Source organism: Necator americanus, chromosome III (assembly GCF_031761385.1).
Source record: "Necator americanus strain Aroian chromosome III, whole genome shotgun sequence".
NCBI lineage: Eukaryota > Metazoa > Nematoda > Chromadorea > Rhabditida > Ancylostomatidae > Necator > Necator americanus.
Window position 1 is genome coordinate 28,132,119 of NC_087373.1, and position 144,179 is coordinate 28,276,297.

Here is a 144,179-nt window from a genome sequence, read left to right on the forward strand (position 1 = left end):
TGTTTGCCGCTGAAATTCTTTTTACGACTCTTTTTTTCCCTTCATTTAAAATCTCATCATACCTCGACGATGCATACATTTATTGATTTTATTTATCCGTTTTAATTTTCAAGGAGAGCTACTAAAATGATACGAGTCCTTCTTTGAAATACTGTTGATTTAAATTCACTTTTTATAAGTTTCTCAATCCATAGCGGATGTTTGCTTTGAATGCTGTTTTTCTTCATTTTGTTCTCTTTTTCCCGCATTGATTAATTTTCAATAAGAGACTAACCAGGGGTGATATGGAAATGCACGCCCGGTACGCTAATAAATGTCCCCTTACTGTGAAGGCCTGTCCTACAGTGGATATTTAAACGTTCCTCATCTTAGGAAATACATACAACACAGCTGTTAAAGGGAACAGAACGGTTTTGAGAATTTCCACTACGAGCCGCACTACGTTTTCGAAAGTGCCGTATTGATACTACGGCATTTTGCTGTTTTATATTACTTTATTATTTTGTTATATTATTTCCTGTTCTCATTATTTTATATTTTGTTATTATCTATTATTATTTTATATTATTTTTTTATTTTATTATTATTATTCATCAGAATATTATTTGCTATTATTTTTCGATTACAGGTCAAGATAGAAAGAGAACAAGAATACCGGAAGTAGGGTGTTAGATGAACGAACCTACAGGCCTCAACCATCACTGACTACTGGTTGTAGTGTTTCTGAATGAACAAAAAGTTTAAGTCGGAAATATATGCGTTCGCAACAGACGTTTTGTATAAATTCTCGAATTGGATCACTTGACAAAATTTGTTATTTACTTCTGGAAAAGACTAATGAAAGCCGAACACCAAATTCTGAAAAAAATAATCCAAAATGCTTCACAAAAATGTTCTCTTATAAGCCTACCATTCGTTTTAGGAGAAAAAGAAAATGATTTGCAAACGTAAATTGCATCAACGGTAGCGATCTAACCTCCTGATTTTCTTGAGATTTATTTTCTTTCTAAATGTTCCTAAAAAATCATTTAAACTACTATCATTGGTTTCTTGGATTCCAGGTCAAGAGCGTTTTAGTGAGCAAAATATCTGAAAAGTGCGAAATTTGGATCCAAACGTAGCGTTTACTTTTGTAGCATAATATCTAGTTAATAATTGTATTAAAGATTACTATTATTATCTCTAAAATATATGAAAACATTGAAAATAAATGTTAATTCACTGTAGTGAATAAAATCAACGTGGAAATATTTCTGCAATGTATTCGCAGAAATGAAATAATAAACTTGAAGATAGAACAACAATTTGACACCAGTTTCTCACCACCTTAAATGAAATTAGTGAACTTTTTCACCGCTTACCTGCTTTGAACTTTTCCCATAGTTTTCCTGTGTTTTCTCACAGGGCAATGTGACACAAGTATTACTGTATTAAGGCTGCGGTTTAAACACTAATACTACTAATTGATATGTTAATACAGTGTAATTTTATTATTTTCTCGGTGACATAAAAGGAAATTATTGCTTGGATATCGAATTACTCGGATGTAATGAGTGGGAAACGAGAGAAATTTACGATGACGAATGTAAGCAGTCTTCCATCCAGAAGACGTTTGTTTTTTTTTCTCCAAAGAGTGAACGTGACATTTTTTCAAAGCTATTCTTATGAAATTGAAGCAAATTTCATGCAGTTCAAAATGGAAAGTTGAAACATGTAAAAATTGATCAATGGTAATACGAGAAGAATTAGGAAACATGAGATGAATTGTATTTGAGAAAAAAAAGGTTCGCTAACCTTTATGGGACTCTTATAGATGGAGACGTTTACGAAAGCACTTACGGAGAAGCGGGCAAATAATGACTGTCTGGTACGTTAACGTATGTGAATTATTTGTCGTCGTCCGTCCGGAAGGAAATGTGCCGCTTCAAAACGGCGGTTGCTAAGCGTGGTACCGTAATTAAATGGTACCATGGAATTCTTTCGAAAAGTCTCCACTATAACCGATCTGCGCAAGCATACGCAGGCAGGGCAGCAAATCGACCTTGAAAGACTTTGCACTTCATAATTGGGACATCTTATATGTAGTCGTCGCCAAAAATGTTCAACCGGATCGACGCGACGCCTCTGCCGCAACGCATGCTCATTTTCTGCTCGAAAGTCACCTCATTACCACATTCGAAGATGCCGCGTTCATTCGGTTGAACATATTCGGCGATGACTACGCATTTCTTGAATAAACATGTCGCTTTTCACCTATTTTACCTTTTTTCGCTATTTTTTTTTTATTTGTATTTGCAGGCATATGAGAAAAGAGGTATTACAAAAAGCTACTATTTTCCACTGTCGTGTATCTGTGTTAGCAAAAATCAGGAAAATATAATCAGGAAAAAGAAATATATATAAAGAACGCTTACTCCATAGAAAAAAAAACTTTTTGAATGAAATGCAGCGCATTTTATGTCTGACTTTCAGAGGAGATTATTAGATTTTCGAGAAATGTAAGTCAGCCTCGTAACAGGAACTTCAAATTATGGGTGGTTTCCTTGAACCTAGTTCTTTTGATCCTGGTTTTGAGTTAATAGAAAAATGAGCAACGACTGCTCATTGTGGTTCATATCGCTTCAAATTAAAGACATTACCCCACGAATCTGAGGTGGTACGACTTTCAGGTGGAGTATTCGTATGTCGGATCGTAGATTATGGAGAGGAGGGTGATTCCGTTCATTTCTTCCTAATTGCCGTAAAAAAACTGCCCGGAAGATACGGCTTCGGGCGTTCCGGCGCGCTATTTTCTACAAGGAGTTCGACGGGAGCGCGCCAACCTTGTGCGGCGCCGCATCTTCCGGGCCGTTTTTTACGGCAATTAGAAAGAAGTGGACGGAATCACCGACCTCTCCATGATCTAAGATCCCGCATACGAATACTCCACCTGAAATCCGTACCACCTCAGATTCGTGGGGTGATGCCTTTAAAGACAGTTCAACACAATCCCAACTCGGTACTAGTTTAGAGGTAGTGGAAGTAAGGCAAATGTTTCAAGATGTGACGATTTTCATGGGAAAAAAAATTTTGAACAAAAATTTCTGATAGCAAACAGTGGGGCCGGAAACAATTACAGGCACTCTTCATTTACTCCTTCCTCCCCTTCTTACTATTGTGTTTATCGAGCATCTACTAAGATATTGAAGTGCAGATAGTGGCGTGTTATCCTGGAAAATATTCTTTGACATTTTGAGAAGGATTTCATGCGGAAAGAACACAAAAACAGTCAACGATGTTTGGAAAAAAATCGATCCATTGAGCTTTGTTAAGAACAAAAAGGTACTTCTTCAATGGGAAAAAATCATTTTTCATGATTAGTATTAAACAAAAGTTTTGATATTCTTTCCGTATTACAACTGTGAAAATTCAAAAAAAAAAGAATAATGATGGTTTGAGCGAAATTCGAGTAAATTTTACCAGAATACTCCTGCACTACTGAATAAACAGCAAATAGATACTGTGGTTACTGTTGAGGCCACGATGACTGGCAGGTGAGGTGTAATTTCGACTCTGAGATGGCCAATGCATAATAAAATACGATTATGGAGTCGAAATAGAAGCGCAATCCCGTTCGGGGACAGAAATCCTTGAATTCAACGATCTTTGTAATGTCTTTAAGGAGCCTGCAACAATAGCAGGGAATGAGAAATTAAGGTCATTCGTAAGCCGTATAAAAGTCATTGCGTGGTAACTACAGTAATGATCTGACAGTACGCAGGGCAGGGTCAACGTGGTGGTCTGCAAAAGGTACAGTGTGGTAACGTTACTATACATCTACACGTATGTATTTAATTGTATTTTTGCATGAGTAAGCAGAATTCAATTTGTATGTGGTAAAAAAAAACGCGAAATACGAAGGTATAACGAATGACGTTTAAAATATTCTGAGCTAAGCAGTGAAGAGGAACTAAAGAACGCACAGCGGCGGTGATAGTGGTACCAGCACTGAAAGTTCACCCCTCAGCTCGTGTTGCTTTTGACTCAAAAATAATTATAAAATAAAAAATCTGATTTCTTAGAAAGAGCAAAGATTGCAGCAGTCCTGGGAAGTGAAGGTGAAGCTGAGGGTCCGCAGTGATCCTACGCACCGAGCGGTTGAGATCAGATGAATATACGAAGTGGTTTGATTTCCATGAGATCTGCGTGGTCTCTAAGACTAGCGTGACTGCGAAATGGAAAAGGGGCGTGTCGTTGCTCCGGCCAGTCATCCAAGACTAGCATAGAGAGCGACTGAAATCTATATTGTTGTGTTCGCTCTCGGGGCACCGATTTGGAAAACGGCCCGGAAGGCGACACTCGCCCCGCTCGGCCGCCTTTCCTTTGCGCAGTGGAAAGCAGTGGAGCCAGTCGTTCTCCTCTTTCGCTCCAGAGTGAAAGTGGACATTAAGAGCCACTTACTTTGTGAAGAACAACAGAAATGTAGGAAACGCATCGACTTTTTGGTTGAGGTAATGCGTTTGTGGTTGTGTTGAGAGCAAATTGCTGCTCTCGGGCTCATTTCAGAGGTCTCATGTTACCTCTCGATGAGGATCTTAGCGCCACGTGTTAAATTATAAAATATTCATTCACGAAAACGAGGAGAACGCTCTGAAATTTAACTAAATGCACTCCCATTTGAATCCAAACATTGTAGGGATTTCTGTGAAATTGCATTTTGTCACTCAAAATTATTTACAGGTTTCCTTATCAATATTGGTAGAGATTTTTTTTAGCTTTTTTTTCAAATGATAGAGGTAAGAAGTGTCTAAAATTGCATAGTGTACGTAACAAAAAAAAAGAATTCCTGTAAAACATGAACACCCAGGAAATTTAATTGTTAATAAGGTGCTAAATATCTTTCGACATGTGTATTGCCATTTTTTTCAAAAACTTAATTATACTAATGAGGTCCATGTGTTACTAAAATCGAAAGGAAATCGATGCATGGGAGAATGTGTATCGCAAGATTGTCCTTTTGCGGAAGGGAACACTTTTGAAGTGCTGCTGTTAGTGAATTGCCGGAAGGAGTGCAGTGCTTTGAATTTTGTGCATCAATTCCATATTGATTAAAATCGAATAAAAGAAAATCAATCAAAGGAATGTTTCAAAAAGGTTGCGATTTGATTACGTGAGCAAACTCCCTCTCAAGCATTATAAGGTTTTTTCTTATCTCAAACATAATAAAATGTCATCATATTACTAAATTCTCGAGATAGTGCATATACAAAAATTATGCCAATTAAAAGAATTATATTGTCTATGATCATGCTAATCACAACTATTGCAGCACACATTAAGATCCTGGAGGGAAAACTCTTCCGAGCGAAAATTCTTTTTCTCGAGAAGATTATGTGTAAGAAGGTATAACTCAGTTCCATCATAAAGGAATCTTTTCAGGATATTAAATTCCTCAACAAGAATAAGCATGCATATAATTACGGCCTGATCCTAACAAGTCTTTATTTCTGACCATTTGAGAACGAAGTGAGGAAAGTTAAAATCGTGAGAAAAGTAATGAACAGTGTCCAGATTTCCCTTGGATCCCGTAAATTAAGTTCTGATATTTCTCATAAAGAAAATATGTGCAATTATCGGCGTACAAATCCCTATGTGAACGCCAAGGGAGGACTTCACGTTAAAACTACAGTATGACGGTGGTACATAATTGTATTATATCAGTGATGCCGTAAAATAAATTATATGTGACGACAAACGGAAAGTGCACAACTGGTGCGGCATCGGGAAAACCAAGATGGTAAATCGAGTGCAGAAAAGTGAGATTTTTGGCGTTGATCGATCTGTTTAGGACACACCAACATCTTCGGCGTCAATTCAGAATCGTGAAGGTCTGTGAACGTATATGCGTCCTATACAATAATTCGAGAAGGTCAGCAAATGTATTAAATTAGTATATTTATCCTCACAGAGGGTTCTTCTAACTATTTACCGTCTCTAATGGGATGAATTGCTTTGTTGGCTTGGGGCGATTTTGAACCATCAACGATGTTGACGCTGTGGTAACCTTTTACCACTGTGTTCCAGCCGCTACGTAAAAAATCAGAAGAAGAAACCTTTCATAAGAATTCTTCTGCGTTGATCTGGTTGAAAACGTGATTGCAGAAAGTTGAATACTGGTTCTGTCAGAAACTATGGTGACTCCGTATTTTTTCAGTATTTTCCTCAAATGAAACAAGTAATAATTGAAATTATTCGTTTATTTTTTATTTATCTACTTACAATTTATTACCTATTCATTTGCTCTATTTTTGTTTATTCACATTTGATAATTGATTCAATTTTCCGGTAAATAATCCTTCCTTTTCTAACCCGGCAGATTTTCGAACATTCATTCTAAGCACATTGATTTGGACCTTGTCTTAATTCGATGTTCAGGAAGTTTATTTTATGTGCGTAGCAGACGATCGGCCGACAACAATTTCGCTTCGCCCTACTAAAGACACTCTTGAGACGTTTATCAAAGAATTGGCGAAGATTTCTTCTCCAAAGCTTCCCAGAAAGAATCGCTTTTTAGACGAACTATATTCGCAAGAAACCGAAAAAGTCCAGAAAAAACTAAAATGTTCAGTTTCTGGTGGATGCTCGGTTTTATTAAAAAGTTCTTTTTTTATCGTCTCTTGCAAAAACCAATTCTAAAAAGCGATAAGTTCTTAAAGATGTTTCTAACCTTCATTGGCGAAAACCTTAGTGATGGTAATTTATTTTTGACAGGTATTAATTTTTGCTGCTGGTGAATTGATCGGTTCGCCTACGATCAATTCCTATCAAATGAAATCGATAGCTTTGTAGATCATCACTCTCGATGGCACTCTGGAAAAAAGTTCAAAGTGCGTTGATAGAGATGAAAAATTCCTCGAAAATTCTCAAGAGTTGCTTTTAATTTCCGCCATACATTTTAGTCGATCTTTTATTTATTTCTTTAAAAAAAAAACTAAAAGAGGCTTTTCAAGTTGGGTTGGATGTCGTAACGCTCCGTTTTCTCCATTGCAACGCTTTCGTCGTCTTGAACGAGAGCCCACGATGTACACAAAACCTATAGAGGTTTTTTTGAGAAGTTGTTTAGTAGGGAGAAGATGTGAGACATATGTAGGACGTATGCAGATCTGAAATACTGTGCAATATGATTTATTGGAAATAGCTGACGCCAGTCTTCACGGCTCCACTGTAATTGCCTCCGGTTCGCGCCTTGGCAAAAGAACATCGAGTTTCCGCCTTTGCGAACGGAAGTGAGATCGGCGGTCGTGTTTTGCACGTAGAGCTTCCGGAGCGGACCAAACAGCAAGTCTCCTATGGATTGTATGGATATTGGAGTTGTGCGGCGTCGTGTGGATGCATTATTTAATTCACCGCCAACTTCAACTACTAGACAGGACAAATTGTTTCGCGGCTAATTCTAGGTGTTTAGCATCTTGTAGGTTTAATACGGATAATGAATAAGGTAGCGATGATCCCTTAGAAATGCTCCATCGCGTTCAACTTCGAATCAGAAATCAATTATTAACTTCAACCATAAATCAGATCAGTTTATGAAAGCCTATGTGGTCTACACAATAACTTGCGCCGCCCAGTCCATGTATCCAGTCAGTGTCAGTCAAGTTTTATCCGGTTCCAGTTGATCAACCCTGGATTAAAGGATTCATCGGCTTTAACCGATGTTGAGCCATCGAGTCATCGCAGACGTACTGGAAACCACCTACCGTTGCGCTCTATCTGTCCCAATTTTTGGTATTAAATGGTATTAAATTCAAATACAATTGAATTTCATGGACTTCCAGAAGGATCGACATGCATATGTAATCCATGTACCTACTAATCGAGAGAACAACTGTTAGAAAATCGCTATTCAAGCCTACCTCGACGTTAGTTACGAGCCAATAGGGGAAGGCAAGATCAATAAGGGTAGTTCAGAAACACAAAAATTATTCATACTGCTGTCACATGTTGAATTCCACATCTGCACGCTTTGCTTTAATTGGAAACGGCAACATTTTCACGATATTATCCAAAGATGGTTAGATTTCTTTCTTACAGCTTAAAAACTAGCTTATTATAAACAGTTTATAGTAAAGGACAAAGAGAAAAACAAGACGAAGCGGAAAGGGTTGCAAAAATGTTAGGTTGAAAACCGCTAGTGGGGGGGGGGGGGAATGGAATCGAGGAAGAGAGTTATGAAGTGGTTAAATAGCCTCGGGCGCTCCATTTTTCTAAATCCCCGAAGGAGTTTATTGATAAATTGATGCAAGGTCACAGAAACCTGACACGGTGCTAGATTGGTACTTGGGTGATACAGAATTTTGCCCGGTCGGTCGTTCCGCCATGTCCTGGCACTTGTTGCAAGGAGGAACAAAGCAGAAAAGAGAACAGAGGGAGGAGTAGGATTTGGACCCCATCGCTAAACGGGACAAACGCTGCTGAAGAAGACACTGTTTTCCCACTTTCTTTACCTCTTAATTCGCTTTCGAATTTCTTCTTTACATTGACTCACTGCTACTGTTTTTCTAATACCATCTCATTCTCTTCATTTCGCTCATCATTCTATCTCTTATTACTTTTCCACCGTCACTTACTTATTTTCATAAATTTTCTCTTTCATTGTGGTGTTCATCCATCTAAGAGTTCTTTTTTTCACTAATAGGCTTTTTCTATGTTTGACTTAATTTCTGAACGCGCATTACCTTCATTAGCGTTTATGCTAGGTAGCCAACGCAAGAGGTCAACGGAATCATCGGACCCTGGGAAATACAGCAAAGCATGCAGCAAACAAAATTTTCTACTATGATTTCTCTTTCCTAAATCCGGTTAAAAGTGCAAATGTTTTTCTATTGAAATCGATCGTTAACACCTTGAAGAAAACACTGCAGTTCAAATACCATTTTCATAATATATCTCACATTTTTTTACTCTTGATGTCGCACTTTTTATTTATAAATTAACTTGGAAATTAAACCAATTAATAATTAATTTACCTCAGAATTAATTTTAAATTAATGTTATATTGTTGAAGTTTTCAAGAACTCAACCACTGTCAAAATCGTTTTCTTCAGTTGTGAATTAAAGAACGAGGGAAATATTGGTGATTTTTGGAACAACGCCAGAAGAATCCAATATGCGTGGTTTGATGCGTGCTCCGAATTTCCTAAGGCGATTCATTGCTACGTAGATGCCCGTAATGTTCTCCAATTTCAGTCGCACATCTACTGGAATTTGGCCTCAAAGGCTCTTATGTAAACACTTGGAAAGATGCCAAAAATGCTAGGAGAATAATAGAAGCTTTTTCTGAGATTCCAACTCTTCTTCCGTGCATATCTCTAGTGAACCTGCGTTGTTAGGTGGATAAAAAGGAAAATAAAATATAATAAGGTGCGATAAGTTATGAAAGAGTACAGAACACATACACAAAAAATGAGATGAAGTTAGGTGCGAAACCACGTTCGTAGGTTTTTTTTTTGCATATAGTACACAACACTTCCTAATCTAACTTAATTTTAGTAGCAATAATAATTTCTTATCGATTATCAAGTTGAGGCAAGAGCCAAGATTGTTAACACAGTTCGTAGGAGCGGAACGATTCTACCACCAACATCACCGCAACGCAGCTACTTAGGCTCTGACGCAGCCGACAACGCCGAAACGTTAGCCGTAATAAAGGGCACTAACAGTCTTGACTCTTGCTTCAATTTGATAATCGGCAAGTTGCAATCCTTATGTTAAGATTGAAGTCGAACTTTTACGCCTTTGAATTATTTCTTAGATGAAATCTCATATTCCAATAACTTGATAACTGTAGTTTTTCCAAAGTGTTGAGCAAATTCATTGTTCAAGATAACAATAAATTTAAATCACGGATCTCTAACTAAAGAGAGTCGAGTAGTCGCGAGGGTACTTGGCGCGTCGCCAGTTGGCGGATAGGGCTAACCGGTGAACCACCTTCGATCTTGTAGAGTAGATGGTCTGAGAAGTAGGTGGTTTCAGAGACTCTGTTTCTGCCCGGATTGATCCAAACTGTAGGACTTGTAGGATTTGAGGTCTGCAGTACGCTACTATTGGAAGCTGTCGTTTAAGATCTGATGATGGAAGCCAGGAAGATTAAGTACGACGCAATCGGACTGACCGAGACGAGACGACTCAATGCCGTTTATGAAACTGGAGAATAACTGTGCTTAGGAATATACGACTGCAGAGGAGCTAGTGGATTTCGTGTTCTCGTCAACACAAGCAAGAAAAAAAGATCGATTTTTTTTGAACAACTTACGACCCGATTCGGACATCTTTGGATAAGAAGATGTGGTTCATCGCGAGCTCTGATCATTCTTTCCTCGAAACTAAAGCTGCGAAGGAAAAGAAGTCGAAGCTCTCTATAAGCAACTAGAGAAGTTCTATAGAGTAAATAATTTCTTGCACAAGGTCACTGTTAGGGATTTTAAAGCCAAAATTGGTCCCAGAAGAACGCCTGAGGAAATTCACATTAGGACTCACGCCCTACAGTGGAATGAGCAGAGGGAGAGGCTTCCCGAGTTCATCATGAGGACTAAGACCACCCATGGAAAGTCGCAATTCCAGAAACCCTCCTCTATACACTGGACATGGGAGTCACTTGATGAAGGGTACCGTAATGAAATTGGCGACATCGTCGTCAGTAAGAGGTTCTACCTGACGGATATCGCTGTTGTGCCAAAGTCCTTTACGGGATCGGACCATAGCTTCCTCCGATTGTCTATAACATAGAGCGAAGAGAAAGCCGCATAATTCAGAGAACAAGTCCCAGAACTATGCAGGAAAGCTCAGAGATCTAAAACCACCAGGAGACACCTGTCTCTGGAAACCCTCGAGCTAATACGAAAGCATGAAGGGGCGCGAACCGCAGTGAACCAAGAACCCATGTTCGAGTTCGCAAGGTTTTCAGAGAGGGATAACAGAGGACCTTATAGAGAGAGTACCAGAAGTGGTGCCTGAAGCTGGAGAGGAGAAAAAGGGCATCAGCTATGATTGTCGAGGCCTCGCCAATCGCAACCGTCCACTTTCATCTTCACCATCTGAAGGAAGATGGGCATGTCATTCCTGAGGTTCTGCTGTCCGAAGAACGACGTTCTGTCGGTAAGAAATAGTAAATCATCTGTTGTTGACAGAGTAAAATCTGAGTATCTGACGACTCTTCCGCCAGTTCTTATCAACACACTGGAAAGACTTTTTACACGTCACTTTTCGGAAAGCACCAGAAGACCAGCAAGACCGTGTTCTTGTATGAGAAGGGAGGTCCATATAACATCTGTCGCCCAATCTGCTTACCACCCGTCATCTACAAACTCTTTACGAGGATGAAGTTTGAGCAAACAAGATTGAATGAACATTGGATGAACATGTCACAAGAAAGGAAAATTCCAAACGGGATTCACCACGATTGATCACATACACATTGTTTTATATTCAAGTAGGTATCTCGAAATTACAAGCTGAAATTTGGTTTCTTTTCTTCAGCGACGCTTTGAGCAACATAGACAATTTAAAAAAAGCACAAATATTTCATTTAAATTCCAGTTCTAAATTAAACATTTGTGAATAACGTTATTTTTTCGTACAGTGTATACATCCATCCTTCACTTAAGAGAATTCTAATCTATTCTATAAATCTTTTCAGCAGCCGTAAACCAGCCTTCATACTCAGCAGTTTCTGGTGTGATGTCGTTGTTGAAGTGTCCTGAAAATTCTTCTTCGGTAATATTTTTGTATCTCTCGAACAAGAAATTGGGCAAAATATGAATGTGTGCGACCTGCATCGTTATGACTGGAGTAGCAATGAGTGTGGTGCATTCTTAGTCCAAATCCAGGATCATAGGAATTAATCACTGAAGCGCATATCAAAGGAGCACTTAGATTGAATATTTGCAGCCATTGGTCTAAAAAATATTTCCTTCAATAAAATCATTTTCTTGAAAAGCAAAGAGACCGAATCATACCGACCAAACTCTTCCCTTGATCTGAACGACTTGTCTGGAAAGTCAGGAGCAATGTGCACAGAAGCGTTTCCCCGAAGAAGTGCAAATATTCCAGCTAGTGAGACGCAGCTTAACAAAGAGTACCTTCGTTGTTACTCAACCTTGAAAAGAACATAAAACTATGAGAGGAAGTTTCTTCTAACTCCAGCACCTTATCACTTTTCGCGTCAAGGAAAGTAATAATCATTCTTGTTTCTAACCTTTGTCCGTAATGGCGAGCCAGGCTCTCTTGTATGCATTGAGGAAAACTTTCCTTTCCGACCCGCTGCGAACATTTAATATGAACTGAAAAATTTTTAAAAAAAATTAAGTGTTGTTTTCCTGAAATGAATTTGGCTAATGATTTTTTCAATGTCTAACAAATAAATACAAATGTCTGCTAGACCTTAAGATATTTTTTGTAGAACTGAGAAGGAAGATAATACTATATTTAATGCAATAATCGAATAGTTCCTTTTTTGTGGATTTCTATGCTAATATGCATATCGTTGTTTTGTCCTCTTTTAAAAGTTTGCCGTTAGATCTACTAGTTCGCCTCTATCGATAACCCCAAAAAATAAATATGATCTTTATCGTGTTTGTTAGTTGGGATAGCTGATTAGAAACCGACTAGAAAAACTAGAACGTGAATAATTGCTAACATTTTTATAAAATGTGGTAGAAAAAATTTACGAGGTGTTCGAAGGATTCCTTAGACATAACCCTTTCAGTGGTTAAGAATATGAATCCACAGCTTCCAGAGAATAAAGGATCCTATCCTGCTAGAACTCACCTACTTCCCCCGGACCTGGCTGTGCCGATACGCCAAGATCTCCCATCACAATAAACTTTGAAGATTCTATTGTTTTTGTAATATACGGGGTAGAATGGTTGTCGACCAATATGGTTATTTTGGAAGCTACCTAAATTTTCAGTAACTAGCATAACTGCTAATCCAGAATTACTTTTTAATTAGATTTTTTATGGTACGAAAGAATCACTGACCAAAAAATGTGTTCTTCTGACGAAAACAATAATCTGAACTTGAATTAACTAACTAATTAAATTAAATTAATTAACTAACTTGAATTTGCTTCAAGATTTTTCCACGGATCATTTGTCTTGTAACTTGCTTTTAGTTACGACTTTTTGTCGATATTTTACTGTTCATTATTGATTATTTGATACTCGCCTTGTTTTCGGAGAAATTCGCGTCTGCAACCAATTCACCATTTTTGCCCGCCACTTTTGGTGGACATCCCCCGGCTCCAAATACGAAGGCATTGGGTGCTTCACATTTCTTACAGACATCCTAAACTTTAAATAATCAGGAATTTTCTTCTAAAACGTTCAATTTTCAATTTCTCAAGAGATATTGCTTGAGATCTTCAGCAAATGCTTTCGTTTTCGAGTGGTTTTTACCTTGAGGTCATACATTTTCTCTCTGTTAGGACACGGATACAGATTATCGAGACTCCCTACTGCAGCAACTGAAAATTTCCGACCGAAACCGTTCGATGTCATGTGAAATGGAGCGGCTGTGAGGTCTGGAATGTTCTAGAGCTTTGTAAAATTCAATAAATAAAATTCATTTAAAACTCAATAAATTGAATAATTCAATAAAATTTTTCAACAATACAATATTAGCACTCCGAGTAACTTTCTATTTTTCCTAATGAATCTTTTTCTTTTCCTAATAAGAGCCTACCCTTCACCTACTTTTTCGACTAAATGTTCTTGATATATATATATATATATATATATATAAGGGTAAAGTGGCGTTATGGCGTTAATCAATCCGCTTAGGCCACCGCGTTCTCTTCAATTCACAATCGTTTGAACCTTACGAATGCGTGTCTAGCTTATAAAATGACTTCCAAAGAATAGGTGGTGTATCAAGTCAGTGTTTGAATCCTTCCAGACGAATCTGATACCGATTTATGGACCCCTGAACGATGAAAGCTTTGGTTGGCACTGGGGTGATTTCGTACCAACTATCGATCGCGCGGTCACAACGAAACATCTTACCGCCTGCATCCGTCACATGTACGTATACATCTCCACAAAAACCATGAAGCCCACACGCCGCGCTGCTCGCTCCGCTCGTCTTAAAGGCAGCATACCACAAATCTGAGGTGGTACGGATATCAGGTGGAGTATCCGTATACGGGGTGGCAGATTATAGAGACGGGAGTAGTTCCGCTCCTCTCTCTGCATCACTGCAAACAGCCGCCTCCAGAATGCTGCTTTTTACGACGCCATCCATTGCAACGCCCCACCCCTTGCGCCGCCTCCATCCAGCGATTCGTCGAAAATCAATTCGGACTGCCCCGATAGGCAGAAAGGGACGCTACGCGTGCAAGGGTGGCGCGCTGCAATAGAAGGCATCGTACAAAACAGCATTCGGGGGCCGGTTGCTTGCAGTGATTCAGGAAGAGATGAGCGGAACCACCCAGTCTCCATAATCTACGATCCCGTATACGGATACTCCACCTGAAATCCGTACCACCCCAGATTCGTGGTATGCTGCCCTTAAGTGATGAGCAGATGTTTCAAGTATATTTCCTTTCCGTGAACATCCTGCAGGTCATAATTGTTGTTGTTATAAACAGCATCTTACTAAAGAAGTGCTTTACTTTGTTTTTTTTTTATTTTCCCATCTTTTATTTCATCTGGATTTACGCTATAGCATGCGATCTGTCGCACCTACTTCGCAAACCTCTCCGGCGCTGACCCACCAATCTAACTCCTGGGTTATTCTCATTTCATTCTGACCTTGGTGCTCTGTTCGAAACCATACGATACATTTCACAGTTTTCTGATGCCGCAGCCGCATCTATCTGATTTTGTTGGACCCAGCTCTCTGCTTTTGCATTTCTTACCCTATTTGGAAGACACTACATCGATCTTACTGCTTTTTGACGTCGGCGCTCCTACTTAACTGTGCTGCTGCTACGGAGGAATTTCGTTCCGTAGAGAGACACACTTGACAGACTATGCCTGTTATTATACAACAGTTGTTCTGTATATTTTATACACGAAACCTAACGAATAAGCCGACTTTGAACAAACTCTGGACAGACGCCGTGGAAAAGTGCGCGGATTGTTTTCGCGAAACAAAATTGATTGCCGGTTGTCTCCACCTTGGTAACTCGAGCATAACTTGTTTAAAGGCATCATCCCACGAATCTGGAGTGGTGCGGATTTCCGGTGGAGCATTCGTATACAGTATCGTATTATTGAGAGAAGGGTGATTTCGTCCATTTCTTCCTAATTGCTGTAAAAAATGACCCGGAAGATATGGCTTCGAGCGTTATTTCCCACTTCGGCGCACTATTTCCCACAAGGAATTCGATTGGAGCGCGCCAGCTTTGTGCCTGCGCGCATCTTCCGCGCCTTTTTTTACGGCAATTAGGAAGAAATGGACGGAATCACACTTCTCTCCATATTCTACTATCCCGTATAAGAATACTCCATCTGAAATCCCACTACCTCAGATTTGTGGTATGCTGCCTTTAAAGTTCCTAACCTTGCCAACAATGATAATAGCCAATGTTGATGTCTATAATGACCACTTCCTCTGAAAATTTCGATTTTGCCGACTTCTTGACTTCACTCACTTCTTACTTCACATGGTAACACTTTGTCGAAAACTAATATTGAAGTTTTCGGGATATGCTGATCACGCGTATGACATCGCTATACTATGAAATGACGCGCTTAGACGTTTGCGTTGCGGTGTGCGTTTTTGCCTGTATATCAAGAAATACCAAACACGAGGCGAGACGAGACGAGAAGGGTCCAACGGCGTCGAATTGGTTCGCTTGCGCCAGAATGCGGTAAAACGAGGTGAGATGAGTCTAACGGCGTCGGGAATAGAAACGCTACGAAGGAGTTTATCACCCAATAACTCCATGTTGATGTGGCAAGAAGTGAATGAGACGTTGTGCACAGTTTCATAGCCACTGCACATCTTGCGTTACACCGCTATGACTCCTCCGCGTGCCTACTTCCTTGCTCGTTTGCCTCCGGTTGGTAATATGCCTTCTTCAGAAGGTGGAAACACGTATGCAAACGGCTGCTTACATATCAGCTAACAACTCAAGTGACCCGGTGCAGAACCTTATCTTTATCCGTATCAGATGATGATGTTTCACGTTATTCTGTGCTAATTGTTGAAGAAAAACAGTAGGAAAACTTATACTTCGAATATACTTTTCAAATTGTGGCGGTATTGAAGGAACATATGTGTAAAATCAAGATTGAATGTTCACCAAATGTAGAACTGATACGTTCAGGAAGAAAACTATGAAATCTATCATCTATGGCAAATTTCTAGAAGAAAACGAACAAAGCGAGAAAAAAAAACCCGATATTTTTAACGGAAAATGCCAGTACTTTTAATTTTTATTTATCAGTGAAGGTGAACGTTCAGACTGGTTGACGTAAATATTGTTCTATCATTTTGATGGCCACTAATTCACTTCTTTCTGGACACAGTAAAGCTTATTGGAGTTCGGGATACTTAAGATCACGGGTACGACTGCATCTCTAATGCTATATTTAAGTTTAATTTCATAAATAGTCTTAACGTTATATTTTCTTGATTCTGTACAAGAAACACTTTCAGACACTGTATTGTGCTCACGAATTTTCACGATGGTTCTTTTTTCACAAGCAGGGCTACAGTAAGCGACTTCTTTGTTGGTAAAATTAGAACGGTTTGCCTTTGACGCTTCTGCGACCGATAAAAGGTAAAATCCGTCCTGCCATATAGACATTTAGGAATTATTTTACAAATAAGAACCTGGACATGTGGCCACCTCTACTTGAACATTCCTGAAATTCTTCCACAATGCAGTTTCGATCACTGATCTGAGCTCACAGTTTGAAGGCTTGAGAGTATTAATGATAAAGGTTCTCCATGACATCTGAAACATAGTACTGCACACTGTGTGTGTACCATCAGGCGTAAACATTACAATGGTTTATGAAAGGGAGCGTATGCGCGTGATGCCGCTTCCAGTAATCGAGGGAAAGGCATTTGGAACACAAGCGCATCGAATGCAAGCTCCAAAATCGGAGACCGTAACCCGTCATAATTAGGCGTCAGATATATTGCCATACTTGTGCATTGGCACGTGTCAGGCAGACAAAAAATATAAGAAAAACAAGAAAAAATATAAGCTACATTAGAATCAGAACAATCTCATTTGTGTACATGTATGTATACAAAAGGGGGGCAAATGTAGTTGGAAGGGCACTCAGTGGCACCCTTATTTCTCGATGTTCTTACTTTTTTCTGCAAACACACTAAACAACTAAAAACAACTAACCTCAGTGTATTCTTAGGAGTTAGGCAGAGGTGTAAATCAAAATCAAGAAACATTATTCCTAGTGTCGTAAGTGTGTGCGTGGTACGTGACAACGGCACATCAACCAATATATCACACGCCAATTCTCACGGTCACGGTGTCTGGTTTTGGACAGTGCTTCGTAATTCTTCGTGTACAAGAGTACTGCATGCTTGATCCCGCTTCCTGAGATGCATCACCCCACAAATTTGGGGTGGCACGGGTTCCAGGTGGGTTATGCGTATGCTGAGTCGTAGATTGTGGGGGAGAGGGTGATTCCGTCCGTTTCTCCCTGTATCAGTGGAAACGGGCGACTCCGCAATGCTGTTTCTTATGACGGCTTATGTTGCAATGCGCAACGTTTGCGCACCGCACAACCCCGCCCCGCTTGCGATCTACGAATACCCATTCGGAAGAGTCGCGGGCGGTGGGCGGCGCAAGAGTGGCGCGCTGCAAAAGAGGCCGTCGTAAGAAACGGCGTTTCGGGGTCGTCCGTTTACACTGATGCAGGGAGAGATGAACGGAATCACCCTCTTTCCCACAATCTACGACCCCGTGTAGGCATTACCCGCCAGAAACCGGTAGCAGTCCAGATTCGTGGGGTGATGCTTTTAACGATGCGACCTATTACAGTTCGTGGAAGACAGCCTCTGCCGTTCATTTGGGTTATGATAGTCGAGTCGCCGAAGTTGAACTGCGACAGAATTGCGCGCATTCTATCGAGTAATAAGTGCCGTCGCTGGGTGCGGCCAAGGCTGTTTCTCGCATCTTTTTCAGGATTATCAGCATGATCAGGCTCACATCACGAACTACATTCTTACCACTATTTATTCGCGGAGGGGCCTGGTCTAATATCGTCAATCTATTAATGGGCAGCTTTCAACTGTAGTAGGATCAAAACGACAAGCGAGCACGGCGCCGTTGCGTGAGCGGTCGCGCTCGAGGCGGCGCGGCAGAGATAGCGCTTGGAGTCGTGGTGGGACCGTCGCGAACTGCGGCAATGAATGCTGGTAACAGCGGCTCCTCACTCGATCCGTGCTTCATGTTGTTTTTACTCTACCACGGTGTTTTATTGCTGGCGAGGCCGCGATTCAAAGTTTTTTTTTTCATTATCGATCACTAAAGAACAAGACGGCCGTACACAAATTCATTGAGAAATGGGATAACTTTGTCAACAGTTCCACGGAAAATAGAAATGTGCACCATAGAAAACTTGGTGCATTACTTCCTAAACAACGCAACACTACTTTAAAAGAATTGTTTTTTTATACTAAAGAGGAAAGAATAATTAGCAGATAACTCATTCTCTAGTCTTAAACATACATTAGTTCTTTAGGAAATTTTCTGGAGGAGTTACATCATTCTCCTCCAAAGGGATCCACGAGTGTGGTATTTTTTAGAATAAAACACACATTTTTGCTGAACATAGTGATTTTAATAAATAACTGTAAGGTCAGAAATGTCTTAAACTCACAATATAATTTTGCTATTCGACTGATTAGTGACAAGAGCAAGTAAAAATGAAAATGATAAGCTGTCGGCACACTTCAGCCTTATGTATAGTCGGGTCAACACGACATGAAGCACGGCGTAGTTGCGTAAGCGGTTGCACTCGAAGAGGTGCGGTCGAGAAAGCGGTTGGAATCGAGGCGGGACCAACGCGAAATGCATCGATGAGTGGTGCTAGTGAGGGTCCCACTCGGTCCTAACCGCCTACGATCCGCCGCTTCGAGCACAACCGCATACACAACTGCGCCGTGTTTCATGGCGTTTTGATCATGCTATACAAAGTCTTCGTGGATCTATATACTTGACAAAGGGGTTCGCTCGATTTTCGTATACGAGGGGAAAAATAAACGCATTATTTGTGGAACTACACAAAGTATTAGCAAAGTAAGCACGATCCTACAGTGATTTTCATCGTACCTTCATCAGTACACAGACAAATCCGAAAATAATTAATGCACTGAAAACATTTCTTAGAAAAGCTATAGCTAATTCCCATTTTTCATTAACGGTTCATTTCATATCCGCACAAACATTTCCAATAGTCACAGAGAAACCATCACTGAGTTCAGTTCCATTCGAAAGTTCCATAATATACTTCACAATCTCAGGCTGGATACGATTTATTGGGGAACAATGTTTAGGTGGGAGATAGACAAGCGTATAGGGTTCGACCGTATCGGCGCCAACGCCGGGAGGACTGAGGACATTGGTCACGAGGTGATGCGCTTCGACATGGGTAAAATCAATCCGAAATCGGTGTAGTTCCAAAGCGGATACGTTCGAATCGGTGCAGTGGAGCTAACGGTGGGGATCGAAACGGGACCATCGCTCGGACCATAACCTCACTCGGATTCCAGCGATGAATGGGGTTAGTCAGAATTGCCCGTGAAGCCAACCACTTCGCTCCACCGTATTGGCTCGTAGGCAGTCGCTCAAGTGTAACTGCATCGAGTTCACGTCGTTTTGACGCCACCATATATTTGACGGGAAAGGGCCAGCGTCGCCTCATTCTCTGTCCCCTGTCGAGATGAATCGTAGATCAAAAAGGGCTGATCGGCCCTGCTCTTCGGTTGTGACACCCATCCGAGTTACAGTTGCAGTTACAAATGGTCTGAGTGCCTACGACTTCGTTTCTGTGTAAGAGTTCCTAGCAACAACATAATTCGTATCAGCGAGATCTCGTTTACTGAAATAAATCCAACAATGAGGTTTGTGAACAGTATGCCAAAAATCAAATGCGAATACAAACGAAAATACAAAGTTACGCGAAAACTAGGGATGTGCTTTCCACCACAGTGGGCTCAGAGTTCGGATGATCTCATAAACATCCAGCATGGTACATGGAAGAACAGCAATGATGAAACACTTTTAGATCTTGAGTCCAATGCGGAGGAATGCACTACCCCAGCACAACAGTCACAGATGAGGTAATCGGGTAAATCATTCCAGAGAGAGAGAGAAAAAAAAAACATCGAAGAAAAAAATTTCAAAAGTGTCGTCGGTGACGTTAACCTCGACCACAATTTCCGTTACGTGTTCGATTGACACGAGATTTCGAGGTGAACGACACTGACAACTTCTGATCAGAATCGTAATGTGAACACATGATAAACACAAAATCGATTAGTGTAAGAAATGAAGCTGCCCAGTACCAGTTTGAATGTCAGTCACGGAAAAAAATACGGAAAAATTGTGCTGCGTTCGTGAGAAATGGCCACATTTTCTCGACTAACATTTGAACTGACACCGTACAAGTGCTTATGTACAACGCTAAACATAAAGAGACGACGATCAACCTGAAAAACCGCTTTGCACGTGGTGTACGTTAACGAATAATACAAGTATTACAAAGAAAAAAGTATTGCAAAATCGATTTTGACGAGAACGTATTAAGCGCCGCCCATTCCACCTTACTTTCCCGGGGATGTTTTTTTTTTGCTGGACACCATGAAAATTCGACTGCCAATTCTGGAAAACGCTGGAATGGTGCTGAGCTCAACGCGTTCTCAGAGTGTTGCTTGATGCATCGAGCAGTTCGTGGTATTTTATACTTCGGCGGATGAAACGCCATCATATACCACGCCCGACCCTCATTCTGTTAAATTTTTGACCCTTTCCCAAACTGCTTTACGCATCAAGATCAGTAGGAAAACAATCCGTGAATTTCTTACGTGAGAACACTCGAGAATCGCTAGCGATTGAAAATTGTAAAGTGGAGAAAATACGGTAGGTTACGGTTACAGGGTTACACCACGCCAAACAACAAAAATCTCACTTATCTCACTAACTATTCCATCTATTCGTATACGCTACTCACTATTTCATGTAATTCCAATAAACAACATGCAAAATCCCGAATCACATCAGAAATTCAGTGGTTTTCTAGTCGATCGACGAATTAACAACTGGTTACATTGCTATTTACAACTGTACGCAGAAATCGAACTCTCATGCTTTCTTTGCACGCGGCGCCTTTTTCTTGGACGGTCCACGTTTCTTCTGTACACTCGGCACGGCCACCGTGCCGGCTTTCTTTGAAGTCGCAGAACGTTTCTTCACGGTCTTCCCAGGCTGAAAGTTATTTTATGAGTGAAAACAATAGATGCTGCTGGCCATTGCAAAAATAACCTTCGCTTTTCCTGATTGTTTATTTGCTGCAAGTTTCTTCTTAACAATAGTTTTCTTGACAGCAGGTTTGATTTTTGCTTCTTTTTTCTCGACTACATCTTTTCCCTTAACAACCTTCTTGGCGGGACGTCTGATCTTCTTAGCGTTCCTCGCGGATGTGGCCAACTTGAAGCTTCCTGATGCTCCACTGCCTTTTGTCTGAATTGCGAAGATGAAGTAGAAACGAAAACTGGTATTCAGTCCTAAACAGCTGCAATAGAATTCGCCTCAACAATTCCATTCAGAGTGTTCCTATTGTTTCCAGCACATTCACAACCACATACTAATCATACCCCTATTATTACATGCCATCATCTCTCAACATTCCCGTACTTTTTTTGCGAGGATCGTAGAAGAGAATGTTCGAGGAAATTTTTTAGATGCAGGATTCTTTCCAGGAGCAGATGAGGTTAAGGGCGTAGGCTGTAGTATCGCAGCGATAACACGAAAACCCCCAAGAAAGAAACTCAAGAGTCGGAGGCCAGAGGAACGCCGAAAGCCTCAGTCCTTCCGACAGCACAACCTTTTGCACTCACAGATCGACGGGGAGAAAGCGCGGGAAGTGCATTCTATTACCTCTAATCGATATCGATTTTTTAGTTCCTATACAACCAAAATGAAGTGTTACGAAGACAAACTCGGCATTTGCGCTGATTTGTCGGAGGAAAAGGTTTCTCTATCCATGAAGCACGATAAGGTTTCATGCAGCCCATCTTTTTCTTAGAAATCTTTGCTTAGCAACCAGTGTAAATCGAATTGACGTAGTTTTCAATATTAGACGAGGGTTTAAGAAAAGAAACCAGGAACAACAAGGAGTGTGTAATAAACCTGGCTCGATCTATCATTTACTGCTCTCTACCTCCGTCAGAGTCACCCCTTCAAAAAAAAAAAAAATAGGATTGCACTCACTTTGATACACTTTTTCTGGGTAGTACCTTATATTTTCATTTTCCTCTAACTGTATAGATCCACTGTTTTTCTCTTGTTCTCGCCTCACTTGTTCTTGCAAGGGATTTGAGGGATGGGGGACGCAAATAAACTCCTCCTACGTTTTGTACCTGTTCGATGAGTCCGCCCTTAGTGTGTTTCTTGAGCGCAGAGCAGAGATGCGAGTTGATCTGAAGCAATATGTGAGACGAGCGACGTCCAAGCGCTACTTACTCCTTCAAACCTTCGGCAGATGCTCCCCGAGCTGATAATGTTGCGCCAAGTACTTCAATATGGCCGATTTGCTGGCCCCATTTCCCTCATTCAGAGCCAAAACAGCGCCCTGAAAATGAAATGTTGTGGATGTTTCTGTATGGTACCTATATCAAAGCTTAATTTAGTCGAACTAGAGAAAACTGAAGAAATAGAAAGAGAAGAGGTGACTGCTCACCTTGATCATCGTTAGATAAGTGGGATGATGAGGAGCAGATACTGGATTCTTCTTATTCAAAACTTTCTTAGCTTCTTTGTCGAGTTTCTTGAATTCAATTCGCCTTTCGCTCGCCTCCAACATTCCGTCCATGTTCATTGCTGCTTGGATCATTCTGGAATAAAAACTAGCTACAGTGAAAGGTTTTGGGTAACAGGCAAAGTCATATAATCTTCATGTGACCGCAAATTAACGACGAGACAAAAAAAGTCGAACAATGAACGATAAGAACTAGTAGAATCCAACGAAAGGATGGTTGTAAAGAGAAGGTCGGAACGTCGAATGTTCTCCTTTCGAGCGTGGAAATGAATGCACTGAAAAATTCGAAGAAGAGCCTAGCGAAGCGATGCCAAAAGCAAATACTCTGACGAAAATACTGATCAAAGAATGAATTCACCGGAACATTACGGTGACTAGAATCCTACTAGAAACAATGAACAGTAAATTTACCGTGTAATTCGAGTGCAGAGCGGAAAACATGAAGGCATGTAGGAAAATCTGCGCAGGGTCGTTCATCTGGATCTACAAATACGCCACGATAGAAGACCAAACATCACGCATTCTCGAATAACAAGCGCCAGCGCTCGCTATGAGTTTCCCGCTGCAGTCGGCGGCTCGGAAACAACATCCAGCAAAAAAAAAAGAGAAAGAGAAGTGGCGCAAAAAAGCATAGAGCAAAAGAAATGAAATGAAATTGAGCTTAATTATGTCTGACTGAAAAAGATCGCCTTACACTCTCATATATTCTGACACATCCGTTAAGTATTTCCATAAACCTACTGGAACACTTTTTCTACTTCTTTTATTTGATTTTTTTTTACTTATGAGAAACAACATCTCAGGAGTATTCCACTTTCAACTAAGACAGTGCCCGTCCACTAAGCGATTATTTCCAACTTGACCACAAAATAAGCATGTGAATACGTATCTATGGAGGCACATGATTAAATCCCAATCCCAAAGGACTGAGCAGGTTTCGAAAAGTTTCGAAAAGAAATGAAATCAGCTCCATTCCAGCAATTCCATGATCAGCTGAGATCGAGAAAGAAATTTGAAGCGAAAATAGAATTATTACAACGTGAAGGGTCGTGGCTCCGAGATCTCCCCTCGGTCCCGCTACGACTAAGTAAAAATATTTAAAATATCTGAAAAATTGAAGCCTCCATACATGTAGACTTCAGCGGAGCGCTCAACATATGAACAAGGCAGCATGTGACGGCGCCACCCTCGGTTCGAAGCAATCGAAAAACATCATGTGAGGGGAGGGTGTGTTTACCGCTGGAGCCACCACGCGGCACCCCCTTGGCATGCAGCCAATTCCACCTCCTCCCACAGGAGACTCAGAGTTGTTGTGCTGTTAGAGGGGTTTTTTATGGGTTCTCCAAAGAATAATGTGATAGATCTGGAAGTTAGGTGGTTAAATAGAAATAAGGAGAGGAAATCAGCGGGTGGTAACAGCCCCGTAAGGCGTTGTTACACAACAACCAAAAGAAGCGAGAATAGGCAACGTAGACGAATAGAAACCGGAGAGGCTGCCTTTTTTCTATTGGGATGGAGCAGCAATTTAGTAGGTCTATGGAACTAACAACCAAATGAACTCTTTACGGATATCTTAAAATATGTGAGAGTTTAGTAAGGCGATCTTTTTTAGTCAGACATAATTAAGCTCTATTTTACTTCATTTCTTCTGCTCTATGTTCTTTTTTTTGCGCCACTTCTCTTTCTCCTTTTTTTGCTGGATGTTCTGGAGCAGCATAAAGACAAAAATAGCCGACAATTTGAGAGAATCTTTTATTTTTACGCGTTCATCTGATGCGCAAAATTGGGCAAAATTTGATTTTCAAACGAAATTGAAGTGGTTTTTCCCCATGATCATAGCCTAATTATAACCTACGTGGTACAATCTTAAGGTTCTCGTTTCTTGGAATAACGAAATCGATTCGCTCTGCTAATTATTATAAATTCTTATAGTTTTTACCTTTCAGGTAACTTTTAAGTTTTAGGAACCTTTTAGGTCGTTAAGCCTAATTTTTCTAGCACTGGCTCTGGCTAGTGGAGTATCGGACTTTGCTTTGGTCTTCTTCCGAACAGCAGAATATCGCAACATTTGAAGATATTGGACAAGTATAGCGCAGCGTGAAGAGGTTATTACATGGTTTGAACGGTCGCTAGTTCGAAACCGCTTTATGCCAACCAAAATTTTTATCCTATCGGAACCGATAAATTGCCATCATAGTTGTCTGAAGGACTGAATACTTGATACTACATCGACTGGGGGCCCGCAAGTCATTGAGGGGCCGCTTACGCACTCATGAACCTCAATTCTGAGCTGAAGTCGAGCATGTTGGTCCATATCGGAAAGGAGAGAGGAATACTAGACACATAATATGAATACAATACATAATACATAGTATGAATGCAAGACAACAGAATAGTTGATTCATAAAAAAAAACGGAGATATTGTTCAATAGATCACAAAAGCATATTTTATTTGCAATTGATACGGAAGAGCTACTCCAGACTTAAAGTAATTTTCTCGAAACACACTACAATACACCGCATGTCGTCGAAAGTGAGCAAGTGAGAATGTGATGCGATAAGCATGATTAAGTATGCGAAATCACTACATCAGCAACGCGTTGGCCGCGATGGCTAATAGAAATAATGACATTCTCGTTCGTCGCGACTGAGACGTGGCTGCTTCTCGACACGTTGCCTTCGATGTCGGCACATGGACATAATCATACAGCAGCACAGTACAAACACTAACATCGACAGCGGGACGAAGAGGAAAATCCTGAAATTAGTGAAGATAAAGTTTGGTGCTGAGATGAGCACTTTTCGGTTGATTCGCTGAAAATACAAAAAATAAACGAACGTATTCGTAGAAATTTTCAGTAAAAAAATAAAACAAAACAGTAAATTTGAGAAGTGAAAGTGCTATATGTAATCGTGGACTTTTTTCTTCTATTCGGACTTCTTATAAAAAAAAGTTTTTAAAGTTTCTGTCGTTAATCAATCCGCTTGGGATGCGCCCCACTTCAATTCAGAATCGTTTGATGTTTACGAACGTGTAACTGGCCTATACAATGACTTGCGGTGTCTAGCCGATGTGTCAAGTCAGTGTTTTTATCCTCCCAGGCGGATCCGGTACCAATTTATCGACCCCAGAGGGATGAGGGGCTTGGTGAGCACCAGGGCGGATTCGAACCTGCGGTCGATCGTGCAGGAAGAGAAACCTCTAACCGCTACACTACACCCGCCCTTTAGACTTCTTATAAGCACAAAATTTATGTAAATCCCGGAATAACTGTTGCAAGAAAGGTTCAGAAGAGATTAGGAAGACCTCCTACTATAGAAACTATACAGTTAAAAAAAGTATTTTCCAAGGGGTTCCATGAAAAACTGCAAAAAATTGTTGTGACAGGAAGAATAAGCGTACTATAGGGGTGTCAAAACACCTTCATATTTGGTTTTTGTATGCGATTAAGAATTACTGTGAATTCGATGTGGTATTGACCGAGCAAAACCCGATTCACGTAGCACGGTAGGAAAACTACTATAAATTACTACTTTGTACCGTTTTGGGAATCGTGAAGAACCGATAGCCTTCAAAAGTTCTTCATACCATCTCACCTTTTCCTATAAAGTTACTGATTATTCTTTTTTCTGAATGTTATTTCAAACGTTCAAAATGTTTGTGACCTAAATACCTTCCTGACCAATGTATTCCTTATTTAATGAAGTTATTGATAAACTGTCAAATAGAGAACAATTTTTTGTTGACAAAAGGCTTCGACCATCGAAGCCGACCCTTTCGACAAAAACGATATTGACATAAAAACGTGTGACTGTTACTGTAGTTTTCAATTTAAAGGACATTCAACATTTTTTGAAAAGCACAAACTTCTTGCCACAGAGACTCGAACATTTACCCACAGTTCACAATAAAATACTGGTGTTATTAATACTTTTTCGTTTAAAAATGTGAGTAGAAGTCGGAAAATAAAAAGGCAAAGAAAGCACTTTGATAGTTCAAGCATTCTCTTGGATTTTCCACCTATCTCTACATGAATGCGGATAGTGGCATCTCACCAACTACTTTTTTTATCGAGTTCTTACATTTATTTTCGATTTCAGATGCGCCAGTTGTATTAAACATGTGTAAGGACATGATTGATTGATTCACAAGTTCTGCATATCAAAGACAACTCGATAAAAAGAATAGGGAGGCTACTAGCACGTTAGGTTGTGGGATAATTCATTACCTTTTTTTTTACAAATTTAAGAATGCTAATAGAAGTAAAGAGCAAAGTGTTGCATATCATTGGATAGGTAATATTTCTTGAAGGATAAAGGAATAAAGTGTCTGGCGTTAACTAATCCGCTTGGGATCCGCCAGCTTCAATTCAGGATAGTTAAGTGGTTCACGTACGCGTGCTAGCCTATACAATGACTTGCGGTGGCTAGCCGATGTGTCAAGTCAGTGTTTTTTTCCTCCCAGACAAGTCTGGTACCAATTTATCGACCCCGTAGGGATGAAAGGCTTGGTTGGCTCTAGGGCGGTTTCGATCCATCGAACCTCTCACTACATTGCGCTACGCTATACAGTAGGATTGCTAGTCCTTCGACAGAAGACGTTACGTACGGCGTCTCGTACTTGGGAATATCTCTTATGTCCATGACTTATTAATTTCCTCGGCTCTTCCCTTCCTAGTTCATTAACATGGAGTATCAAGCGAGCATTTTCAACCCCCCGTCTGCTACCTGTTGAAGCCGAGATTAGTGCTGTGTATGGAGGACGAAAAATACTTTGGAAGTGTCGAATGCCGGTTTATCTACGCGCTACAAAGGGAATAAATTTTGACTTTAAAGACGCATCGCATACCAGTCGATCAGTTGTCGTAAGTTGAAGGGTTGGATCGACAATTTTTTGATTTTTCGAAACAAAAACACTGATGTAAATTAATATTAATCAGTGGTATAATCTTCGCTGTTGTTCTATCAATCTGTTCCTACGTCTTTTTTCATATTATTTTTTTTTCATATTTTCGTTGCCACATACTGTTTCTTATTATGTCTCCTCTTTCTTTCCAACATTTTCTGTCATCTTTTCAAAGGCTTTATGGCTTCATGGTTGTTCTCCGAGTGCAGCATAAATCTTACAAGAAGCCTTAACGTGACGTTAGCTGCTTCAACACCTCGATTTAATGCAAAAAGCAAAAATGTCGAAAATAATCCGTTTTGTCCACTTAATACTCTATTTTAACGATCTAAAAGAAGAAGGATAAATAAAGAACTAATAGGTCGGGACAAAACTGTCGCGCAGACAGAGAAAATCTCTATTAAATGGTGTATAAAGTCTATTTTTTCTTTATGTGGTCAATTTTGAGATTGAATAGAGCGACCCACAAATTATCCCTGAACCAATCTTGCTGAGGTTAACTTTTAGTTAGTTTTTGACGGTTAATTTATTATAATTTGTGAATATATCATGATCAAGAATAGCTCTTATTATAAAGTATTAAGGGTAACGTTTTACCATTCCTTTCAAATCCCTTAATTTTACTTCTATCAAAGGGGAAAAAGAAAATTAAAAAAATCCATAAATCCTCAAATAGTCTCGTCACATCCGAATCTGGTCACTCAGCGCCATGATCCCTTAGGCTGACCAGCTACGAGCCATACTCTCAAATAGGTTTGCACTCCACATATTGAAACTATGATTCATTCGGAGAGCTACGTTTTGGCGCCGTCAACCGTGAAATGATTCCACACCAATCCTAACAGGATGTCATGGACGAGTTCGCCGATGTGAACAAACATATGCAAGTCACGTATTCTACAGTTGAAGTAGACATAACGCATACATACATAGTTCTTAGAGCAGCTTTCAATGTTTCTAATAGCTCGCATTTAGTGATGAGCGGTCCATCAACGTGATCGGAAAAAAGGTCCAGATGTATATGAGTTCATAAGCGTATGCCGCGTAATTTCTCGAATGTTCTGCTTTTTCTTTTCCTTACTGACAACATTCTAACATCATAAGAGGAGGGAATATTTAAAAAGACCAGAAATCTAATAGTTCCTAAGAAAATCAAAAATTTGCTAACAATACTGAAGCCTGAGCTTGTTTTAGTTTTCAGAGATAGATAGAGAAAATGGGAAAAAAGAATGAATGAAAGAGAGAGAGAAAGAAAGGAAGGGAGAGAGGAAAAAAAGTATTGTCTCTATTTATTATTTCAGAACTCATTGCATAACTATTATCTTTTGTTTTTTTTTTAGCTTAAGGAATTATGCCTTGTAGTTTAAAATGCAGTAATGCAGCCTCGTAAAATTGACCGAATACGAAACTTAGTCAGTGGCAGATGCTTTAAATTTTTATTTTTTTTGCGTGGTAAAAGTCCATGTTCCATTTCTTTGCGGTTCCCTCTTCGTAGTTTTTCTTTACACAAACAAAGGTCATTAATAAGCCAATTCTAAATTAGGTGTGTATTAGCGTTAGTAGATTTGAATAAATTGGAAATTCTTTCCGAGAAATTTGTTATTATGTAAGGGTTTAAAGCATATAAATGTATATCGCATGCAGATTGAGACGATTCTATCTAGATTACTTACTATTTTACTTACTACTACTTATTATTCAATTAAATAATAATATATTATACATAGGCGCTTTCCACGGTTGTTCACATATTTTAAAGCACTTCACGCTTGGCTGCCTCAACTTGACGTGCACAGCTCCGAGCTACGAACACACCCACGCATAGAGAAAGCCAGATAACCGTTCAATGGATTTCTCAACGATGTAGAAAACGCTACGCTAAATATGAAATTTTGAGAGTAATTAAAGAGAAGACTTAAATTTTACCTCAGAAGTACAGTTTGAAATGAAAAAAACCTGCGAGAATTTTTAAGAAAATGTTATCATTTATTGTACTTTTTTATCATATATTGTGTATACTTCATATTATATTTATGTTATATTATTTATTATTATTTACTTTATATTATTATTATTTACTTTACATTATACTATATTATATTTATATTTTATGTTATATTTTTTATTGTGTTATATTTTGTTATCAATCGGTTGTTATTTTGTGGAGAAGAAAATTCGAAACCTGTTTTTCTGTGGAAAAAGGTATTTTTATTTCTGTGCTGTCCTTTCTCGTAGTTGACCAACATTAGATTACTTGAAAATAAACTTTAAAAAATAAAAAATAGTGCTTTAAACTTCAGGTAATTAATAATCACAAGTGGCCAACACTAATTTCATTGAACTAGGTGTTCTTAAATAATTAGATCCAATTACTGAGGCTAAATAGTATTTTCTTTCACTATTTAAACTCCTTGAGCAGTTTTTTTTTTCAAAACTATTTGTTAGCTAAATAATTCAGTAAATGATTTTCCTGCAAATTCCGGATTGACATTTCCAGCTTCTGGCCTTTACGAGTGGTCATTTCGCTTTTTCGACTGTGTTTTCCTTCTAAGACCACCGCTGAAAGGAGAATATGCATGTAGGTCGCTTCTCCTGGTTTTAAGAACAAACAATGTTCAGCTTGGACATTGTTTTTTTTTACGAATAAATAAAACAGGATGCTTGTGTGTATTCCCGAAAATGCTCCATGCTGCATAGTTCCAAAGAAAGAATACGTAGAGAAATGTAGTAGTAAAGAATAGTAAAGTGGCTAAAAACTTAGATCAAATTTTTAAAAAGGTACAAAATTTAGAGTCGATATCTCTATTGGGTATTTTTTTAAAATTTCACTAGTCGTCCATTCCTGGATTCAAAAGAAAACGAGGGTATCCCTTTTTAGCTTCTTCAAAATAATTCCGTGGTGACAACCTATTGTTTATCCATGTAATTTTTCTCAATTTCAATTCCTATATGTTCTTTCATTTTCCCACTATTTTTAAACCTCAAAATCATCGTGTTTTCTGAATTAACGGCAGCCACAAGTGTAAGATTTAACGAGTAAAAAACTATATCGCAGATTTTCAGTTGTTCATTAAGGTATTTCTGTTGTCGGGCCGCCACAAGCGATCGCTGGCCACTTCGATCACCCCGAAATTCCCAAATATGCACCCACCAGATAAGTAGTGATCCAAAAAAAACCGCATCCTCGATAAATATGCAAATTTTTATTTAAATTTTTCATTTTGCTAACATCGACTAAGTTTTTCTGATTTCAAGAAATCACATGAACAAATATTAGAAAGGATCCAGTCCCTAGTCTTCAGTTTATTTTTATTTGTAATCTTTTCCTTGTTTACTTGGGCCATGTAAGACGATGCAAAATTTGAATGAATCCCCGAAAGATTGAATAGATTCCAGAACTTTCTTCAGGTGGTCAATTTCCAAGAATTCAAGAAAAATCGAGTACTTCCTTTAGCCGCACCGTTATCCAGAACAATCAGTGTCTTCAATGTTTGATCATCCGAACGGAAATTTTCTCACGAAGGTCCCCCGTCATGTAACGAAATATGGAACGTTATTTCCGCAAAGCCGGCTTAGTCCACCAGAAAATCTTAGTGCACTTTATTCCTCACAAAGAAGCCTTGCCTGGAATGATCATGAGAAAATCCTGATTTTGAGTTTAATAATAAGCATGAGCCCAAAAAAGTTAGACAAAGGAGTACATAAAAAAGAAATAGTAATAGCAATAATAGTAGCAACAGAGAAATAGGAAAGGTGAACGAAATTCTAAAAAATCGAGTTGATTAATTCTAATTTATTTTTGTTTCATTTACTTTTTTATTATTTATTTATCATGCTACATAATAACGCGAACGCGCTTAGTCCGTGTGTGTGTGTGTGTGTGTGTGTGTGTGTGTGTGTGTGTGTGTGTGTGTGTGTGTGTGTGTGTGTGTGTGTGTGTGTGTGTGTGTGTGTGTGTGTGTGTGTGTGTGTGTGTGTGTGTGTGTGTGTGTGTGTGTGTGTGTGTGTGTGTGTCACGAAAATACTCCATAATAATGCAAAACTCTGCATAGGTGAGGTGCCGAACAATGGCAATGCACCTGATAGGTGAGCACTCTACCTCTTTACCATTGTCCAAAGCCACATTGAAATGTATGTTGTCTTTGACAAGGCAAGTTACCCTCTCATAGAGGGTGAGGGTGAATAAACTTTTTTGTGAATGTATAATCCCAAATTTGCAAACTATCATGCTGTATAATAACGAGCTTATTCTGTCACGTGTGTGCGTCTGTGTATGTGTGTGTCTCAGTCAAGAAATCCCAAAAAAAAGAGGAGACGGAAACCATGGCGTCCGTTTGGTGCGCTGGAGTCCCAACGCGGTAAAATTGGGTCAGACGGGTCCTACGGGGTCGAATTCGTGCCCCGGAGGCAGATAGCTGTAAAATGGGGTGGGACGGGTCCCACGGGGTCAGAATGGTGCCAGGAAGCTATAGAGTGGGGAGAAATGGGTTCCACTGTGTTTCTACGGTTCCTTCGGATATCTACTTCCCAGCACGTCTTCCTAACGCTGCTAGCATCCTTTTTTCAAAAGGAGGAAACACACGTGCGAACGGCTGCTAAAATACAATACATATTAGCCAACAGTTTACGCGATCTAACGTGGAACGTTATTTTTGTCACTACGATAGTGATATTCACGTCTACGTGTTAGTACATCATTCTTTGCTAATAGCTGAAAACGGAGAAAACTCGAACTCTTTCAAATGATGTTTCCAAATTGTGGAGGTTTGAGAGAAACATATTCTCCAAATATAGGACTGAGCGCTTAGAGAAAATCTTTCATCTATGCTCAAATTTTCGGGTTAAAAAAACTGAAGGAAGTTTTGATAGAAAAAAACAATTCTAATTTTACAAAAATGTTGCTACTGTTATTTCTCATTAATCGATGAAGGCGAGCGAAGCGAACAACAACAAAGCCTGAATTCCGGCGTTAGCCGGACGTTCAGGCTGGTTCTCTTATAGAGTTCCATCACTTCCCATCGGAAGACGAAGTAAAGCATGAGCTTCGAAAGTTGTAGAGCGATTTGAAAACGTTAAAGCTGAAGTAGTTCGGTAAGAAAAAATTCGATGGGAAAAGCATCCGACTGTTTAAAAAAATTATAGAACTTCATACTATATAACACGTCCGCTACAATTATATTACTGTTGTAACTAGTGCAACTATTATTCCAATAATTGGTTTGTTTTTTTTTTCAAATGACAAAACATCATATTATATAATAAAGACTAGTATAATTATATTACTGTTACAAGTAATAAAATTATTAATCTAATGATTAGTCCATGTGCGTTTGTCTGCAGTTTTACAGAGATGATCTAAAGGAGCGAGTGCCACTCCAGCTGGATGATTTCCTCTCGCGATGGATCTTATTTGTCTCGGTGCGCCGCGCGAAAAAATTGGATAGAGAGTGCAGTAAAATGGGATGAGATTGGGCCCAGGGCGTTCTATCGGTGCCTCGGTATGCCTGAAGCGGAAATAAGGGGTGGTACGTGTCCCACGGTATTAAGTTGGCGCGTCAACGCCCAAAAGCAGAAAGAGGTGGTGAGACGAGTTCCACGCCGTCAGATTGGTGGCACTGATCCAAGAAAGCAGAACGGTGAGGTGAGATGGGTCCTACGGCGTCAGATTGCTACGCCGGGTCCATAAATCAGTAAAATGGGCTGAGACAGGTCTCATGGTGTCGGAACAGTGCACCGGTGGCAGAAGGCATTAGGATGGAGCGGAACGGGTCGTGTGGCGTCAGATTGGTGGCCGACCTCAGAAGGCGGTAATAGTGGGGTTAGTGGAGCACAGGTGTCGCCGCATAATGATTCCACACAAATTAGTTCAAAAAAAGCAAATGAAACTTCAACAACTGTCTTATGTCGGTGACACCTGCGGGCTTGGTGTTCCACCTACGATGCAAGCGTCCGTATATCTACTCCCTCCTACCTTCCTCCCGTCGCGTTTGCAATTTTTTCTTTCTTTTTCGAAAATAAGACAGACTCATGCAGGTGCCGCACAATAGTTCCAAATGAATTAGTTAAAAAGTAGTGTTTAAGTAGTAACTAGCGATCAACGCGATCTGTTATGAAATCCTGGAAAAATGAGATCCTTACCAGTTTATGATGTTCACGTCATTTTATGTTAATATTCGTTGTTGTGGTGAAAAGGAATGGAGACATTTGCCTTACATATCGAAAAATGTTCAAATCATTGTGGTAGCAAGGAAACATAAATGTGAAATCAAATCCGAATATTGTTTAATTCAAATGCAGTACGGACAGTTTTGAGGAAAGAGCGCAAGACCTTCTATCCACAATGACATTTCTTTAGAGAAAAATAAGAACCAGAAAGGATGTTTAATCCCAGAAAAAGTTTTGACACTGCGCAGACAACGCTTTTATTTTCAATTCTACAGATCAGTTAAGGAGACCGAGGCGAGCACCAAATAAAGCATGAAAGTCCACAGTTAACCCATTTTAAAGCTGATAAAAACTGAGAAATGCCAAAAACCCGATACATATGCAAATACATGAACCACTTCCACCTTTTAATGGCATCCCGTACGTCTTTCTTATAGCAGGAGATTTTTTAAGTATTCCTTAGTATTCCTTTTCTCCTTGACATTAAGTAGTACTGTTTTTTTGCGGAAATGAAAAATTAAATAGAAATGCACTAACAGTAGCTCATATCGAACGCGTCGACAGCAAAGATCAGATTCTCCGCAGCATTCGTAGTAGGAGATGAAGTCGGCGGGAGGGCATCTCCTGAAAGAAACGTGAATTTTTCTCTGATTCGAGAGTTCCTATTGCTAATTAATTTAATTTTAATGTTAATTTTAATGTTGATAATGCAAATTTTTATGTTAATTTAATTTAATTTAATTTTAATTACTGAACAATTATAGAAGTGTGTAAAGCATGTGCATATTCACCTTGGAGCTGGTCGAGGACTATCGAAGTACCAATTTTTGTAGCAGATGACGTCATTATAAAGTGAATAAGTCAATTTGACGAATAGACACAACAATGCACAAGCGAATGCATGCATTGGATGAGCGGTGAAGAAGGAGGATCGTATTCAGGACGCGCCTTGTTCAAATAACGAATAGCCACACACAACGAAGGCGGGGCGCGTCGACGGGGATGAATGTCGTGTACGGCACTGATTCATCTGGAGTGTAAGCGGGCCCCAGTGCACGGCTAACCATAAACATGCGTGCCTGAAATGCAGGGGAAATGAAACCTAGGATGTTGCAAGCAGCGCTACAAGAGTTTTACTTCAGTTCACCAAGTGATTTCGAAGCGATCGCTAACAGAATTTCCACAAAATGATTATTAAACGTGTTTCGCGGTGTTTTTCAAAGAATGTTACTCAATGTCTTGATGTTTTTGCTTTTTATTTAGGGCAATTACGGACTGCGAAGACTGTACACAACAAACTGCTATGAGGTATTCGGTTGATGTTCGAATCAGTGCACTGCTTGTACATACGGCAGCTTTCACCGACGGTCACGGTTTTGGCCCTATTCTTCCATAGAATTAACGTTTTCCCTTGACGTGAGCACATAGTTAATCATTCAATATTTTTCTTTTATTCCACTTTTTCCTTTTTTTTTGAATTTTCCAAAATTCCAACTTTTCCTTATTTTCTTAAAATTTTTTCAAATTTGTCAAATTGCCCTTAAATTAGCTTTTTTCGAGACATTTTTTTAAGTCACGTATTGTGATAAACTATCATTGTGATAGCTCCGGATACGTTCAGTATGTTTTGCCAAACGTAATTCTATCATACGAGATTTCTCGCCTACGATTCTGAGTACCATTCCACTTCAGACCCACAACTCCTATCAGGGTGGCATCTCCTTGATAATGTCATGGCGGAATCTGTGACAGCGGAAATCTATGACATATTTTTTTTCTTTTCCTTGATTTCGGTTTTAATCCTTGATTTTTAGTTTTTGTTGTTCTTTAGAAAAATTAGGTACAAAGCGAGGACTTGGTAGTTGTGAAAAATTAAAGCTAAAAGGTCTCAAAGGAATTGGTCCGAGTCTATCGTAACAAATTTGAAGGTGGTGGAGAGTATGTATGGATTCAAGAAGTCTACTGGCTGTTCAGAACATCCAGAGGAAACGATGAGTGAAACATAGCAAAAGTAGATTGGGATTCCGCTAAAACCGCAGGAGCAATGCATAAGTAGGGTTTTCTTTCTTCCATGGTGGTTTCGCATGCTTTATTTGATTCGCAGAGATCAAATCGACAAAAAATGAAGGCTAGTTCTTGTCTTACAGAATTCCATGTCGATGAAAGTGCTTAATTCGAAGAAGAGCTCTAAACGTGAACTATTGAGGGGAAAGGCAGCGTTCTCAGAGTTTAAGAGCGTCATATGATTTAGCTTATCAAGCACATAATATGCGTAAAGTGTTTGGTATTTTATAGCATGGATCTTCAGCGGTGGATTTAACGGCGTGATTTGGAAAACCATCACACAGGAAGACAACAATGACGTTCATCTACAAAGATGCGCTTTACTAAAACGTATTTAATGGCTGCTACTATTTCTTTTTGTAAAAATACAACAACGATTTTCCAACATTTATGCAAAAACAGCGCAAGTAAACGAAGACGGCAGCTCGCGCAGCTCTTGCACGAATTTCGACTCGCCCTGTTCTTAGAGTCAGAAGGAAGTTGAAGGTACTGTGATCTTTCCACAAATAAGGTAGGAGGTGTAGTCCACGAGTATGAGCGCGATCATCGCGATCTCCTAATCTCTCCTCATCATCCACAAAAAACGACGGGGAAAGTGGCGTTTTTGTACCGATTTTTCCTACGAAGCACCTAGTAACGTATCACATCTGCGAGCACAAAAATAAGTGCAACACTTGGGAGCGAGCGGTACAATCAATAGATAGCTGGAACTGGCCCTAACTGCTGTTGGCACACGCTGCACGTGCGCCCGTGGCCGCAGACGTGACACGTTGCTTGGCGCTTTGTGGAGGGATTCGGTGCGACTCTCACGCTGCCTTTCTGGATATTCAGGGAGGATTGAGCGTGATCTCTATCATATTCGTGAATTAGACCCCTAATCGTCTATTCGTGGTGAGAACCCAACACCTTTAATTTTGTGGTATACTGTTCCTAATTTCTTAAAGGCTGCGAATTTCTTAGCGCGCACGCGGCAGAGGGTCATAAGCCTCTGCATCCTTGAGAATTACTCGATTGCTTAGTGTCATACTCTCAGTCACTAAAGTATGGTGTAACTGGTCTTTCTCTAGCAGTTCCGACCAATGAAGAAAACGCTCCGGTTTAATTGCCTAACTTTAAGGTACTCATACGTTGGAATGTTGTCTTGAGTGTCTGTAATTGCACACTTTGTCTCGACATGACGTTGCTGTAATACACAGTTCATGTTTATGACGAAAGAGCAGGAACAGGTATGTGGTCGAGTATGCTGGTTTAGTTACACAAGTTTGAGACACAGCCACTGTGACTTTACAAGGGGATTTGAGTCCGATGGGAATGTGAAGAAACGGAAAAGTTACTGTATCATACCATAGTACGATAATGCATAAAGTGGACATCGACTCGATTTTTCGCATCCTGCCGGGTCCTCTTTCTTTGTGTGTTGGGAACGGTAAAGAGACCACGGTGGATTCCTCCCGAATGGTTCCGAGACACTAAGTGTTCAGACGTTATGCCGGGAGATACGCCGGGATCCTCTATTCCCCAACAAACACAAAAGGTGGACAGAATGCCTGGATTGTGTGTTGGCCGCTTGTTCGTTTATGCTAGCAGTCTTGGACGATTTCTCGTATTGTATTACATTACACCTATTATTATTTGTATTTATATTTATTACTTGTTATTATTGTTAGTATTATTACTATTTTGTTACTGTTTGTAAGCTGTGTTCTTCGTAATTCTTCAATCCGCACATACCTATGTCATGCGCAGAAGCGAGTTTGGGTTTCTTGTCGATCCTTTTTCTCAGCAGTCCCGCAATTATTGTGAAAGCTTCGATTTATGCTTTTTTAATGGTCAGTAAATTCTCACTTTATGCCCACTTTCATAATAAAACTTGAGAAGTAGGTAAGAGCATAAGTAAAGGAAAAGGTTCACCATCGACTGCGACGGGAAATTTGCTGTCAGGCTGTCTTTTTTGGCACGCCTAGATAGCCGTTTCCGAGAAAAGAGCACCTTTTTGTTAAACTCAAAGTGTTTTAATGCAACAAACCCACTACTGACCTATTTTCTTTAGCACAACGATGAATTTGATTTAGCCCCAACAGGTCTACAAGGTTTGGTGCTTTTGAGATTTTGGAGGTTGAACTTATATTTTTGAGGCTTAATATATAAAAAGTAATAGTAATATTAGTAGAGTAATGCAGTTTATTTTGGTCTTTTCCGAGAAGCAGAATATTGTTCCTACAGAACATAACGGTGCAGCGATGTAGAGATGAATTCCGCTGCGACTGCACGGTCGATGGTTCGAAACCCTGACAAGACCTGACCCTAACGACAAGCGTCTCACCTTTCATAAGTTGGTGACTGATTTGTCTGGGAGGAAAGAGGAGGATAAATGCACTAACCAGATACGTTGGTTAGCTCCTTTAACTTATTTTCATAGACTAAGTACTCGTTCACTGAAGTCAAACGATTCTGAATTTCTTGTGGCAATCATGAATAGATATAAATAGATGACCCTAATCCTAGACGCATCCTAAATGCATCGGCTAACTCCGGCACTTTATCCAGTGGTGGAATTCAGAAAAAAAGGTAGTTGAAGAGTTCCTTAAATTAAGACTTCTCGATTTGTTCCATTGAGAACTACTCTTTCTGTAAGTAGTAGTAGTTTGTTAGTTCAACGAGGTCCTTTTGAACAAATTTTTCCAATGACCGAAATGTTGCAGACGCTAACTGTTGGATCCGTTAGGCTATTGTCCGGTACCGTTCTGTGAGCAGCTACGGTTTGCAGTTCTGGCCTTCACCTTCTTTGGGATGACCTTCCTTTGGGATCCAAGCAACTTTTCTGCCTCTCCCATCGAAAAATGAAAATTCGGTTGTCATAGCATTGCTCATTTTTACGTCGTTTTACTATTTCCTTTGAATCGATCGTAAATAAATAAGCAAAATGAAACGAGAATATCGTATCTCTTCATATTCACGAACCAGCGCGAGGAAGTGGCTTAGTCGACCTCTAATGCTGGTAATATCATTTCTTGCATAAGCACTAACGCAAGAAAACAAACTGAACAACCAATTTACGGAATAAATCCATAATTTATCCTAAAAATTCGATACGTTTGAAAGTTTCCTGGCATATTTAGAAGTTGTGATCATTGTGTGTCTGTGAAAAGCTGAGTTACAGATTTCCAGCTCAAATGAAGTAAAAATAAATGAGTAGTTATAATCTACAATCTACGATACACACGATATTTGAAATAAGCGCTCTCAAACTCCGGCGGGCACGTTTTGTTGCATTCCATAAATTCTAAATGCTCAATTTGCAGCGAAAATGCAACAATGATAATAAAATTTACGTAAGCCGAGAAAACACCTCTGAAAGCTACGTTTAAGCAGTTCTGGAGAGTAATAATTTTAGATGTTAACAGAAAATTTAAAAAAAGCTTGATCTTCATCCATTAAAAGTATGTGTTTTGTAGCAAAAGAAGAATGTGAACAATCCCCCTCCTAGCTATTTCGTCGGCGATTCCGGCGTCTTAATCGACGAGTGCCGGAAGATAAAGGAGGTCGATTGTTATCTAAACCATAACTAATCGAGAGCATTAATGTCGGACGGAGGATGATTCTTAGATGTTCTCGGGAAGTTCTACCGGTGCTGTACATTGTGTTGTTCATGGATGAAAACACTTTGATCCTGTAGCAAAAGCGAATACCAGCCAAAGTTTAGTTTGAATGGTTTTGAAATATATAGCTTTAGAGGAAATTGTATAGATAAATAAAATAGATAAATAAAATTAGGTAGATAAATTTGATACCCATTTTATGCTTAAATCATGGTCAACATTTCACACCACTCCATTATTTTACAAATAAGGGGATATGGTTTTGTTCAGCCTTCTTTCGCTGTATATTGTTTGTTTGGAATATAACGATAACATTGGCACTGTATTTAGAGTTTAAAGTCGACAAAAAGGATTTAAATCAACACAATGTTTACATTGGGTACATGGATTAAATCCTTTTCTCCGCTGCTTCTTGCTCAACTCATATTTTCTGAAGTTGCGATTAACATTGGTTTATGCCTATCGAACTTTTTCTAGCATACCCCGTAAATTTGCCTCAAACTTTGCTGTGTGACATTTTGTTTTTCATTGAACCCATAAGTAATGCAGCGTATGCCGAACTTCTCTAAAATTCGAACGGCACATTCCACTAATTGTTTGGGAAGTGCGTGTACATGGTGATTTACATTTTTATTCTGCCGCAGGTTGATCCTCGTGGTGACCTGACACGTGCAATCAAGCAGCAACTTTAAATGGGGATAGTGTGCCAGAGTAATCGAGAGGAATTCTTCTTTGCTATTCATTTTTGAGCTCTTGGCGTGAACATAAAGCGGTTCCAGGAAGAAATTCGAGCTTCATGCGCCGAAATCATGATCATAACGTCGGACCAGGTTCCGTTGTGACACCACACCTTATGCTCACCTGATGCCGTGACATCCAGATGCTCCCCTCCAAAACACCTAATCTGACCGCTTCGTCGATGAATTTGTCGCCGCGTTCCATACAGGAACCAAACCTAAACAACACTTAAGCCTTACAATCATCTTCCTTGTTACACTACCAAACTTACAAACCGTTCCAATGCATGTACGGGCACATATGGCACACATAGCAAATGAAGCTTTGTTTAAAGGGATCACCCCACGAATCTGGAGTGGTACGTATTTCAGGTGGAGTATTCGTATACAGGATTGTAGATTATGGAGAGGGGGTGATTCCGTCCATTTCTTCCTAATTGCCGTAAAAAACGGCCCGGAAGATGCGGCGCGTGCACAAGGCTGGCGCGCTCCAATCGAACTCGTTGTGGAAAATAGCGCGCCGGAACGCTCGAAGCCGTATCTTCCGGGCCGTTTTTTTTACGGCAATTAGGAAGAAATGGACGGAATCACCCCCTCTCCATAATCACCTATCCCGTATACGAGTACTCCACCTGAAATCCGTCCCACCTCAGATTCGTGGGGTGATGCCTTTAAAGGTCACTAAACCTGAGGATCAATCGATATATGGGGAAGAACTCTATTAGTTCACTTAAGGACGCACTCTAAAAAAACACGTGAGATCTTCAACTCTTCAAATTACCTGCAGATAGAAATTAGTTGGCCGACTTACAGATATCCAACACACAAATACAAGGTTTTGTTTTTCTTGCTAGATTTTTCTAGGATGAGTGGGGCAAATCAAGCATATTTTAAGGAATTCCAAGCTAACTGGCGTCGTCGGTAAAGTTAAAGAATTTGACAAATATAACTATTAGTCGAGTATAATACCGCTACTAACTTCTGTCCCAAGGTCCGTCGCAAACTGTCAGAATCCTTGGAAATGGGTAAAATTAAATTTTGAAAATACCAAAGCAAATGAACTGCTGATTTCATGGTGTGTATAGAAGAAGAAAAAATCTGCGGTTCATGGTTGTTTGTTGTCTCATCTCTTAAAAACTGAAATGGAGGCAAACTTGAAAAAAAAAATCATATTTATTAGACTCGGTCATCATTCATTGTCAAAGGTATCGCACTTTAATAAAATCACATTTGGCACTGATAACACACTCACGAAAATGAAGTGAAATTTTTTTCTTTCCAATCAATACGAAATCAAGCACGACGTAAGGCAGGCAGTGATCACAACTCTATATATTTTGTCTAGCTTAGCGTTCAGCAAAAACAGAGAGAAAAACCCGAGGGTCCAGAAACTATAAAAATCTGCAAGAATTTCCCATTTCTCGTTCTCTTACATGATAATACATGTATGCATGGCAAGAAAAAAGTCGAACTTGTGTCCGACGGAAAAAAAAGAAAATCCGAACGAAGGACCTCATAGATCGGAGTCCGAAGTCGGCACGAACTACTGTAGAGATTATCACATTGTCATTACGTCATTTATTTAATAGACGGGAGTTCGTCCATTCCCCTCGTGCTTGATCTTCATATTCTCGAAAGCCTCGTAGTCGACTGGAGGTGTATCCGGTCGGGAAACCTAAACAACTGGCAGTTAGTTGACCTTAGAAAGATGTTGCACAGAATTGTTTTGAAAAAAAATGAGTGTTTCTAGGTCATTGGTAGAGATGCATGGTCAGTCGAGATCTTGAGGCAAGCAATAGTTCAGCTGAACTCGGCACTTTTCATCGGTTAGGAGCAGAGATAACTCTTCCCACAAAATATGTGGAAGTGACAATAATACCTATGGTCATTCTAATTCTTCTTCTATTCTTCTATTGTTCTATTCTTCTTCTAAATAATACCTATGGTCATTCTAAGCCAGGATTTTAATTTTTTTCTTAAGATCCTTCCTTCGGATAAACAGCAAAAACAGCATTTGCTTACTTCTTTTCAAATTTTACTTTACTGTTTTTACTTTACTTATTTGAAACACCTATAGGTGTGCCATAAAACAAAAATATCAAATAACATCATCAAGCAACTTGAAATGAAATTTGATTTTGATTGATTGAAATTGTAAGCTTGAAATTGATTGAAATTTTTGAAATTTTGAGCTAGACAGAGAGCTTGGTATTCTTCTGCACTAAGGAAATTTCTAGCTTTTTTTCTGTTTCCTAGATTTTCCAAAAGGTTAACCAGCAATTTTTATGACTGAATTTCTTCGTCGAGTCATTATTCGCCTCATTGAAGCCATCGCTCTACAAAATCTCATTGTGTCGCCGTGACCGAACGCGTTCTCCCGCATTAAAGCGACGCGTACGCGTTGGAAACGTTCGAGAAATGCCTCGGAAAATGAAATGCCGCCGCTTTCCTCTTCGAGGATTCATCGGACATCGAATTCAGGTCCGTTGATAGCACCGCCAGAGCACCAGGAACCGCTTTCATCGCGGAAGCGTCGCGTCAGTCCGACTGACTTCCTCTGGGCGGCGACTGTAGCCTATATTTTAAAAACTCCACTCCAAATTTTAGTCTTCAAATACAGCAGAATATTTTAAAAATAATTCTCAAATAAAAAGTTTCCTAATTTGCTAAGTAACAGAAACGCTTAAGATGGAAAAATTTCATAACGAACAATTTCCTCTGGAATAGAAGGGGATTGGAATCCAGTCATATCATTGTTCTATCAACTATTATTCAAATTTCATAATTATAATTATTATTAAACGGTGTTTCGAAACAGTGTTTCACACTGTTTCGAAACTCATCGAGGTATCATGAGAGTACAAGATGCCGCTCTGTCTCACCTTCATCGACTTGAAAAAGGCCTTCGACTCAGTTGAGACGGAAGCGGTCGTGGAAGCCTTGGACAACCAAGGCGTCCCTACTCAGTACATAAAGGTACTTCGAGAGTTGTACAGTAACTTCACGACCGAAATTTCGCCATTCTACAAGAACATCATCATTGACGTGAAGAGGGGGGTCCGACAGGGTGATACAATTTCACCCAAAATATTCACAGCCACCCTCGAGAACGCAATGCGAAAGTTGGAATGGGACGACATGGGAGTGAAGGTTGATGGTCGGCAGCTACACCATTTGCGCTTTGCTGATGACATCGTACTGATAACACCTAGCATCAGCCAAGCGGAACGAATGCTGACCGAATTCGACGAAACATGTGGATGCATCGGTCTTCAGCTGAATCTACAAAAGACGATGTTCATGCGGAACGGATGGGTCTCGGATGCCCCATTCACGCTCAACGGAACGAACATATCCGAATGCACCAGCTACGTTTATCTGGGTCGGGAACTAAACATGATGAACGACCTGACCCCCGAGCTGGGCAGGAGGAGACGAGCGGCTTGGGGAGCGTACAAGAGCATCGAGGATGTAGTGAAGAAGACCAGGAACACCCGGCTCCGTGCTCTTCAACACCACCGTTCTTCCTGCTTTGACCTATGCTTCGGAAACCTGGGCATTTCGCAAGCAGGAAGAAAACGCGGTGAGCGTCATTGAACGCGCAATTGAGAGAGTGATGCTAGGAGTATCCCGTTTCACGCAAGTGAGGGACGGGATTCGAAGTTCTCTCCTACGTCAGCGATCGAAGATTAGAGACGCCGCCGCGTTTGCCAAGGAAAGTAAAATAAGGTGGGCCGGACACGTGATGCGCTTTGATGACAACCGTTGGACCAGAGCCGTGAGCGACTGGGTTCCCCGCGATATTAAGCGCACTACAGGAAGACCGCCGACCCGATGGTCAGATTTCTTCACGAAGTCCTTCAAAGAAAAATATGATGCTCTTCGTGTCCCACGCGAAAGGAGGAACCACTGGGCTACTCTGGCACGCGATCGGGACAAATGGAAGAATTACTGGCGCCCGCTCGACCAGTTCGAAGATCAACGGGAGTCAAGGTGATCAAGGTGAATTATTATTAACTACAATTATGTAAGTAACGCAGAATTAACATTCCTAGTAAGAGAACTAGGAGGGAATCAGAAGTGGATTTTCCAGAAATGTGAAGAGAAATTTTACAAACAGTACGAAGTCAACATTGACCACAACCTCTCACCTTCACAAAAAAAACGGAATCCAAAAAGTTGGGAGTGGTCATTTTACTACTATTCGATAGCTACACGCCCCCACGAGATTTCGCTACAACAACTCCAACATCAATGTGACAGCAGCGCACTGAGCAGTCACACTTTCAAATGAGTGGCTGAATCAAAGAACGAAAAGACCGAAAAAGTAGTCCAAACGGATGAAAAGCATCATTTTCGCTCCAACAACTGTTGTGGTACATCGTATACAATTTTAGTATCCATCATTCTTTTGAATCCTGCATTCTTTTTCAATCTGCTGTTAGACCCGAAACCGAAAAATGTAGGGGTTAGCAAAAAAAAAGTTCTGGGATAGCAAAAAAAAAGTTTGGCAAAGAAAATACCGGAAAAGTAGTTTCTATAAACCACAAAAATAACTTCATTTTTTGTGTCAGGTTTCTTCGTGGTGAAAACTACCCGATTTTTTTTCAATTTTTTATCTTCATCTACTATTAATTACTATTATTTTATTTTGTCTATTATTTACAGTTACTTATATCTTTATCTTTATTTATTATTGTTCATTTTTTTATCTTTGAAGTCTTGGTATCAGGTAGCTTTAGCAAATCACATCCTTTATAGCAACTGGATCCTATAACTTAGATTATAACCATAATTTTTTCGGAAAGTTGATTCAGTAAACGCGGTGGAAATTTGCCGCTGTGTCTTGAACTGAAAAATGCTTCAAAAATCTCGTAATCAACTTACTGTAGCCTCAACAGTTTGCGTGGCGAGTTCGGCACTGCCGTTCCTGTTAAGTGTGGTGTTGTTTGTCTCTTTTGCCGCATTAGACCTGCAGAAATGTACCGTTTGCCAGAAATCGATTTCAAAAGAAAAAGCTGAACTGAAACGACATACCTCAATGTGCCGCCGAAGGCTTTTTCGTTTAGATGAGGTTTTCTGTAGATCCCCGCCTCGTATTGTTCCCAAACTGAAGAAGAATCTTGTCGAGAATTCATACTATCCTGAAATCACATCAGCAAATTTTTCCCAATCAACAAAACGTTTAGTGGAAATCCACAACCTTCTTCAGCGTCCTTCTTTTGTATGTGTCATAGTAGGACTCATAGTGATCTGTGGAATAGTTAGCAGGTTGATAGGATGCTTCAGGAGGGCCAGCATGTGATCCTGGCATGTAGACCGGTTCCTCATATGCACTTCGTCGAGGTATAGTACCGTATATGGATTCCGGCCCGGTGATGATCGGTCCTTCGCCAGGACTCGCAGGACGGAACGGAGGCATCATGAAGTGAGGAGGTGGAGGAGGCATAAAGTAGCCTCTGGGTGCGAATGGAGGAGGCATCAAAGGATACATGTGTGGAGGTGGCGGTGGCATCCGAACTCCTGGTGGTAACCGCATAGGTGGAGGCAACATGTGTGGTGGTGGCGGATGAGGAGGGAATGCACCGCGGAAGAGGTGTGGTGGTGGTGGTGGTGGAGGTGGTGGCGGAAATCCCATCATAGGATGAGGTGGCATCGGGAAAGGCATCCGAGCTCCCGGTGGAGGCACTGGAGCTGCGTAGAGGCGAGGGTCCGCGTACGCCAGATCCGCTTCGGAACCTGCCCGACGTGGCGCTTCTGCGAAAGGCACCAGAGCCGTACGTACCGCACCTGAAAGACACATCTTGCACAGTGCAGTGCGGATTGATTGACGTGAAATGAACGAACCGCGCCCTTTCAGACGCTTCTTTTTTGAAACTGAAGTAACTGATGATGAATTGCTACTGACGCCAGTTAGTCATCCAGTGAATTGTGACCTCAGGAATTCTTATTGATTACTCATTTATTTTACTATTATTGATGGATCTTTTGTATATCCAGTTGGAGATCTAAAATTTATTTATAGTGTTCTCATTCCCTTACGGGGAGTTCCCTTACGAGTAATTAATTACGAGGTAACGAGTGAGAATTCGCTCGAATTGTTGTGTTTTGTTCAAGCAACTACAAAGTAGCACAAATTAAAGAGCACAATGTCGAGTGACGGGGAAAACTCTGTTTTTCAGGCTATTTTAATTCTCGCAAAAGTTTATACAAAGTCCTACAGATCATATATAATTCATAAATGTCTCTTCTTTTGTAGGAATGATGCAAAAAAAAAAATTAAGGGAATTCCAGAAAACTAAAGGAATGGTACGTAGAGAAATTATAGGAATTATTGAAGGGGAAGGGAGATGAAAAATAAGAGGAACCAGTCATATATTATGAGGAATGAATATAATTAAAATGAAATAATAACGAAAAAGCACCAAAGGTGTTTTTAGACTATTTTGACTTTTGTGTGCGTATTATTTATGTTGTTGTTTATTATTTTATTTAAGAAACGCAAATTTTCTACCACATCTGTACTTATAATGCAATAATTAAGAAGACATAGTGCGCGTTAACACGCTTTACCAGCATTTTTATGGAATTATGCCGGTTTATGTGATTGAATTGCACTTCTGTTACCAGCGAAGACGATAAACGGCCAGAATCAGGAAATGCACAAGAAATTTACTCGCATGCTATACATAGGAGACAATTTTGTGTTAGATATGTAGATTCTATGAAAAGCAAAAGCTAGAGGAGAAAAACGCTGACATGATGCAAAAATTTTACTTTTCACTATCTTAGAATCTTTTAAAATAGCCGTTAATTTCTGGTTACCGTAAGAAAATCTTTTCTTAAACAGGTATTCTCACAAGGAACATCGTACATTACACCGGGCCACGGTTTCAACTATCATTAAGTTAATTAATATTTGGTTGAAGTTACTTTCGGTCATTTTTCATTTATTAATTTACTTTGCTTATATTTTCCCTACACAGTAGAAAAGTTTCTTCTTGTTTCCTATCATACTTGCTCCTCCTGTAATTCTATTGATAGATTCGCCGTATCAAATGCAGGGAAGGTCAGCGGTATCAAATCCATGAACGGTTCGCACGAGTTCAACTCATTCATTTTTCCGAAAGCGCACGCACAACAACCTTTTTCAGTTTTGACCTCATTACGGTGGGGATACATTCCCGATGTTTCTTCTCTCGTTAATCAAAACTCATCCACGGTAATTCTAACGATACTCTTTTACTTGTGGCGAACCTTTAAACAATTAGGACAATGTCTTGACATTATCATCGATTCGTCCCACTGCCCTGCGTACGTTTGAGTTCTCATAGTACCCGTCCTCGTAGGCTACGAACGCACCTTTTGCGTAGGTGCGTTGTAGATGTTGTCTACGCGAAGGCCTTGACCGACGTCATATCAGCTGTCTTCACAACCGCTAGCGCTCGATAAATCTATCAAAAGTTCGCTAAGAAGGCATATAGGGCCAATGACCTGACCTCAGCTAAGTACCAAGTGACTTTGAGGCGAGATGAGATCAGATGAGATGAGGCATAGGAGAAGAAGAGACAACGGAAGTCGTTTAATCACCTGTCTCACTGGCTGCTCTTTTCCCTCCTCTGACGAGGCTACTACTAATGCTTACGCTGTCGTATTCGCCATCCTGCTGGCGTCGTTCCCAACCCTGAAAAAAAAAACGGAGGACTGGTTTAGTTGAAGTATTTTTGAAAAGACAAATGACATTTTTTGTAGCTTCCTTCATGTTATTTTCGTAGAAACTACGCCGAAAAAAGGAGGATAGGAAAGTAACTTGTTTTCTGCACTTTTTTAAAACCAACTGCGCTGAGACACGTGAATGTACTTCAAACAAAGTAGTTTGTCAAAATATTGCGGAGTATTGTAGGTATGATAGAACTAAGAAGCGATCCAGAAGAAAGGGAAGAAAATAGAAAATGAAACACGTATAGACACAATGGATTAACAAAACTACAGTGAATTAAATCTCAAAAAATTGTTAGAAAATCTTGGAAAGGCCTGGACATGAAAGATGTTGTGGTGTGAAAAATGGTAAGAGGAACGGACTGATCGCGGTTCCACTGAACAAAAGCGCTGTAACAACCGTTCGCAAAATTGGACAAAAGTCTCGATCACTAAAAAATTTCCCATTGACTCAAGTTGTTTCTTACAGGACAATTTGCAATTAAAGTCAGTGTTCACGGAAACTTTCAGCTTTGGGCTCTTTCTGGTAGCAGAAACGAAGTGGGAATAGCTCGAAAAATGTGACATACTCGCCACAAGCTCGCAACGAAGAAGAGCTTTCAGGAGATTTCGCATGCCTCAATTTTTCCGACGAAGCACCTCTTTTCACACCTACGATTGGTGAAGTCCACTTCAAACCGCTTTCACTTCATTACTTGTGCAAATGTAATAACTTGCCATGGTTCTACTCGGTATTTTCATCTGGATTCTAACTCTTGGACTTATGGGTATTACTTTTCTCACTGCAGTTTTTGTGAACTATGTTCTAAGTCGTGCTTGGCAGTGAATAAAACGCTCATCAAAAATTCAGGTGGAGAACGTCTTTAAATCCGGAAATACTGATTCTGTGTGGCAGCTTACAGGATCAGAACCAAGTTCATCTAAGTTCACCAAGTCAGAGAAAGAAGAAAGAAAAAAAAAGAAAGTAAGAATTCACCAAGTCTTAGTCTCATCGACTTGCAGGATCCAACGACCCTTGGCGTTACTAGCTTTGGTAATGAAAGAATATTTAGTGAATTCCAGCTCTGTATGATCAAATTAGGACGAAAAAGGCTAACTACAAAACTAAAAGTGATGGAGAACTTAAGAAACGAGTATTTGTTACATATGATGCTCCTACTTAGTGCCGAAATGAATAAAAGAGAAAGGAACGTACGATCCCAAAAACTTAGGGAAACGAATTATTCACTAACACCTCAGTATGTTCCTGAATCCACTAGCTTTTTTGTCTTTTCTCTGGTTAGGCTACCAATAGAACATCTGTACTTTACTCTGTTCTTACCTTAGGCGCTCGATCCACTTGATCTTCGCCCTCAACGGAGTTGTTCTCTTCGCTTTGTGGACTACCCGGCGACCGTTCTCCTGTAGATCCTTCCTGAAAAATCGATCTTTATCACCTCAAATCCTCGAGGCAAGAAGCCATCAAAATCGACCTTGATAGCCTTTAATCCAGGCACTTTCTCGTCCATTTTGAGGTAGATCGAGTCCGCGTAAGCATGAAAACAGCATCGAACAAGCGCATTTGCCGCCTTGTTGTTCGTACAAATGAAACCATGACATTCAAGCACCTAAATTGATTCGATTAATCTATCAAAAAAGAAAAAAAAAACTAATTCTGGACTCATTAGTGTTGAACTCTTTCCTGAACGATGTGTGGCATAGTGCCTATTCTCATTAATGAAAAGAATTCTAGCACTAAAATGATTATGTCACTTAACTCTCGGAAATACCTCAGAAAAAGGGAGTATAAATGATTCGAGCAAATCAATGAGAAGGTTTCAGTTTTTTATGCTCTCGTGTAGTTTACGTGTTTAAGATTTGTTAGCTGAAACAGTTGAGCTAGATATACGTTATAACCATCAGAATGTGTACAAAAAAAAATTAAAACCCATGTTGACGCTTTAAGCAAACATTAAATGCGTTACTTGTTGAGTCAGAAACAACCCAAAAATATAAGAGAAAAGTATGGTTCAATATTTATTATTGGAACTTTCAATCGAATTTGTTTCTAACTACAATAGAATTCACTACACTCAGATAGAAAAGTCAGTGGTACTTTTCTTTATGGTAACAAAATGGTTAGATTGGGTGAAGCGCAGTTGGTAGGAGCAGTTGTGACTGCACGATCGATCGATGGTCCGAAACTGCCCTAGAGCCAACCAAGCCTTTCATCCCTCTGGGATTAATAAATTGGTGTCAGACGAGTCAGGGACGATAAAAACACTGACTTGACACATCGGCTAGCCCCGCAATGTATTATTAGTGCGTTCATAAACCTCATCGAAGTCAAAAGCATAGACGCATCCCAAGCGGATTGACAGACGTTTCATCCTTGATCGAAATGCTTTGTTCGGCAAGTTGGGAGCGCTCCCCTCCCCCACTTACGGACGCACATTCAACGCTCATTTTGTTCAACTGGGTGAGCGTGACGCCTCTGCTGCACAGCGACTTTTTTCTGTACGATACACACCGTCCCTCTTCGCTCTGCTCAGCCGCTATCGAAAGCGCGTGGCGGTCACCCAGTTGAACACAATCGGCGCCAACTATAAACGCTATTGCTTCGACGAAGAAATGTCGAAAATTCGAAACAAATCATGGCAAAGCTCAAGAGCAGAATTTTTCGCTCCTAGAGTTCAGTTCACGGGAACTGAGAAATTCGAAAAATATTACTAGTTTACTCTAGCTAAAATTCTAAAGGCATTCTGGAAAGGGACCAAGAAACTTCTACTATTAAAAGTTACCGAACGCTGATTTCCGATTATCTCTTCTTTAGTGACATCATTGCTGCTACTTCTACTAATACTACTAATTTGACTCTTTTAAAAAACATAACTTCGTTATATTAGTCGTTTTCTATGAACAATAAACCATTTCATGAGGTTAATTATTTTCGGCCAATAGTTTACCTCAGGTCTGATATGTAAGTAATTGGACATATCATATGCACATGCAAATATCCTCTATGATAGTTTTTTTTTCGCAGTGTTTTCGAGAATTTTTCTTCTCGCCAATGTACGGGCAACGAACCATGGAACAACCTACCTTGACTCCAGTGGTTCTTCTCATGATCGCCGCAAAAATCGGCGGATGTGGCGAGTCTGGAATGTTGGCAAAAGGCGAGTCAAGCGGAAGAAATCGTTCTCCACCTCCTGCAAAACGCACGACGATTAATCCTATGCGGTAGATGCTGAATCGTTAAGTTCAGTTAATCGACCTTCAACCGCATATCCGGTAACATTCACGTATCGGACAGCAGCGCAATAGTGCAACGTGTTGATAGGAAAGAAGGCCGTCTCGCTCTTTTTATCCCCTTCAATGTACTCGAGTAGAATACCATTGGACCAGACGGACAACCTGTAACAGCTTGAGTTTACATTTCGGATGCTTCCACAGCATTCTCAAGGTATCGTGTGCTCACCATGAATCGATACCCCGAGTTTCTGGGGTGTCCTCTACTGGATAACGTTCCCTTAACGGTTGTTGTATACCCTGTAGACCATCCTTAGTGATAGTTGGAACTGATGATCCTATGTACAGTACTCGGCACCGACAGAGCGGTAGGACCATCTGTAACAAATTGCGTTGGAGTGTGCGAGAAACAACTTCGAGAGAGAGAGGGATGAAACGGAGACAAAAAAAATTATGTCGCAACGAAATTCCAGAAGCGACGCAGCAAATTTGATTGATTGCGCTGTTTTTTTTTGCTAGGATGATAAGTGATGACGAAGGTGGCGGGGCACAAACTCCTTCGCTCGATTCTGTTTCTAGAGCAATTTTTCTTGATTCTAGACCGCTGGGGAAAGCAGAAAAGAAGTTGTGGAAGGAATCTATGAAGTACGTGAACCTGAAAAAGGGCAGGACAGTTAGACGAAAACTAGGCGTTTCAAATATAAAAGATTTTTCAGTTCCTTGGACATTTTTCTGGAGCAAAAAAGAAGGAGAATCTGCAGGCTAGGTCAAAATATACGGGAAGATTTTTTGATAATATCAGTTTCCACAGAATTGACATGCATATAGTCGGAACCACATGTGTTCAACCATTTGAACGCGACGCGTCCGCAGCTAGCGTTTCCCGTCGAACACATGCGATTGTACCGATGACATCAGTGTTTGCAAATGATAAGTTGGTGATTAAAACACTAGTTTGTGGTAACATTACCGTATTCCTGACGATTACCGTAATCAACAAATCTGTTCAATATACTAGAGTTATATAGTTACTAGAATTAGAGAATTTACAAGACTATCATAAAAACGAGAGAAATTATCAAATATGTGTTACCAAAAGGAGTAGCACGGGTGTGTGGATGAGAGAGGCGACTGCGAGGGATCAGCTGGTTTAGTCGCACTTTCACGTAACCAGCTTTTGTCTTTTAGCGCATCTACACATGCTATAGTGCAGATACTGCTATATAAAAGCTGTTACATGAAATTGCACACTACATTCAGCTAAACACTTCTGTACATTGAGGAAAAAACACTTTCAACGAGTTTCAGAAGACGACTTCTTCAAAAGAGGAATTTACGTTGAAAACACGCAACATGAATGAGTGGATAAGCTGCCAAAATGGGCTGGAAAAACTACTTGGAACCTGAAAGATATTTCAGAAAAAGCATTGGCAAGTGACCAACCCCCATTTGCGTTTAGATGATGATCCAGAACTACCGAAAATACCGTGATCTAAAGTGATTATCACCAGAGATGTAACTTCGAAAGGACAACCTGCAGTGCGTACAAAGTATTTTGAGATACCTACGAAGTCGAGAGAGAAGAATCGGAAGAACATCCACACTCTCTTCTAGTTCCTTCTACAAAACAGCAAAGCTGAAGAAATTTGATTTTCTCAACCTCGACAAGATGAATCCTAAGGTTTCTTCTATATTTACCACTCGAATACGTGTCTACTGCTTTTGGCCGTGAATCCAACATCTACTAGGAGTTAATACAGGTTCTCTATACGGAGAACACGGTCAGATCAGTATTTGATCCACAATTGGGACTATCACCATTTAAATGCTTGTATTTACAGTATGCATATGGTGAGGAGGGGAGCCCGGTGCCCAAATGAGGTCCAAATATGGGGAAAAGGCACTGAAAATGAGCACCGCGATAGTAGTGTGGTTAATGAAGATCGCAATTAAAGCCTAATCGAACCATTGATCTTCAAAAAAATCCACAAGAGCATATTCTGGGTGTTTATTCACTCACAGCATAACCATTCGTGGCAATGTGAAGAGGGGAGAGGAGGGGGTGACCGCACGTCTCCTTTGCTCACCCGCCTGCCATGATCCTACCCCCTAACCGCGGTAAGTCAAAGGTGGAATGCGACCATATCCTAAACGAAGAAGAGTATTCTTTCCAATACCACTGCTTAGTCTGAAAGTCCCTGCTCTCTGCAATTCCCAAAAACTGGGCAAACACGCGCCTGAGATGAGCTACAAGGAAACTAGCACGCACAGATTTATGCCGCTATCCGTGAAAATCAAAAATAATTTCCAGGTATATCCTCATTCCGTTACCCTAGCCTACCATTAGTTATCGTTAGCCTAAGCTCTGCATCTTACGCTTGTGTTTGTCGCGTCAGGTCCTAACTTCTTACAAGTTTTCCTCAGTGTAAAACTGCAAACCGATTCATGCTGACTTAGGGGACGTTTCCCGGAATGGAGTGTCCATAGAAAAACTAAAGCTTCTAAAACCTAAACGTTGAGATATAAACAGAGAAAATGTTAGGAGCATTTCGAGCTTTTATTTTATCTTTTTATGAAATCTGAAATGTTCATAAACGATAGCAAGACTATTTGTGTAGGAGTCTCCAAACATAGTCAACCTACAGGTTTGAGAATAATTGAAAACGGCTTATCGCAGATTCCACAAGATTTTCTCAAAGCTCTATTCCGTTTTTGGTCAAATCCCAGAAGAAAAATTAGTCTGGATAGGAAGGAACATCAATCAGATGCGGGATGGTAAGAAGATAGCAAGCAGAGAAACGACAGAACTGATCAACCATGACAAAATACTGGTAAGTCAAAGGGTAAACAATGTCATGAATGTGTATAATGTGATTAAAGTTTGAAGAGTGCTCGTGATTCGTTCACCTAACAACACCTCATTCAACCAGTTGCTAGCAAGAGAATTCATGACTTTGAAGTGGAAGAATGCGGCGAAGAACTCAACCCGATGATGACATCTCGTTTTCGCCGCCACTGCCCCCCTCCGCTCTCAGCTGGTTTCCCAATAACAGTGTCTAAACGAGGGAATCACGTCAATGTGTTCGCGCCTACTGAGTTTCCAACTGGTAATGCGCAACAAACCACCATTCAATTCATTCCATGAACTCTATCGTCGATCGTAGTGGGCAAAAAGCCGCTGATAGTGCTGGTTGAGTGGGAAAGAGACGCTGATAAACCAGACAAGATACTTATTTGATGTTGCAAAAACAAGTGACGCAAACTAGTTGTATGTGATCCGAATGAGTGTAGGAACACAGGCGTCGGCGTTGTGGGTGCACCCTGTCGGGGAACGAGGAGCAGGAGGCAAATGAAGATGCGTCGCCAGCGCGTCGACACTGAACCCATTCGACGATCAAAGAAAGGTTGGAACGCGGCAGGCTTTTTCGTGTGGAAAGATTATCGAAGAAATTGCATTATGGTTTGATAAATAAACGAGATTTGAATTGGGGAACGACCAGGCCAGGAATTGGGAAGAAGTGAAGTTGGCCGAATGGAGCAGGTAGAGGAAATAGGAAAGACTTCGTTACAAAGAACACAGAAACGAGGAAAAAGAAGGTGGAAGCAAAAAAGAATCTGAAATAGAGAGCATGTGTTAAGGTCGGGAACACGTGTCTTCCAAGCCTGATTATGAAAAATAAAGTTGAGAGTAATGAAAGAAAAACGTGAAGTAGTTTAAAAAAATGTTTGAAATTGTATTCTGAAAGCAGCAAAGATAGAGAAAGAAGAAGGCCAGGTGAGCTTGAAGCATCAGGACCTTCCAGAAAAAAAAGCAGGAGGAAGATTTGGAAGCTGAAAAGATTGAAATGAAGAAAAGTAAGGACGTTGGGAAAGAACGTGGACCAGTGAAACTTCAGCTTAGAAAACCCGGAGAGAGGAATTTTCTGTGGTGAGGAGAGGTGTGTACAAAACAGACATCAGAGTATGAGCAAATTTCGAAATCGGAAAATCTCATTGATGAGAGGTTCATTCCTGAAATTCAAGTTTCTTTCAGAATATTTGCACAAGTAAGCGGAAATCGATGCCAATCGGCTGTTTTCCATCGGCGTGACGGTAATTGACGATCAATAGCGGCTGGAAAACCTGTTGGAACTAACTGGTAGGGATGTCAAGACGGCAACGGAAATACGAAAGAGAAATGGTCTAAAACATCGACGAGGGTTTCTGTTCCATGCGAAAACTGATTTCAGATATTTTTTTTCTGCTGCGAACCTCAAATGGAAGGATGTGAGTTCAGTCAAGCAAGGTTTCGGTGGGGAAATGCTGTCACTCATTCATCACACTCTCTTTCCATCACACGGTGATGAAAAGGAGTGAAAGGCGATGGAAAAGTTAACAATATGTAGCGAAAGTTCTCTGAACAATAGACGCTATAGATAGTGAGGAATGGGGGAAAGGTGAAGGTGGATGTGGGGGCGCTCGGTCGCTAAAGGGGCGCGTCCTTGGCCTATTACCATGCGCTGTCTCTGTGTGTGTCTGTGTGGATTATAAACGTTGTCATCGCCTCTCGTAAGGTGTTCGTAAGATGTTCGTAAGGTACGGCAGTGCGTCATTTAACTGGTCACTCAATTGGACAACAGGGGACAACAGGGCAATATGTTCGCGGTCTTCAAAGTAAACCTACCGAATGAAGGTTGCAGTGGAAAATTTTTTACGTTCACTAAGAGTGCTGAACTAAACATTCACTGAAAAGGAGATAATGAAAAGAGTGAGGAATTTCTCTTACGAAGAAATGGAGCAGATGAAAGCAACTTAAGGGATTTTCAAACCGAACGCGTAGTTTCCTAACAGTTCTTCTTAAATCCTAGAAACCCAACCGAAAGTTCCGTTATTTTTCGCACACATTTTGTTCGCATAACCCCCTCCCCCCTCTACGACCTTTAAACGTGCCCATCCCTACTTAGTTGATCGCAAAACTCCGATAGTAGTTATCTCGTTCAGGAATGCAAGAAATCCAGAACAAACGTATCTACGGTGGTTTTCGGGAGCGAGGATTCAGGAATGTGCGATAGTCCTGTTTATGACGAGATATACATAATTATGTCTATTATCAATACTGCATGGTCGTTGCAAACCCTATACAACAGTGTATAATCACAGCAGCGGCCGTTTCCGGTTTATCTGTGTAAGCGCTGATCTTAATATCGCTTGTACTATAAATTTCAATCTTAGAAGGATGAGGTTAAGCGGGATCATTTTTCCGTCAGTCAAAGTACAGAAATTGCCAAGCCAGATCCCTTCCTTCCGTGTTTTTTTTTAATTTTATCCGAGTTTAGCAGGGACCGAGAGATCTTTGATACCCTACCTTGAATTGCTAGTCTTGGGAAACCGATAAAATAAAAATATGCCTATAAAAAACTTTTATAAATAAAAAATGAGGAACAAAGTTTGTATTCTCATACTGTTGTTAATTTGACAGCAGTAGAAATTTGTTGAAAATGTGGATGTATGGAGTAATTAGGACTGTATATTCTTAATATATTATAAAAACAAAGATACAGGCTAACATGGGAAAAATGTGGATCGTTTCGCCTATTTCTAGACAATCCACTTTTTAGATCAGCCTCACTTTAGGTTCTTTAGAAGAGAAGATGGTCAATCTGAGAAAAAAAAAACAAAATATGTTTTATTAGAATAAGAAAAATGGAAATCTGTGAATAACAAAAAAAAAATAATAAATGGAACGAGAAAAAAAAACTGTTGCTAAGCCAGGTATTCATGTGCTTTTTTTCTGTGGAATCTATCACAACAGTTCAATTTTGGTTAGTTTGCTTGAGATTTAGATCAGGATCCATGGATCTTTATTGACAGCTGATGTTTCGTTGTTACCTACCCTTTGCAGGAGCTTGGATCAATCCGACAACTGAACTATCCTCTCATAGTCCCAGTCTTACCTATTTACAAAAATTACTCAAACTTTAGTATTTGTTCCCTGATCGCGCGTAATTCTATCTAACGATGCTACTTGTTACGAAAAATGTGAGACTGCCTAGAAATAGTGCTGAGCAAGAAGTAAGCACATGTGCATTCACGAAAAGTTCACGTAGCTGGTCTCCGTCGACTAATCATCCATATAAAAGTATAGAAACAATTAGAAATTTCTCTCGTGGCGTTAGTGGTTCCAGCTCACTAACCATGTCCAAGGTTACTGTAAAAGGCTAACAGCGTTAGCCGCACATGAGGGCCAATAAGAAATGAAAGAATTTCAGGTGAAAAACTGAAACAGAAGACGGAGAGGCGACAACAAGGAAAGAATTCAGGAGAATCGCTAAGCTGTCGGAGAGAATTAGTGGATTACTCGACGGAATCCGTAAAAGATTCCCCAATAGAACAGCGGCAGCGGAGACTTACGGAGGATCGCCGCACCGATATCGACGAGATGAATTGGAACACCTAGCGACGACAATTAGCACGCAGATGCACTTCCTTCGAAGAGAAAAAAGAATGTCAGTTCACAACGAGGAAACTACTCATTTAAGAAGTCGAAACGGGGTCGTACTCAGTAGTAGCTGAGGTCAGAACTTCTACGGGTGCTACGACCGTAAAGTGGCATAATTCGTGGCTACGAGAAGTCGTTGTGGCGATTCAGTTGACCTAATGATCACCGTCAGGTCGAATTTGAAGCTGAGCTGACAGTACTGACGGAAAAGCGTCGTTGGGTTCAGCACCAAGCAAAAGCTGCATAGCGTGTATCCTGTTCCAGCACATTATGAAGGCCAACGAACCGCATAGGATGACTTCATAAAAGAGACGGCGACGAGACCTGATTAAATCTTAAAGCCTCAATATGCTGACGGGATGGCGCACGACGACTGGAACGGGACAGTGCTGGGCGCATCGTCAAGCGGTCAAGTTCTAGCACTTAGACAACGAACAAACGTCGCTAAAACATTGTCGGAGGCCCTACAAAGTGGAGATCTGAGGATATTACGCCATAATGACACAAGCTCATGAATCATAGAAACAAAAAAGGGAACTGCGTTACACCGAGAAAGCAGCAAAAAATAGACTTTGCACGGTGCAAACAGAAGCAGAAATCAGATCGATGGGAAACTGTGGTAGTAATTTTATACATTCGTTTCTTTTTTTAGTTTATTTTATAAAGATTCATTCACTAGCATCTCATTCGCGTTCTACTTCATCCTAAATTCATTTAAGGATCAATTCGGAGTTTCTACTCTGTTCAAGCCCGTTCTCCATGTAATCCTCTCAATTCTAGGTATCAGTTTTTTTTTTACTTTCATTCGGTTTTCTTGCGAATTCAATCAATATAGGGATATGAGACAAATAAGTGTTAACATCGTTGAGTCCCTGGGCACAGAATTGTCAGGATAATTTCCCAGGTTAGCAGCTGCTAGAAAAGGTCATACGTGTTCATTCCCACGCCTCTATTGTTTCGGCTGCTGGACTTGCATTGTTTGCATCGATTTGATGAGGGCAGCAACGTTGTAACATTGGACATTAACATCACAAGAAGAATTTGATTTCACAAGACTATATCAAGATCATCTCGACTACATTTCGTACTGTAGGACTAGTTTTCAGTAACTTTCTTATTCGTAGTCAACTCAGGTTCAAGTTAGTTCGACTGACATCGAGTTGTTTATTCTTTTTTTTTCAGATAATAAGAAAGGCAAAAATAAAATAAACGATGATAAAAATGACTATAATAGAACAAATATTTTTAAATTTTCAAAATAGTATGCAAAAAAGTATTCCCATTGGATATATTTCCACTATTTATTCATTGGATTAAGACAACATTATGGTAGGCTCAGCTGAGATTAGATTATAATCAGACGAATAAGTCAATAAATTAATATATAAAGACAAAACTATTCTTACTGGTTACAGTTGCAGTTGTCGATAGGTTGCATTTCTCAAATAGAATACAAGTACAACTTCCCAAAAAGTTGAGAAATTCAGGTTTTCTTCTTTGAGCATATGTCAATAATGTCATATGATTGAACTTTGCTGCAGATATATTTTAGGGGGCAAATATGTATTCCTACAGGATTTAGCAGGGAACCTCCTATTTAGCACCTCCCTGAGCCCAAGGGCCTCACGAATATTCTACGTACTGTAGATAGATGTAGGTTTAAAGAGACAAAGAATCCTTGCAAAAAATCTTTGTGCCTGCTCTGAAGAGCTCAAGTGAAACATCGTAGGTAGAAAGGAAAGGTACAAGCTTTAGAAAAATTTTCTCTCCAGTAGGTCTGAGTTTTGTAAACGTGTTGATTATGGGATTTCACGCAGGACATGGGTGCATGATGTGGCAGAAGCGGACACAAATTGCAAAAAGAAAGAGAAAAGAAAGAAAGAAAGAAAAGAAATAAGAAATAGATAAGAAAGCGAAGAAGGAATCACAATGTATCATAAGAAATAATATGCACACAAAATAAATAAATGATAACAATAATATTTTATATGGCACAGTTTAGAACTGACATTTGAAGCACCACGACTTTACAATGAACGTGAGAAAATTTGGCAACTTGACCGGAATCCTTACTTAAATAAAATGAACGTAATGAAAAAAGCAGAGAAAGTGAGTTTTCGCCTATCGAACAGAATAGTTCTCCATTTTAAAGAATTTCCTCAAATATTCAGTGGCAAAACGGGCTGTGAAGAAGGAGCAGGCGACTCGTCGCACCGTCGTCCTAGAAGTTGAAAACTGGGCAAAACTTGCGCAGCGTAAGAGCTGTCCCCATTGAACTGTGTCGACGTGGAATAAGTTCCTCCATTGAACTACTTTGTGCACGAAGTATCACAATAAGAGAAATCGTTCAAAATTTTCATGGAAAAGAACCCATCCTTGATCAGTAATCGAACTTATCGTAGCAACCTAAGCCTTTTGCGGAGTTGACCTTGTCGGAAGTATTTTTGTTTATATTTTTAAAGGAGATCACTCATGATCGGATAATAGCCACGACTTTACAATGTGCGAAAGTGCGAAAAATGGGGAATTCTTATTTAAATGGAGATTCAGCCCGAGTAAGCAACATTTTACTTTTACTTTTATCAACTCTCAATTTTAAGTGCTCAGAAGTTTTGAAAGCTAGTAACAATGTATCGTCAAAACTTCCGTATGGATATCTGAAAGTACTCATCGAGTCCAATACAACAAGTAGAAGTTTTAGAGTAAGTAGAAATTTTCCAACTTTGCTTGCTTGAATGGCAAATACTTTGAAATTGGTTCACCAGAGTGAGGTGAGGGAGTAAAGCCAAAAAAATAGACTCTAACAAACTGGGAGCATTTATCGGATATAATTCACCAGCGCAAAAATTCTTCCTCATCTTTCAACTTTTCCGCTGAAAAAACCTGTTTCTACAAATTTTTTACGAAAAGATTTTTTGTATATCCCAGAGTTCCTCAGATTCTTCCTGTTTAAGAAATTTGGACACTCATGTTTTCAAAAAAAAAACATGCAGAATGCCGTGGTCATGAGTATAAAGGAAGCCGTGAAACTGTGCAAAATCACGTGGTAGCCGTAAGAAGAGTGGTCTATGCAATTACCTGCGTTGCGGAGGGGAACAATTGAAACTGGAAACCGTTCAAACGATTCCTCCATGAAAGGAATGCACGTTGTACAAACATTTCTTACGACACTTCATCGCAGCATCCGATGACTTAATGGACAAAGGATAGACGAGAAGAAGCGGTCCGGAAGAAGATCATCATTGGAATACTGACGACTTGATTTTTTCCTCTACCGCAGAACAGCAAATTTGCAAAATTCAGCACTATTTCCTGATATCCCAATGCGTAATCTTCCAAATTTCATGTATCCGGCACGTACTTTAGGACCTAGGAATTAGGATTTTATATTTGTAGAAAAACTCTCGCAAAATTCCTGCTCATCATAGTTGCACCTTACTGAACCTGTGCCGGTACTATTATTATTTTCTCACCAATGCTCCTGATTTTTAGCTGAGAGAATTCTAAAATTATATTACCTCCATCCCTTCTTTTCGCCAGCTTATTATTCTTCAAACAGGATTTGATGTCAAATACAATGCAAACCGCTAGAGCCGTTTTAATGCTTAGCCTGGAATATATAGCACAATCTACGCTTAGAAATGATGTAATTTTTGCAACATTATCCTCGCTGCGATCATTGCACAGTTTTTAGAAAAATTAAGACGCTGTCAACGTTTGGCCCAGTCATACTGTCTGACGCACGGACAGTATAATCAGGTCATAATGGGCTGCAGCTCGGTGCCCTTGCGTAAGCGGTTGCGCTCGAAGCAACGCCTGGGACCTAGCGGCGATCAGGTCGAGGTCGTAGTGTTAAGCCGTTTCATAATTAATTTCATATGATGAGCAAGGAATACAACTTTGTACGACAAACGAAAGGGGAAGGGGTGCTTGTAGATCCTTTGCGAGGCGCGAGCTCCTGGGTTGTTTCGCGAGGTCGCGCCACGTCGACATGAAGTCGCTTTTGTACGCATTTACTGTTGCCTGAGACATTTACTCGCTACTTTACTAAGAACTCTAAATCTACTAAGTAGTTAATAAACTAGCGCTACTTTACTAAGTACTTTAGATCTACTTCGAATCTAATCTGCTTTAGATCTAATCTAACTTATTTGAAATCTGCTTGAAAAAAAGACATATGGGCGACGGCGACGTTTGTTCCTACGAGGTACGTTGGAACAAATGCCTTTGTACGCTTTCTGGTTCCCGTTCTGGTTCTGGCAGCCTATTCACGATTATTCGCATAAATGATTTTCGACGGCTCATTCGTGAACTTAGTAGTTTGCACAAGGGTGGTGCAACTTTTGCAATCGCGCGAGGCCACTCCTGTTTCCGTAGTCTCCAACCCGAACTCCACCTTTTCCACTGAAGCATCCGTACTACGTCACTACATGCGCAGGTCGAACAAGGACCCTTGCAAGTTCTTCTTCTACACTGCACTTCGCGAAGTCCCACCTCGAACCCCAACAGCTTTCTCCAACGCGCCGGTTCCGAGCAGCTGCTTATGAAACTGCACCCTGTTTTGACCCTACAATATGTAATCACACCAAGTTGGTTTCGTTAGTTTTGTAGCTTTTTTCACTTTCACTCTGTCTCCGCAAATCTGAATCCGTAGAATCCCGACTTTTGCCCCATTTTTTTTGCGTAGTTGGGCACGATTAGGATTACTTTATTGTCGTAGGAAAATACATTTTCGTTAATTTAATCGTTTCTTCCATTGCTAATACGCCTCCTTAAAGACTTTAAGTTAGCTTTTGCCCTATCTTTCTGTGTAATTGTAACTTCTGATTAATTAATCCTGTGTAATAAGGATTGCAAACACATGCGCATTTCATCTACATACTGCATTTGTAATGGTTTAACGCATATGTAAGGATCATCTAGCATCAGATGACTGCATAAGTCCATGTTCGATCCAAAGACAAACTTCAAGGTATAGGTCAAACGCAAAAAAGTTCAATTAGTCAACGATATGTACTGTTCTCTACAATTTTCTTCCAAGCATCTACAAAGTAGTCGATTCCATGTTTAAAAAAAGAGATTAGTTTGTCTGATTTATTCTTGACCACTAAGAAATCTCTTTAGTTGTGTTCCTAGGATTCCCTCCCCCCACCATCATTAAGGCACCCACAAAATCGTCGTCAATGCTAGAAATTTTCCAAAGGGTAATCTCCATTTCAAAATCTGCCAAAATTTGTTTTTAACAATCCAGAAAGCAGGAGCAAGATCCAAATAAACGTCAAAAGTGTTTTTTGTGCACTACCAACACCCTCGGTTTCTGAAGTTGGTAACCACAAATGCAGTTTTTCATAATCCATTTGGAGGAAATTCTCTAAAACACAACTCGACTTATTTGAACGAGGAGTCTGATCGCTCGGCTGCTCTCAAACTCTCAAACTTTCCACTGTGCTTGCTTTACTTTTACAAATGTTCTTGCTGATGCAATGCATTTCTATTTGCCGAACTCTGAATCAGTAGGTTTCCTATCAAAATTTCCTTTGACAATTCAAAAACTGCATTATATCGCATCAACAACTCGCAAAACAATAAAAAAAAGCAGAAAGAAAGAAAATAGTATTTGGAAGTATTTATTCTTTCAATAAATGCTGGTCGTTTTATCTGAAATGGAAGCTGTCATCGTCGTCGGCTTTCCACGAGTTTGGAAAGTCGTAGAAACTCTCGCAAATGAACTAGAATAATCTTCGTTATTAACTTTTGTCCTTTACGTTTATGTTATATTTATTATTGCTACTTATTGTTTATGTTTCTTTTATGTTTTAGAAAGGCCCGAAGAGCGATTGCACGTGATCAACTCCATTTCACTCACTTTTTCTTAATTTGGTATGTCTCTCGAAGTATATGAGAGAAACTGGACTTCCTTCTAGAGAGAAGCTCATAAAGAAAAGTGGGAACCTACTTAATGCTGCAGAATAAAATAAATCATGCGATCACAATTTCGGTACCTTGTCATCGCACTTATTTTCCTCGTGAAAAGTATGCACATCCAAATCGAAGCCCAATAAAAGAATTAGGGACCTGCTCAGCGCTGTATCTTAAAGGCATCACCCCACGAATCTGAGGTGGTTCGGATTTCAGGTGGAGTATTCGTATACGGAGTCGTAGACTATGGAGAGGAGAGTGATTCCGTCCACTTCTTCCTAATTGCCGTAAAAAACGGCCCGGAAGATACGGCTTCGAGCGTTTTGGCGCACCATTTTGTACAAGAGGTTCGATTGGAGCGCGCCAGTCTTGTGCGGCGCTGCATCTTCCGGGCCGTTTTTTTACGGCAATTAGCAAGAAATGGACGGAATCACCTCCCTCTCCGTAGTCTCTCATCCCGTATACGAATACTCCACCTGAAATCTGCACCACTTCGGATTCGTGGGGTGATGCCTTTAAAATATATTATGCGAAAACGACATCGACATCTGGTCATCTCGTTCATTTTCTTCAGGAAAATTTGTACTTCACAGCTTTTTGATGTCTTGTTATTATCACTCTTTTTTCATGTCGGAACATGTTTCTAAAAGCAAGAGTAAGAGTAGGACTTTCTCAACGAAAAATCCAACAAGAGAAATTGATAATGTTGAAAGAATGGTAAAGTTCTCAGTTTTGTGCTGATACCACTTTTTTTACATTGCATAATGCCTTTCAAACCATCTACGAGCAGTCTTTTTCCAATGGAAAATATTGCAAAAGAAAATGAGAACTTACTTGTTGCTTTGCAGTACAGTACATTATGCGATCAGATGCGATCTCCATGCCTGTCCATCTCACTCATTTTGCTTAGGAAAATGTGTGCTCTGCAGCTTTCTGATATACTAATCATCCGTCCTTTTCAATGTGCCCTACACATATTCACTTTTCTGCAGTTGAATATGCCGTATGATCACAGTCGGGTTCTTGTCGTTGTACTCATTATTCTTGTGCGAAATTGACGTCGTCTTCAAATAAGGATCCGAAGTATTCGACAGCAAAGAGAAATTTCCTATTCTTCTTTTCATTGCAGTTATATTGTCAGCTATTTTTAACTTTACATTACATTACATTTTCACATTGCATTTTACAGAGCTTTTTTCTTCAAAACTTCGTTGTACACTATATTTTTCACTGATGCATGCGGTGTATGGGCCTTAAGTCTGAAGTTCTTACAAGGAAGAATGTCACGTAGAACACGTGACGAATCGTTTTGTGGCAAATACACCCCCACCTTGTTGGAGGAGTTGTCCTTGCGCTTCATTGGTAGTCATCGCAAAATCAAAGACGTACGGGGCAGTCGTCTATCCCATTAGTTGTCAATCCTAGTTAGTTTATTTGGCTTCCACGAATAAAATAACATCCAAACGCAGAGCGTCCCAAAGTCTGTACTTTCATCGAGCGCGTCCAGCGACCGTTCAGAACGTCCAGATTGCGCAAAAGCATGATGACAGCAATTTTCTTTAGTCGGTGCTCATGAATTCCTGTGGCGGGGGTCAACGCTCTTGTATAATGTACACGCGCATCTTCTGGATCGGATGTGCATAGTCGCTAGAAAGCGTCTCGTCTTTGTAAGGGCCACAATTGCCCCTTTCTAAAGCCTGCACTAGTAATCTCGCCAAAAAAATCTCAGTTACTGTACTTTTTTGACACCCGGATTTCAAGAAATCTATGTTTCGTCTTCGTTCGTTGCCATTGCGTATGTCCAAGAGGAAGGTCGCCCATTCAAATTCAGCTTCTCGAGCTCTCATACAGGTTGTGGTGCGAGAAGTAAGTGTTTGCTAACAAAATAATAAAACCACTGGGTTTTGCTTTAGGCATTATTTATTTATTCATTTGTTCCTTACATCGTAATCCATGTGTCTACGAATGGAGTATACAATGAGCAAATAGCACAAATAACACCAGCAAAATAATAGCGATGAGTACATACATAGGTTGCTGAATACAAGTGAAGAAACCTTTAATTGCTTGCTTGCTTAAGGAATCTGTTAACAGCTTTCTTAAATACTGAAAGCTTAGTGGGCGTGGGTTTTTTTCTGACATAATTGAGTAGTCCAAGCCAGCTCTGTTAACGAAAAAGTGTTGTCTCACTGAAGACCTAGAGAAAGTAAACTTTACCTTAAATGTAGGGCCACGTGTTATCGATATTTTAAAAGAGAAAAAATCAGAGATTTTCAGACTAGTGTAACCATAAAGAGTTTTATGAACCATGATAAGATCGTTCCTCCTTCTTCACAATGGAAGAGGTTCTAAATCAAACAGTCTATTTCTGAGTGATGCACATGGTATTGCATTATAATCAATTACACAGGATCTGATCTGATTTATTGACAAAACAACACAGGCAAGAACATTGCATTTCAATAATTCATGAACAGAAAATTGCAGGTGAGATGTTCTGTCCGTTTCCGCTAATGCATTGTTGATGTTGGTGATGGTTGTTGCTTTTCCCAGCAGATATGTGATGATTTGAGTGGTTTGTTGAGGCATTCATTTTCTTCAATTCATTCGAGGTTCGAGGCTGCCCTCGTACGTAAGATGTAATGATGAAGCCGGGCGTAAATAAGCACGTGACTTGGGGTATCCTCATGTGGATAGCTCAGAAATTCACGCCGAACTTCCAATAACGACTCGCTACTTCTATCAAAGCAGTCATACGCGAATACACGTTGCTGCAGTGTTTACGGCTCTGTGATAAAAGAAGGAAGTGAAATGTTATGAGGCGTAGAATAAGCTACAACACGCTACGATCGCACGTTCCTCCTGTTCTGATGCCCGAGTAATATGCATTTCCATAACACCTGCTACCCACTCAATATCCTGTTCTCAATATCAATATCCTGTTAACCTGAAGCCGGTGAATCTTGAAAAGTGATTGTAAAACGAAATTTGTTACTGATGAGTTGACACAGTCATCTCGTTCTCCGCACTCCACTGTGCAAAATTTGTCGGAACTCGGCTCCAATGATGAATAACATACCCCCGAATGGCCTGTCGTTCTATATTACATGACATCATGTAGCAAACATTCGACAGCTTCAAGGGTGCATTTGGAGCCATTGCAATCTTATCCCGTATGAAAATTTTGATGGTCATAAGTTCTCGTGCTTCCTCTTGTTGGCGCTTCGTCAGAGGTGTGCGATGTCCATCGACCATTTGACTGGAACAACGGGAAGTGAAAGTACTTGTCTCACATGAAACATGACGTATTCGACCAAATCTCTTCCAAGCAGTATCATCATCTGATCGGCGACGTTGAAATAGGCGTCAACAATCCTTTCTGCAGCTAGTCCTCTGTTGATGTAATCATCAGCCACCGTTGCCAAAAACTCAATCATTTGGTCCTCGGCGTTTGCGACTTCACAGTAAGAGACCAAGGTAGCAAAAAAGACGTAAGATTAATGCTTTCTGAAACTGTGCATCTTTGCCAATACTCTATAGCAGATGACATCATGAACGAATCCGGAATTCTTCGCTGGTTCAGAAAGCCCTTCGTAAGCTGATCCATCCACAGTCCTGTATCTCGTGGTGAAACTGTGTACATCTGTTCAATTTCTTTGCCCGCTCTTGATCGAGGTCAACACTCGTAACATGGAGTAGAAGAATGCTCGGGGATCTGGTAGAGGTAGGGTAGAAGTAGAGTAGAAGCAATAGGAGGAAAGAGGTCACAAGCATCAATTTTCATTTTGAAAGACGTCACTCGTTCGTCGTCTTCTCACAGAGCTGATTTAGGTTCAAATGAGTAGTGACCGTTGTGGGGCGGTTTTTGGCACGATCGAAAAATTATCGATCTTGTCCAGCAATGAACTGCACAGTTCGACACTTAGGCAAATGAATTGTACGCCAGTATACCGTGTGGTTCTTCTCTTGCATGGAAAAGACAAAACCTCTGCAAAAAGACTGGAGTGGTCTTTTTCAATGCTGATCCTCAATCGTGTCCTTTTTACTCGTATATGTATTTCACCGCAGAAATCGTACCACAGCGGAACTTAATAAGTAGGTACATATTAGCTGGCACTATCCACTCATGCAAACTATGCTGAAGTGACGTTAACGTGTGATCCTCAAAGCAAATGTTGGTCCTACTAAACCTCCAAAAATCTTTTGAGAGGAAAGAATGTGTTATTCAATGTGGTGGTAAACCCAAGAAATTTGGCTAACAGGAAAAGTGCACTACCACTGCGCTGTATCTGCAAAACAAACACAAGAACAAAGCGGACATAAATCCTCCATTCAAAACTTTCACTAGGCATTGAAAATTAGCTGCGGCCGCTGTAGTCTTTACACTAGCACAAGCATTCGCATATCACGGGTAGCCCTAGCATTCTCACCTTACCGGAACGCCTGCTGTTGTTGTTTTGCTTCCTTTAGTCCTCGCTGGCTGCTCGTTTGTGGTCTATCAGGCGAAGAGAATACAAGAGCGGCTCAGACCGCGCAATTATGGAGTATATCTGAAGGATAACAAATTGCCACAAATGCTATAGATTCGTGCTTCACCTTTCGTAGCGTCGTACATAATGGAGGACTGATATCGTGTTTCAACATGGGAGAATATGCGATGTGACTATGTGTTTTTCAAAATGTTTTCAATTGAGCATACACGTCAATCAAGTTTACACATGTATGCACAAAAGCATGTTATCTTCGTTGGCTACTATCGTTTTGAAAAAAAAAATTACGCCATTTACGACACAATCCCTTCTCAGCTGCTCACAGGTAATTACAATCCCTATTACCCTCTTAGAAGAATTTCGGCGAATCCTCAAAAGCAGTGGAAGCCACATCCAGACTTCTCATTGAGGGCAAATCTCTGACACCAACTTCCCAAACGTATAAAAGAGCGGAGAGAATCAAAAACACTGAATCATATCTTTTTTCTGTTGTCATGCTCTCTGCTCTAAACAGTAGTAGGCGACTTTGCTACTATATCACACCACTTATTTATCCATCCCTCTCACTTTCTCCCCTTATGTAAAAGTGTCACCCCGAAACAGAAGGTGCCTTTCACCACATTGTTATGCCCTGTCCGTTTTCGAACAAGCGAATACTACATGTCTTCGGATACAAGACACAGACCTCCACTGGTTTGAGAGCAAGTACTAGATACAGTCTTCTTAACATCTAAAAATAAGGCAAAGAGCATCAAAAAACATTAAATTATATCTTATCCTTTTAAACCTCCTCCCAGTTTTGCAGAATTTCGACAGGTGCGAATTCGCTACTTTTTTACGTCGTCTGATACTAAGTCACACCCCCAAGTTGAAAGGGTTTGCCAAACTGGAAAGGACCGCATCTAAATACAGTTGCACATTGCGTCCCATGGACGTGACAATCATTATGTTGGGGGATGTCCGCTCCGGGAACAGCCATCTTTATCTGCAAGCCACCGAGTCGAATCCATTTTCAAGATAGAGTGCAGTCGAAGTAGAGTCACTACCTAACTATCCACTCTTCGTCACGCTACAACAGTCGATCTGGAGTACCAATCAAGACGGGCGAAGTAATCATCAATTGTAGACATGAAGTTGTTGTCGTGACCTCCCTATCCTCGCTGTTTTACTCGTAGATGTACAATGGACTATGATGATCATTATTTGTGATTATCAATATTTGTGGTTATCAATATCAATATTTGTGATTTTGATATACTCCTCGCGTTGGCCCATGTGATAAACTGGTCCACGTAATGACTTGTGAGGGCTAGGTGATGTGTCAAGTCAGTGTTTTTACTCTCCTAGACAAGTTTGGTACCAAATTATCGAAGGCCTTGGTGGGCACCAGGGCGGATTCGAACCTCCGGTCGATCGTGTGAACAGCAGAACCTCCTACCGACTGCGCAACACCGAACTCTGTTGAGACTCGATACAGGAGGTTATGGCACATTGAGTCTTATCGGCAAGACTGACCAACTCTCACACACTTTGATGTCAAACAAACGGTCTAAGATTGTGTGAACAATCTGCGTCAATTCTGCATAATTGTCCAGTTTTGACGCATTCGTTCCTGGTAATCATTTTATCGAGAGGGCAATCTGAATTAGTTCGACATTGCCGCACAGTACAAAGTACAATTAGGTATCATCCAGAGATAGAAACTACACATATTTGCAATTTTTAGGTATTATGAAAAGAAGAAAGAGGGGAATGGGTACAATTTCCTGTTCCGTAGTGCGAAGAAGTATATTGAAGTACGGGAGATAGAGAAAAGAGGGATATAGATGAATTTGAGAGACATGGAAAATTGCGCAACATGGCATATTTCTTATTCTAATGCTCTAATCATTGTCAGCATCTAACTTTCAGGCAAATCTTGGAACTTTTTTCAAGCGAAAGCGTTAAGCGCTGCGCGTTGCGCAGTGTCCCTAACATATATGGATCTCTCTTTTAGTCTTTCTCTTTTCTACTTTATAAATTTTACCGTCGATAGAGAACGGTTCAGTTTCAACAAGCCTTTCATAGATAGGCTTCGGGATAGACTAGTTACACGTCCATGAACCTCAAACCTTCGATTTTGAATCGAAGAAGTGGTGGCGTATCCCAAGCGGATTGATTGACGCCAGGCAATTTATCCTTTATCCTCCACTAAAATGCGATACGACTTCAACGATTTCAGTTTTTCGCTGAAACAGAGATGCCAAATGGCGAAGGCCCCAATGGTTTCAACGCATTCACGACCAAGCGGTTTTTTGCGTAACTGTCGCATGGGACCACGTACATTTTTTGTTGTGCGCGGAGTATCTGGCTACATTGCCGGACAATGTCCCAGAAAACGGATTTTTTTCAACTTTTGAGAAAATGGTGAAGTGTTAAGTGATAAATTTATAATACTGAAATGAGAATCTAGTTGAAGATTTTAAAAGTTTTTGGAAGTTTAGAAAGATACGGAGACTTAAAAGTTATCGATGTCCATGGAATGTTCGATGTTGTTCAAGACTCCAAATTCCGATAACTACAAATAGCCAAAGGATTTCAAGATTAGCACTCAACTTTCCATCCAATAGTTAATGTCCTACAACAAAGACGTTGCTAAACTGAAGAGTGGTTTCGATGAGTTACCGGTGATGAAGAAGAACCCTTCGCTGATGACGAAGCTGTTGTTCAAAAGTTGGTTGTGTCTGCAGAATCAGAGTCATCCGAGGATGATGATGATTATGATGAGAGTTGCGACGATGAAGAAGAAACGAGGGCTGCGGATGTTTTCATCCACTACACTGCTCTGTCTAAGTTACATCTGCTTGGATTGCTTCCAAACAAGCCACAAATCCCGTTCTACTTCAAAGGTTTTGTTGTTGCGTGCTACAGATTTACTTTCGCCGGAATGCGGCTCTCATATAGATGTCCAGGGCTCTGAGAGGCCTATCAACTAATTTCTCCTCTTCCTGAATGAAGAGTTACTGAGCCTCACAACGATACAGACTTCGGAAGATGATGAAGAAGAACAAAGACTGGACAGAGACTACCGCCTATGAACTCAGACACTTCATGGGCATCTGTCTGTATTTGGGCACTGTCCTTTTGCCAAAGCTTTGCGACTACTGGTCCACAGATCCTATTCACCCAGATTCTCGGGCAAAGAGATCTAAGTCGATTGAAAGAGAAAATCTCGGGAGCAAGCAACAAGAACAGTACCAAAGCTGTTACTGTAGGCTGGCCGATCAACATGGACGCCAGCATGCCAAAACCTATGCCAGGAAGTCCAGAACTCAATGTTATGTCTGTCAAAGCCTCATCTGCTTGATTTGAATTTCGAAAGGGCAAAACATCTTGTTCTACTCCACAGGTTTCATTGTTGTGTTATATTGTTTGATATGTATGAAAGTATGAATAAAACAATAACCAACAAAGATCTTTGTGGACCATGTCAGCTGTAGATACTGACGAGCTCACTGACTCATATTATACTATTAAACATTTGATGACTACATTTGATGATGATGATTTTTATGATGTTGTTCACCAACATCGTCGGACATTGTCCCACTCGGCAAAAAACGTGTCCGATAATGCCGTCGGATATTCTCCTCAATGGGTTCATGGAGTCAACTGCTTGCGAAATGAGATTCATTACAAATTTAATCATGACCGTCATCATCATTCAGAGTACACACATTATTCACTAAGTACTGCACAATATTTGAGCAGATCTCAATAATCAAAATACAGCCACAACACTCAGCTCTCGCTACAGTACCGGAAAGCTACCCGAGTTTTAAAATCTTTGTTTCCACAGAATGGCGCATGAAAAGCTACATAGTCCTAACGATAAGTTTTCCATTGGCTTTATCGTTTTCTTTGCTCTTCGGGCACCTCTATGATCTTGGTTTGTAGGGACCCATGGTCTCTTCCATTTTTTGCGTGATCGGCATTTCTTGTGGTGGTACAGTTATGTGGTAAATTCTCAAAACCGGTTGTAGAAGGAGGCTGACTGCGCACAGCTTCAGAAAAAGTGAAGCAATAATAAAACTTCTTCATAAAGACTTTATTCGACGAGCGCCCGAAAACTATGGTTTATGTGAAGCCGCCGAAAAAAACTCTTTATTATCGATTACTTTATCGACTCATTTAGGGAGCTCCAGCCACAGTAACACGAAGTAACACGCGTGGCTGGAGCTCCGAGGGAGGACAAATTGGTGATACAACTCGCGACAGCTCCTCCTGCCGCTACTGAAGCGCAAGCGGCGTTTGCTTCAGTGACGCCGCTCGGCAATATTACCATCAACCTCAGCGCCACCTAAATGAGTCGATAAAGTAATCGGTAATAAAGAGTTTTTTCGGCGGCTTCACAAAAACTTCTTCAATTTGAAGTCTTTGAGGAAATGTCTTGGAATCAGAAGAAAATATTGGACAGGCGAAAAAAGGATTTTCCTTCTATCATGACTATGGAGGATTCTAATCGCAGATAATTTCACAAAAAAAATTGACAGAAATTGAATTTCCACAAGCTTAGATCTTAGGAGCGCCATAGGAGCGAAAAAAGAATGGTAAAAAAAAACATTGCAATTGTTAAAAATACGTAATCTTATTTATTCACTACTACACGAGAAAAAATTATGAAAAATCATAAAAAGCAGGAAGAAAATGGGTTCGGGGAGCTTTTCGCTGTGTAGGGAACTGAGTGCACGCCTTCACCGAGGACGCTTCGCGTTGCGTCACCTTGCTACAACTCGTCTTTTAGAAATTGCCCGTACAGCCGACTGTACCTGCAAAAAAAAAATTTAAATTAACTTCCATTCTTAAAAGTGCAAGTGGTTTGTGGGAATGAGTGGGCGACTATGTCATGTCGTTGTTTTTAATCTTCATAACTCAAGGTCATAGATAAACTCGAAAGAGTTCAGTATAACTTTACCAGGAAACTCATGATCGGGTCCTGTGGAGTTGATTATAATGCAATACCTAGTGCATCACCCAGAAATAGACTGTTTGATTTAGAACCTCTTTCACTGGGAAGAAGGAGGAACCATGGTTCATAAAATTCTCTATGGTTACACTAGTCTGAAAATATCTGATTTCTTCTTTTTTTTAAATCGTGGCTCTACATTTAAGATTAACTTTACTTTCCCCATGTCTTCAGTGGGACAACACTTTTTGTTAACAGAGCTGGCTCGGACTACTCAATTATGTCCAAAAAAATACCCACATCCGCTAAACTTTCAATAACAAACAAGTAACTAGAGGTTTCTCCGCTTGTATTCAGTAACCTATGTGTGTACTCATCGCTATTATTTTGCTGGTGGTATTTGTGCTATTCGATCATTGTATACTCCATTCGTAAACACATGTATTGCCATGTAAAGAATAAATAAATAAATGTCGTCGGTTTTTCGGTGCTCGACCAGAGTATTACATTAATGTGCACAACACTTTTTCACTCGAAATCTGATTGTAAGTTTTTATTTGAAATTTTCACAACGAAGATGTCATCAGAGAGCACTTGTTTGGTGGCACAGAGAATGCATCGACTAAGTCCTTCGAGGATATCTTTACTAGATAATACATGGCTGGACATTAACAACGACATAACACAAGCCCGTCCAAATTTCTTTTGGCTTATTTTTCGGAGAGAACCGCCCTTTGACATCCCGTGGGAGTATACAGAAGAAGTAGCACACACTACGCCTACGCATAGTGTAAGAATTACTATGTGGTCTGAACAACACCAGGATGGAGACGTGGGAATGCGCCAGTTGGCGAGTCCTTTCGGACTTTCGGTGCTTTATTGTCATAACCGCTTCTCTTCTTCTGCATGTGCAATGTTCTCGTGTTTAAAATTTTGTTCAAGTTCTGTGTGCAGAAAATATTTTCTCTCGAGATTCAACCTCCTACTAGACTGTTTCAAAAAGAAGTTCTTTCTCGTATTGACACTCAAATTTAAAAAAAAAATTTAACTCAAATTTAAAATTGGATAAAATTATGAGAAAACCCACAGTCTGAACATCAAGGTACCCGGAGCTATTTGGAAATTCTGCAAATGAAAACTACTTTTAGTTACTTTTCTGATTTGAAGATAACAGCTCCTCCTTGTATAAATTTACATTAGATCATCCTACAACAATTTTTCTATTTGATATATGTTAAGGAAATTGACAATTCAATGAATATAAAATTATTAATATTATTTTATGTGATTGTTAATTATTAATTATTAATACACGGTTGATCAATTTTGATTTTGTTATAAGTTGATTTTTGATTTTATAGATCATCCTACAATCTTCTTCGATTCTAAAAGAAGAAACTTCTGTCGGAAATTCTTGGAGAATTCACGGGATGAAGTTGGAATTGCAATTGGAATTTATGTCCGAATTTCTTTCTGTAACCATCTCCTTTCGAACATTTCTTGATCTGTTTAGACTAAACTTTGCGCAAAGGCCCATCAGAATCAAACACAAATTGTGGAGCACTTTTTCGAACCATTCCTCCGTCTATCGCTACTTCAAAATTCTTTGATTCCCCGGAAGATGAAAAGTTCCAGGATTGTAATGTGCAAGCGATATGTTCGTTTTCAGCAGAAAGAGGTGCAAAGAGTTGACAAAGAATTGGTTTTCATAAGATATCGAGTTACAAACCAGGAGGCATAAAGTTGCTGAACAAAAAAACTAACGGAATCTTTGACGAAAATTGTAATGTACACCTTTCATGAGCACAAGGGCTAACGACAAACCTCAAAAATTTCGCAAGCGTTGGAGATCAGGATCTAATCTTGGTCGATTATAGTTTTCTTTAATCTCACAGAATATCTCGGGAAATTCCTCTCACTCACCTTACGCTGATTTTCTTTCCTTCCCTGTCTCATTGCTTTCTTTCCTAAGCAAGCGTAGTGTTTATTTGCAGCGCCCACTCCATAGGACCCATTCGAAAACCACTGGTTGCGGAGATCTTGTGTGTTGCTGTTTGTTTGCTCACTTTTTCGCTCTCAGTTTGGGGATTGTACGAATTACGAGCTGAGACTGTCACTTAAGCAAAGCTGCGCTAGATAGTTTCCTCCTCGAGTGATGTTGCACCTGCTTCCTCTCTTCTTTTAGTTAGTTAATAAATATATGTCCGCCCAAAGTCATCTTACACCTTAATTGAAATTGTATGTTCTATTTGTCCCATCACCTCGATCACCTTGACTCTTGACTTGAAAATCGAGCTGGTCGACCGGGCGCCAGTAATTTTTCCACTTGTCCCGATCGTGTGCTAGTGTAGCCCAATGGTTTTTCCTTTAGCGTGGGACATAAGAAGCATCTAATTCTTCTAAGGACTTGAAAACTACAGGAATGCCACGATATCTGCCCCATAGGCATTGAAAAGTTTTCCTCATTCAACTTTTAAACTGTTAGAATCTTAAGCAGTTTTAGGCAGCAGTGCACATTTCTCGCCACAGGAGATCACAATCAGTTCCACCTAATCCAGAAAAAGACGTCAGAAGCAGCCTTGGCTGCACCTGCGCGATCCCGCATTTCTGAGCTTTTAGTGTGGATCTAGAACGCATCCAAACGCTTGCGCGCCGCACTACGATACGACGATGGCCAGGGGCTTCTTGAAAGCATTGAACAGTTCGGTTTCGTTCTGAAGTCGCACCCTTTTGTTACCTCAATTCTTGGTGTCACGCGATTTTCTTCTGCCAATAAATACTTCCTTCTTACCTTCTTTAATACAAAACGGTCTAGCCGTCTCTTCAATGTAGTCGTCGCCGCATTCTTAACAGAAAATCAAATAAACATTATAAGGGAACATACACCATTGTTTTCCGGGGAGGCTTTGGAATCCGACTTAATAGAGATATGGTCGCACCAGGAGTTGCGCACAAGTCTCTGCTCAGCATTTTTAGGAAAAGGTCTACGATCGCTACAGATTCCTGGATTGGCTGATCCTAGACAGCGCCGAGCAGCCGCGTTAACTCATCAGAAATAAAAGGTACGGTAGCTACACGTCACAGGATTTTGTACAGTCATTTTCTTCCTTATCGAAACAGGCTTCGAGCGGTTCATGAGCCTAAGATTGCTCTAAGAAACTGTAGGATTGCAAACAATTCCGTGCGACTAGCTATCTGCACCCAGTCCTGAATGGCATTGCTAGCCTCGTCGGAAAGAAAAAATGTTCAAAAATGATATTTCCTCTAAACCGTGCGCTTATACAATCATTTTCTTTGTTAGCTTAACAGACTGTACAGTACTCTGCAGTGTTGCTGAGATCATTATACGATTGTGTACGAGTCGTGCAGGAATTCTACGAGGATTGCCGCAGAGGCTCTGAAGACAGCGAAGGCACCATCCAGAACCGCGACTTATAACAGCCTTGTTTGCTGCTCTAGTTGAAATGCAACGGCTTTTCATTGGAAAGGAAAGAAGAAGTAGCCGATAAAACTAGCGTAAATGTACTTCTAACATCAATATGTGTTATACAGGATCCGGCTGAACTCGTCCACCTCTTTTTAGTTTTATTACCTTGAATGTGATCCTCAGAAGGTGCTTTCATCAATACGACGAAAGAGTGCTTGATGAATGCCTGTTTCGTACTTTATGATGACGTTCGCAGGCAAAAATGAGTCCACAAAATCCATTTTTCGCTTGACCGTTCATGGCTGTTGAAGGGGCATTTTTGAATCGAGCGTTCGGGAGTATTTTTTAAAACTGGGGTGACTTATGGGTGGGTTGGATAACAACGGGTAAATGCCGAGTTTTTCTGAAGGTTGAGTCGACTGGTTAAAGCCGAGAGCATTTTGCAAATATCTTCCTCGTGCGGCATGCTCTAACAGCAGCACAAAAACATCGAGAAGTAAGACTTCTCCTGGAGATGGAGATTTACCAGCAATTTATCTCCATACATCACAACATCCGTCTACTTGTTATGAAGGTAGGGAAGGTAGAAAAAAAAGTTGTTTCTGAAAAGAAAAATATGAAGATGAACTTGTCCACTTTCTCACAGACTTTGTGTTGTTCTTTCGTGCACGGTGCTGTAGAATTTGTTTGTGTAGAATTCGTTCTAAACTATATCTATCCAAACTTTTTCGACTTCATATTTCTTTCTGTCGCTACTTGAAAATTTATTTGTTCCAGGACTTATTTATTAAAAAATAGCTGTTTTTCCCGCTGAACTCATAACATATTCAAGGATAGCAAGATAAGATACCAATACAAAGCGGATCGTCTCCATTTCACATCGGATTCCGGACGTCAGCGACTGCTCCTCTCTGTTTGTACTCTCCTTGTTTGTACTCTCCGCATTGCCAATTTCTTCGCATAAAAACACATAAAACAGCATATGGTACATAAAAAAACATATGCGTACTGAAAAGTAAACAACATTTTGCTGAATGAGTCTCTACGCTACACTTCCTTTCGCTATAACAATGACAATAAGTTGGCTCACCGTTCTCGCTGCACCGAGAAGAGATCCGTTCAATTTCCAAGTATTTTCCTTCCAATTGCGGCTGCTGAAAATGGATAGACACGTAAGTTTTACTGAATAAAGCAAACTGCAAAGAATTCTGTAAATCTGTTGTAATTCTGGTTTCAAACGATTCCGACGATTTTTTTTATACCACAAATATTGGAACGCTATACGAGGAGCGTTAATCTAAGGTTGGATCTCAGACACCATCCACAATGAAGAGTTCCAGGTATCGTGGAGGACATTTTAAAAGATAAATCTCAAAAATCATTTCAAAGAAAAATTCCACAGATGCACAAATGAAAACAAAACAAAACAAATGTAAAGGGTTTCGACAAAGCCGCAAATGGTTTTCAAAACATTCACTGATTTCAATTGCACATTCGCTTCCTTTGGTCCCTCTCCGGGAATCGTAGAACTGCTCTCAAGAAAAATACGCAATCGTTTGCTGACCGCATCAACACCACAGCGTACTGTATTGTCTGTTGCACTTACAAAGAAAGTGATTGTATGAGCATGAAATCTCATTTTTGATCTGCCATTCAGCATTGTGTGGTGACAGCCAGATCTCAAAGGATTTGTGGTAATCGTAGAGTTCTTGAGAGCAATTTTAGCAAGAGGCTCATGTTCCCGTGGATTCCTCGAAGTCTGCTTGGATAACGAAGAAGGTGACTACACAAACTCCTGTGTTGTTTGTCTAATTTCCTGTAAGGAATGCGATGATGAGACAGACAGACTCGGAGAGACAGCTAAATACTCAACAAGCCTTTCATCCCTCCGGGGTCGATAAATTGGTACCAGACTTGTCTGGGAGGATAAAAGCACTGACTTGACACATCGGCTAGCCACCGCAAGTCATTGTACAGGCCAGTTACACGTTCGTAAACCTCAGATTCTGAATTGAAGTGAACGTGGGGGCGCATCCCAAGCGGATTGATTAACGCCACAAACTTTATCCTTTATCCTTTAATTACCGGTCTGGAACAATTCGAAATGAATAAACTAGCAAAATAAAACAATATTGATGAGAAACTTTTGGAAAATTTCCAAACTAATCCTAACCTACAATTAACGTTTTTTGAAAGTCAACCCAGAAGCAGTGAACAAAAAGAATGTTAGTGAGAGTTCAAAGAGAAACTAAACGTCCTCAAAGGAGAGCGGTAAGGACTGATATGGATCGTAAGACCGAAGATGGTGAGAGTTCTGGTGGATACAGGTGAAGGAAATCGTCAACATCATGAAATTTACGAACATGCTGGATCAACGAGGAGAAGATATCATTTGTTTGTTTTATTTTTTGAATCTAAATTGAAAAAAAGCATTTCCAATTGCATCATTAGAGTTTTACCCTCGGGCCAAAACATGAATCCTTTGTGAATGACAACGATTACGGCATGAAGGAAACAATTGGCCTCCGGCGAATGAGCCTGTTATCAGCTTCAGCAACAACACCGACCGGGATGTGTAGAAGATTTGGTCGGGTTTTAGATTTCACATCACCTACGAGAGAGAGCCTGAATGTTTATCACCATGGAATTTTAACTTCGAAAACAACATTTCAGATGTTTCAAAAGTTGCTACAAACAGTTAACCTCGAAAGAACAAACAAAATATTTCCTACTTTTTTTTATCACCTAGGTTCCGGTCCCTAAACATTCGGTAAAAAGATGAAACATTGGACAGGAATTGATTTGAAGCGGTGACGGACATCACCCTATCCGAGTCAAAGAGTGGTGTAAGAAACTGCACAGCACGGGAAAGGGTAAAAGTCTGTGATCAACTCCTGAAAAAAGTTTTTGAAACCGCCTTGTCCATTGTCTCCAGCGACAGAGGATAATGTTAATAATCCCCGTGCTATTCAAATGAGGGATCCTAGAAGGTACATATCTGTAAAAGGTCGTATCCTTGATTCTTGTCGAACAGTGGGAAATCCAAACGCTCGAATTCTTTGAATTTCTAAAATTAGAATTATATTGTATTCGATTGAAACCATACGATATCGATTCCCGGCATAGCTGTCATTTGAGGAAAGTAAATGATGGTAGAGGAACAGTTCATCTACTCAGTCTAATTGCTAGTACTGTCACGTTTCCTGGAAGTGATTATATCTAACTTCTAGAAAAGGATAAGGCAAAATTTTTTCTCATAATTTGAAGAATTGGCTCTCAATTGAAAACTTTCCACTCAACACCTGCACTTTTATTGTGTGTATAGCGCATTGTTGAATTCTGCAAATGTTTGGTTTTAGAAAAAGGTGTAAACCTTAAGCGCTTCTTTTTTTTGAAATTTATTCTCTTTGTTTTTCTTTTGAAAAAATCTCTATTTTTCCACATCTCAAAATTCAGTAATCTTTCTCTTGAAGTAACTGTTGACTGTCTCTTAAAAATGTAATGGAATGAGTAGATCATTTTATAAAACCTCATGTGTGACTATGCACCATACCACCGAACATTCACAAAATTCGCAACTGTTTTGCCCTTTTCGATGCTTTAGTCCAAAAAAAGCAAAAAGAATCCAAAGTTGAATGTGTTTGCCCAGCTGGAAGCCAGCTGGAAGTGCGTTTTTTTTTTCTAAAGGGAAGGCAGTGAAACTAAAACAGTGGATGCAGCTTTGTGTACTTTACAATCTCATCGAATTATATTATTTGCAAAGTCTAGGGGAAATTTCCATGTCATCACCTCTAAAATCTCAGGAACCTTCCGTTATCCCGGAAAACGTTGTCCTCTTCTGATGGAATATTAACTTCCCCGGAAAATTCCTCCTTCCAGTAAAGAAATGCATGCACTGGAGAAATATTCAGCTCTTATCATCACTTGGCATCTTTGAAGAGTCTCAGGCACTTCGGGTTCTTTTTGTAGGTTTATGTACCCACATGGTGCTTACACTGAGTAACGTCTCAAGAACATGGAAAAAACCATGTTCATATATTCATATCCAGAATATCGTTTTCCTCGCACGCAATGCCGCCTGTCGGTCCCGACGCCACATCACGAGTTAATTATACTCGTTTAGTACTATGTTACAATTACAATATTGACATTCCAAGAAATCCTTCAAAGGAGTGGATTTGACTTTTAATACTACTTTATTTTACTTTGTAGTACTTTAAGAATTTTGAAAAAGTGACTTAAAGGCAGCATACCACGAATCTGGGGTGGTACTGATTTCAGGTGGAGTGTCCATATACGGAGTCGTAGATTATGGAGATCGGGGTGGTTTCGCTCATCTCTCCCTGAATCCTTGCGAACAGCCGCCTCCAGAATGCTGTTTTGTACGATCCCTTCTATTGCAGCGCGCCACCCTTGCACGCGTAGGGTCCCTTGCAGCCTATCGTGGCACTCCGAATTGATTTTCGACGAATCGCAGGTCGAAGGCGGCGCAAGGGGCGGGGCATTGCAATAGAATGGCGTCGTACAAAACAGCATTCTGGGGCCGGTTGCTTGCAGTGATTCAGGAAGAGATGAGCGGAACTACGCCCGTCTCCATAAATTACGACCCCGTATACGGATACTCCACCTGAAATCTGCACGACCTCAGACTCGTGGTATGCTGCCTTTAAGGAGATGTCCTTTCACGATCTTTGGTCTCGAAACAGTTCGGAAGCGAATAGCTGTTGATCATGCGCAGACATGGATGACCCGTGTCGTGCGTGTCTATCTTTCTTTTTTCTGTTTTTGTTTTTATGTACGTGGAATCAGTGAACGAGCGAATAAACGACTGGTCGAACGAATGAGTCGATTCTTCGATGACTTCTTAATGGAGCAAATACTGAAATTGTTCTTCCTCTTTACTGTGGTCAACGCTTTGGCATCATCATTTTCCGAATAAATGAATAGGTGAATGAATAAATGAATCAGAGAGTGAATCAATGAATGATCAAGGATGAATGACTGGTCGAAGATAAACTGAGGAAATCCCTTCTAATATCCGAAAGAGTAAAATTTAGCGATTTTATAGTAGTCATTAGCTTCTGGCAACGATTAACAGCATTTTAACGCAGTGCGATTTCCTCTTCTGTCAGGGACGTCGACGTCATTAACGATCTAAAGAAGTGCTCGCCGACCTCCCTTTGCAGATTTACATGTGCTTCCTTTCGCAGTCTTTTTCTAGGAATAATGGCGTCTCCGTAAAGGTGTGTTAGTCCAAAATGAGGACAACATCAGGTGTCCAGTCACCATGGTGTTTTAACCAGCTGTATATTGGTTTTTTATTTGAGCAGTACTTGTTCTTGACCGGGATGTATTCGAATTGTATTGTATGGATTCCTTTCCGAGAAGCAAACGGACGCGTTACATTGCCCATTCCTGTTGCTCACATTTCATATCAACATCAAAATTACTAAGAAAAATAACGAATAGACAGAGCTACAGTTTTAGGAAATCCACTCTTTTTCTTCTTTAGATCTGTTTCTCAATTTTTCCTGAAATCTCTTTAGTGAAACGAATTTGAAAGAGTGCTAATTAAATGACTTAACAACGCGGACATCTGAAAAAAAAGATAATTTGCCAAGTTGAGACTACGCCATCTTTTTTCCAAGATTACTTAAATAAAATGTGGTGAATTAAAAATCTATTTTGAAGGAACAAAGAAATATAATGTAATCACTTAACTTATCTTATTCATTTCAATAAAACTAATCAAACGACTTAGTTGACTATAAATCAAATTTCATGGTTGGAATCGCCTTTGAAAAGCTTGTTCTCTCCTGTAGACTACACATTTCACATGCTTGTCGACGACCAAATGCTGAAGGCAGTCATCAGAGACGGTCCGCCTAAACCAACACGAGAGGTTGACCAAGAACTAGGCGCTGACCATTCAGCAGTCGTCCGCCATTTGGGAAAAAATTGAAAAAATTGGAAAAAAAAGCTGAAAAGTTGAAAAAGTTGAACAAGTGGGTGCCGCATGAACTGTGCAAGTCCCAAAGAAACCGCCGTCTTGAGATCTGCTCAACGCTTCTGTTGCACAGAAAAAACCATCCATTTCACGACAGTTACGTTTTTGTTGTTACATGACATGAGAAATGGGTCCTTTACGACAACAGGAAGCGTCCTGCTCAATGCATGGACAAGGGTGAAGCTCCCAATCACTTCCCGAAGCCAAAAACGCACCCGAAGAAGACCATGGTGACTGTGTGGTGGTGTGCCACAGGTGCAATCCACTTCAGCTTTATGAAAAATGGCGAGGCCATCACCGCAGAGAAGTACTGCAAAGAACTGGAAGAAATACGTGGAAAAACTCCAACTTCCTTGCCTGGCGTTATTGAACAGAAAGGGCCCGATTTTTCTACACGACAATCCCGGCCACACATTTCAAAGGTGACGTTACTGGAGCTGAACGAGTTAGGCTACGAGACTCTGCCTCAGCCACCATATTCGCCAGACCTTTTGCCAACCGACTACCACGTTTTCGAACACCTGGACAGCTGCCTAAGAGGTAAAATCTTCCTAAAATAAGGTGATGATGAAAACTACTTCCAGAAGTTTGTGGTCTCCAAAAGCTCGAGCTTTTACGCAAATATGAATTTATGAATAAGCAGACTTGTGTCTTGTTGGCAAAGCACTCCTATCGGTTTTTTTCGACTGGCAAAGTTGGTTTTGAAGCGAGTTATAGCTTTATAGTTATAGTTATAGAGTTCCAACGCGAATGCTTAAAAACGCGCACTATTTTTGCACCAACCTAATATAACATAGTAATCATATAAAAACAATTCCAGCCGTCTAAATTCAATTTCCAATCCGCATGCGAAAAAAATTAATCGTTATGAAACGAGAGACTATTCTTTAAATACTTTGTCTCTCTCAAATTGGACTCATTTCCGAAGCTGCTTGCGAGGACAAAGTGCAGCTCATTGTTTGAACGGAATTTTATTTAAAAAGCGTTTGAGGCACTTCAAGAGCTTCTGCTGCACGAATATCTTCGATATTTTGCCACTCAAGTCTTAGCTTCGACAGCGCTCTCGCATCACGATAATTATTCTGCTGGTGTTAACCCATTAACCGTAACAATTGAATAAGGGCAACAAAATCAGGAAGCCAGGAATCTGACGTAGTTAGGGAATCCACAGCTAGAGATGTGGTTGTAGATTGCGAGATCAGAAGTGATTCCGGTATCTCTCCCTAATCGTTGTAAAAAACGACCTGGGAACCACTTTTGATTATTACGAAGTACGTTAGAACGCTCCCTTATGCACGCATTCCGCCCTTCCCCCCTCCCCTCAGCAATATATTCATAGGTTTTACGTGAATACGCTGGTGAGGATAGCTCATTAATCTTCGACCGCTCGCACGTCGATGCGGCGCGTACACAAAGGTGGCGCGTTCCAACTGGAATCCTGGAAACCGTCGTCTTCTTTCGTCTTCAATGCCGTTTTCCTACGACGATTAGGAAGAGATGAGCGGAACCGTTCCTGGTACCACAACCTACAAGCCCACCTATCGCTTTTCCCTGGATCTCCCCACCATGTCGGATTCGTGGTATGCTGCCTTTAACCACCATATTTTACTCAGTTGATCGAGGACGTCAATTCTAACATATATCTAGCGGGGATTTCTCTAGCGATCTCATTAATTTGTTGTTTTCGTGAACGTTAAAAAACCAAGCGTCCTGCTAATCAAAAATTAAAAAACCAAAACTAAAGTTAAATAACTTTAAAAAATCTCTCTAAAAATTCTGCAACTTCTATCTTTAAGAAATCCTGAAAATTTTCAATAAACAGCTGAATAGGTATTTTCTTCACCGACTACTGAATCTGTACGTTAGGACGCTATAATATTCTCCTGCTGTTTCAGTTATGTAATACATTCAACCTTTTTTTTCGTTCTGAAGCACGAGCAGTGTTAATCACCGTGGGTGTACAAAACTATTTAGTTACTTAGTTATTTAGTTAACAAAGAAAGATACTTTGGTGAATCTTGCGAAATTATCGAAAAACAAAATGAAAATTCATCAATATTAAGTAACATTTTGCTGGTTCTATGATGGTATAATGAGCAGAGCTGTTTGGGCGACCGGGCGGGAAAAAAACCGAGAAATTACTGTAAAAATTACTAGAATTACTAAAACTACTTGTAGTTATTTTTATTACTAAAGAATTACTGTAAATAGTGGAAAGGTAAATACGCTCAAAAATGGTGTCTTAAACGATTTATTACGTGTTTCATGAGTGTGTTCATGTTTATCCAGATTCGTGACTCAGTTTAGGAAAGCAAGCGCTTTTTCTTTTCTGCGCATGAATCATTCTCATTTGGATTCACTCCCAAAATTGAATTTTCTCGTTTCGCAACACTTTTATTTTTATTCTTTGAGTCATTCTCTTCAACTCAACTTGATACTCATTTCCTTCGAAGCTGTTGGAATAGTGCAACTGTCTTGGAATGAAACGCTATAAAAAATATTACTTGTGAATCAGTGCATGAAATTACTTAGTAATTTCGTGCACCGATTCACAAGTATTCCGATTTCGTCACATCCTATTCACCATCACCTTTTTTATTTTCCGGCATCATCCAGCAAGTGTCAACTTTCCAAATGTCCACACTTGAAACGCCCCTATCTGTCATATCACCTCGGACTTCTGGAGAATCAAGGGGGGAATCCTGCATTAGGCTTGTCTCCTGCTCTGTTTCCTTTTTAAAGCGTGGATGATTAATGAGAACGATTTGGTTCTTCAAAGTAGAAACTACCGCATTTAGGTGAACAGCATGAGTAGAAGCAGCACCTAACCACCTACCGCTGGATCTCCGTTTTAAGCCAATTTCAGCGCTTGACTCCATTTACATATCTGAGGAAAAAAGCGAGAGGCGCGAGTGACGATGAGATGGTCCCGCTGTGCTCCCCGTATCGGGCAGTAAATGATGCTTGGAGCTCATCGTTCAATTGGATTTCCTCGGTCATAAAAGCCGCGTTGCTCATCGATTTCTGCAAGGTCGTTCGGAATTAGCCGCCATGAGTCCCCCTACACGTCCGTGACTCAGCCGTCCGTCCCCACTCGGTCCACCCCCTAAGTGAAAGCCCGCCTCCTTATCTGGACTTTCTCCAAAGCTTCGTTCCATCCTCAGATCTCCATCAAACTCTCAACTCCGGTAGCAGATCGATTCAGAGTTTTCTGATCTACTCAGCCTAGTGCTCGGCTGTTGTAGTGGTGTTAATGGCCACGAATACTGAAACATACATGTGCCTCTTTCGTCGACGACGGTAAACACAGCATGATTCTCTCTGTGCACACACGTACACGCACACACACACATTCACCAGCTTTAATTCGTCGCTGTCGTGTCCTCGGATGATTTCGTTCTCACGCGCCCTTCTATACACCGTGCAGCAAACATCGGACCTTCTCCATGCGTTTTTGTTCTCTTTTCCTTCCATTGCCTCCTTCTCCACTTTTTTCATCTTTTCTTCCTGTCTTTACTTTGCTCTGTACCTTTAGTTTCTAAGTAATTCATATGTCTCCTTTTACATTTACTTTTGCACTTCCATGATGAAAAAACCCGTTTTTTCCTAATGAAAGTGTAAATAAATAAACAAACAGATAAGTAAAACACGTCAGTTCTTGCAGGCAGTAAAGGATTATCGTAATTTTTATCGAATTATTCCAACTATTAAAGAGATGCTGGGCGATGGAATGAATGTGTGATTCACAAACGTCGGAAATGCAAATGTTTCACGTCGGCGTTCCATTCCGGATCCTTTCATGCCTGGGAACCTTTAGAACTTTTTTTCAGTTTCATCTTTAGAAGTTTTTCGTGGCAGATGACTATTTCAGTTTTCTTTCCTCTACTTTCTTTTCTTTTTCTTTTACTAGAACCTTCTTCAACATTTCGAAGCTATCTCTGAAGTGGAACATTCAAGTTGTATTCTTCTCGCGAGTTGTCTCCAAGTGCCACGTACATCCAGTTCATTTGGATTTCCATATTGTCACTTACCTCATTCTCCGATTCCCATACTCTATTCATCTCCTCTGACATGGCTCTTCTGACACTGACAAATATCAACTACCGTAGTTCTACCCATGTCGAAACGTACGATTTTACTCCGATCCGATAGAAGCCCAATACTGTAACTTCTGCTTAAGACTCCATTCAAGCAATTCTTTTCGCACCGATAGCAACTGATGAACTTAATTCGATCATGAATCTCGGCAAATCCACTTTTTACTACCTGGATAGATGAATGTTCCCTTCTTCTTCTTTTTTCACACCTTAATAACGTTACTCGGTATGAACGGACTTATTTTTTTACTTCAAAGTTTCTGGAAAGAAAATATACCGGAATAATTACGAGAGAACTTGTTTCTCTATTAGTGGAACATTCCTTCTAAACGCAAAGACGCAAACCAAATGGGATCCTTTAGTCTTTCCGCTTTTTTGAAGCGAATCAATTCTGCTCGTTGGTTTCTGTTTTTCGTAAAGCGGCAAGCTCGGGTCTTTAAAGCAGAAGCACAAACATCATTGAATTAACTAATCCCTACTTCAAAAACCTCACCTGAACAGTATGTAAAGTATTTGCAAACCAGACTTAGTGATCCTCTCCGAATTGCTTTGACGTTTTGTCCTGTCCGGAACATTCGTATAATCAAATAAATTCTTTTCCCGTTCACCTGTTTCAGCTGTTATTTCCCAGTCCCCCAGGTCCTATTTTGTCTAAACGAGAGACATCGTTGCCTTGTTTTCTCGTTTTCTCAACTTAAATTTTGAGAGATAATGTTGAAGCCATTGATTCCTCCTAAATATTTACTATTCTTATCGCTCCACTCGATTTTGTACCTATTCTACTGCGAGAACAGAAAATAATCAGAACGTTAATTCTTTTAATTCTATCAAATTTTATTATTAAAACTGAATCATAAAGTCTCTGGTGTATCAATCTACTTGGGATGCGCCAACGAGTTTTACTGCGATTCGTAAACGTTGAGATTTTGAACGCGTATTGGCCTCTACAATGACTTGCAGGGGCCAGCCGATGTTTCAAGTCAGTGTTTTTATCCTCCCAGGCAGTTCCGGTACCAATTTATCGACCCCAGAGGTATAAAAGACTTAATTTGCACTATTTTATAATAATAACAATAATAATAATAATTTCGTTATAATTTTTTATTATTTGCTTACGCTGCTTGTTTCTTAGAGGGGAAAGAGCACATGTGAAGAAAATGAAGGAGGAAATAGATGATGAAAATTTCAGGATTTTAAGAAGTCAGCTAATTTTTATCGCTGAGCACATTGGAATAGAGTATTAAATTATGCGGAGAGCGAGTTCCTTATGACTCCTTGGTCGAAAAACAAAAAAAAAAGCTCGTCTAGATGAAGATTCGGAAAAAGATCCAGATGTTTGGCATCATATGTTCGAAAATCCAGCAAACTCACCCGGAACTTTTGAGAGAGAGAGTGTTCTAACTTGCTTAGGGTTTAAAATGTTGAAAGTTGAATTCACCCTCTTAAAACAACACTCCCCACTCAAAACACTTAAAACTGTATCCATAGATCAAAATTGCTTAAAACCAGTTACTGAGGCAGTTCTGAGTTCTGAGATTGTGGGAGAATAATAGGCGCTTCATGGCTGTGACTGCACCAACAAACCCGGGTCCACAAAACAGCGCCCATATCGCAGCCGTCCTCATGAAACGACCGGTGTAACATGCCAGGTGTAGCGCCAACAACGCATAATACGTATAGATCTCTACACTGCAGTGCATCGTAAAGGAAGAGAATAAAAAGTGAGAAAAATAAAAAGTGAAAAAAATAAAAAGTGGCGTTAAAGTCATATTGATAAAATGTATAAATACCCATAGACAGTAATTTGAATTAAGAGGTTGTTGTTAATTGTAGTTCCTATATTATTTTAATTATAAGTTAACAAACAATTTTTACACAGCATAAAACTGTAGTAAAACTGTTTACATATTTTTACGCCTCTTTGTTTTTTTTAGGCAAACATTTTTGTTTGTTTGTGAGTTGTCCGCAGCTGCTGTATGCGATATGATTCTCTTTGTACTAGCACCGAATATTTTTTTTCGTAACGTTCAGCTTATTGGAATTTTTTTCGAGCTAGTTATACGTGATATTTCGATGATTTGTGCAGCATAATAAAAGTTGTTTGGTGATTATTAATGTAATTACTCTACTATTACTTGTAATTTATTGATATGTCGGTTACTAATAATAATTATTATTATCTATTAAATTAATTCTGCGAATAGAGTTGTAATTTTCAATGCAACTACAAGTGAGAAGAATTTCTAATTTAAAATGATTTTTTTATTTTGCTTATACACATCCACTTATTTCTGGCTGTGTATCAACTATAAAAATCCATCGGGAAAAGATAACAGCAAAATCAGGGAAAGATCTGACAGAAAATGACTTCAGGCTTTTCTATTTTGGAAATAGCAGCTTCAAGGAGTTTTTTCTTAGCCGAACCTAATTTCTTTCTTTTTTTTGAAACTTTTCGCGTAGCATCAACCATGAAACATGGATATAAATCGTGAAAAATACTATCATTTAGCATAATTTCACTCATTCGGAGAGCTTCAGTGGCTAAATCACCGAATCCTTGGCAAGATGAAGTGCACTTTCCTCCAAACATCTTCAACACGCGATCTGTTAGAGCTATTTGTGGAACTGGTCGAAGTCAAGTGGGACAAATTCGTTCGTTCATCGGTTATGAAGTTTTCTTGTCTTAAATTCTACGATTAGAGACTCGTTCATGATTTAACGCCGAATTCTATGCTCTGATTCATATGGAATCAGATAATTGTTTTTAGCTATTTTTTATTTTCTTGATTTTTAGCTCCTAATTTTACCGATTAATCTTTATTTTTTAGTTCATTCTAACCCCAATCCTCAATTATTGTTCGTGCGAAATTCAAGAAAAACGAAATGATTGAAGTTTTCTGAAAATTGACATTGCTTGCTGAAATTGAGTTGTATGGTACGGAAATAGCATCTCGACGTCTTAAAGCCATTTTACTTTGTTTTTCAAGGTGAAGTTGTAATCTCTATGCACTGCTGACGTCAGAGTGAGGATTTGTTCAGCTCGCATACTCTCATTTTACTCATCACTCCCCTGAGGAAGGTTTTTGACGAGCAACGAGGTAGCATTGTTTATTTTTAGCTTCTAATCATTAAGTAATTATTACATGGGTTAAATTATCGCCATATCTATTTTTTTTGTTCTGCTCTTGCTTTAGGATTGTAAACAGCTACATACGTATGTACGTAGATACGTCAACGCGCCTAAAATTTTTGCATCGCAGATCCTGTTTCCCTGGCAGAAAATAAATGTGTGTAGTTGACAGATGGAATTGGGGAATGTGACCGACTTCTTTTTTTTTACATATCCATGCTGAGCGTTCGTTATCGGGGCTGGTTTTCTTTTGGTGAAATTATCTTATTTTCACATTAATATTTCACTTACTTCGGTATTTCTGTTTCGAATTACTAAAAATAATCTCAATGAACTTATCAAAACCTATACCTTATGATGAAACCTGGGAGCTATTCGTGTTCGCCCCGATTTGTGAATCCTAACACACTCGTCCTGCATGTATATTTCGCGTATTTTATATATGTCCCTCTGATTCTTTATGGTTGTTGGAGCCTGCTTTTTTGTGGAGTATTTAATTTTCCAGTGGAAGATATTTTTCCTGAAAAAATAAAGCTGGAATCGTTTGTGAGAGTTCTCTGTGTGCACCTATTGTTTCTCGTAGTCCATTTCTTTCATCTACATGATCTTCTGCAATATTAAGTTGATTATTACATCAATCCAGAACAAAGATATCGCCAACTCTATGATTTGTTTAGTCTCTTTTGTCAGATTCCTTTCCTCGAAAGTCTGCATCATTTCATGTTGCAACACTTTTCGTATCAGCAAACATTCTTGCTACTTCTTTATTTTCCATGAACGATCGACTTGCACTTTCTCCATTCCAAAACTTGGAGGATTTGAATCTTTTTCTCCTTTTTTTTAAATGTCAGAAATAGAAGGATGGGATTATTAGAGAGGTTTTGCCTGACCCAGAAATAATCTTTTTCTGTTCTCGGAAATCCCCAAAGAATAAAAACTTCTCCACTGCGTATGTATGACCCAAATCTCGACTAGTACCTTCCTTTCTGCTGTTTTTCCTCATTCCCGCGAAGTCCTCTCAAAGGTGGTCAGACAAGATCCTTGAGTTATGTTATACTGTAGAGGCTTTTTCCAAGTTAAGTACACTTGATAGAAATGTGTCATTCCTGAGTGGAGCACTATGTACGCACGGATTTTATCCGACATATTCCAAGTGAATGTCAACTTGATCGACAAAGGCACTTGAAAATGTACGAGAGACGAAAAAATTAAGGATAACACTTTCCACAAACATAAGCGCTTCTTTGAATCGATTCTATTTGAGTTTCTTCTACATCCCTCCGGCATCAACTCGACGTTGAATAAATGTTAGCTCAGTTTTTTTTTTCAATTTATGTTACTATTTACAGAATATCAGGCGCTATTCTATATTTATTTCTATTCATAGTTAATCCATACGAACATATTCATAGTTTTTATCGCTACGTTACTCCTCAACATCCTTCCAGTAACGTTGTAACGTAACCTAACGGTAATTTTGCATGTATATAAGGTTGAGAAGGTTGATTCATGAATAACTTCCATCCAAAAACACGGTACCTATTGTTATTGTTTACTCATACAATGGGTTTCTCAAATAAGGGATTTTTGTTACCGCTTCGGTTAGTCCGGGTTTGACAGAAGTTTAGTGTTGTGCGCCTTCATAGTTTTCTTTCGTTTCTTTTTCTATTTTATTTATTATTTATTATTATTTATTTATTATTTTTTTCGTTTAATTCGAGAACAGAGAATCAAGGAAATACACTTATGCCATGTGATGCTAATAGCCCTGCGGCCATGGCTCAAATAGTATTAAGCGGTGATAACTTATCGGACGGTTAGAAATTGGTTTGTCAAATTCCGTTCTGGAAGTGTGACCTTGAGAGACAAACCAGAGGGGTCGTCCTTCACACTTCGATGGCGATATTTTGGAGTCAGTGTCATTTGGACAAATCCACGAAAAACAATGAAAGAATTAAAGAATTACCCCGGATGCTCACTACATGACAATCACAATAAATGTATGAAAAAACAAAACAGAAGCTATTTATGGCTATATGCATTTCAATGGTGTGAACGAGTGAACTCTGAAGAACCCTCGGAAAGAAAATCCAGTTATAGTTCAATTGTGCCCGTGGTATTCCGTGTTCGAGACCTCAGAAGATCAACAGAATCTCCTCACCCGCTACGAAAAAGATCTGAGACAATGCGAAACGACGCTAAGCACCAATTCTCGCAGTGCCCAAAGATAGTGTGCGGTCCAGTGATGACTTCGCCCGCGCACAGTTGACATGCCCAGTTTCGACCCGCTGCATCCGTCCAGGCGGTCACACACACGCCTTTGAAATGCATAGTTGTTGTTTAACGTTGATCCCTTTCAAGGATTTTTCTCGTGTTCCTTAATCGGTCACCGAGACCACAAACCATCCGCCTTTTCATTCTTATCGGTCCTTTTATCAGCTTTTTTATAAGAATGTCTGCAATCGTTCTGACTAAATGATTGGGGTTTCTTGGGAGCGAAGATCCTTTTCTATATCAGAATTCTTGATTTTCCACTATTGCTGTTCGTTAGTTTGTACAGAATAACTCTTAATTGCTTGGATCAGTTTGTCGTTTATAATTTTTCATTACTTTAAACAATAATCCATGAGTAGGACCAAATAGTCTTGACAGAGTCACTTTTTTCACTAGTTTTTTCGTTTCGTTCGCTCCTAGGACGACTCTGAGATCGTAGTTTGTGCGGATACAGTTTCTGTCCCATTTCTTCCCAGGGAACCAGCAAGTTTTAGTATGTTGGGAACCAGTAAGAGGTTCAGCTGCGATTGCGTGATCTTGGTTCCAAAACGCCTAGGTCCAGCCAAGTTCTTTCCATCTCCTCGGGGTCGCCAAATTGGTGCCGGACTTGTCTGCGAGGATAAAAACACTGACCTGGCACAGGCGGCTAGCCTCCGCAAGTCGTTGTACGAGCTAGACACGCGTTCGTAAACCTCAAATCATTTTGAATCAAAGTCGAACACCAACAGGGGTTGATTAACGCCGTGCACTTTGGTTTAATTGTTTGGATATTTGGATGGCTCATCTTCACTATTCATCCATGCCCAATCATTGCCTCCACTCATTTTTTCCTCTCGCAATCATCACGGAATAAGATAGACATTTTTGCAAATAACGACCAAATCCAGAACTATTAATCCCATCCGGCTGAACTCTTTGTTGGTTAGGGAATGTTGCAATTACATCTTCTAATCTCCGTGGAGGTCTTGCTCGATGGCATTTTTCTGTTTTTTTTTTCTTTTCCACATCCATGAAACGTGTGACGTAAACTTTTAATGAATTTCTTTATTGCTTGCTAAACTTTAGGTTCTAATCCTTTTTCGCCATAACAGAAATTCTTCATGAACGGTGTCTTCCTTCTGTTTATTCGCACAAACTATTTTTATCTGCTCCATTTAGTTCTCCGAGCATCGCTCCTGTCTTGATGGTCTCTTTTTGAAGTCGTTCGCAACCGAACGTTTCAACAGAACCTTCCATCAACACGTACGCCCCTCGTCGTTCTCCCTAGGGACTGATTTCAATATCTACTGGAATGCAGCTGTGAATAGCTTTGGGTCGTCATTTCGCACTTTCTTCTATCTCCTAAACGGGTGATGAAAAAACTGAATCGATACTAACCAGTTGGCTAACGTCCTCATGTACAAAGTTCCCCTTAGTCGAATAAGGGAACGTTTCGCCTCTATTCTGTCTAATTCCTTCTCACTGTCGAAGGCCACGATGAAGAGCAGCCATCATTCCTGGCTAAGGTTTTTATCCTTTGTCAATGTTTGGATGTGGTCCTTGAACTGAGAACTTGAGGGGGACGGAATCCAATTCGCTTTTGAGGTTGATCTTCGCCAATTGTTATTAATAGATAATTATCTCCGTGAAAAGTTTACATAAAAAAGTTAGGAGAAGTTAATTCAAAGTTCACACCTTACCGTATTCGTTTATTGAGAGGAAAGGTGAGAATAACTTGTCTGTTTATTAGTGCCGTGAACAAAACATTATATTTGTTCCTTTCACAACATTGTTGAACGTGCAATGAGTGCAAGCTGTGCTCGTGTCGCCCTCTATCAGGATTTAAAGTGTCCTGCGTGACAAATGGCTTTGATAGATGTTCATCGGTCGTCATACCCGCTTGACAAACGAGCGGGCAGAGCCATGTGTGCGGATCCTGAGGCGTAGGCAGGTATTGCGGTACAAGTGGATTTTTCTCCGTACTGAACTGACAAACCGTGATTTAACCAGTCTTCACGATAGTCGCCAACAAACATGGATTCACCGTTTGACTTTTTTTGTTAGTCGATGAAAAATTCTGGAAGTAGTTTACGATTGAGGGCAGCATAACACGAAATTGAAGACGTTGATCTCTCCATGAAAGGAGAATGTTATGGGTGTAGATTACGAATATGAGCGCGTTTGCATCCAATTCCCCTTAATACTTCGAAAAGACTACGTTTGAGACGACCTTCCTGCACGAATTTTCCTACGATACACCTTATAACGCCGGCATTGTCGGTTATTCGCCGTTTCTCTCAGCAGCTTATCTATTGGTTTCACTTGAATGGGCCGCTGGGGAGAGCTCATCGATCATCGGTTACTCGCTCGCAAATGCGGCGCTCGCACAATGTTGGTTGTGAAAGTCGCCTCGTGGGAAAATTCGCACAGGAAGACCGATTCTCATGCCGTTTTTCTAGGACGATGAGGAAGATTAAAGCGTGATGATGCTCATGCTCGTGCTCTACACCTCTAATCCTATTTTTTCGAGGATAAATCCTAATAGGGGCGGGTGTAGTGTAGCGGTTAGAGGTTCCGCTTCCTGCACAATCGATCGGAGGTTCGAATCCGCCCTAGTGCTCACCAAGCCTTTCATCCCTCCGGGGTCGATAAATTGGTACCAGACTTGTCTGGGAGGATAAAAACACTGACTTGACACATCGGCTAGCCACCGCAAGTCATTGTATAGGCCAGATACACGTTCGTAAGCCTCAAACGATTCTGAATTGAAGTGAACGTGGGGGCGCATCCCAAGCGGATTGATTAACGCCAGAAACTTTACTTTTACTTTTAAATCCTAATATCGTCAATTTCTTGGCATGTCTTCTTTGACAGGTTTTTCAATTTCCCTTGAAATCGGAAGAACTGAACTCCTCAACTCGCAAGACTCCACTAGCGGCGATCGCGTGTTGTTTCTGCATCGCAGTCCAACGCTCAAGGTCATCTTCACACTTCTTTGAGCAAAAGCACATTAATGTGTGGAAAAATCTACATGGATTTCTCCCCAATTCCTAGCAATGGAAAACCATAAAGAGAATCCAGCTTTGTTCAAAAGTAGGCTATCTTCAAAGGCATCACCCCACGAATCTGGGTGGTGCGGGTTTCAGGTGGTTTATGCCTACACTCAGTCGTAGATTATGGAGAAGAGGGTGATTCCCTCTATTTTTTCCTAATTTCCGTAAAAAAAAAGACCCGGAAGATGCGGCTTTGAGCGTCCCGGCGCACTATTTTCCACAACGAGTTCGCTTGGAGCGCGCCAGTCGTGTGCACGCGCCGCGTCTTCCGGGCCTTTTTTTACGGCAATCAGGGAGAAATGGACGGAATCACCCTCCTCTCCATAATCTACGATCCCGTATAGGAACCCTCCACCTGAAATCTGCACCATCCCAGATAAAGTGGGATGATGCCTTTAGTAAGATGAGCATAAGATAATTGTCACGTAATGCGAGGAAATCTCATTAAAAGGTACCTCATCACGAAATGTGATCAATGTACACATATTACTTTCATAATTGAAGACAAAGAGTTTTAAAGAGGAGAACAACCATTACAGCAAGAGAAAAAATTTCAATAATGCGCATGAATTGTCGAATAAAAACCCCACATTTCGTCGTCAACAACATTCTTCTTGTCCTCCATATGCGCTGTAATTTCGTTTAAGAGAGGTCATTTAGAGAGAGAGAGAGAATAACTTGCAAAATGGTTTTGTCACATTGTTAACGGCGCATTTTTTAATTTTCGTGCGTTATGGGACCAGAGCATTATTTTTGATTTCCGGAGTGAATCCGAGTCCCCGTGACCTCTATCATCTCCTGTAGCGGTTTTTTTCTGCATCTGCTTTTCCCTTGTTGTTCTTGGTAGTTTTTTTTTAACTCTCCGCAAAGTAAATGAGATTATTTTCGTAATTATATGCTGTCCACTACTCCTAAATCCATACGAAAAACGCATGGATAGTGTTGTCGACAATGGGTTAAGAAGTTCTGGTACGGAGCACCTTCAGTCACGTGAATTCATGATATTCGTTTTTATTGTTAGAAATCTTGAATTTCACAGTCATTTGAACCGGAAGATACAGGAAGACATTGGCTTTATCATATACAAATTATTAAAGCGTTCAAGAAACCGCAGAGGCACATCTAATCCAATTTAAATTAAACCTGAGCACGGGAAAGGGATTGAATCTCTCGAAAGTTGCTGTTCCTTCTTCTACAAAGGTACTTCTTTCTTACTTTTGCGCCAAACAAACATCGCAATGTCACTTCCAAAGTCGCTCCTAGGATAGCATTGAGAGACTGTATTATTCTATGCATCAAAACTGTATTAGTTCTATCAATCTGCATATGGTGTTTCAGTGTTTTCATGTTTAACTCAATACTACATAGTTGTATACCACTACTTTATCCGACAAAAAGAGAGACGAACTTACATTTTGGTCTGGAGTTTTTTAAAGAGAGTGGAACATTTGACATGGCTAGAGAAATTCTGTTGCATTCAACTTGCCCTATAAGTTCTCTAGACTCGTTATGGATTCGTCCAAAATTAATTTGAAATCGTGGATCAAGAGTACTTACACTCATCTCCTAGAATCCTAATCCTAATCGTATTTATGATAAAATTTAGAGTGAAATAGGAGTGGATTAGTTACAATCGCCAAGACACATAGCCGCTATTTTTCCCCTTTCTTTCTTCTTTCTTTCTTCAACCAATTTTTCTTTCCTCAACCCGACGTCTATCGAGTAAATACGTAAATGAGTGAATAATAACTTTTGAAGAATTCTGGACGATTCTGTTCGCTCCTGAAATGCGATTCCATGCCGTTAGTTGTCAAACTCCGGCTGTTAGCGACTCCGTCGATATCGACAAACAGCAAAATTCCCACGAGAATTTTCACATTCAGTTTCCGTTTCGTATAGATCTCGAGAACTTCTGCTGTCTATGAATTTTTCTGGTTATTGTTGTCTTGACCATGCTTACGACCATTTCCATACACATGAAGAACGAAATTCCTCAACATTTATGCAAATCTCACATTTTGAAATTCAAACATGCTCTAAGGCAAATGAATGTCATTGAGTGAATGACGAGAAGTTTATCATCATCTTTTAATGCTCAAAAATTCCTTTGCGATTGAATTATGTAGCAGAGTATATCTCTTTCAGATCCTCGGAGAAAAAAAAATTACCATAAGAAAAATTTCGAATAATTCGGTGGAATAGAAAAAAAGGTTAAAAACTGTGTGCAACAGATGAGAACCGTTTGGAAAGCATAAAGGCAAGCGGGGAGCATAAATTTTCGAGCACTTTTGTTAAAATGGCTCCAAAACACTACTCGTTCTTCTAGTTCACCAATTCTTCTGCACTGACTCACTCCACATCTCTATTTTCCCTCATTAAAGGCTGAGGTGGTATGGATTTCAGGTGGAGTATTCGTATACGAGATCGTAGATTATGGAGAGAGGGGTGATCCCGTCCATTCCTTGCTAATTGCCGTAAAAAACGGACCGGAAGATACGGCTTAGCGTGTTCCGGCGCGCTATTTTCTACAAGGAGTTCGACTGGAGCGCGCCAGCCTTGTCCACGCGCCGCATCTTCCGGGCCCTTTTTTTACTTCAATTAGAAAAAAATGGACGGAATCACCCCCTCTCCATAATCTACAATCCTGTGTACGAATACTTCACCTGAAATACGTACCACTCCAGATTCGTGGGGTGATGCCTTTAAACACCTCACAGCTCAGCAATTCCGTAGTCAATTGGAAGTACTATTTCACAGCTTCGCAAATTCCGAATTCAATACTTTGAATGCTTCATTTATAGAGTGAAGGCAAATTGTCACTTAGGTTTATTGAACTTCTTCGTCAAAAAGAAAAATGACAGTGTTCTCAGTGGTCTCTGAATCAAATAATGCCCGACTAGATCCGCTTTGCATTACATTACAGTGACACTAGTTTTATAATAAACCAGTATAGCGGGAATGTAATCACCGTTAATCTTATGTCAAAAAAAAATCAAAAACGATTAGAAATTTCCAAACTTTTGATCCTTTTCTCCGCACTTTTTTTACTGCTGCATTTTGAAAATACTTACTTGGAAATACTGCTCTGAAAGCACTCTCTTTCCTTTTTTTACTGACTGTTTTTCACTTTCTACCACGTACTCGGTCTGTATTCAAACCATCAATGCACATTTGAACCAAAACGACTGGATTACGGTACATTTGCGTCGGCGGTCGCATTCGCGATGGGACTTTGCTAACAGCAGTCGAGCTGGGACAAAGACCCATCGCGCCATTTTGAACCGCTTCTCGAAACCGCATAATTTACACGTCATTGTGTCTCAAGACATCGAGAGGTTCCCTATGAGGGCAAAATGGTGAAACAGGTCTTACTTTTGGTGGAATAATTCTAATGTCTTGTGCCTTTGTGGGGGAAGAAGGGCCAATAAACCGTAACAGCGATGTGGTAGTAGTTAATCTTAATGTTTTGCTGTGCACTTTGACGGTCTTTTGTGACAGATACTGTAATAAAAAAAGAAAATCGTATATCTCTTGAAGAATTCAGTTTGAAAGAGGAATAAGAACATCTTTAACTTCTTCACCACACATATTTTCGTCGCAATCGATGCGTAGACCACAAGGGGTTTGTTGAGTGGACTTCAAATGTCACAACGGACATGGACGCTTCCATTTGAATGCCCGCCCATTGCGTGGCGTCGACGTTTTCGGATGTTTGCGTGTGTGGAACGAGTGATTCTACGCTTTTTCGTACTAACTGTAGGTCTCCTTCTTCCTGTTGAATATTTCGTTTCTTACCTTCGCTTCTTTTCGTTTCATTTCACCTGATGAGTGCGGAAAAGAGGAAGCAGCTATTTTATTGGTTCTACTTCTATTTTCTATCTTCCTACCTCTATTTCTTTTCTCTATCTATATTATAGTATTTTATTAGTTCAACCCAGCAAAAAATAAGAGACCAAGGAACCAGCCTTTTTATGGCAATGAGCTGAGCTGCTACATTACAGCATGTGAAACCGAACTGGACAGCTCGGACACAATTTTTTTTTTTGAAAGTTGTGTACCCTCGGAACACCGAAAAACGTTGTGAACAAGTAGTTCTTCGTTACGAACCTAAGAACGATTTCAAAAATGAAGACAATCCCTTATAGGCGTCGCATTTTGAACCGGGAAGGTTTTTTTTAATCGTCCCAACTCAAAATGTAGGTCTTAGTGAGTCTCATGGATCTCTGCGAACACTGAATACGTGAACGAATCTCAACGCAAAAAGTCGTTCACTTTACTCTTTGGTTCAAACCATCGACAAATACGTATTTCGTGAGTAGTTCTTCTGGTTAAGAAAAGTTACAGTGACAGGCAGAAATCCTTTCTATTTGTGTAGCATCCTGGAAATTTGCGTTATTGAAGAGCTGATTACAGTGATTAGATCCGTTATTTCATATATGATGATCATTTAGTTATCACATTTCGATGCAACTTTTTTTGTTTTCATCTCTCTCAATTTCCACAGTCTCTGTTTCATTTCACGTTAGCTGTAGTCGTTGAGTTCACTCCTACGTGGAATACTTGAAAGAACGTTCTACTACCCACCATTAGTACAACTTTGTTCGTTTGTTTAGTTTCATGATACAATTGCACTTTTCTAATTCTTCCATATTCGGCCGAATAGTTCTGCTTTGTCAACAGTGATGTTTTATGAAAGCTTTTCTTCGCATTACTATACATATTGCCCATGTCTTTGAATCTCGGCATGTTGAAACGTAGTTTTTAATTGATTTCCTTGAGCAGAGCTCAAGAAAATCTATTAAAACTTTACATATTGTAGGAAAAGACATGTCCTTTGAGTCATTTGTTGACTCTCATTTCTTTAAACGCTTCTATCAACGAAGAAACACTTTTGTTGAACATCATCTTTTGTGTATTTTAATAACAGAAGGATCTTTGTATAACAGTTATTGGCGCTCTGATAACAGTGGCGGTAACTTGCACAAATTGAACTCTGAGTCTTTTTTCTCACTGTTCTCGGTTCAGTGAAAATAAGCATCAGTTCCTTACGATTTCCTTCATTTTATTGGCACTCACACTTTTTTACTGATGGTCTTCGATTCTAACAAAAAGAAAGACATGGGAAGAAAGAAGAAAGGTCGCTAATAAAGGCACAGTAAATTGATTCAAAACATTTGCACCGGGTACAAATAAATTGACGCGCCAGTGTAAGCTATTTTCTTTTTGGAAATTGCATTCCAATTGTGTCTACGACATTTCTTTTCCTTCCGGTGTCTTGTTGTCGATGTAATTTCGACTGGGGTTTAACTTGGCTCATGTTAATTCTTTGTATATATGGGGAAGCTCTTTTTTGCTTTATTTTTTTTTATATTTTCTTTTTCAAAGATTCTAGATTATCGGCATGATTTGAATTCGTATTCGTAATTCGAAAAGGTCGTATCGCTGAATTGCAAACTTCATTGCGTTTTTCTTTTTCGTCCATTTGACATTGACACTGCAGTCATAATTTATCGTGGTTGCTTTTTTCATTCACATTCTCGCAAAGTTGTCTTGCGAAGAGAACTGCCTTAACAGATCCATTGCTTCTGCAGAATGTGCAGTTCTGTCACTTCGTCTCATTTCACATAGCGCTAAACGACTTATGTCATCCATAATTATGGGTTTATACTTTGTAGTTTACCAACCATTTGCGAACATTATGTTGTTTCGCATGAATTTTCGTTCCACGTCATCGATTGACCCGTTTTCAGTCGGATTGTACGATCGCCACGCTCCACTAAGCATTTGTTTGTACACGACCACAATAGAAGTGATTCAGAAGTTGTAGGACGTCATCGATCCGTCAAACGAAAGCGGAAATGGTGGCGTATTCCTCCTTGGTGGCGCTAACTCCCATCAAACAGAGCACCGGTCATAATGTGGTCGTTATACACAGGCAAGTTATTTGGAAATTCTTTCCGTGTTGTTTTTACCATTACACACGTCGTAAAAATCTATTTTTATGTGTGAAACAATACCATTCTCCTAATTGTATTCTTTTTTGATGGAATATGTTGTTTAGCTGACATGGAATCATTCTATCTCCAAAGTACCACAGCACTAGTTGTTTCCTTTGCATAAATTTATTTGTACTTTTCGTGCTACTACACTTTTGACGATTATATTATCAGCGCATTGATTTCAATCATCAGTATGCCGACAGAATTCTTCTCTATTGTCGCAGTTGCGTGTTTCCATTTGATGTCACGAATTCATTAACTTTGATGTCGTGTCAGGCGAAAAAGTTCTTTCGAGGACATTCTTAAATACGTGTTCCTCTTCTCTGGTCGCTTTTCAGAAATTTATGACAGAGTAACACAAATGCCTTGAAACTTGTTTTATGGCTTTGGAGGCTCTGATGTGGTCATTAGATTTCAAGTTTACTTTTAAATAATTCTGTGAGTATATTTAATTCTCCTTTATTATTCGTTTCAACCGAACGAGGACGGTTAATGACTGTTATTATACTAAAGAGTTACGACATATATATCATTTTGAAAATGCGTAAACACCACAGAAGATATATAAATAGATTCAGTGTAGTAATTACAAAGGCTACCTCACTCATCACTTTTTGAGAATTGGTGGAAATTAGATTAGATTATGAATGATTAGAATGATTACTACAAACTTACTGAATAACAAATGAGCTTTTTTCGCAACCTCCATTCACAACTAGTGTGTATTTTGTGAGATCTGCAAATTGAAGGCGTGCGTGGGCACAAATCTCGTTTTCCACACATGCTTTATTGCTGCTCAAATGTCCTGTTTTTGTTTTCGTACTGCAGTATATCACCTTTTTTAGTTAAAAAAACAGTTCTTAGTGCACACCATTCATGCTTTGTGTTATTAACCGGATTGAGGCTTTACCTTTGGATTTTTTTCTGTACAGTATTTATTAATGCACTCTGCATTGCACACTACAGAATGTGTAGGATCGCTACGTTCATGAATAAATCCTGTATTGCTTTCTCAGCCATTATTTTTTCTTTTTTTTTTGTTTATTGAGAAAGTATGTGTGTAAAGTAGGATCTCATTGATATCCTGTTCGATCTAAACCAGTTTCTCAAATAATGCTGTATCAGATTCTTCCATTTCAGAGAACAAGGACTTGATGGCGACAGGCTCTTGCATGTAGCAGGAGGGCCGCATACTGGTTTAATCATCAACAAACTCTGCAAATACGTCCCTGGAGGTGTGTCCCTTATAGCTTTTCTCTCATGAATTCAGTTGTATCTGGTAGCTTTTTTACCCAGTTGTACGAAAGTGCAAATCTATTACATGTGGAGCAAAATTTTTTATTTAACACTTAACTATTATTCTTTTATTTGTCAGAATATCGAAATAATGTAGAGCTCTCGTTCTCGGTTTGGCTCAGCGATGGAAGTAGTAGAAAACAGGTATCTACATTTGTTTTATTTTGTACATCACAATATTTTATCACGATTCTTTCTATTTTTTGTCATTTCGAACACCGTGCGTTTATTTTAAGAAAATGTTTTACATTGGGTTTTTTTTGTGTACTACTGAATTATTCATTATGACCAACATTACAGGAGAAACGGACTATGAAGTTTTTCCTGCGAGATGATGTCGAACTACAACATGGACGTTCAGTTGTGCACAACTTTTTTAAACAGCTTATGGCAGGATTCCCGAAAGGTATTTGCAATGATCCGCATAATCTGAGAATAAAACATTGCACTTTATGAACAAAGAGTTGTGTTTAGATTATGTTTCCTTCATGACGCGTGTCCTCAAACTCATGCAACATGAATTTGCTGAGATTCAGCGCATAGATATTGAATTCAAACTCGTTAGCGAAGAAGAACAAGTCGTGATTCCAGATGCCGCTCAATATGGTAAAGTTCCATGTGGTCAAGTTCCATTCGTTTATCATAAGTTTCTGGATGCGAATTTTAAGAAAGGGATTGTTAACTTTCACTTCTCCTATTTACAGATTCAGGATCTGAAGTTGAGGAGGTTACTGTGGGTCACGTGCAGGAGGTGCTGGAGCATGCTTTCCCCAATGGAATTACTATTCCTGTCATGGCTGAAGCATTAAGGTGTGCCTCATTTCTCTTTTACAGGGCTTTCTAAATAATATTTTAAATTTTCATTTCGTTTCAGATTTCTTTCAGCGGTCATACCATTGACGAAAATCATTAGATTTCATCTTGAATCTTGACTTCCGTTGCTTTTCGAATTGGTTGAGCGGGTGCCAGTAATTTTTTCATTTGTCCCGATCAGGTTCCAGAGTCGCTCAATGGTTCTTCGTTTTGCATGGTACACGAACAGCATCAAAACTTCCTTTAAAGGATTTCGTGAAGAAATCTAACCATCGTGTCGGCGGTCTTCCTGTAGTGCGCTTAATATCGCGTGGGACCCAGTCGCTCACGGCTCTGTTCCAACGGTTGCCGTTAGAGCGCATCACGTGTCCGGCCCACCTTATTTTACTTTCCTTGGCAAACGCGGCGGCGTCTCTAATCTTCGATCGCTGACGTAGGGGAGAACTTCGAATCCCGTCTTTCACTTTTATGAAGCAGGATGCTCCTAGCATCACTCTTTCCATTGCGCGTTCAATGACGCTCATCACATTTTTTTTCGTGCTTGCGTAGTGCCCAGGTTTCTGAAGCGTGAGTGGGTGTTCCCGGTCTTCTTTACTACATCCTCGATGCTCTTATAAATTCTCCAAGCCGCTTCTCCCTTACCTTCTCCCACATTTCATAGCAGATCTGCTCTTTGTAAACTGTATCTTCAACGAATCACTGAATGATGTTTAGGTGCTCCGAGGAAGAAGTGTTCAAGTACTTGAAAGAACTAGAGGCTTTGGGTGTGGCTCGTAGCGTAGAGAACGAGTGGTTGCGAGTGGACACCCGCAATGTAGATGCTGTTGCTCGGGCTCCTCATGGTGGTGAGTGGATCTCTGGTCTAACTTCTTTTCTTTTTTTTTGTGTTCTTTTGTCTTGCTTCCGATAGTTTGCACTTCTGCAGTTCTATCTGATCAACCGACTGTTGCTATCATTTCCTGTCTTTTCATTGAAAAGCAAGCTGTCGACGCTATGATTGATGACAGATCAACCGTGCATAAGGTGTGTACTTTTGTTTTGTTTAGAAGTGAGTATTTATTTACGAATTCCTTCAGTTTCCCGAGTCTTCGCTGACAATCTTGATTATAAATTTCTGTCTAACACTTCACTTAGAGAGGGTTTTCTTCCAAATTTAATTTGAAACAAATTATTGAAAGAACACCATTTTATCATCTTAGTTCAGTTCTAAAGATCGTTTTTTTTTTTGTTGTTTGTTTGAATAAATCTAAATTAAATGAAGGAAGGTAAGTTGGCTGCATAAGAACATGAACTAGAAGCAATTTTGATGGTGTATTCTGCCTTTTATTTTTTCTTTATGCTCTAAATCCGTAATCATATTTCTTCTTTGCCTTAAGAACCAAGTCCTGTTTCTCTCATCTTCTCTTCGACTTCATTGCACTGTCACTCAACGTAATATTGCTTTTTGTTGCTTTCGTAAAATCTAGTTATGTATGCTAATGATGAACGAAATTCGATAGGAAATATGTTTGTGCTGGAAGACCTTTCCTTATTTGCGTGACCACTTTTCTCTTTCCAGTTTTTGTTACGCTGGGTCATGCAAACGCTCCAAGAACTGTTTCGTAATCGTATGCAGCAATTTCTTGCACTGATTCCCCACGTGGCTTTATTTCGCACATATATACTTCACAATCAGTAATATTAATCTGCCACTTTGTGTTTGGGCCAAAGCAAATCTACGTAGAATGAAACGCTTCAACTCCCGACCTCCTCTCGAAGGAAGAGCCAGACAGTACTCATGAAAACGCTCATTTCGGCACAAATGTCACAATTCTGTCGTGTGACCCAAATTTTTAAGCGTTCTGAATAGGTGCTAGAAGTTAAAAACAAATGCTAGAAAGGAAGTATGTAGCCGTGACCAATGAGCTACCTGCGCATCAGGACTTTTGCAGGTTCTGATTTGCGGTATCATATGCGGGTCATATCCTAATTAGTATTAGCTGAGCAATTCTATCATCCAGTGGAGCACTAATTTCATGGCGGCCCGGTTACTCAGATGAGGCAATTCGGGCTCTTTTGATTCATGGTTTCGCATGTGAACTTCTTCTGGATGAGGCATTTGGGATAACAAAGGATTAAGTACACGACGTTGATCAGTTCCTTCAAGGTTATTCTGTATCCTTAAATCCGGAATCCTTAAACCGTTCAACTTCGATTCAGAATAATTTGAGGTTTATGAACACGTGAAGGATAACAATGATTTGAGGGGACAGCCCGACGTGTCAAATCAGTGTTTCTATCATCCCAAACAAGTACACTAGTATAGTAGCAACTTATCTTTTTAATTTATGTGATTGGTGAAAGATTTGGTTAGCTCTGGAGGGGTTCCGAGCCGTAGGTCGTACAGTCGCGGCCGAATCTCTTTCACAGACTGTATTACATCTTACAATAACGGCGAATATCTTACGATTATTCTGGTTTTTCAGTTCCTGATCAAGAATCAGAAACGACGCTGATATGTTAACCGTAACAAAAACTAACACAGTCAGGTCAAAACGACGTGAAGATCGGTACAGTTGTGTAAGCGGTTCGCTCAAAGCGGTTATGAATGAGGGAGGCATTGCTAGCACCACTCATCGCTGCAGTTTACGATGGTCCCATTTCGATCCAAAATGCCAGCTCCACCGCGCCGCGTTAAGCGCAGCAGTTTACGTAACTGCATCGTGTCGTTGTGCCCGATTGCCCCTATTGCTTCACATGCATTCTTGACAAGTTCAAAAATTTTTACTTATTATTCCATCAGCAGCTCTATTCTATCGAAAAAGATATTCGAACCCTTTTCGACACCAACCCTTATTTCTATTATTATGTATTTACATCTTCCTTTCATTTCTTTTGCAAAATTTTACATTTTTCAAAGAATCTTCGAGCACTAGTGTAAATGTTTTCTATAGCGACCACTAGTTCCTCATGGAGTTTTCTTCTGGATTTACACTATTCTTCCGTGTTTTGTGAAAATCGATCTTGATTTTGTAAAATTTAGTATAAATCCGGTGGAGATTCGAATGTCTACACCATGGGACGCATCGGACAGCATCGTGTTGTTGCGACTAAACTTGCTCTAATTGGAGATACTCGTGAAGCTACAACAAGTGCAGGGTCGATTACGACAAGGTCTTTCAAAAGTACTAGCTTGTAGCGAGTCCTTTTTTATGTGGTTTTCATTTTAGACTCCTTGGGAACTTTCAGAACATAGAACATGTTTTCGTAGTAGGTGTTGGTGGAGCCGTCCCTCATTTCACCGATGCGAAACGGCATGCAAGACTTGGTTCGTCTATATGTGTCGTTAAGAGTGCGATTTTGCCAAACCGCTTTCCTTTCATCTTCAGGTGATGTCATTGTTAGTGCGAGTCGCCCGGATGCCTACATTTTCTCCTACGATCTCATCATTGATAGAAAAACCGAGGCCTTTTCTGGCTTCGCTGTAAGGTGCGTTGCAATATGCATATACATGTTAAGAATTTGTCAGCAGTTCTTTATCCCCTGGCTTTCTTTTGATAATCACTGTCTGTTGGTTAGTTTTCTTCTTGAATCTTCTTCAAATTCAAAATATGAACAGAAATTGTTAATGCCAATCAAGTAATAGAGTTCTTGACACATTCGCATGTCATTGTTTCACTAAGGTATGGTTCAGTGGGATCTGCATAACCATCTTTACGAATGTGTGGAAGTAGCTCATAAGAAATGCAAGATCAATCAATCAGAGTAAGACAGTGTTCATAGGCAATGGATAGATCTTTCCAAGAGAGCAGTGACAGGAAGCCTGATATCTTTACTTCTCAGTTTTTCATTTTCTTTTTGTTCGACAGCGCCAGAACAGCACCTAAAAATATCTCATTTTGAATTCACTCACTATAACTCTCTATATTCAAGAACCTTCCATGCATTTAAGAACACTATTTTTTGCAAGTGGAGAAAACGGAAGCTAACTTCTTATGAAAACTTCATTAATTTGTAATACCTCATGAATTCTTTTAGACGTTGGAATCCTGTCGACCACGTCATCGAGAAAATAGTGACAGACGGTGGTGAGGAGTTGGTTTCTGTCTGGAATGATGTTGCCGAAGAAGCTGTTCGCAGACTACATGAGGCTGGCGGGGACAGCGATTTCTCCATGCCACCTGCTGAGACAGATGTGTTAGCGTTACCAGTTGGCGGTGGTAATGTGGTGGTAGTGCCACATCCAAATCAAGCGACAAGGATAGGAGCAGAGGTTCATCTTGGAACCGTCGGGGCGCTCGCGAATTTCAAGCGGCATACTGAGGAAAATGAAGAGGACTCAGTAGGAGCACTTCGCGCAAAATTCGCTGAGGAGTACGAAGTTCGTGCTATTGACGCTGGCTTCGATTCCGTCATTGCGGCAATCTCCGGATCTCGTATTGATTCCTGGGCTATGATAAGAGGTATTGCCGATTACCAGCATGGTATGAGCCGCGCCAGCAAACTTTGGCAGGTGAGTAACTCCTCTTCCCACTATAAATGGGCAAATAAAATTTTTGATATCATAGTACCGAGATATTTCACATACATGCACCTTTTTCATTTTCTGTTTTCTAACCTCGTTCAACTTTAGGGACACGCTGCTGCTCGAGCCGCTGCTATGGTTCGTGTTCTTGTGGAAAGATTACCTTCACCTCAATAAAACTGCGACTAGCTAGCTAGTTGTCACCTTCTGACATTTTGTTTTCTGTTTCTTTTGAAACGTGCTCGGTTATGATATCTGCCTCTACGAAAACCTGATGACTTAAGAATTTTGCTCTGTTTGTGATTGTCACTGCCTACACGTTTCTTCTATTTTTTTTGTACATGGTATCCCTTTGCATTCCATGCCCCAGAGCGATTTTCGTACATCATTCAACAAAATCCTTCCTTTAAGTTCACTTTAAAATACTTCGAATAACAATTTTTCTCTTAGTATGGTAGACTATTCACGTAGAGCTATTATGGAAGGTTTAATCGCTTGCAGTGTGGAAATCGCTTTGGTGAGCTTTTAGCTTTAGATGATTTATTCCGGTGACTATCGGTTGTTATTCTTTCCTTGAGTTTTTCATGCACAATTTTATGATTCCTCGTCTCATCCATCGACACTTCAGAGTCCTCGATGCTTTTGTGGCCCAGCGCTGTATAAGACTGCCTATCTTTTTAAATACTTCTATGTATTCGTGGAACACATCTTTATATTCGTCGTCAAGCACTAAACAGTTTCATGATTTGCAGTAACAACGTTTGGGCGGAGGAATGTGAATCAAAACAAAAAGTTTTCCTCGGCATTAACTGATACACCTGAACCTGATTAGGTGTCTGATGTTCTGAGTTGAACTGCACATGAGGTTGTTATGATATTCATTTCTGGCTAGTATTCATTTCTGGCTAATGTTTCAGCGAGTTCGCTTTTTTCGGAGTCTAAGGGGGTGAAATCGACAGTGGTTCATCTGGACAAACGTCTTATCTGCTCGACAACTAATATACTAAGTCTAATTTTGTACCTTGTAGTCCGATATGAAAGTTTAAATCATACCATAGAATCAGACTTTTTTCCGCCGCTACGAGAGGTCCGCTGTGAGGTGGCTAACGCATAGGGAATCTGTGTCGATCGTAGAGCTTCCTTCTAGCTCCCCTAAACAAAGCTTCATTTGTTCTCGCCTATGTGCCCGTACCTACACTGAAACGGAATACAAACTTCGGCCGGGTAACAAAGAAGATTGTAAAGCTTAAGTGTTGTTTATGTTTATTTCCTGTATGGAACGTGGCGACAAATTCGGCCAGATTAGGCGTTTTAGAGGGGAACCTTTGGATGTCACGGCATTAGGTGAGCATAAGGTGTGGGTGGCGCATGAAGCTCGGATTGCTCCCTGGAACCACTTTGTGTTCACGCCGGGAGCTCAAAATGAATCGCAAAGAAATAGCGGGATCTACGCTTGCCCCTACCACAGTCTGATGTCTTAGAAAATTAGCATTTTCGCGCATAGCACACTTCAGACAGGGGTAACAATATTAAACAATATTAGTTCCGGAAGCTCAACGATACAGGTTCCTGAATAAAGTGGATCCAGGACGGTGCTGAAGAAACACCCTCAGTTCTAACGCTGAGGAAGCAGTTCTCTTCAATTCGGGATAGAGTGGATGGCAGCCAAAGATATGGAACGTCTTAACAATGTTAAGGTTAAGAACCAGAAATAGTATGTTTGTTATCTTCTCTCTTCATTTAAAATAAAAATTCACAAAGCTCAGCTCAATTACGTTCTGACGAGTAACAACCTTTCATTTCGCATTCGAAAATATAAAGCTGATTGTGGCGTATAATACCAGTCTGAATGTCCTGCTAAAGCCGGACTTCAGACCTTCTGTGGTCTTAGCTCCGCTCGCCATCACTGATTAATGAAAATAAATTAATAATAGTGACATTTTCTGTAAAATTAGAATTGTGTTTTTCTAACAACGTTTTCATCTTCTTCTTAAAGGAAATTTGGGCCGAAGATTTCATATTTTTCTTTGTAAACGCGTCAGTTCTACATTTGGAGAACATTCAAAGTTCACCTTTAAGCACTCCTTCGATACCAGTGTAATATAGACACGACTTGGAATCATTATTCAAAACATAGGTTTCAATCTTGTTTCCCCCCCCCAACATTTATCACAGAATGAACAACAACAAAACAGAGGTGGAAAGGAACGCGGAAAGTGGATACGACTATGGAACGTCCCATTTACCTTTTGCGAAATGCACACGAATTTACTGCGCGATACTTCTACACCACGACACAGGAATTCGACGCCGTTGGACCCGTCGCACCCCATTTTATAGGTATCTGGCGTCGGCGCACCAATCCGATCCCAGTGGACCCGTCGCAACCCCTTCTATAGGTATCTGGCGCCGGCACAACAATGTGACGCCGGTGGACCCGTCGCACCCCCCTTTTCGAATTTTGCGCCTGACACACACACGTGACAGAATAAGCCTGTTATTATATACCAGTCTGAGCATCCGGCTAAAGCCGGACTTCAGACTTTCTGTGGTGTTTGCTTTGCTCGCCTTCACTGATCAACGAAAATTAATGTTAGTGTTATTAGTTCTATGAAATTGACTTGTGTATCTCCAACAATCTTCCTTCCTTTTTATATTATAACTGAAAGCGAAGGAGTTCATAGTCTTCTTTCTAAACGTGTCAATTCTACATTTGGAGAACATTTGAACTTCAGCTTCAAACACTCCTTATCAATATATTATAGACAAAATTTAAAAATATCAAATATGGGTTCTCCTCCTGTTTTCTATAAACAGTCATCAAAGAATGATGTTTTGGCATAAAATGACGTGAAAGACATCATCCTACTGATAATGGTAACGTTCCAGGTCAGATCACATAAATATCTTGCTACTATTTATGCAGCCGTTTGCATGCCTGCTTCCTTTTTCTGAGAACTTCATGCTACAAACTTGAGGCGAACGAAGAAGGAAATAGGCACGCAGAGGAGTCATTAAAGTGAAAAGCGAAGCGCCCAGTGGCCACGGTTATGAAACGGCTGCAACCATCTCTCATTTGCGTCATGCACACGAAGTTATTACGCACCAATCCGACGCCGGTGGAGCCGTCGCAATCCCTTCTATAGGTATCTGGCGCCGGCGCACCAATCCGACGTCGGTGGACCCGTCGCACCCTCTTTTCGAATTTCGTGACAGACAGACAGACACACGTGACAGAATAAGCCCGTTACTATATATCATGATTACATTCCTACCACTGCTAGCTCTCCTCATCTTAGTGGGACGGTCCGAAAAAAAGATGAGGAAAGCAACAAGAAACAGTCGATTAAGTTTTAGTAGTTTCGGTACGCCGATCCCTATACTAATTATACAAGTGGGTCCGCAAAAGAAATGTTCTTGGTTCTAATGCCGTGAAAGAAGTTGGGTGTGCCTCTGCGCAGCCAAGATCCACGAATTATTTCCCATCTGTCGCTTGCACCTTTGAAAATTTCAAACGAGAGAAAACCAAGTCAGCTGGATTGTGATAGCGAGAACGGGGTGAAGTCACGAGCGAAGAAGTATGAAGAAACCTGGAAAAGCAAAAATATCCATTGTCTTCGTTTACTCGGGTTAAATAGCGGCAAAATGAAGAGATGTTCCATAGTCTACAAGTTCGTTAAGAAATTTGCTATTGGCAGAGTAACTTTATCTATTTGGAGGGAGCAGTCTAAAACCTCGCAGATTTGTTAAGCACTGTCAACTCTTGAACTTGAGCACGTGCAACAACCGGCATACGAAATCAATGAGGGACCACCGACCAGGATAGGGACTCTGGCTAGAGTACGTCTAATTTGGCTGGTTGATGTTACCGTCTGTCTCAATTGTCCGCTTATTCGTCGGAGCGCATCGTCATGGTGCAGACTTCTGCCGAACACTCTACACAGCCAGTGAGAGCCTGCACAGAACCGATCCATTCGTCGCTATTCCACGACCTGTGAAACCTGGCATCACGGCTGGCTGAGTTGTCCTGACTGAGTTGAGTTGTGTGGTGGAGGGTCCTCCAGTCCTGCTTCACCAATTCATCCTAGAGTTTCCACATCCGACTAATTAGTCTTTTCCTACCTGAACTCGAGAGACTCATCAAAACACATTGTACGCAGCGGTCTGCTGGTTTCCCCATAATATGACTAACAGAACGAAGTATGGGCAAGTCATCCGCCAGCACACAACACCGACATCCGGCGTAGAGATATTCACTGTAGCATACCGTATCCCCGTATCTTCGATATCGCAGTAGACAGTGTCTCTGATCTTTAACTTATTACATGAAAAATAACGGTTGCGTAAACCACCGGCTTGGCCTCGCAGGTGGTAGAAGCCGAACACTTAATCAAAGACTTTGCTTCATATCATATTCGCTGCTGCTGTTTTTCTCCACCATACAGCCTATGTAACACAAGTCAACGTTTTGATCGGTTAAAGGCATCACCCCACGAATCTGGGGTGGTGCGAGTTCCAGGTGGATTATGCTTATACGGGGTCGTAGATTATGGGTAGAAGGGTAATTCCTTCCATGTCTTCCTAATTGCCATAAAAATGGCCGGAAGATGCGGCGTATGCACAAGGCTGGAGCGCTCCAATCGAACTCGTTGTAGAGAATAACGCATCTGCCGGGCCGTTTTTACGACATTTGGGAAGAAGTGGACGGAATCACCCTGGTCCCCATAATCTACGACCCCGTATAGGCATATCTCACCTGAAACCCGTACCACCCCAGATTCGTGGGGTGATGCCTTTAACCGTCTATTGTACTGCTATCTGTAATTTGACAACACTGGCTACACCAGCTGAAAGTCATTCTGTTGTTGCTAAAACGACACTGAGCGACTGCTGTTCGCGTGATGTCATCGACGGCGAAGATGAATAGAAAAAGTCCTCGAAGTGTTTCCTGTCTTATTCCGGTTTCCATCAAATTAGAGGCCAGAATAATGTTATTCAATCGTTTATTTATTTTATCGTTATTATTAATGCTGTTGTTAGTGTTATTTAAAAAGGGAATTAAGTTTTAACGGGTATACTTAATTCCTTTAGTCAGTCCTTTCTCAGGATTTTAAGAGTAAATCGGACCGTAGCAAGAATATCAGACGTCTGTCTGATACGAGTGTCTTTCAAATTATACCCAGATGAACTAACGGTTAGAAGTGAAGCTCAGTGAACAGACTGTCTTCTGATTGGGGTAGATTTGAATCCATCAGTAGTGCGACGAATTTGGTGTTCATTAAAGCAGCCAATAGGGTTAAAGAAAAGGATTTGGAATTGTTTTGTTTCTTTTACTCTTTCAAAGTCAGTATTGTGACTCAATCAGGAAGGCTATGTTTTATCTACAGCTGCATAGCATGAAAGCCATATCACCGATCACTGTGAAACCTTCTCTACACCTCGATGTCAAATAATCTTCGTTATTGCTATGACGAGCAATTTCTGGTAACCAGAAAGAGATGCGAACTAGAAGTGTCCCAGATGGGTCTCCAGATAAGCTGGTGGGCTACAATGAAAGTAGAGATGCCGGAGGTGACCAAGAAATGTTTGCACTAAAATTTGCAAACCTCAAGCACATACCGCTTGCAGTCTAACACATCTTCCGTCGTTATCGTTTATTTGCGGACTTGATTTATGCCATCAGAAAACATAATTCAATAGATAGATGATAGATTAGTGGATGGAATAAATAGATTAGATTAGGTTAATAATTACATATTAGATATTAGATTGATTTCCGCTAGGATTTGGACGCCACACTGATCAAGGGAATGCGTGGCCGAGTCTATACCTACGATGTGTAGCGGATCCGTGAACCTTACTCACAAACATGCGACTACATCAATTCAAGGTCAGAAGTGTTCCAAGGTTCAAATCCAAAAAAGATGGGAGGAGATTCAACTCTGAACATGAGATTGCGATATATAGTTTGCAAAGTGCGTCACTTCTAGGGGCCGCAGATGAAGACGCTGAAATTAAAGAAGTACAGTCCGGTGAAACTGTGGAAGGATGGAGTAAATGAACTTTTCTTAGTCCATATTTGAAAATTCAAGCCATAAATACATCCGCAGAGAGAAGGCGGAACTGTCTAACAGTTTTATCCAGAGAAGTTAACAACATATTTAGCAGCGTCCACGTAGACCCAATTATAATTTTATCAAAACAACATGAATCACGAGTGTAGTTGCGGTGCTTTTGCGCAAGCGCTCGAAACGGCGTGGTGGAGGCAGCAGTTGGAACCGAGCTGGGACCGTCACAAACTGCAGCGAAGCCGCATACGCAATTGCGTTCGTGCCTCATAACGTTTTGACCCTACTATAGATAATGGGGAAGAGGGTGATTCTCTACACTTCTTACTAATTGCCGTAAAAAACGGTCCGGAAGATGCGGGTTCGAACGTTCCGGGGCGCTATTTTCTACAACGAATTCGATTGGAGCGCACCAGCCTTGTGCACGTGCCGCATCTTTAGGACCGCGTTTTTATGGCAATTACGAAGAAATGGACGGAATCACCCTCCTCCCCATAATCTACGACCCCGTACAGGCATAATCCACGTGAAACCCCCACCACCTTAGATTCGTGGGGTGATGTCTTTAAAGTATTCAGAAAAGAATACTGATATTTGCGGATCGTTCCAGAACTTGAATTTCTTCGTTCTTCATTGCTTATTTTTTCGAGCTCAGTTCATCCTTAGAACACCAATTCAAGTAGCACTAGAATGAATGATGAAAGGTTATATTGTCCGATACATGAAGAAATTCAGTGAGTGTGTTTTTGTTTGTTGGCGTATTGAATTGACCACAAACTGGACAGGAGCAATTTATAATTTCGCATAAGAAGTGATCCTCTCCGCACACAATAGCCGTTTCAGTGGAGTGGTTGAGGTCACTATTTATTTTATTTCATCAACGTCGGCGATGTGGGAACCATTCAAGATTCTAAAGCTTTTTAAGTGATGACCTGTCTCTTTTTCATTTTTTGTACTAACGCTGAAGACCAAACTCACCATCTCACAATGACATTGTGAAACATCCATGGAAATAGACGATGTCCTTCTCGTTCTTCTCAAAAAATGATTTTTCGAACTTCTATCGATTTTTTAAAAACAATTTTAATAGTTTGTATTTTAATGATTTTTCTATCGTCCTCCTCGTTTTTCTATACAAACGGGCACTGTATCAAATTTGGCCTTTTCCTAGTGATCCAACTAGGCATATGATTAGTCTACGAAAAGTCAGGATCTCTACATTATTCCGAAGGAAACATTAGAATAATTTGAAAACGAGGAAAGAGAGCAAAATATGAGGAAGTGAACTCGTAGTACAAAAATGTTGCAGGCAGAAATTAAATAAAAATAAGATTTAAAAAATAAAGGAAAAAAAACCGCGAAAGGGACAGGAATTACCTTCTTGTGCGCAACCTTCGTGGAAACGTGCGGAAATATCAAAAAAAAAATGTGTGCAAACATATTTGTTTCTTCTAATTACATAAGTGTCTTATTAGATAATGGAATGAATGAATGGGAGAGATTTTCCAGAAGAAATTATGGAAAAAACGTGAACTAAGCTTTTAAGAAACACTACTTTTGTTGTAAGCTAGTTTTCAGGGACTATACTGTGTATGTACATAGATGTGAGCGAAATATGTAACGTTTTGTTGCGACAGTATACAACTATCATAGTCCCGAATTTGGCGGAAACGAGCGACGTGTTCGAGAATTTGATACCCGAATATGATATGAATTTGATACTCGATAATTTACGACTATTTCTGTGCAGACTCTAGTCGTAGTTTGCTACCCTTAATGTGACAATGACATATAAGGAGAGGTCCACTGGAATTACCTCATTGGAACAATTCATTCGCTCTAAAGTCATTAACTGAATTCAGTGAATTGAACGAAAAACACACAGAAATGCTTCCACATTACAATCATACCAAATCAACTTCCTACTGATGTGTGCTTAATCTCCTCTACAAAGGAATTGAACCCTCGCAGAATAAAATAGAAGTTATAAATAAATGGAAATTCAATTACTTGTAATTTAACGTAATAAAATTAGCTATAAATAAATCCAAGTTAATTTTCTGATTGTAAGATGTTTTCATGCAACTCGCTGGAATCAATATTAGGATGTGATGAACTTCTCGTAATATGTTATCCTATATGACGCGATTGCACAACGATCTTTTACTCTATTTAATTTTTGTTTTGAAATTCCAGAGAAGCAGAAAGATAAGACAAGAAATAAGGTAGAAGCCAGAACAAATATTAAACATTTTCAAATTTTCACATCAGTTAAATATTTTGCATTATTTTGTCCATTATAGTGTTGATAAAATAAGTACATCCATACAGGAATGATACGATACTACATATTTCTTTAATGCAATTTATGTGCGGTAGAGAAGAGTTCGATCTTGTCGAACCTTTTTCTGGTAAATATATTTAATTGAATGGAATATTTGAATTCTCATTTCTTAAATTCTTGCATGTAAAATATTTAGATACTAGCAAAAAATTTTTTTCTGGTAGTGTCTCCTGCCAAATTTAACGGATTCTGAATTAATGCCATCAAGGTTTCTTTTTAAAGTAAAGTAGGTATAAATAAAAAGTAAATAAGTTAGTAAGAATAAAGTAAGTAACAAGTGCAATCTGCAATTGAAAACATTTAAAATAAGTAATTTTGCGGTGAAGAATATGTAAGTCGTAAAGAGTTTTACGAACTTAGGAAAGACACAACAAGAAAGAGGTTTTTGAGAATGCAAAATGTTTTTTTTTACATTTTCTGGGCCGCATTATAGTAGTGTTTTGCAAGATGGAGGGGCAAACGCAGAGGAAAAGACCTTCTGTTCTTTGCATTTAGCCGAAACCGCTATGGCTAGTTATGGGATTTGTGGAAGTCGTTGATTAAGGTATGAAAACTTACCCAAAAGAACAAAAAAAAAGTCATGAAAATCGGTGGGAAAACCAAGATGAGAGGTCGAAAAACATTGAACACTCGAAGGAGTAATAATGGAAAGTATGTCAGTAATTGATTCGCTATAAACGTGTTCTTTGGTCCAAGGAAAATAGGAAGAAGAATTTTTTTAAACCACTCTGCGACAATTGCAACTCGTTTTTGAGGTGAAATTTCGTCTTTTTGGAGCGTGGAGTCCAACAGCATTCGGGAGTCTCGGGACGTGGTCTTTCTCCTTACATGGCACTTCTGTCAGATTCAGCGGCAGCCTTACCAAATGCGAAAAAAAAATGAATTTGAAAATGCTCCCTTTTATCTTTCGTTTTTCTTTCTTAATTTTTTAAACTCAATTTTTAAGGACCAATAACAATAATCAGTGATTTTTTTTGAAAAGAAATAGAACAGTTTATTCTGTAGAGCAAAAAATCTTCACTCAAACCGTGCATGACCGCCTTGCCAGTGCTTATTATTTCTATGCATCATTTCAAGTCTGAAAAAAAAATGCTCACGACTTATTCCTCAACCTAATGGAATGGATCTACAGTTTATTATTGGAGTTAGTTGTGCAGATGAGGGTTTTTTGCAATGTTTTCCGTATGCGATCTCACGCAGTACACACATTCAGGATAATGATAGCGAGTTCATAACTATGATTTTTCGTTTCCTGCAGAGAGGTGGCGATCGGTACCGGTCCGATGTACGCTCACCCTTCGGCCCGCCCACATTGCGCGGCCACAATGTCCAGACAAGTATCCTTGGTGTTTTCTTATGCAATTCTTGTACGATGACATTCTTAAGTTCTAAAGTCAATTCTCTCATCTTCTAGATAGCCCGGCACCGATGGCTGTGGATCTCAAACGGAATTATGTGAAACTTCTGATGCATTTCCGGAGGCACGATTTAGTAGGTCATTTTTGTTTGGATTCCACCTTCCCGAATGAGCAGATCAGACAATGAGCTGAACTTTATGAAATGGTTTACGCATTATTACGATAGATCTCGAGTGACAATTGCCTTGACCCGTTCATTGGCGAAGATTTAGGTCATCTTGCGTTTACGAACTTCTTATAGACACCTAAAGGTACACCTAAAGATCCCGAGTTCTAATTGAGAAGGAGACTAGGATTTTTAAGAAGAACTTACATTTGTCGGACTCTTCCTCACATTTTCGCCTCGTTACCATACCACAGTTATGTTTTTTCCCTTCTGTTTTCTTGGCAACATTTTGACGGAAACATGAGAAGATTCGAAACGTTCTCAACTATCCGCGTTCTGAATGGTTCGGCACAAAGCACTCAACGCGTCTTTTGGTCCAGACCAAGAACGACATGCGCGCATGCTGCTTGTTTGCGGAATTTGGTTCGCAAACGAAGGTCGTCTCACTGGTGGAGTGAGGATCAAGGCAGTGAGGTTCAGCCATCGGTGAAGGTCTTGCGCAAAAAGGTGTATTTGAGAGAAATATGGGGACCGTCGGCGCTCGGTTTGACACGGGTTCAAAGATTATTTTTAATTTGGGTGTGGATGCACACTATTATCTTCTTGTAGAACGAAAACAACTGTAGGAACGAACAATAATACGTGGGTGTTCAGCTAGTCAAGCCACGATAGCCACAGTAATTCTTCGTCAGAAAAAAAATCTGGATTTTTTTTTGTTTTTTTTTCCACAGAAGCTTGATTCATTTTTCTCTGTATGATTACACGGAGATGTCAATGTAGTACTAATGATGATGAGATCTATCCATATGGCTTAGTTTGAACTTCGGATAAAATTTACAGAAGCACTCACTTTCTTATTTCCCAACGGCTACAAAATAGGGGACCAGGCTCTGAGATGGCTGCGCCTTGAGGACACATGACATCTAGTGCAAATAAAATGAAAGAAAGAAGCGGGAAAAATAAATTTATAGGTAAATTTTCGTAAAGTCAACGTTATCATGAACATTTTGATAGGTCGTTCAGATTTATATTTGAAGGTTTTAAAATTTTCGAAGCTTTTGTTCTTTTTGACGAAAAATTTCCGTTGTTACTTCAGTATAAGTTTCCTCGTTAGGGCTGCGCCGTTGATTCGCTCACATTTTGTTCGTGGGTTTAGTTGCGGTGGATATCATGTGCAGAATGCATCTACTGTGTTGATGTTCATTCTATACTTGTTTATCTACAGTACCTAACACTGTACTTTCTAGTTTTTTTTTTGAATTCTAGTAGTATTGTCTTAACTGACATCCCAAGAGAATACAGTTTTCTCTATTTTCGGTTCACAGGAGAAATTAGACCATCAAGAAATGAAGAGTTTTAGAATCCTCACATTATGAACGTAATTTTAGCACACGTTTTTGTGAAGTAGAAGAGTACGTGAAGAAAAGTGAAAAAGAGCTAGATATTCTTAGTTACCGTAGCCATAGTGGCTTTCTGAGAGTTGTTCCAAAAGTTCTACACTTTAAAGTGTAGAGCGTTTAACGTTCCCAGCCTTCGCTTTCCTATCCGACCTGCAACCCCCAGTTTTTAAAGTGAAAATCAAATTCACTTTCTCCAATTTTTTCTAAGTTATAATTTTCTCTGTTTTCCCTGACGAAAATGTCTTTACTTTTTGAAGATTATGACTTTGGAAAATTTTCTGTGTTTCTTCGTGATTCAAGTGATTATACTTATCGCAGGTGGAGACACTAAAAAGAATTCGATATACTGTAAAGTAAGTAGTGAGCAACTGTAGCTTACTGTACTGTACTGTGAACATTGGACTTTTCTTGAAGAAGTTCCAAAACTAGTTATGCTGTGGATAAGATCAAACAAGGACATCACGAGGACTTCCAAGGGAGACTCATTAATAGTAGTTGCACTATAAACAGAAATGTTCACTTTTGCAGCCGCCACGCAACACTGATGATTTTTTGATATTTCTCTAAGACGTGCTTATCGTCTAAGACGAACCAAGGACGATTTTCTCCAATGAAAATTATCCTTTTTTCGGTAACCATTCATTTTTATTTCAGGCAGAATTTGCTGAGGAGCATGACAAACTTTTCATCGAAGCGAAGAAAAGTGGCGATCACTTGGCAGTCACCTCTCATTATTACTCAGTGATGTCTACTGTAATCGACGAGTATTTTGGAGGTATGAAGTTTATTTCGCTTCGAAATTCGTATTTCCTTCTTACATGTTCACCACAAGGAAGTTTCTCCTGTTCCTGTTTAACGTAATGTTTTTGAATAGAACTTCATCTACGAAAGTTTGAGTTTGCTCTCACTTTTTTTGTCACAACCAAAAAATTTGCCAAATCGAGTAATGGGAATTTTAACCTTTCTTCTGAATTCAATGGAGCTTGAAAGATTTGATATTCCTAATAGTCGATAAAAGCTTATTCTAAAAAAGCCAACAAATTATTGTTTGGAAGATCCCTTTTTAAAAATTTTCAGCTACAAGGAACCAGAAGAAAGCTGGTGAGGATAGAAATGCTACACAAATACAGATTTTGAAACTTTTACATGCATCAAAAAACCACTTCCTTTTCTTTCTTTTTTGTTTTTTAAGGCCTGCCATTTAACACATGACACACTCTGAATCTTACATTGTCACTTTCCCTAATTCTTGGATATCTACGCTTGAAAACACGGAGAAACTGCAAAGTTATCTAGGAATTTTTCTCACACACCTCACTTGAATATAAACCACTCGACATCTTTCACGGAGCAGCTACGTAGTCCTATCCGAGTAAAAACTCGTGTTCAGGTAATTTCCATTTTGCTCCACCGAAGAAACCTAACATGTCGTTGAACGAGGCTCTCTCAGATCTGCATAGGTATGTTATGAAACTTACGGTAAACGCCACATCTGTACTGTATCCACAGTATTTTCTTTTTTTTGTAGAACAATTGGTGAACGACTTGGTCTGAAGGACGGCAGGACATGCGTGGATATTGGATGTGGTATTGGAGGTGTTATGAGAGATTTGGCTGTCACAGGTGCCGATATCACAGGAATCACGATCGCCGCTAACGAAGTGGAGATTGGTGAGTTATGAGTCAACCGGTTTTTTTCCTCAACGCTCCCCGGTACTTTTAATTTTTGCAAAGTACTCGCGCCTGGGGCCTTAAATATTAGGGAGATTTCAAGCGTTCAAAAATTGCTTGATGTACTCAATAGCGGGACTCGAACTATTACAGTATTATAGTAGTACCCAAAAATTTTATTAATATGTATTATTGATAGAAAAAACATAGTTATTTGTTTTTTTTTTGTTATTCTGTTCTCATATGACTCGATGTGCACGTTTTTCCGTACGGAAATAACGCTTATTTATATTTTATGTATAGTTATTTGTAGTTATTTTCGCATACTTTATATACTGTTATTTTTTATTATTTGTATTTCATAAATCATTTGATATTTGATATCATTTCCGGAGCAAAAAGTGCGGGGGTCTCTGAAGTAATACGTGCTGTTTGTCCCGTTAATAAACACTTCGTTTTTTTTTAAATTACATATTTTATTTTTTTTCACGTTATTATATTTCGTTATTCGTTATTATTATATGTGTACAGTATAGCCATCACTGAAAAATGAAAAAAAGTTGTTTCTATGTTGGGATCCGCATTGAGTTTGCGGAGTTCTATGTGTTTTTTTTTATTTTTTTAATGTTTTTACCTCAGCTTTTTGATCGCATAATGCAAATTTGAGAATGCTGTTCTCAAACTAGATATCTCCATGCCTGAATTCTAGGATTTTTGACATTTTACTGTCACCTTTTTCCTCTTGTTTTCTAGGAAAAGGCTCACATCATGCCGATATTTTTCTTTCACTTGGAAACTGATATTTGTGGTTTGAAATCAGCTTGATTTTCAGCCTTACTGCGTGTCTATACAGTTCAGAGAGATGTGAACAATTAGAGAATTCACCAACACTAAGGTTGGATAAATATGTTCTCATGATAAGGAACTTTACGGGGAACACAAGTAACAGTAGAAAGCAAAGTCACTGGCGTATCAATCTACCTGGGATGCGCCAACGCGTTTTACTGCAGTTCGTAATTGTTGGGGTTTCCTAACGCATGTTGGCCTATACAATGACTTGTGGGGGCCAACGGATGATCACACTAGTGTTTTTATCCTCCCAAACATGCCTGGCACCAATTTATCGACCTCGGAGGGATGAAAGGCTTGGGACTTCGAACCCTCGATTGTGCGACCACAGAGGATCTCGGATCGACTGCGCTACACCCGCCCTTAACACCAGTGATTACGATTATTACCAATTATTACTAGTATTTATTTGCTTAAATATTATTCAACGAAGAATTTTTCTTCTTATTAATTCTTATTATTCGTCCAAAAAAATTATAAATGCTAACACTTTTCTCAGTGTGACCTTCTGACGCAGGTTTTTATGCATTCTTCCTCAGATAAGAAGTTGTTCTCCGTTCCTCCACAACCTCCGTACATGAAAGTCTTGCATTTGTTCGTTGTTGGATCGTAGCTCCATCTGCAAATGAAAAATGAGGATTTTTCACTACAGAATTCTCTTTTTTGTATCTAGCACTGATAAGTCCACTTACCGCTTCACCAAAGCCCTACACACTGGTCCGTTAACTGGCTGCAAGCACCTACTATCTATGTTTCCTTCGCACACTAAAATGGGAAAAAGTCAAGGAAAACACGGCCGCATTTGATTCTCGAGAGAAAAATCCAAAGAAAAAAGTCCTACCCAGAAGGAAACTAAGCAGAATGATAAGAGAGCGCATGTTTTTTTTCGGGTTTGGTTAAAAGTGTTTGCATTGATCTGATTTAAATACCTCTTTGGTTTCTTGGTGATTTGCATGCTTTCAACGTTTCCTAAAGCTCTGCTGTGAATGCCTTCAGCCGCAGTGAATTCGGAATAGAAAATTTCGATTACGGTCGTCGAAGAAATACAGAAATTATTCACGTGTGTGTCGTGTGTCATCTTACAGCTACTACATACATGCCAACAAAAATTTGAAGCGAAATACGATATGCTTAATTTTCTTGTGCAAGAAAGTTTCTGCTCGGATCGGTGGGGGAATGTCCTTGTTCCGAAGTTGATCTCTCACCATTGGAAAATAGGGTTCATAGTATGGTTCACTGTGTAAGTACTAAAAGATTTTACGGATTCAATAATCATATAACGGTGTGCTCTAGAGTGATCACTTTATCCAACGTGACAACTCCTTACACTCGTATGGATGAAAAAACTCACCTTACAAACAACCGCTTTATTTTTTAAACAGATGTGGGCAAGAGTTTCTTTTTTCTAATGAATTGATCAGGATGATACTCCCGATTCTCCTGCTGAGATACGCCGAGGATATTCCGCATCTGCGCTGCGCAAAATTTCTACGTTCTGTACAGTACCCAGTGACGGAAAGGCGAAAGAATAGAAATTCTCGCTAACGCTGTATTTAAATTAATTCAACTACTTTTAATTAATTCAATTGAAAATCGTATAGTTTTTTATGTGGAGAATTGGTTAATATTCACGTTTTATATGTGTAAAATGAATATGGAGGGTCAAGAGAAGAGTACTTGCAACCAATAAACTAAGTGAACCAGGATTCACCAAAAGAAAAAAAAATAGTATAACAATAACAAATCCTTTAATAACAAAATAAAACGTCATTCTGCACGATCTGCAATGCATGATAACATCCTGCAAGAGAACTCTTAATAAAACGAAAGAGACAGGATGGACAGAGCTCCCTCATCCACCTCATTCACTGCCGTCACACTCTCTGTTCACTGCTGCAGGACTTTTTTGAATTAAAAAAGCTGAAAAATTAAAATGGATTAGAAAATCGCGAAGTATGGGGGAATTTAAAGATAATATTTCAGGTTTCTGAAACCAAGAACCGTCTTAATACTACAGACCCGAAATTGAAAATCTGTTTATTGTTGGCAGAAGTTGATATGTAGCTGAGATGATCACATAAGAGATAGACGAGAATGAAAGGAAATAAAAAATAACTTTTCTTCAAGTTGGCAAACGAGCTGCGCTATTTTTCAGCAGTTCTAGTGTTAAAAGCACCTAGAAGATTCTGACATCGCTTCCATTTTCTAGATTCGCAGGGAAATTGTGCTTCTATGGGTACATTGCTTTGAAAAATTGGAGCCATAACGCACTGAAACATTGATAAGACACTTTTTTCGTTTCACTTTCTGTAATAATTGCGTGCCGCGGCAAACGATGAGCGAGGAACATTCCTGGACAACCGTATCCTAAATTTACAGCGCTTCCTAAGTTGATAATGGAATTCTCCATGGTTGAGTGGATGTTAGAACTTCCAAAGAAACGAAGCTGTCTCGTTGTGTGACAATTCAAACGAAAAAACCTAGTTGCCTTGAATATTAGTTTTTACTGCGATGTTGTGCTATGTTATCGGAAAAATATGGAACAAAGCCTGCAAGAATTTATGTTAAAGGTAGCGTATCATGAAATTGACGTAACGTGGAAATCCAATGGAAAACAAAGAGTACTTGATGTAGCCTGCAAGAATTTATGTTAAAGGTAGCGTACATTACGTACGAACAAAAAGTATTATTACCTGAATTTATGTTAAAGGTAGTTCTGAATTGACTCGAACCAATGGAAAACAAAGAGTACTTGATGTAGACTACAAATATGGCTATGTGGTCCTGCTCATTTTCTCTTAATCGTTCTAAAAACTTCATGGAAAATGGCATTCGCTCCTACGAGGTATGTTGGGATGGGCCACCTTTGTGCACGCGCCGCATCTACGAGCGAGCGGTCCAGGATCAGTGAAGTAGCCTATCCATGTGAAAAGCAATCAATGGGCTGCAGAGGATGCTGACGGGTGTAGAAGGGTGGCGCGTTCTAGCGTACCTCGTAGGAACTACGCCGGTTCCCGCGCCATTTTTTTTTAGGAAGTTTAGGGGAAATTGAACGGAAGTGCACCCATATTCGTAACCTGCACTCCGAACTCTATGTTTTCATCAGATTTCTACACTACTTCAATTTTGTGAACAAGAAGAAAATCCAACAACTGCGTTAGTGGAGAATATTTTATGTGAGGAAAATAATCCTCGATTGCGAATCCACGTATCAGTTTCCTCAATGATCACAGAAACACAGTTTTCTCTGAAGAAAAATCACCTCCTAATATTTATTTGGATGGAATAACTTCTATGGAGTCTTTCTCTTGAAATATTATTAATAGAGCAGTTTTGTAAAGTACAAAAATTTAAAAACATTTGATGAGGGCAAGATCAGTATAGCAATTGTAGGAAATGCTATTTTCCGAAGAATGGGTGTCGAGACGAATTGCCGCTTGCTCGAGGCCGATTGTCATGACATGCCGCTAGAGGACGCTTCAAAGGATGCTGCTTACGCGATTTATTCCCTCAAATATTTCCCACAGCTCGAAGGTGTAGTGAAAGAGGTGAGAAGTAGAACGCCAGAAAACATTCGTCATTCTCGATCCAAAACTCTTTACAGGTGGCACGGATACTAAAGCCAGGCGGGAAATTTTTAGTGTATGATTTAATCCAAACAGAAAAATACGATGAGAAGAACGAGGAACACGTCGAGGTCGGATTGTTTGCGTTCTATGGAGCCTAGTAATAACAACTCGCACATTTGTCTGTAATTGCAGATTGTTGAGGGTTTGGAGTATGCGTGTGGAATGCCTTCGCTGCACACTCGAAACGACTTGCTGAGCGCAGCAGAAAGGTGGATACTGATATTTTACAATGGAAATAAGAGGTTTCCTAAGCACAAAACTCCATTCAAACTAAGTTTGCAATGTTTAACTCAGAACTGAACCTGAGAATAATTTCATTCAAATTTGTTGTAGTAAGTAAAATTATGTTGAATCAAGACGTCGGTTAGTATCGAGAAGAGTAATTGAGGTGTGACTGTTCAGAACGAATGTTCTGCTGACGGCTGTAGCGCAACCGGTAAGAGGTTCTGCAGTGACTGCACGATCGATTTGTGGAGACCGCCTTAGTTCAAAGCGTTCCCACTCATTTCCTAACTTTGATATTTATTGATGTGATAGCACAACGTTGTACAGAGGAATCTGAATCCAGAATCAATGTTTAGGTTTATTAATTTTATTTATTATTACATTTATTTCATTCACCCCGCGAACCTGGAGTGGTACGGATTTCCGGTGGAGTATTCGTATACGGAGTTGTACATTATGGGGAGGAGGGTGATTCCATCCATTTCTTCCGGCCCGGAGGATACGACTTTGAGCGTCCCGCCGTTCCTATTTTCAACAACGAGTTCGATTGGAGCGCGTCAGCCTTGAGCATGCGCTGCATCTTCCGGGACGTTTTTTTACGGCAATTAAGAAAAAATGGACGGAATCAGCCTCCTCTCCATAATCTATGACCCCGCATAGGAACCCTCCACCTCCGTACCACCCCAGATTCGTGGAGTGATGCCTTTAAACAACTGCACCATTTTTTAAGGTTGTTCTGACTATACTTGGTCACGTGGATAAGTCACGTGACCAAGTATAGTCAGAACAACCTTTGTTAAATTCATTCGTGCGTAAGTGATAGACAGTAAAGACTGAGTAGCACAAAAGTACGTACATACCGTAAGCCAGCGAATGGGACCAGGAGTTGGACAAGACCCGTTTATTTGGGTGATGGGTTCAGTCCCTGGGCACGTAGTGAGTTCCAGCTGCTCATACACTCTTATACGAAAAAATAGTCAAGGGTCACAAAGAACCAGGAGAAGACAGTTTTCCGCATACTGTAACGAGAACTCGATGCACGTCTTCTCTGACGATGAGTCGCGCCAACGCGCTGCAATATCTTTTACACCGGTTGTGTGTTCCGTTTTTTTTTTGCTTTATTTTAAACATTATTTTCTTCTTCCATCAACAATAATAGAGGATGTTTTTTTCTTCAGATATGATTTGATACTTGAAGAAGAAGAGGATTTAGCCGTTACAAATGGGAATGCTTTCCACTACTGTTTCTCACACTCGCCTCTCTTTATGTGGCTCATTGGAAGCCCGTTCATAAGTGAGCGAATTTCTCGTTGTTTTTTTTTGTGATTGTTTGCACATCATCTACAGACATATCATCTGTATAGGGGTTTTCACACTAATTTTTGCTTTTGTTTCAAAAATATTTGCACCGAAAGCAACTAAATCATGCTTGAAGAAATTGCCATCATCATCACGAAGGATTAGAGTTCAAAAAATTTTTGAGGTGCAAAGGTAGTAAAGGTAGCAAAGGTAGGCACTCAAAATTGAGCGCTAATAACGTCCATGGAGCGCCGAGAACGTTCTTGACTGACAACCGGCATTCCCTTAAAAGCATCACTCCACGAATCTGAGGTGGTACGGATTTCAGGTGGAGTATTCGTATACGGGATGGGAGACTATGGAGAGGGGGGCGATTCCGTCCATTTCTTCCTAACTGCCGTAAAAAACGGCCCGGAAGATACGGCTTCGGGCGTTCTGGCGCACTATTTCCTACAGGGAGTTCGACTGGAGCGCGTCAGCCTTGTGCGGCGTCGCTTCTTCCGGGCCGTTTTTCACCGCAATTAGGAAGAAATGGACGTACTCACTCTCCTCTCCATAATCTACTATCCCTTATAAGAATGCTCCACCCGAAATCTGCGCCACCTCAGATTCGTGGGGTGATGCCTTTAAGAGGAGGAGATAGTTCATCAATCGGCAGGTCATCAGTGGAAGTTAAGAGCTAAGTCAGTCGGGGGCCTAAGACCTAGGTATTGGTCTTAGATGGTCTATGACATGAAAGTAAAGGTGATAAGAGAAAAAAGGAAGATAGATTTGGAACTACTAATGATTTAACCTCGCCAAACGCACCGAACAGGCTTACTAGAAGTGAATAGCAGAGTCATATCATGTTGCACTCCCGAGAATAAAAAAGAACCAAAAATGGTCTGAGAGATGGCTTTTCCGCAGTCCGCTTTGACAATTAGAGACGTGCTCCAAGAACGATTTTTTTACGCTCTAAGTGCAGTTCGAGTACAGTTCGATTAGAGCAGTGTTGAGTGCTCCCTCCTACCTCACGCCGCTCCCCGCCGCCGAACTACCTTAGCACGTTTCTTTATGCGTCTTGTCCAGTACTTCCGCTCTGAAAGTTAAAGAATTGGAGAATCAAAAAATGCGAAAGGAATAAGTGAAATATTGATTGGGTGAGGCTAACAACGGCCAATTTTTAAGTGAACCAGAACTTTGTGAAATGCGAGGTTTTGGCCTGTCTTATTGAGTTCTAACCACTTGAATGAGAGAATATTTTCGTACAGCCTGACATGTTTTCCTCAAAAACCTAACAATTGATTCATTTTCCAAACTGAACTTATGGTATAAGATTTTTTCAGGAAATCTCATCAGTATCGGGCAAAGATTGCGGATTTTGCCGAAAGGTTTCCACAAATTCAATGCAATATTTCTTTCTGGTACCGTACAGAAAATCGTTAACGGTGGACGCTTGGGAATTCTATCCGGATCGAAGATTTTCGTGTTTAAGAAGAAATAGAATCCCTAGGTTAAATTAAATAAACGAATTGAATAAATGGATTTATAATAGTTTTTTTTTAATGAAGATAGTTGAACTGCAGTAGGGCATAACACGCAATAATTTTGTAACGTGTACAAGGTCGGATCAAAACCCCACTGAACCGTATTGCACTTACGTTTGGACTCGACTCTTCAAAGTGGTGCAGTGAGTTGCCGAGGTCCGATTGGAGCTGGGGTCCCACCACGAATGCATCCGCTTACGTAGCTGCACCACAAGTCAGGTCGTTTTTACTGGGCTGCACATGAAATGTTTTCGCTCCATTACATCATATATTGAAGTAAAAACATACATTGAGAAAATGTAAGCATTCAAACGTCGATATCTACTCATAATAGTCGAAACGTGCCCTAAGGATACAAACAAGATGCACAAATGGTTTAAACATGCTACATTAACGTAAAAAATAACTATGTATATTGACCGAATTCTATTCCCGCAAAAACCTTTGGCGTTGTTGAATAAGCACAGAATTTGTACCAAAACTATAATAACCACTGCTTACTGTTAAATACCTACCAACTTATTTAATTCCATACAATATTCTTAGCGAATATCGAAAAATACGTACGTTATGAGTGTAAACCGCGTGCATCCGCGTTGGAACAAAGGAAATTGTTCTATAAGAACAAAAATAATGACAAACACTTTTATTATTTTCCTGGTCAAATTAAAAAGAGAACTCAACACTAATTCACAAAGTTTTGTAGCTCCAGAATAGTCCTTTCTGGAAGTGCCAAAAATAGCCGATGACTTGCCCTTGTGGCATCTTATCTATTCTGTTCATAATTAAAGCAGAGATGTTTCTGTTGTTTTGAAATGGTTCTCAGAACAAATCATTTCACTGTTATGTTTCGTTTTGCTGCTTGTGTAAGCGTCTGAATTGTTCGCTGTGCTGGCTTCTTTATTAGATTAAAATGACTTTTGTAATGGCAAAGTGTCACAAAAATGAAGGTGTTGAGATCTCTTTCCAGAACGACGAAGGTATGTAGGGGTGTAGTTCACGAGTATGAGCGTGATCACTCTCATTTCCCTCTAGTAATCCGTCGTGCGAAACAACTTTGTTTGCACTCGTACACCTCACGATTCAACTCATTACGGGCACGACATTGAACGATGGGAATCCGCAGTGATTGTCTAGGTGCGGCAGCTTCTGCTGATTATTTGAGTAATATTAGTCGGGTTCCGAACTTGAAACGACGACGGACCTGCTCGCGATCTATCGCGCCATAAGTTGCATCGTAGGAGCGACGAGTGCAACCAAGGGTTTTTCTCACGCCTATTTTCTGGACTGCGAAACGGAATTGAGCACGATCATGATAATAGTCGGGAACTACACCTCTATTTCTACCTATTCGTGGGGAGACCACAACAGCTTCAATTTCGTGATACGATGTGCTTAACTGAAATAGCTTTCTCTTTCCTCTGCACATTGAAGTTTTCAGTTTTTTTTTAAACATTCCACAACATACTCTGTCCGAGACTGTAATTATTAATAGTTAGCGATATTCTTGTTTAAATACAAAGACACTCTACGGATAAGTAGGATTTGTGAAGTTGGATAAGTGACTTTTACTGAATTCACCGTAGAAGAGCTGGAATAGACCACGTTCTACAAATGAACTACTGATAATATATAATATCTTTTTTATCTCTCATTATATGATATATAATGAGAGATAAAAAAGAGAAATCAGAATTCGATGGACACTCGACAAGGCAGGGAAGGGATAATTACTGAAAATAGCTGTAAGGAGGAAATACGAAAAGTGAGAAGGAGATGAAAAAAGGAAGGAAGGGAAAAATTTCCAATAATGCGTGACACAGAAATCAAGCTTCCTTTTCTTGCTTTTTTCCTCGTTTTTTTTAAATTTTTCTCTCGGACTAGGGGAGGCTACTAGGTAAGTCTTTGACAACATTACCGTACACGTACGTCCCTCGTATGCATTCAAGTGTGTGGAACAGTATGCAATAGTACATTCCGTAATCTTGTATTCCATATTCATGCACTATTCTGCGAAAAAAAAGAACAAAAAACAAGAAGAGCTCATTTCTGCCTCTCGGCACACAATGAGTTAAGACCAATACGACAGTCTGCGAGAAATGAAAAATAATACTCTCTTCCTATCACCAGCAGGAAACCACACTGTCGTAAATGTGTCAATGACATTTCCTCTACGTTTCTGCACTTTTTCAAATCTTATCGCTTAGAAAATCCAAGACCAATAAACCAGGGAGATACATCGAGTCAAAGGATGGTTGGGTGACCCTGCTGTACATGTTTACTTCATGAATTGATTTGGTGACTTATAGAAATAAGACGATCTTTGTTGGACAAAGTGGATGTAGCCTATTTTTGAGGCCACTTAAAAATTACCCGACAATGTTGCAGTTGGTCTTTGACTTAGGTCGGAGATCCTTTCCCTCACCAACACGAAACGCGATTTTTACCATCACTAGGAATCCAATGGTGGGTGTAGCGCACTGGGTAAGAGGTTGTGCTGTGTCTGTAAAATCGATCGGTGGTTCGAAACTTCCCTTATGCCAACCAAGCGTCTCGTTTCCGTGAGGCGATAAATTGGTGCCAAACTTGTCCAGGAGGAAAAAGAGAAAAAAAAACACTAACTTGATACGTCGGCCAGCCCACCCCCCTCCTGAGGCAATCCTGAGTTGAAGTGAAGTACAAGCCAAGCGGCTTGATTAAAGCTGGACACTTCATTCTTAATCCTTCATTAGGAACCGCGCCTATATAAACACTTCCGCCACTCACCGATATTTCACTAATGAGATAGAAAAGCTTTGAAAAATTCTAAAAAATAACAATCCTTGATTTCTACTTTCCAGCAAATTTATTGGAGTTAACAGCGTAACCATGAGTCAGGTAAAGTGCCGTAAAAAATGGAAGTCGAGTCCAACGTAACTCGAAGAATCACAAGATGGTCTGCTGTTTATTAAGTAGCATGGCGATTGAACATAATTTTGAAGCTTTCTACAAACCATCGAAAAATTCAAACACTCATCAAAATTCCACTACTAGTCCTCCGCCCAGAACAAAAATGATATCATACCAGTTTGTTTTAGAAAATATGCAATAATTTCTTATAGATTCGAAAAAATCCAGTAAGAAGCTGTCATGAATTTTTCCACCTTAAGCTTCGAAATGTCAAAATGACTCTTATGAACATCAACAGCGCTTTGATATTGGATGAGCTGTACGGGGTTTTATGAAAAATGACGCTTTCGATCACAATGAGTCGTCTCAAACTGACGTGTTATTAATATCTGATATAACATTTACAGTAAGTATACGTATAAATATACACTGTGAAACACGCTATGTACTGTAATTTAGTCCTCTTTATTATTTCTAAATATTCTTTATTATTTCTAAATATATCTTGATATTGATGCCCTTAATTTCTCAACAGATGCCCTTGAGGTCCACTGATGCAAGAAAAAACCGACTTTCTTGATGAATTCTCCAGAGAATGATATATTTGGTTGTCCCACAAGCTTCCTTCCACGTTCGTCAAAGTATTTATTTGCAGTAGATGAAATCCCAGGCCAAGAGAATCAATGATCCATCAGATCTATAGACAAAGGTTATTGAGAATTCTGCAGACCATATTTTTACCGGAATATTTTTGTTCTTGAATAAAAAAAATAAGAATGTCAGAAAAGCTGCAAAAGAAAATTTATGAGACAACCTAACAGTGATCGTGAATATAGAGTGATTTAAATTGAAGCACCTTTCGAGGGTCTTAATTATCAGAATGGACGTCTCCTGATTCCAGATCATCGTTCCGAAATTTTTGACTTTGGTTCTTCAATCCTCGTTGAAAAATGGGACCTCCATGGAAGCTGTTCAGAAATCTTTGACATGAATCAGAGATAAGAAGACAATTTATGTTTCATTAAGGACGTTGCACATAAAAAATACACAAAGTTGTTTTGCTCTACGTTGTTTGGTCACTTCAAGAGATAAAAGTTCAGCTTGTGACTTTGTTTCTTGCGTATCGTACAAAAACCTTTGCCTCTTCTGGTACTCTTTTGATTTCTCGAAAAATGACTCATTGATCAGTTAGAGATCTAAGCGATACTTTCGAAACATAGTAAAATCCGACGATCTCGAATTGTTTATGCAACATTAATAGGTTTAAAATTCACCGTAGTTAGTGTGCATTTCACGATATTCAGCCTGATCAGGAATCCCTTGACGCACCAGTTTCACATTCTTCTCCATGGGAGGAAGGCACACTTCCTTGATTGTTCTCTCAATGAAGTTTTTTCTTCTGTTCTGATATCTCTCAGTTCACTTTTCAAGCGAATTTTTCTCAAAAGAATATTAATATAATTCATGTTTTTGAGGTGTTCATAAAAGAAAGTTGTATTGCAAAGTTTTCAAAACCAACAACTGTGATATTCAGCTAGGATAGGTTGATTATGTTATATAATAACATGCTTATTCTGGGTGTGTCACGAAAATAAACCATAAAAGTGCAAAACAGTCACATTCCTTTGTGAACCGAACCAGCGCCGCCCGCCTCATGCGCGAGCATTCCGGTATTAAGCCACAGTCAAAAATTGTCTATAATTATATTCCCGTATATGTCTATAATGTCGATTATGTTAAATGTTTGATGTTATCATCTTTTCACTATTTGCACAAAGAGTTCTTTGCTATCGTTCGTGATTTTTCTGTGTGAACACGTGTGGGTTTTTGTGTTACTTTGTTTTATTAATTGCTAAGTTTATAGTGCCTCCTCTCGTTGTGGAAAGAAAAATTTGTGGTCTGAAGGTATAACAGATTTTTATTTCTACTTCTTCTTTCTTGCTGTTTAGGGTGAGATCTTGAACACATTTTTGCCCCAAAAAAGTCAGGTCAAGATAATAGGGAACCCAGGACTCGAAAGGGGATGGTGTCAAAAGACAGAAGGGTATGGTGGCACGAGTCCCACAACGTCGGATTGTGCGCCCACGCTGAAATACGGCATATTGGAAGTAATGTACATCTCCGTATGTGCACCGGAAAGCAGTAAAATTCGATGGCATGGGTCCGACGGCACCAGTAAGGCATGTTGGCACCAGAAGGTAGTGAAACGCATTTTACGGCGTCATGTACATGCGCCGTACCAGAAAGTAGAAAGGGTAAGATTGATCTCACGATGTCACAGTGCACCAATACCAGAATATAGTAAAATGTAGTGAGACAGGTTGCCTGCATGGGTAATCAGCGCAATATACACCTCCGTATATCCACTTCTCTACATTAAACTAATCATGTTTGCCAGATGATTTCTTTGGAAAAAAAATTATACACGTATGCAGATGTCCGCTTTTGTAGGAGCTAGTTGTTCACGATTAGACGTGAGATTCTTATCTTTATCAGTATGATGACGACGTTATCAAGCACTATCACACGATTTTATGCTAACTGTGGGGAAAACGGCCAAAAAGCTTCGATGTTGTTGTGATATAGAAGGAATTAATATCATGCTATAAAATAGTGGGCTTATTGTGTCACGTGTGTATATGTATCTGCGTGAAACGAGAGATAGGGAGGAGAGATTGTTCCCACGACTTCGAGTTGGTGTGTCAGCGGCAGAAAGGGATGAAATGGAGCGAGACGGGCCCGACGTCGTAGAGTCGGTGCGCCGATGCCTGAAAGCACTGGAAACTGCACCGTCGGTTCGACGACGAAAAAGTTGGAACTAGTGCAAAAAAGTTGGAATTACTGCAATTATTGGTACAGCAGTATCGAACAACAATTCGAAGCCGATTTGTCACAAAGTGAAGGAGACGTTGGGGACTGTTCCATACCTCTTATAATTGCATGTGTTGCATTTCATCCCAATCCATTGTTCAGCATGTCTACTTCTTTGCCCCAGGTTGGTAACATTCTTTTTCCGTTTTCTTGATCTGACGTAGAACTTTAACTTTTTCAGTATGATGATGACGTTCACATCATTTCGTGTTCGCACGTCATCCTGTGCTAGTTGTGAGAGAAAAGGACGAGAATATCTAATATTTCGAATAATGTTTCCAAATCGTAGCGGGACCGAAGGAATATAGGTGTAAGATTAATTCTCGGATTTTTCTAATTCTTCGGATACTCTCCCAGCGAAATACCGACTCCATTAGGAAGAAAACCACTAAATCTTTTATGAGTGCCCAAACTTTTTAGAAAAAGAGCAACAAAAAAAAAACAAGTTGCGAGGAGAAGAAGAATTTGATTCCGCAGCAAAAATCTACAGGAAGTGCCACTGCATTTAACTTTTTTATGAGAAAAGGCGTGCGAAACAAGGACCACGAGAAGTCTGGAGTCCGACATTAGCCGGACGTTTAGAAATCTGGTTTGATAAGCATACATTCCTTCGATACATTCGAACTTTACCTTTCCTGAGTAAAGGTAACCAAAAAGTGCTACAAAAAGTCTTAGTGAGAAGTTTGCAGCCAAAATCATAAAAACTAGTAAGAAAATAGTTAGGGATTGAAGACCGAAGTATGCTCATGCCACACTGATGAAATATATCCATTACAGCACCAATTTTTCATATTACTTGTATTTTCATGAATTTTGCAATATCCATGGAAATCCTTCTTATCCCATTGACGAAAGAGCTGTTTTTTGTAGTTGCTGCGGTGTGAAACTATTGTTATGTTATTATATTAAATTGTGGATGATGCAAATAATAAACCCATCAATTGCAAGAAACTTCCAAAAGAACAAGGAATTCATGGAAAGTGACCCTAAAAAATGAGCAGCACACAGGCGACCCTTGCCGTCGAAAAAAAGGTTAAAGCTACTCATCTCCATGTCTATGTCGTTATCTCGAGTTAAATATTTTCTAGAATCTCGAGATCAATGCAGCGGAGACCTCCTGTTGTTCTGTAATAAGTACAAGTGTCTGCGAAACCACTCAATAACTCGAGTCTGACGGCTTTGATTGAAACTCATGCATCCAGTACCTTCACTTGTCAAACTCAACGTATTTTTGTCACCTTCGTTACAGCAGGAAATGCTCTATAAAATCAAGCTATTGGAGATACATGAATGCCAAAATCTTCCAAAATTAAAAGTCTGAAGACATAGGTTACGTCCCTCAGAAAACTCTAACTTTTGTGTGTGTGTTTTTTTTCTTTTGAAATTTTCGTTGCCGATCAGTATTTTACTAATTGATTATCCTTTAAAAAATTCGTATCGAACAAATGATCATGTACGTACTCCAAGCGCAGATAAACATTGCATGTAAAAGGGCGTATTTGCTTCGCTCGCAAATAAATTTCACTTAGTGAACAAATTCTAAGACTTTCAGAAAGACAGACATTTCCTACTTGCGACTCATTCAAGGTTTGAAATTATTGTGAGTGTCACAGAAAAGTCTTAGAAAATGACAACTTTTCTTTTGAGGAGACTTCGAAGGATAGACGACGAGGTGTCCGTTGTCTATCAGTCCGCTTGGGATGCGTCAACTCTATCAACGTTTGAGGTTCTCATGTCTGGCCCATACAATAACTTGTGGTGGCTAGTCGATGTGTCAAGTCAGTGTTGTTATCCTCCCAAGCAGGTCTGGTACCAATTAATCGGCTGCAGAGGAATGAATGCACTGTATGACACTGGTACGGTTCCAAATCTCCGACCGTGTCGTCGCAGCCAAAGCTTTTATCAAATAAATATACCTAAGCTTATTTCCACTATTCTCTAACGTTTGATTCACACTTTGACATTTGGAAAAAAATTATCGTTGGACGTCAGAAGCTAGTGGGTCCGTTCATACGTTTGCCACCTACGTCCCCAGTGACGAACTCCATCACGCAGCGTGTGCATGAAAAACTTCATAACGTATGGAACGAAGCTTCCATAGATAATTGTTTCTGTAACGCCGTCATAAATTTCATAATTTTTAAATGTCCTCATGTTCCTGTTTAAGAATTTTATTTGTATCCTAGGAAAAGATTAATTTTCTGGAATACCTTGTTATACTATTCAGAAAGTAAGAAAGTGAAAAACATGAACTTCCTTGTTCAGAACCCCATTTTGAGAAGTTTTAAGAGATGACTAATTCTTAATATGTCTCTAGATCACAATCAGTGAAGGTGAAATTTGTTGAGATGGCACAAGAGCTTATATGAAAAATTGCTGAAGTCTCGGGTTTCCTTTTATAAGGATCTTTAAAATTTTATCTAAAACTTGGTGTGTGTGTTTTTTTTACGACAGAACTTTAATGATTCATAGCAACCTTGGATGCTGAGACCTAAAATATTAGATTAGGAGGAAACTACAGAGTGAACATAAACGCTCCTTCTAGATCAGTAAATATAGCTATAACTGTCCATCTGTGATGTTTTATGAACATTTCTCATAACATTAATTACTGATGTTATTAATAAACTTACACTACATTATCTCCACTCACCACAGAATAATTTCAAGCGCAATTCTCGCATAAGGGAACGAACGAAACGGAGATAGAACGTTCTTTCTTTCTCCCATAATTTACATAAACAGGAAATTCTTTCGCCGAATCCAATATCATCTTAGGAGCAATAGCATCGTTTTATTTCAAGATTTCATTTCGTCTCAAGTTTATGACGCTCTTTCATAGCTTATTTATGACTTTTTAATTTTTTTTCTTGAGAAATGATGGACATCAAATAAGTTGTACTCGTCATGTTTTGCAAATAATCATTACTGTCAGCATGAATTCTAATTCATTTATGTATTATGGAATTAGTTTCATTGTAAAGAATTCCTAAATACAAGTCCAAAAAGGTGAAAAATACGAAAAAAACATTGTGTCTCAAACTATTTACTCACTCGAATTGTAGTTTTACGTATAATGAATTATATTAAGTGAGAAATTTCTCCCATTACATCCCAGCGTTAAATATGCGAATTGATTATAGCACCACATTAAGATAGTTATTTTACGAATAGCTTTACGAGAACAAAGGAAATTAGCCACGGACATTTGGTTCTTCTTTCTCCCAAAACAAAAGTATTTCTGTGGGTGGTGCTTGAAACGTTTCCAATAGCGCCTTCATACATACGATTCGGAATGGACGATAAAATATTCGAAAATTACGACTGCACCATTTCATGTTGAAATTTGATCACTGCCTCGTAATGATCCTTAAAAATCCTCAAAAATAAAAAGATCGGAACGATATTACGGTTGAATCATATCTGTACTAAGAAAATGATAAGTTATGTGCGCGTTTTTGTCCATCACTTTTCGACTTTCTTCACTTTGTTTCTTTTTTTTTTCTCTTGAAAACCTTCTTTCTAAGGCCTTATATGAGCGTTCCACAGCAGATTACTCGTTTAAATTTTTGTTTTCTCATGTTTTCTCTCTATTTTTGTGGTCCGTGTTTCTTTTTAATAAGGACGACTAGTTTTGCAAATCTTTAACTCTTCGTATTGCCTCCTAAACCACTTGCTTTCTGGTAGATTTTTCTATGAGGATCGATCCAGCTCCGAGCTAAGTGACTCTGATCTCTCGGAATTTTGCAAAAATACTTTCGAGATTTGTTTTGCAGTGAAGAATGCAGCTGGGAACATTTATGCGTGAATTCCTCGCCATGCCCACTTTTCCATATTTGCTTTAGTTGAGAATTTTTCTTCCCGATAATGATGCAATATGCTGGTAATGTACGCTACTGTTTTGTACACTGAAGCACTACTACGATTACAGTATTAACAGTCACTGCACATGTGAATATCAGGAATTTTAGAATGTAAATTAAACGTGTGACAACAAACTCTTCGGTAGGTCGGCCCAGTCTCCAAACAGATAACGACAAAAAGCTGAGTATTCAATACAATAAACCTTAAAAGTGATTCCTTCCAATCTTCCTTGGTTACGATAAATTTTATTTTTCATTGTTGTCATGATATTACAAAATAATCACATTTTAATACATATTATTATTTTTTTATCTGATGCTAAAATTCTTGATTGATTGATCGACAAATGAATTTGGGCTCATTAAATAAAAGAAAAATCCTAGAAACTGAGTGTTTTGAAGTATGTTTTAGCTAATCTGAAATCCAGTTGAAAGTTTATTATTTGATAAGTGTTTACGGAATTTCCCATCATGTAAAATCTCTCAGAATAATATTTGTCGTAGCAACGTAGGAACACTGCTACGGCTAAGTCTCATCAGCCTATTTCTATAGTTGTCTCAATCAAATTACATTTTTTTAAATCTTAATATTTTATCGCTTCCCTTTGAAATCACATCAGGGTTGGTTGACAGCGTTTGCATTCCTCGAAGTGTGTTCCAGATGGTTGAAATCAGCGCTATACTCGTGCAACAGAGGCAAAACAGAACAGCGGCAATTCTCGCGCGACCCACCATTTGGCAACTGATTGTTTAGACGATTCGAAACAAACAGCACGTATAAACGTCAAATCGGCAATTGTTGCTGTTTCCCGTTTGCGTTTATTTCTTTCGGCCTTGAACAGAAAACAGTGCACGTTTTTCTTTATTATTATCCTGAAAATCGGTCTCTTCTTCGCATGACGCTTTATCATGGATGCATCATCCTCAATTCCTTATAAGTCTCATTTTTAAAGTCTCTTCTTATGTTTATAAATAACGCTATAGATTCAAACATTTTAAATCTCTACTATTCCCAGCTACTCTTGATCACACTTTACTCATCAACTCTCATTTTCTGAAATTTGCTACATTCACAAATTCTTAGCTTTCATTGAAAGGGTGACACACAATCCTATGCGAAATAGTTTGTGTCCCATTGTGCCTCGGTAGAAAAAAATCAGAGCAATTCCCTACGATTATTCTTACACTAGGAATTTATATACAAGTGATAATATGGGCAGATAAGTTCTTGAAACGAAGGAAGCAAATGAGAAGTTCCTCCTGAGCGGCGAGCTTTTATAACGCCTACATAATTTTCCATGATATCTTTGCGAAAATAGCATAAAAGCTAAAAGACTATGTTGCGCAGCGATACTAGAAAGAGATTTTAGGAGTGCTGAAGGATGGCAAACTTAATGGCGAGTTTCATTAATTCAAAGGCACCTGAACTTCTTTTTATTTTACGCGGTTCGTTGAAAGCTGCTGAGGTGTAGAGTAAGATTACTCCAGAGCATCTTGGTTGACGAGGAAAGGGAGGGAACGAACGATTGTGAAAAAAGGTGGGTTCTGCACGTTCAGTGAACACAGACCATCTATGTATCTAAGTACTCGAGGTTAGCGAAGAAGGGTTTGGTTGAGACTAAAGTGGTCTCAAACTATAAGTCGTGCATTTACAGCTTAACCTCCAACCGATTGCACTACATCTAGCAGTAGAACACTTGTTCAGAACTTTCATACGTCAATGCGCACAGTGCCCTCGGCCGTAACCGACGCCTTAATTCGACATAACTATTGAACTCGAAATTTGAAAGGAATGATTCAGTTCTTTTCTTTCTCTCAAATGGGCCTCTGTATTGACCAATGCGAACTCAATTTGAATAAAATCTTGTTCAGGGAACCTCTTATTTCTGTGGTAAAATAACAGTGTCCACCTATCTGCTGCGCTCAGCAAGTCGTTTTGAGCGTGCAGCGAAGGCACGCATACTCCAAACCCTAAACAATCTGCAATTACAAACAAATATACGTTCTGTTCGTGAACATTAGTCTCAGTAGAACGCAAACAGTCGACCTCGACGTGTTCCTCGTTCTTCTCATCATATTTTTCTGTTTTGATTAAATCATGACTTGAATATTTGACTTAATAGGCGGACTGATATTGTCGCCTGACGCGATTGTCCGCATCTTCGCCGAGGTGTACCTGAAGATAGCTCTGCCCAAGCCTCTCAATCTTCTGCAAGAGCTCGCACAAAATCACTCCATTCGTAGCTATTCCATATCCTGCGAAACCTTACGCCTCGCTCAGACTGCCTATCCACGCCGACTGTCCTCTTTCACCACCTCAGTCCAGAACTTCCGTTATCGGCCAGGTGGCTTTTTCCAGCGTGAACGCGACAAACTCATTTGAAATCGCGTACTGCCCAAGTACCCGATTAGAACATCATAATGGAGCAAATTGCGGATACGCAGACTTGCAGCTTAATCTCGTTGGTGATGAGGGTCGACCCACAAACATTTTGTTAAGGAGGTATATGCAGGAGTGGTTTTAGCGCATCTTCGCTTAATATGTTTCTTGTAGCTGCCGTTGTTCTTCAGCATACAGCTCAGGTAACAGAGCTCATCAAAGTATTCGATCGGCACGCCATCCACCCTGAGTCATGTTCGAAATCTCGAGGATCTGCTCGAACTTATCAAGGCGAGTCTAAAGGCTGCAGCTAGCCTTGATACAAGGTTGACAACATGTTGAAGTTCCCTGTGAATTTCACAACATCGTCGGAGTACTCGAGATCGACTAAGAGATACCCTGATGGTGTTAAAACGACATCGGCTAGACACTGCCCGACTGTTCTTCGCATTATGTCACCGACTGTAAAGTTCAGCAGAATACTGCTACCGCCCTTGCCTCACTCCAGTTTCTACTTCGAACAATGATGTACATCCAGCTGGTGTTCGAAGCAGTTGTTTTATTCATGTTGTTTATAAAGTGTACGAACTATTCTGGTACTCAATCGGCGCGAAGTGGGGTTGAGAACACGGCATCGATGAGGAAAGTCGAGAGCGGCTTCAAAGTCCAGAAAGGACAATTACATTGACTTCGAGAACCGCTGCCAAATTTCGATCACTCTCCTCTTGACCATGAACACCTGATCAATCGTAGATCGGCAAGGACAAAAGCCACCTTACTCGTCGCGCGTTATTTCTTTGTGATGTTTATAAAATAGGGCTCCTAGGGTCCGTGGCGGATAACTCCTTGTGGAGACGAATTATAGTCGGGTCAAAACGAGATGAAGCACGGTGCTTACGCGCCTGAAACGGCGCTGTGGAGGCAGCAATTGGAACCGAGATGGGACCATTGCAAACTGCAGCGATGGATGAGCTGAGCGCTCCAGTGCGCTCCTAATCACTGCGCTCCACCGAACAGCCTCGAGAGAAGCCGCGTACGTAATTGCACCGTGCTTTATGTCGTTTTGACCCCACTATAGAATAGAGTCAAGTACTTTTCTTCCATCCATATTAAACAGATGATCTCTGTTATCTCACAATTTCCAGATGGAATAAAATATTTCGGCATCTCTACCTTCCATCGTGTCCACCAGATCTTCCCTTTTTGTTTCTTTCAGATGCAGACCAGAACTTGCGACGAAAAATACTAGACGGTAGTCAGAGTTGAGCGTACGTCTCGAACAGCTCGAGATATTCACTCCTCATCTCACAATATAGATGAGGAGTGTTTAGAACGTAGTCCTGCTCAGGTTTGAATGTTTCAATTCTCTGCTTTCGTTGCTCTTCTGGCTTTAAAGGGGTTGTCCCTTTAAAGCCAGAAGAGCAACGTCCTTGCCATGTATGCTGATGGGGTTGATGATTTCTCTTAAACGTGGAAGCGATGAAGCGACCCGTCAGTTCACTTAAGTCGACCAGATAGTTACCGTTATCCGACGTGCGCTCCGCTGGATAATACCACCTTCCTAGCACATAGGATTGTTGTTCAAGTCCCATCTTCGCATTTGCTTCTGACGTTCCGACCATGAGCACCTGCTGACTCGGTATTTTAAACACCCACGCATTCAGTTTATCATAGAAGGCGTCCCTTGTGTTGTCCTGAGTGGTTTCTCTAAGAGAATGGGCACTTCCTATCCAGAGTTCACGTCCTCTGCCTCCCATCCCACAGTCCTTCAAAAGCGCTTCTAGACGACGTTGAGCCGAACTCTTTCACCAGGTTGTTGTAGTCGTTCCTCCCAGCTATCGCGCAGCCTCCTACTTTCCTCCCGTCGGCATCGCAGCAGTAGATAGCGTATCTCCAATGCTTCTGATATTACACAGATAGGTGAAAAGAGGAACAGTGTTTAATCGATGTTATAGCGCGTTACAAGTGCATTTTTTGAAACTACGGAAACTTTTAGGAAAACAATTTGTCAGCGCGTCTGAAGATAAAAGCGGTATGAGTGGTAAAAACTTTCAAGTTTTCTTAAACTTCCTAAAGCATTAAGTTTTAATATTAGAAGTGCCGAGCAATAACGTATTTCTTTGCCGTAAGCAATAAAATGCCAACAATTGGCAAATTTTCAATTCTGGCTCTGTAGAATAAAGACAGTTTCTTCTTTTTTTTTTGCCAGGAACTTTCGACATCTTTTATAGCTCAAATTGTTCTCCTTTTATTAATAGTTTTGTCATCCATACGGGTGTAAAAAATTGCCACATCGGATAAACTGGTCAGTCTAGTGCGCATAGCCATGTGGGTACTATATTGGCAGGAATTCTTCGGTATTTCCGCAGTAAACCATTACACTAATTCTACTTACCAATAAGGGCGAGTGTATTGAAGTCGGTAAGAGGGTCCGCTGTGTGCACAATCGATCGGAGATTCGAATCCGCCCTAGCGCTCACCAAACCCTTATCATTTCTTTTCATCCCTTCGGGGTCGATAAATTGGTACCAGACATGTCTGGGAGGATAAAAACACTGACTTCATCACTGGTTGGCCCCCGCAAGTCATTGTACAGGTCAGTACGCATTCCAAAACCCCAACGATTAAGAATTAAAGTAAAACGCGTTGGCGCATCCAGAACGGATTGATACGCCAGTGACTTTATCCTTTCATCCTTTTTTCTTACTTACCAGTGCGGAGAACTCAACGTCGAAACAAGAACTTCTCCCCAAAAATGCTTCTAGACGAAAAATTTCTGCGAGAAAGACTATCCTGCCGCAATTCTTTGAATTTGAATAGTAGTTTTAAGAAGATGCACACGTGAATCGGTGTGAATATTTCCCCTGAATAATCGAAATTTGCTATTCTGAATTCACTGCGGCCAAAGGACACTCACAGCAAAGCTTCCGGAATCTCCAGAAGCTTAAACCATGCAAATCATTGGGAAAATAATAAGGCAGATAGTGATTGCAAACATTGCAATAAAGAAAAGCATGCGTTCTCTTATCATTTCGCTGGGTTCCCTTCTGGGTAGGATTCTTCCCTTTGGTTTTTTTCTCTAGAGAATCAAATCTCTCTGTGTTTCTTTTGTGTATTTTAGTATGTGAGGGAAATATATATACATAGTAGATGCGTGCAGGCATCTTAGCCCTTGTATACGAATGTGATTGCTCTCTGCTCGTAGTAAGTATCATGAACTAAGAACCCTGCCTTAGTGAGGAATCCCGGACTTCAGAATTCTTGTGGTTCTCGCTTCGCTCACCTTCACTTATCAGAATCCTAATAGTGGCGTTTTCTGTAAATTGTTGCCACCGAATTGAATTTTTGTTTTTCTTTTTTTGTTCATTTTTTAAAAGAAATTTATGATTTGATGAAATACTTTCTTCCTAATTTGGTCAGTACTTCAATTGGAGAATACTGAAACTTAAATTCACACCTATATTTTTTCGGTACCACTACAGTCCACGGATCTCCTTCATTAGAGGGAACACAGCCGATTAGTCGCGAGGCTACGAAGCGCGTCCGCAGGTGCCGTATAGGGGGGAAGTACCTGCCTTGCCTTGAGATGCAGGTGGATTCAGGGGATGGACTCCCTGTTTCTGCTCTGCCAGGATCGGCTTTTAATACTACCGTATGCCGCACATCGCTCCGGCCAAAAGCTGGCAATCAAGTGACTGAGAGGTGCAAGGGAGGCGGTTTGGAGTCGCCTCCAACAAATAAGCTCCACCTGCCCATTCAGAGAGAGCGCAACGTTCTCTCAAACCTCATGGGACTAAAGGCTTGCAACCTGCCC

At 39.9% G+C, this 144,179-nt stretch overlaps 15 protein-coding genes across 21 annotated transcripts in view; 8 read left to right on the forward strand and 7 right to left on the reverse strand.

Annotated features, from left to right (window-relative positions):
• Nucleotides 1–11,648: 11,648 nt before the first annotated feature.
• Nucleotides 11,649–19,883, reverse strand: RB195_011181 (uncharacterized protein; the record flags this gene model as incomplete). Of its 3 annotated transcripts, XM_064192497.1 has the most annotated exons (10): nt 11,649–11,734; nt 11,808–11,933; nt 11,998–12,101; nt 12,233–12,317; nt 12,805–12,934; nt 13,204–13,323; nt 13,434–13,558; nt 16,819–16,942; nt 18,840–18,851; nt 19,716–19,850. In XM_064192497.1, the coding sequence occupies 10 exons, from the start codon at nt 19,848–19,850 to the stop codon at nt 11,649–11,651; spliced, it is 1,047 nt and encodes a 348-aa protein (XP_064050079.1). The 3 variants fall into 3 exon arrangements, with proteins under 3 accessions (XP_064050079.1, XP_013304207.2, XP_064050080.1); XM_013448753.2 differs by lacking the exons at nt 18,840–18,851; nt 19,716–19,850; XM_064192496.1 differs by lacking the exons at nt 11,649–11,734; nt 11,808–11,933; nt 11,998–12,101; ... (4 more) ...; nt 16,819–16,942; nt 18,840–18,851 and having other exon boundaries at nt 19,617–19,883.
• A 1,439-nt stretch (nt 19,884–21,322) lies between these two features.
• On the reverse strand, nt 21,323–23,072 carry RB195_011182 (uncharacterized protein; the record flags this gene model as incomplete). The annotated part of the gene is made up of 5 exons (XM_013442954.2): nt 21,323–21,445; nt 21,503–21,700; nt 22,600–22,659; nt 22,713–22,811; nt 22,920–23,072. 5 exons carry the CDS (start codon nt 23,070–23,072, stop codon nt 21,323–21,325), a joined length of 633 nt encoding a protein of 210 aa, XP_013298408.1.
• A 2,539-nt stretch (nt 23,073–25,611) lies between these two features.
• Nucleotides 25,612–34,976, reverse strand: RB195_011183 (uncharacterized protein; the record flags this gene model as incomplete). Its single annotated transcript, XM_013442953.2, has 3 exons — nt 25,612–25,756; nt 34,607–34,693; nt 34,861–34,976. 3 exons carry the CDS (start codon nt 34,974–34,976, stop codon nt 25,612–25,614), a joined length of 348 nt encoding a protein of 115 aa, XP_013298407.1.
• Nucleotides 34,977–42,051: 7,075 nt separating this feature from the next.
• Nucleotides 42,052–51,794, reverse strand: RB195_011184 (uncharacterized protein; the record flags this gene model as incomplete). 2 transcript variants are annotated; one of them, XM_013442952.2, is made up of 10 exons in its annotated part: nt 42,052–42,144; nt 45,357–45,441; nt 45,507–45,613; nt 45,673–46,259; nt 48,060–48,153; nt 49,510–49,602; nt 49,661–49,795; nt 51,270–51,376; nt 51,442–51,581; nt 51,646–51,794. In XM_013442952.2, the coding sequence occupies 10 exons, from the start codon at nt 51,792–51,794 to the stop codon at nt 42,052–42,054; spliced, it is 1,590 nt and encodes a 529-aa protein (XP_013298406.2). The 2 variants fall into 2 exon arrangements, with proteins under 2 accessions (XP_013298406.2, XP_064050082.1); XM_064192498.1 differs by lacking the exon at nt 42,052–42,144 and adding an exon at nt 45,208–45,240.
• RB195_011185 (uncharacterized protein) lies at nt 43,335–44,066 on the forward strand (the record flags this gene model as incomplete). The annotated part of the gene is made up of 1 exon (XM_064192499.1): nt 43,335–44,066. The coding sequence occupies one exon, from the start codon at nt 43,335–43,337 to the stop codon at nt 44,064–44,066; it is 732 nt and encodes a 243-aa protein (XP_064050081.1).
• Nucleotides 51,795–67,040: 15,246 nt separating the features above from the next.
• On the reverse strand, nt 67,041–67,250 carry RB195_011186 (uncharacterized protein; the record flags this gene model as incomplete). The annotated part of the gene is made up of 1 exon (XM_064192500.1): nt 67,041–67,250. The coding sequence occupies one exon, from the start codon at nt 67,248–67,250 to the stop codon at nt 67,041–67,043; it is 210 nt and encodes a 69-aa protein (XP_064050083.1).
• Nucleotides 67,251–70,915: 3,665 nt separating this feature from the next.
• RB195_011187 (uncharacterized protein) lies at nt 70,916–71,649 on the forward strand (the record flags this gene model as incomplete). Its single annotated transcript, XM_064192501.1, has 2 exons — nt 70,916–71,015; nt 71,387–71,649. 2 exons carry the CDS (start codon nt 70,916–70,918, stop codon nt 71,647–71,649), a joined length of 363 nt encoding a protein of 120 aa, XP_064050084.1.
• On the forward strand, nt 71,377–71,649 carry RB195_011188 (uncharacterized protein; the record flags this gene model as incomplete). Its single annotated transcript, XM_064192502.1, has 1 exon — nt 71,377–71,649. The coding sequence occupies one exon, from the start codon at nt 71,377–71,379 to the stop codon at nt 71,647–71,649; it is 273 nt and encodes a 90-aa protein (XP_064050085.1).
• An 11,200-nt stretch (nt 71,650–82,849) lies between these two features.
• Nucleotides 82,850–83,242, forward strand: RB195_011189 (uncharacterized protein; the record flags this gene model as incomplete). The annotated part of the gene is made up of 1 exon (XM_064192503.1): nt 82,850–83,242. One exon carries the CDS (start codon nt 82,850–82,852, stop codon nt 83,240–83,242), a length of 393 nt encoding a protein of 130 aa, XP_064050086.1.
• A 17,831-nt stretch (nt 83,243–101,073) lies between these two features.
• Nucleotides 101,074–108,004, forward strand: RB195_011190 (uncharacterized protein; the record flags this gene model as incomplete). The annotated part of the gene is made up of 13 exons (XM_064192504.1): nt 101,074–101,150; nt 102,355–102,449; nt 102,590–102,654; nt 102,811–102,916; nt 102,985–103,116; nt 103,215–103,320; nt 104,038–104,168; nt 104,249–104,346; nt 106,346–106,476; nt 106,533–106,630; nt 106,692–106,791; nt 107,341–107,815; nt 107,936–108,004. The coding sequence occupies 13 exons, from the start codon at nt 101,074–101,076 to the stop codon at nt 108,002–108,004; spliced, it is 1,683 nt and encodes a 560-aa protein (XP_064050087.1).
• Nucleotides 108,005–108,568: 564 nt separating this feature from the next.
• Nucleotides 108,569–121,710, forward strand: RB195_011191 (uncharacterized protein; the record flags this gene model as incomplete). Of its 2 annotated transcripts, XM_064192505.1 has the most annotated exons (6): nt 108,569–108,602; nt 117,654–117,730; nt 119,818–119,938; nt 120,554–120,623; nt 120,692–120,834; nt 121,667–121,710. In XM_064192505.1, the coding sequence occupies 6 exons, from the start codon at nt 108,569–108,571 to the stop codon at nt 121,708–121,710; spliced, it is 489 nt and encodes a 162-aa protein (XP_064050088.1). The 2 variants fall into 2 exon arrangements, with proteins under 2 accessions (XP_064050088.1, XP_013298402.1); XM_013442948.1 differs by lacking the exons at nt 108,569–108,602; nt 117,654–117,730; nt 121,667–121,710 and adding an exon at nt 118,104–118,232 and having other exon boundaries at nt 120,692–120,845.
• A 215-nt stretch (nt 121,711–121,925) lies between these two features.
• Nucleotides 121,926–122,561, reverse strand: RB195_011192 (uncharacterized protein; the record flags this gene model as incomplete). 2 transcript variants are annotated; one of them, XM_064192506.1, is made up of 5 exons in its annotated part: nt 121,926–122,045; nt 122,172–122,191; nt 122,253–122,302; nt 122,376–122,448; nt 122,525–122,561. In XM_064192506.1, the coding sequence occupies 5 exons, from the start codon at nt 122,559–122,561 to the stop codon at nt 121,926–121,928; spliced, it is 300 nt and encodes a 99-aa protein (XP_064050089.1). The 2 variants fall into 2 exon arrangements, with proteins under 2 accessions (XP_064050089.1, XP_013298401.2); XM_013442947.2 differs by having other exon boundaries at nt 121,955–122,045; nt 122,189–122,302.
• Nucleotides 122,562–125,096: 2,535 nt separating this feature from the next.
• On the forward strand, nt 125,097–128,319 carry RB195_011193 (uncharacterized protein; the record flags this gene model as incomplete). 2 transcript variants are annotated; one of them, XM_013442946.2, is made up of 5 exons in its annotated part: nt 125,097–125,231; nt 125,288–125,380; nt 125,445–125,521; nt 126,716–126,831; nt 128,162–128,319. In XM_013442946.2, 5 exons carry the CDS (start codon nt 125,097–125,099, stop codon nt 128,317–128,319), a joined length of 579 nt encoding a protein of 192 aa, XP_013298400.2. The 2 variants fall into 2 exon arrangements, with proteins under 2 accessions (XP_013298400.2, XP_064050090.1); XM_064192507.1 differs by lacking the exon at nt 128,162–128,319 and adding an exon at nt 126,885–126,901.
• Nucleotides 128,320–141,621: 13,302 nt separating this feature from the next.
• RB195_011194 (uncharacterized protein) lies at nt 141,622–142,122 on the reverse strand (the record flags this gene model as incomplete). Its single annotated transcript, XM_064192508.1, has 1 exon — nt 141,622–142,122. One exon carries the CDS (start codon nt 142,120–142,122, stop codon nt 141,622–141,624), a length of 501 nt encoding a protein of 166 aa, XP_064050091.1.
• Nucleotides 142,123–143,951: 1,829 nt separating this feature from the next.
• Nucleotides 143,952–144,179, forward strand: part of RB195_011195 (uncharacterized protein) — a gene marked incomplete at both ends in the record, with an annotated part of 649 nt that continues 421 nt past the window's right edge. The window contains one exon of the mRNA XM_064192509.1: nt 143,952–144,067. Coding sequence (XP_064050092.1) covers nt 143,952–144,067 — 116 coding nt within the window. The remainder of the gene's footprint in view (nt 144,068–144,179) is intronic.